Raw genomic sequence first — 115,165 nt, forward strand, 5'->3', positions numbered from 1 at the left:
CACATCAGAGGATGATAATTTTAGTTGATCTCATTCACACACCCCTATAGCAATATATGCCTATGTACTTGTATAATATAAATTATTTGTCACTATCATTGCACTGAATGTACACGAAAGCCAAGATAAAAACTACGTTGTGTTTTGTGACATGAAATGTGATTTTTTGTGGAAGATGTTGAAAATATTAAGCATTGTGTTATAATTAACTTAATAGTGGTGGTAATATTAGTGGTGATGAGATTACAAGTAGAAGCTCTATGTTTTTCAGATGATGCAGCTTGTCTGTGATATGATTAAATGAACAACTACAGAATTCATTTTTGGTTAAGTTTTTGTGAGAAAAAAAAAATCTAACATTTCTTTTTTCTTTGTGACCACCATTAAAAGGCACCTGCGACTTTTTCTTGCATGTTCCATTGTGGTATTACAGTGATGTTTGCTTTGTGTTGTGGCTTCTTTGAGTGATTTTGCATTATGTGGCAATTCATTTCTAAGCAAGATTGCGGGGGTTACAGTGCACAGTTGACTGCACGTCTAATTCAGAAACACATTATTTGGTCCTATATGGCTGATATACTGATGAGAGAAGAAAGCAGATTAGACATAAAATGATGCTGATAGCTTAATATCCCCTTCAGCTAATTTGCCAGAGCCTTCATAAAGAGAAGTGACAATAACGTGACAAGCAGCAGATGTCAAAATGCATGTCACGTTACTGGGGAAGTCAGTAAGTGTCTGCAAGCCCTGCAGTAAGGTGAAGCTATGAAAAAAACATATGCTTCATGCAGTTCTAATGTAATATTACAGCAGAAGGGTCTGGTGGAAAAGCAGCACCGAAATCAGGTTTGACACACCACAGGCCGCCTTTACAGGTATGCCAAGCATTTAATCCTCCTGACAGCTCCTTCTGCTGCTGTTTGACCTGCAGCATCACTCTCTTTTCCTGCGCTGTGCTCATCATAGTAATGCCCTCCTCCAAGCGCATCACATTAGCAGATGAAAATAGCACGGATAGCGCTCCCACAAAACATCTCATGTCGCATAAATCTAATCATTTTACCATTTTCAATTCATAAATTAGCATTTTACTGTCAGACTTGCCCTCAGCAGTGACTGCTTCTTGGTCATGCACGACATGTTATTCAGATGGAGTGATCTTCGCTTTGTAACAGTGATGTCACTGAACTAATCTAAACTTGTTCTGTGATATAACCAACAAGAAGACTTAAAGTCAGCTGTCCAGTTGTCAAGAGGATTAGGGGCCTATAAGGACCAAATCCTATGGGACACACCAGGATATCAAACTGGCCCGTTCCTGTGGTGCTTAAAAAAGCCTAAATCACGTGACCAGTGGAACTCAACTTTTGAACCGTTTGTTTCCATGCTTAACATTGACTAAAGATACACAATGTTATGCAAGTTAAGTGCTGACCTGCAGCCAAACATATGCATCCAGCTATATTTGGCTGCACTAACAGGTTTCATTTTTTTAAGTTTGAATCAGTCTGTGATGCAGTAAATCATGTATTTTGGGTTGCTCATGCTGTGGTTGGTTTTATTCTATGACAATGTTGAAAATCTTGGTTTTGGAAATAGTCAAAAGAAAAAAAGGAATAAAAAGTAAGAACAGGAAGTGAGATGTGGTTGAAAGATTTGGAAACGCAGAGGAAGCAACAGCCTTTGTTGTCTTCTCATTTGATATGATTTTCTGAAAACGCGACACAAAAAACACCCAATCGCCTCATTGGACTAAAACCACATACAGAGTCATATCATAACTCGTATATTTAGGGGCAAAAAAAAAAAAAAAATCGATTGTGTGAGTTATCAATGAAACACCAAGTTTCCAGGCTGACTGTAAGCGGGTGAAAAACGCCAAGCAGAGGAGGTGCGTGCGTTTTTTGGCACAGCGCGCAACCTCTGTGCCCACGTCAAGGCACACATGGTGCGTGCCGGACGCGGAGCGCGGTAGGAGGGAAGACGGACGGACCACGCATCCGCATCACCGTCAAGGGTAGAGAGGTGGCATCGCCTGCAGGAATCCAGTTGGAAAGTATACACACGAGGCGAAAATGCGCTGAGGGGAAACCGCCTGGAGCTCGGTCGTTCACCAAAGATCACTTTAAGGCACTGAGACATCTGAAGGAAAAGAGAAAACCCGCTCCGGACAAGTTGTGATTTCAGAGGAAATCCGACTGGAGATGAATACTAACGATGCCAAGGAGTATCTCGCGCGGCGGGAGATACCTCAACTATTTGAGGTGAGAGGTGTGGGGATGAAATGATCGGGCTTTGTGCAGATTATGTGGTTTTTAACCTGAGATCTCAGCTGCGCTGCGCTGCGTTGCCTGCCAGCAAAGACCTCTTTATGATATGAAATACATCTTGTTACGATTGATGGAGTGTGCGCGCATCTCTGGAAGCATATTAAAACAGCGGTTTAACGAGAAGGGAACCCCCAGTAATGAATCATTTGACAGACAGCTTCCTAAAACTGTGTTTTTATGGTAATATGCAATCAAAATGAGTCCAACTGTAATTAAACGCAACGGACTGCCCTCCCTCCTTTGCACAATTTGCTTTTAATAGCCTATAAAGGTTAGTGTTCTCAGCATTGTTTCACCATGAAAAATGAAAATGAGTACCGTGATAGGACGAAGACAGCAACAATCTGATTATACAACCCTTAACTCAAGGAGTATTAGTGGTTTTGTGTATGTGGTAGACAATAGATTTCTACAAAGTATTAAAGGGTGTCAAAAAATTAACAATGCATGAAGTCTCTGCAGGAATATTATTGTTCTATAAAAGCTGAAACATGCTATGAAGTGCAATAAAGCCAACATACACTCTCTATTAAACACCACAGACTTAACGTAGAGAAATATAACAATGAAGTATCATTCATGTTCCTGAGGGGATATTAAATTGGCTCATCCACTTAATTAGACTCAATCCCAAGTGCAGTGCAGCTAATGTATGCAAGCAATCACTGCTTGTTTATTTACAGCCTGTTCAAATTACAGTGAGCAGTGAAGTGACACACCATCACAGTGCAGTGTAATTTTACTGCTTACTCATAAAAGCGTATTCATTATCAATCAACTAAATAAGCACGTCAAATTGTTTTCAGCTGGGAGAGGCTTGGTGTTTTCATGCTGCTGCTGCTGCTGCTGCTGCTGCTGCTGCTGCTGCTGGTGGTGGTGGTGGGAGCTGCTAGTGAGGAGGGTGGAGATGAAGTAGGAAGTCCCAGAGGAAGGTATTGTTGTAAAGCATTCAGGGCGGAGGGGGACAAATGTCACACAAATGTACGTTTGACTTGTGTTTTGGCCTGGGGTTCCTCCTCACATCCATCACACGGGTCGGCTTTCTTCCTCAGCGATAACAGGTCGTCAGGGGTCTGTGTTTATTTGCCGGGCTGAGTCCAATTTCATGGGCTTCTGACAAAATGAGATGTTTTGTTTCCCCGGTGGAGCCGAGCCAAGGCAACCAGATCTGCACTTCAGAACTTCTGCTCATTAAGACGAGCCGTTCGCCGCCGCCACACAGTCGCAGAGCAGCACATCGTAACCAAGATGTAGTGATGCCAGAACAAACACCTCCTCCCTCTTCTCCCTCCGTTCCTCATCACATCCTCCTCCATTGTTTTCTCCAGAGCCTGCTGACAGGCTTGATGTACTACCGGCCTGACGACCCCATCGACTACTTGGAGGGCTGTCTGAAGAAAGCCAGGGAGCTCGGGGGGCCAGACAAGGTGCGGTGGGACACCTTCGTGGGCCAGGAGAAGAAGTCCCTGCCCCCTCTCAACGGCGGCCAATCACGCAGGTCCCTCTTCAGAAATGGTGAGCAGTGAGTGCTGACTGGTTCAAGAAAAAAAGACAAATCTTTACTTGTTCGGCAGATTAATTAATGAGGCAAACAATGGTTAATTGCAGCCCCAAAGCAAATAATTCTCCCCCATGAAACTCCCACACAACCACAACCAGGCTGGCTCCCTGAACAGGAAAGGGTGTTGGCATTAGTACAATGCCCTCATGAGCATATATTGTTAAAACTGTACTTTTGGAAATATTAATAGCAGAGGACCTTTAGTTACTCCAGTGTGCAGATCCCAGCCTTGAGCATACCTGCGCTGCCTTCACTGACTTGCAGATTTGATGGCAGTCTGTTAGCGTACAGTAAAAGACAGATGAACATGTGCCGTTAATCATTCACCCAAGGCCCAAAGGCTCTCCATTCATCAGTTACCGATGTGTCCAACCAGTGAGGGAAGTGTTGCACATGCAAAACTTAGTTTGAATTTGCAGCACAAATGCGTCCGTGTACACAGGAGCTATGACACCATGACATGACAATGACACAGAGCAGAGTTACCGTACGTGTGCGTGAGTAGGAATTTGTTTTGCATGCAGGCATCTCACTCACACCCCACAGCCACGCAGGCATGAAGACATCATTCACATGAAGGAGAAATCTTCTCAGTCAGGGAGCGTTTAGGACGGACGGCTTTGACAAATTCACATTCATCCCACTTCTCTTAATATACTGGTGAAGAAGCCCGAAAGCTTGCCAGCTGCAGCGTTTAGCTGCTGGGAACTGCAGCCTAAGCAGGGATAGAGATTCCTGTGCCCCGCGATTCCCCTCTCGGCTGATAGCTGAAGCTCAAATCTGCCATGTTTCAAACGTTTGCTGGAAGGGGATGCTGCTCTCGCTCTGAAAGTATTCCTATCTGATTGACTGTTCTATGTGTTGGAAATGCTAAAAGGGTAAAAGTAAACCTTTAGATTCAGGGTTTTGCTAAATTGTTCACATAAAATAGCTTCACTTCAGATTCAACAGAACCTCCATCTCCATCTCTGCACATGTGTTGTCATAGCTGAAATTGTGTGATCAATACCATCCTCAGCGCTGTAATTTAGAATACAATGTAAAGAGATAATATTGGTTGTACATGTTAATGACATCAGTTGTGCTTCTGCATGCAGTGATGATGTCTATCTTTGGTGTGTTATAATCAAGCTGTGATCACCAGCGACAGCAGTATAATTATCAAACTCCATGAAGCATTGAATTCCTCTCTGCCTCATGAATTCACTGTCTGATTGTTGAACAGGAGTTTTTATTGACGGTGGTCTGCTCTGAAATGGGATCTTTTGACATAATGGTACAGCACAGAATTTGACAAACACACAACATGAATGTTTCTCTATATTTCAGAGACATTTCATGAAGTTTGTGCTTTGATAAAGATCATTTTTCACCAGTTCTCTAAACAAAAGCAGACAAATTGGTTCTAATTGAAACCTGTGTGTGTGTGTGTGTGTGTGTGTGTGTGTGTGTGTGTGTGTGTGTGTGTGTGTGTGTGTGTGTGTGTGTGTGTGTGTGAGACAGTGTTGCCCGACAGTCCAAATTTCCCCTACAGACGATATGACCGCCTCCCCCCCATCAGCCAGTTTTCCATCGAGAGCGACTCGGACCTGTCGGAGACGGCGGAGCTCATAGAGGAGTACGAGGTGTTTGATCCATCCAGACCGCGACCCAAAGTCATCCTCGTCATCGGTAACGGACCACACGTAAACACAAACATGAAAACCATAAAAGTGAAAAGAATGACACAGCTCAGATGTTTTGAAGCGCTCGCCTGGATTCCTGCTGAGTCATGTTTTACCTGAGATAAGACAAAGCAGTAAGGATGCTCCTGTGTGTGTTAACATGGTGAAACACTCTCACCAGCGTCCCTTTAATGCCTCTGATGAGAGCTTTATCCATTTAGATAAAAGGGTCACAAAAACACTAAGCACAAGTTTATATTTGCCTCCCTGATGATCTAAAAATAAATGGCCTGGATGGGAATCTACAAGTCGTGTGTGTGTGTGTGTGTGTGTGTGTGTGTGTGTGTGTGTGTGTGTGTGTGTGTGTGTGTGTGTGTGTGTGTGTGTGTGTGTGTGCATGCGTACAGTGTGGTTTTCCTGGTATCTCGAACGTAGCCCCGCCTGTCTGTGGGTATCAGTGAGGGAGATCTTGTTGCATGTCACTCAGTGTGTTAGACACTCACGCTCTCCTAATCTGATTTCCTTGATGGGCCTGCATTAACCCGTCAAATACATTCATTAATCTTAGAAATTAAGCGCGACAGCTGCACAAAAAGAGTGATGACACCGGTTGAGCTTGGACTGAAAAGGCTGCTATTAATAAAGCCTCTTTAAATTACTTTGTTTAAGGTTTCCATGTTGGTTAAAAGCTCTTAAAAAACCCTGACAGCCTTCTCCTACAGCATGTTTTGCTTCATGTTGAGTGCCTGGGATGTTCACACCGTCTATAGTGTGGATGATAGTTTTTTGTCCTCGCAGCACAAAGCCAGCTCCTATCTCGCCTTTGTGAGCACATTGTGCCCTATTTTAAAGGGAAAAACAGGATGGCAGCAGCTGTCATCTCTTCGGAGGATCAGGGCGAATGTTTTGTCTGTCAGTTCTGCAGAAAGAGACAGACGTGTGTGGTCAGGAGGTCTGGAGAGGACTGGGTTGAACATTACGAAATACTCAGATGTGCATCTTTAGTTTCACTTTAACTATTTTAAAGAGCAATCCTAAATAATAACATCACCTTTGGAACATTTTGGATGACATCAGCTGAGAGAAAGAAGATAATCAATAGAGTTTTAGCTGCCTTTTTTGTGCTTTTTTACAAAAACAACAAAAACAACCAGGAATAATAACCTGGGCCCCTAAAGGCCTCAGTATGCTTCAAAGAAATTGGATTGTATGATGTGTCATCCGACCACAGGGGGGGCAAAAATCCTGCTGCCACAGAAAGGAGCATGATGTGATGAATCACACAAACAGGGATGGAGCTGCACACTTTTGTACAGGCTCTGCTCAAACTCATTTATTGTGCTGCACATGAAAAAACAGGGAGAAACCATACCTGAGCTCACACCTCTGCACACCTGGCTCACTGCTGCGCAAAGTGGACAAAAGCGAACACAGCGTCTGACGTTGGGAGGGGGTTTCAGCCAGGTTAGACGAGGGTTTCGATGATACGACAAGCACTGTCTTTGAAGCATACTGAAGCTTTAATTCAAAATGTAAACACCTGATTGAAACCTATCCTTTGCCTGATTATCAACCCCAACTAAAGATGAACCCGGACACTGAATTCCTGTTGGATTCATGTATTTAAGGACACGTTACAGTAACACTGTTCTCCACATACATGGAAAAAAACCTTTCCCACAGTAAACCCATGATGGAATAAATGGCCACACAGCTTGTTCTCTGACTAATTTCACTTCACTCTGGCCTGACTTTGAACCAGGAGCAATTATGGAGTGTTTGACATTCCTGTGGTAACAGTAGCATCTTTGAGATCTTGTCAGGAGGGACAGCAAAGCAGCATTTAGGTTTTCAGGAGGCTTTTAAAGGCACTTATGTCTACCTAATACATCGCTAATGACTGGATCCATTCAAATATATCAACTTTTTATGTTTTGACCTTTGAACTTTTTACATTTGGAGCAATTCTGATCGTTTTATGGATAAAATTCTTTTGCACTGAGATGCTACAAGGTTATAACAGAGGTTAACGTGACCTCTGCTCACAAAGATGATTACCAGACATCCAGCATCAAGCAAAGAGCTGTCTTCTCCTCTTGTCGCTCTGCTGCACATCCTTTATAAAGAAAGGAAAAAGGAGAGGGTTTCTTAGCAAATGTGGGAGGTTCTTATGTACCTGTTTCTGTCATCTGTCCCCCACATGCCCTGCTCTCCCACATATACTCGCAAAACACACACAAGCATTAACACACAGACACGCAGGGAGACACACAATCACAAAAATGTGCAAACACGAGCAGTCATGCACACACAAAGTCTCACATAGTCTGGGATTCGATCACTACAACACACATGCGCCTACGCCAACACACCCACACACGTAATGTTTCACGCTCACACAGACACATTTCACACACACGACAGAATCTCTCCCAAAACATCAACAGCTCTCCCTCTGTGCCTAGGTGGCCCTGGCAGCGGCAAAGGAACACAGTGCCTGAAGATTGCCGAGCGCTACGGCTTCCAGTACGTGTCCGTGGGCGAGCTGCTGAGGAAGAAGATGATCCACAACGCCAACGGCAACAGAAAGTGGAGCCTGATTGCTAAAATCATCACCAATGGAGAGCTGGCACCACAGGTAGCAGAGAAACAGAGAGGGGGTGAGGGGCAGGGAGTGTGTGTGTGTGTGTGTGTGTGTGTGTGTGTGTGTGTGTGTGTGTGTGTGAGGGGGTGGGTGTGTGTGGGTGTAACAGGGAGAATACTAGAGGAAAGATGGGCGCCGAGTGTGTCCAGTCACTTGCAGGTCATTATCACAGTGTGAATGTAACAAGGGACTAATTAGCAGCATCCAAAATCACACGCATGCTGGAGAGAGGGAAGCTTATCCGTCTTATTAGCATCCTCCTCTGCAAGATAATGACTGTGCTCGGGGAGAGAATGGCCACAGACTGCCTCTGGTTGTTTTTGCTCCATTCATTCAAACAGTGGAGGAAAATGCATATGATGCCTTTACACGTCCCAGTTCAATATGTGCAAGGCATTAAGATTACAACCCCGAACCCTGAAAAAACCCTGAAACATAAATAAAAACACAAAGCAGTCAAGTGTTCCTGAGCCAGTATATTAATCTCCTTTATCCAATCATGTGTTCACAAAGTGATGAACCTCGCTCCATCCTTGCTCCTCGGTGTTTTTGGAGCATTCCACTTCTTTCCCAGTCTTTAGCTGCTCCTGTCCCAACCTATTTGAAACGTGCTGCTGCATCAAATGCAGAATAAGCAGATATTTGCAAAAATCAATGAAGCTGATGTGGGAAATGTGTTGCTGCTCATTATCTTTTATTTTTTCAGCAGCCTCAGGTGTCTTTTGGATGAGCAGAGTCCCTCACAGCTGACCATCTGTTGTCACGTGACCATATATCCATACTTACATCATGTGATTATCAATGGTGCTGCCAAAGGGTGGCACTGCCAGACACCAGCCGAGTGTTTAGCTTTATCTATATGGTACTTTTCAGAGTACAGTTAGAAATTGCCTCACAGGACAACAGAGGAAAAACAATCCAACTAATCCATAAAGATGATCGAAGTTTGTAGAAGTAGGACTTAGCAGAGGTTTAGAGGAAGTCAATGAGGTAGTGAGAGAAAGTTCAACAGGGAGGTTGCAGAGTTTGGGAGCTCTGGCAGCAAACACAGACTGTTAGCACAGACTTGTTGCAGGATCAATTCTCGTTACCATGTTCGGAAACGTGTGCTGCAGCCAGGATCCAATCTAAAAGCCTCAGCGATCATGTCGTATAAATGATTTTGAATTGGCTTAAAGATGCAAAGCCACCAGTATTGTCCTTAATCCAATATTTTATGCATCCCTCTACCCAGTCATCCTGCTCATAGTCACATTTAAATAAAAGTCTTTGTAAGCCTCTTTTGGCTTTAGTTCAGTGCTTAGTTTTATAACACACTGTGTCACACATAGCCCTGTGTAGACTGAACGGTCGACTTTGCTACTTTGGTGAGTGGTTTAGTTTGCATAAGGCCCAAATAAACACAGTCCTGATGCTGATAAATGCTTCTATCAGGGATTTCTCTATGAATCAAAGCGAGCAACTGATTCTGGTTGTCCACATACATTTTGATTAAGGGTCGCCTTTGCTGCCAACATGTGCGCCATGTTGCACGGTGATGCAGCGAGACACAAGCCGGTAACACGGGAACCAAGCATCTGCCTGCTTCATGGCTGGCAGCTCTTATCTCAAGTCCACTTCTGAATTACCTTCAGTAACCGCCGACCTCATCAATTACCATTCCTTCCTTGCATGTCTGGCACAACATCACTGCTCTCCCTTCTGGCCGTTCACCAGATGCCAATCCAGGAACCAGTGAGATAACCAGCAAAGTAGGCCAAGCTGCAGACATATTAGTGACTTGTGGCTGGTAGACATTTCATTTCCAGCCATGATTAGTTTAGCAAAGCAGATCATGAATTTGTGTCTTAATGATTCTGTATGTACTGATGAAAGGAGGCAAAAGGCTCACGGGTATATGAGAACACTGTTAACAGCATTGTGTGTTTAAATATTGCTTAATGATGTGTTGACTAACATATTATTCATTCACAGCTTGTTGACGCTGGAGGTTAGCTAATCTCTAGTTAGCTGGTTAGCTCTATCCAAATCCAAAAAAATCCACCTAATGACACCTTTTGCTTTCTAATCCGAGAAAACAAATACTTGTATTTCGCCAAAAAAAATGCCAGCCTATTCCTTTAAAGACTTATTTCTCTAATATAAACATTTTGTCTCTGTAAGTAGGCTGGAAAAAAATGTCATCCATGCGTTTGTCATTGTAGCCTGAAGTACTGTCACTGTGCTCAGCTGTGACGCCCCTTCAATGCTGCAGATGATTCAAAATGCAGCAAACGCACAGCAGCTCTTCACTGACTCTCCGCCAACGAGCACGTCCTCTTGAAGTTCTTGCTGTTTGCCTGTAACTCACTGCAGGGTCATGTGACTCAGTAGCCTATATTTCTGAACCTCGGCTCCCTCAGAAGTCCCACAGGTCTCCTCACAAGAGGATCTTGGATGTCTGACAGTCTGGTCTAAGATTAAAGACTGATCGCACAGACTGATGCTTTCATGTCCTCAGACTGTGGGAGAATCTTCATGTTAAGATGGTTCAGCAGGATGCAGAGAAAAATCAGCTAAGGACCCACTTATAGTATGTGAGTTATTGAGTTTTCGCACTTGCTGACCATTTTCTTCTATAAGGAAAAGCACAGCGTAACAAAAGCCGTGTACCAATTCCATGCTAGATACTAAAAGTACATAAACTGTAATATGCTCTATACACAATTCTCACAGCAGCAGTTAGTGTAGCAGAAGTTGGTGCACTCTATCATTTAGCAGTAACAGGAAACATAATTGAAGTGCCCAGCGTATGTATTGCCAATTAAACTTCGACTTGTTATATTCTATTCCCACACTGTTTTGCCACCATCAGCACATGAAAATCTCAGGTGGGCCGTTTACTTTTCCAGAGTGACCTCACTTAAAATCTCATGACAGTTCATTATAACTTTGGAACCAGCAGCTGACAAAACTGAAGGCTCGCTTCCTGACTGGTTTCAGGAAGGGGGAAGTTGTGTTTTTCAGCAGATTTGTCCAACAATTAGCTTTTTTTGTTTGTTGTTTACAAGATCTTCCACCACCATCGGTTATTCGTGTTATTATTTTAACCCAACGTGAACAAGAATCATCGAGGCGTTCAGAATAATGGAGACTTTGAACATCTGCAGTTCAGCGATGCCTTGCTGCATCGACACAAAATCTGCCTTGAAGCTGTTTGTATCGTGAAACTGGGACACCGCTCAGGTTTTGTGCTCTACGTAAAAAATGTGACGTTTAGTTTTTTTGAGTTACGGCTGGTCTACGCAGGAGGTGTTTCAGCTGTTTTTCAGTTATCTGTCGTCTGACATCGTTAAAACCACTGGTTTGTGTACAAACTGATATATGGTTCTGCTAACGCTTTAATAAAAGGGAATGAGATCTAACAGGATGTGGGTGTTTCTGTGGCCTCCTGCTCGGACTGAAAGCTGCTGGAAACTGTCCCACTTGACCGCGGTGTTTTGTCTCTGCCGCCTGCTGTCGTCTGCCTTCCAGGCGAAGCACAGTTCATCTCGAACGGGCCTGTCGTCTCTTTAGGGGTCGGAGATGATTGTTTGATGCCTGGCATTCTTATGAGAGCTCAGCTCTGCATTGGATCAGTAGATTAGCCTCTCTCATTTTATCTTGCACCGATACATTAATCTGTTTGATGGACCCTAGATTAGATTTAATCTCTGCATCGTCTGTCGGTCCACTGCTCTTCTTCTGCGGGTGGGGGGGAAATTATATACGTCTGTGTTGCTCAGCGCTGGGCACGGATGTTATTTTTAGATCAGAGCATTGCTCACGTATCGCTGCCATATCGCATGATGCATTCTGCCTGGAGAAATACATACGAACATGTTGACCTCCTCCAGCCATGAGGAAGTAATTGATGCTAAAAGATGATGGCACTTCCTGTCCTCAAGCGCAGTCCAAACAGTTGCTCTGCTGCATTCAGATATATTAAAGTACAATTGGATAAACAGATTACTTATATTGCTGCTTTCCATTCACCTTATTTATGATTCTAAATCAGCCACTCATTCATTTTCAGGGCATTTTAACTCATCTGTAACCTTGATGAATCTATGTTGCAGCAACATTAAAGCTGACCTCCTCCTTCATGCTCTTGCAGGAACAGCAAACTGTAACTATAGATACTATTATAAACTTTGCTTTATAATTTCAAGCTGAAATGTTCTGTCGCCCACACGGAGGACTGCCCCCATTGTTTTGTGTGGAGTCAAATGTGAGCTTGGAAAGCCAGAAATTCAAGCATCTGGCTAATTGTCGAACCATTTGTAGTGATCAAAAATCCGATGAACTCCCTGCCGGTATGGTAATTGTTATTTATCAAGCAGAAGAAATCTTGTTTATTGCTCTTTTGACATTCACACGCGAACTGAGGAACTGAGTGATGATAATTATGGATCATGTTGCTTTTCCAGGAGACAACAATAACTGAGATCAAGCAGAAGATCATGAAGTTCCCCGACGCTAATGGCATCGTCATAGATGGGTTCCCTCGAGACGTTGGACAGGCCCTGTCCTTTGAAGACCAGGTGAGTTTTCATATGTTGTCCAGATGTAACATATGGTTCAACAGCATTGTGGAACAACATGAGAGTGGACCACCGTGCTGTGCTGGGTTTGGCTTCACCAAACTCTTTTTCTTTTGACATCTGTACAATAGTCAAAGGTTATTGCATGATGTAGACACAGTGAATGTTCTTATCTGTACATCCAGCACACACAAAGAGCCATTCAAGTGGCACCTGCTGCAAACCAAATATGGAAATGAGTTGGTTACACACCACGCACTGGAGCTGCCATCTCTCAGTTTTAATAGCGTGAGATCTAAGGATGGCTTCATTTGCTCTGTGGTTTGAGTCACACTGCCAGAGTTTGATGTATTTGATATCAGATGCTGCTCAGCGTCACAGGGTCACTGTCAGGGCATTCAGTCTCTTTTACAAGTTTTACATATTTAATCAGTTTTATAAGTTTATCTGAAAAGTTTTGCTGGTGGCCAATTGAAATCATATTGAAACTAATACTTTTGCATCCATTTTGCATCAGTGTCAAACTGAAATTTGAATTCTCCTCACGTTTTGTGTAGGGAAATCAGTTAGTCATTAGAAAATAAACACGTCACATTTGTGGAGGATTTGTTAGAGGACGCGCTGTCAACCTTCATAGTGTGAAAGTAGCTCTGTAGCCTCTAAGCGTTGACATGACATTTTTGTCAGTTTCAATAAGCCCACAGAGCATCGGGTCTGTCCAGCTGCAATATTAGCTGTCCGTCCCTTTACTACATCCAACATTTGTGAGGACCCGTCATGCTGGTCAGTTTGTATTCCACTCGGAATGTGGAAGCTAATTAGCCTAGCCTGCTAATGTCACGCCTGTTCATCGGCAGCTCCTGTTCAGCTCAGTGTTCTGTTAGTCCCACATTATAGAAACAAGATGGACGAGCGAGCACTGGCCCTCTGTCACAGGTCCAATGTGGTGACGGTAAAATAACCAGACGGTCAAAACTCACAGCAGAGGGTCTGCAACTTCAAATCATGACGCGGAGAAACATGCAAAGTGTTTGGATTGGGCAAAGGGGAACAATAACGCCAATACAGGTGGCGCTGATTTTTGATGTGTTTGGTAATTACAGTATTGACCAAACAAGAGCACAACTCCAAACAAACTGTCTGTCAGTCTGTATGACATTATGGATTAGGCATGTTATTTGAATCTGGAATATTGCTATAAACCAGACGGTGTGTTTGCAATGTCAGGTTGACCATTTGGTCTCGTGTAGAGTGTAATATTTTATGTAAGCACTGACCTTGAGCTCACATCATTCGTGCTCACAATACCGAGTGAAACACTGGTTTTCCATTTCGCTGCCCAGTCGCTGCTCAGTGTTCCTGAAATGTACCAGCCGTGACATATTGAGCAAGGACTCTGCACTTTGACTGGCACACTGGCTCACAGTCTTAAGCAACACTTGAAATATCTGGCAGCTGTCACTCTGGATGTTTTGATCAACTTCCTGAGGATCAATGAGGCGTCACCATACAGTTGTGGAAGGCATGAAAAGGGGGCATTTTAAGTCATGAAACCAAGTAGAAACATCAAAGTCAATGTAAATTAGCCATGGAAAGACAATAAAATGATTTGCAGTCGTACAGATATTGACAATACAGAAGATGTATGATGCAGTATAAATTGAATAGCAGTGCATTTCTAAGATCAAGCCCCCCAAATGGGAATTAATCCTTTACAACTGAGTGGCCAATTGTGCGACACAATGGTCAATTGCTTTTAGAAGGATTGATTCTCCTAATCACATTTAAAGTCACTTAACGTTTAGCAACTTTTAAATGAGCACTCAATGACTTTTAGAGTGTTTGGGGAATGGGTTGGTGTGCATCTGGGTCAGCGCAGGTAAACCCTGACCTTTTAATCTGGTAATTTAAAATGCATTACAGGAAGGAAGGAGGGACAAGGACGCCACAGTCTCAGGTTCTGTTTGGAGAAGGTTAATACTGCAGGATTTTTCATGGCTCCAGAGTGACTGAAGTGACTGTTCCAGATGGCATTTCAGCTGTCGTGAAATTAAAGGGTTTGTCTTGTAATTCACAAGGATGTAGGGCAGGTAAAGCAAATGACCATGGTGAAAATGTATTATTAAAGATATATAATTTAGTTTGCTTAATATTATATTACTAATTAATGTGAGTAAAACAGTCTCTCCTGGATTTTGCTGCCTTTCTGTGTAATTATGGTCCACATGACCGAATTAGTCATAATATTTCTCACTGATTTTGTCAAAATTAGCGTTGGTTTTGCCATAAATTGCTGCATTATTCAAGTAAATTGTGGAAGATAATAAGTCCCAGCGAGAGAAACTGACTGTAGAAAAGTATGACCTGTGGGCTGCAAAGCAGTAAACTGGTGAATAGAGGATACTAGAGAATGTTTAACCTGTATGTGTCCTTTTTTTCCCTGAATTGAGTCTGTAAGGTAATCAGAGTGCTTCCTACTTCGCCTCGTGACACTGCCCTCAAGCTCCATAAATCAAATGCTTATTTCTAAACACTTACATTAGATATGGTTCAGTTGAACTCACTTTAAAAGGGTTCAGTTGAAGATAGACACCAGACAAATGATTCCTGAGAAGACAAAAAGTCCTCTCTATCGTCATACACCAGTTATTTGACCGTTGCTTGTATTGTGCCAGAGCGAGATTTGTTTTCACAGGGAGTGCAGAAGATATAGACAATCTTCACGTCTACATTCAAACATACAACACTCAGTTTGTTCAGAGCTGCTATGGCAGAAGGGAGAGATCTCCTGCTGAGCTCTTCTCCATTTTCAAGTCCTGTATCACCGACCAGATGGAAGTAATGTGAAGTGTTGATTGAGGGGGTGATCAGTGTCATTTGCTATCATGAGTGCAAGGCGGGTGATGGCTCTGAGGTTCATGTCTGAGAGATTAGGTGTGCGAAGGCAAATGATTTTAGAGGCAGAATGTGAGATGCTGCTAAGTTTCTTTTTGTTGGAGATGGTTAAAGAAGCAGAAAGAGTGGGTGAAGTATGCTTTTGTAAAGCAACAACAGGAGGTGGTGGGGAACAGACAGTGCTCTGAGTGTCTGGACGACTGGGAGTCGTTGAAACTGAGCTTATTGTGGATAACGAGTCCAGGGTTGCTCACCTGCTCAGCTGTCTTGCCATGGACGGAGGTGATTTCAGTCCAGTGTGGGGTGTGCATGGGTGTGCTTGGAATGGTTTTGGCTTAATTCACAGCCTGTAGCAGGTGCTATATATTTTGTAAGAATTGGCCACCTGCTGATTGCATACTCAAAACAAACTGGCAGCAGCATATTACCAGAAAATTGGGGTAAGAAAAACAAGGCAATGCACAGGCATACACATGTGTAGGTCTTTCAGTCTTTCCACAAACTGCTAACTCAGCAAACATATTAGCACTGTCAGCGATCTTACTGTATACAATTAGCTACCGTCAAGCTATCACCAAATAGCCAATGTTGGCAGGTGTTTACTTACCTGTTGAGAAGAAACGTTGCAAGTTCAAGCATCAACCCTCATCCCTTTACTCGCCAAGAGCTGTTGTCATCGGTGGAAAGCCGCACCAACCTTGACTCTCATGTTGCTTCTGTTTCTGTCACTTCTTCTCTTTGCCACTGACTGTGGTTCCTTGCTGGTAGCAGGTGGTTAGCATATGCCCTCAGGGTAGCACTATTTCTTCATCCTCTCATGTTGGACTGAGGAAAGGCTGGATGCTGCACTGACTGTGGTATTATGAGACAGGACGGGCGAGGCTAACTGGTTAGCATGCTAACTTCAGTAGATATGTCTGCATTGCAATATCTAGACACCTTTGACATAACATCAACAGTTGTATTTCTTTACTTTCTGTTGATAATTTTAGTTAAATTTGAATGTTTTAAACAAAACTTCGAACATAATATCATATTGTTACTATCAAACTTTTACCTTATGAAAGGCTTGTTTTGCATTCATGTTTCTAAACTCCTAAACTGCTCCAGTTTGTCTACGTCTTTGAGTGTAGCCGTAAAAATGCAGTGATTGATAATCGAGATTGGTTGAATTTATGTTGCTTCTTGCAATACCAAGATTAAACCCTGGAGGGACTAACAGTTATTTATATGGGCCGATCAATGTGTAACGTACTCTTCTGTTTATAGCCACAATGCCAAAGTTACTGCACAGAGCTTGTTCGATCCCCTCTGTAATGAGCGGCCACGTGCAGGAAAAATCAAAGTGGAGCAATAAATGTAAATATCAAACAGAATTACAGTCTAGAAACTGCTGCAGGTCCGAATGGTGATTAAATATGTGTTTGTGGGCTCCTGCAGGGGAAGCCAGATGGGGCTCTTCTGGAGGTATCATTTAGCAAACGATGGTGTGGTGCTTTATCTCGCCATCTCTCCTGTTAACACATGTAAATGGCTTGTTAATATAGACAGCCACGGGCAACCAGCTGGCTGCATAGAGTGTGTCTGTTCCAGTCAGTTCCGTTAACAAACGTCACCAAAGGCAATCTCTGTCTCTTATATCGTGTTTCTTATATCTTATTTCACACCAATTACTCAGTGAAACACACACACACAAACAAGTGCACACAATCGATTACATACTTACCTACACAGAAAAAGCCAAATGCACACAACCTCACACAGATCTAAACATAAATATATAGACATGCATGCACACACAAATAAGTAAAGTTATCATATAACATATTTACACAGGTACATTTGCACACACTGGAGAATAAACACAATTTGTACACTCACACAATATACACATGCAAACTAATAAGACCCAAGCTCACACTCTCACATACATGCACATGGATAGACAGAAAAATATGGATGCACGGATCTGATATACCGAAGCAAAATTAGTGCCTATACATCTAACAGCATACTCTATATGCACACTTAAGATACAGACATAACATGCATGCTGCAGGCAGTGAGATTCAACATGAACTTGTTTTCAAATTTGATTTGGGAATTCATTTCGAGTCATGGTGTAAACAAGTCAGAATCATCCACTGCCAATATGGAGATTGGCATTTACACTCTGCAACTCCTGCAATTAAATGCTGTTTTCTTCGTGCATATATATTTGCTTTTGCAGTAGTTTTTTTGGAAACGTATCTAAGACAGTTTTTGACAGCTGAATACAGTTTTTTACAGCTGCTAATGCTTTTGGCAGACTCAATACAAAAAAGTCGTAAGAGATTTTCAGATCATTTATAGGTGATTAACATATTCATCAATAGATACTTACTGTTAAGAATTCGTATGTTCCTTTATTGCTATTAGAATACAGGCATTCATTTCTAACACGTGGGATCTGTGGCCTTTTTATTAGAATAGTCTTCTGTTGAATCCTCCAGGCATACCTGATCAATTGCACAGCAAACTGGTCCAGGCATTGCATATGGATTCTTTGGCTCATCATGCTAACGGCTGAGGACAGCAACCTCCATCATGTCTTCGTTACAGTCACTCGTCTCTCTGGGAATTGTACATTCTCTCCCTCGTCTTGTGAAGAGGCCAAGCCCTGGCATAATGAGAGCTCATATTGTGGTTGCTGCTGTCTCCCGGTCAACGTCATCAGATTCCACTTTGTACATGTTCCTCGTCTGAAAGCTGCACGAGGAAACCAAACAAAGACAGGAGATGATATATGTGGCTCGCATACAGAGAGGGGGATTTATAAACAGACTATACAGACACAATCACACACTACCCCGCCATTCATAGAGCTCACAATTGAGCCTTACTATGATTATTATCAGCAATTCCAGCTGTTTCAAAAAGGGAGCAGATTAGATATGATTAAACATACCTTCCCTTGGCGTCCCCACATCAGCTGAGGCTGTAAACAGTAGAAAATTAACAGTTAGTGACAAACTCGCTAACAGGCATTTCCACATTCAAGGAGCCTGGAAGACTCATAATTAAAATGTTGTCCTATCTCTCATTCTATAAATTGGTAAATTACATTTCATATCAGAAATTCAATTCAGCTGAACAGACTTTTTATTGCTGCAAATTTAACTGTTGCATAAAAGGTCTGCTAAAAGGGTTGATGGCAGTTTGCAAATGGGCCCTGGGGTGAGATAAAGACCAGAGGAAGTTCACTGGAGATGAAATCACATAGATAACACATGTATACTGTTGTGTTTTTAACCGTGTCCTGGCAACTGCTCAAAAACATCTCAAACAGTCATTGACGACTGGACAGGAGCTGATGAGTTCTCAACCACTAATGCACAGATACAGCCCTGGGATTTACAACAGAATTAAATGGCAACTGGGTATTAAAGGGCCTTTTATGCAGCTTATGAGCAAAGACAGAACATAACCATGGTATGCTTTGACAAATGAGATGCTGAGAACTTGTTTTGTCAGGGATTAGACCACTTGTGGTTAGTGTGTATCAGTTAGTGTGAGTCCAGAAATCATATTTTAGTGACCCTCATTTTTATTGTCTTACTAAAAGCTCTTTGAACCTCATTCTCTTACTATCCAGCAACCACAATCCAGATGATAGGAGTTGCACTCATCTAAGTGGCCTTCAGTTATGATCTTGTGCGTAGAGCAATGAGTTTTACAAGCATCAGCAAGTGGTGGGAAAGTGCTTTGAACACCTTTTTACCTGGGTTTTGCCTTTCAGGCTACATACAGGTTGTTCTAACTTATTGGTGAAGGTAGATGGGGTTGTATGCAAAACAGAGTACCTTCATGCACTACTCACTGCTACTTTCAGTGTTGCCTTGTTGTGTAATATTTTTAACTGAATATTACTCACAACAGAGACACAACAGTAGCGCATAGTGGTCTTTGTCGTAAGTATGTAAATGCACTTAATCTATCAGAAAGTGTCAGGAAGTAGAAATCATTATAAGCAGGGTTCGGTTTGGAGGACTTTTACTACCTTACCATTTTACCTCCAAAGGTATCTAAATCTTCTCTCTCTAGTTGTTTGTGATGTGTGGTTATTGGCACATTGTTTTTGTGAGTGATTTTCATGACTTCATCTGTTGGTGAGTAGTGCTATATCATCAGCAAATTCTAGAACCTCCAGCTGTTCAGCCAGCCTCCACTGTATGCCGGTTCTGCTGTTGTTACTTGGTTCATAATCCGCTCAAAGCAGAGGAGGAAGAAGAAAGGTGAGAGCAAACATCCGTGTTGCACATCAGTCAGGGCCTCGAGGGCCTCTGATAGGCACCCTTCATGAAGGACTCTCGATTGCATCCCTTGGCTGGTGCTTCTTATGATGCTGATGAATTTGTGCTCTGCTGTGAGTTGAGGGGTTGTCTGTTGAGCAGCTCTCTGAAGTGTTCAGTCCATCTCTGAAGTTAATGCTGTCGGGGATTGAATACCTTTTTCTCTCTCTTTTTTTTTTTTTTTACCTTACTGTGCTCCTCTCCAATTCTAAAACCAAACCAACCTTTGTGTGCATCAAATATGGAGCTTGAGGCTGGAGGCAACTAGCTAACGTAGAGACTGCAGCTAGCCTGATTCTTTCTAAAGCTCACTAAGTAACACATTATATCTTAATGTTTAATCCATCCATTGTGATTTTATGCGAGGGTTATGTGCCAGACTACTTCAAGCCATGCTAGCCATTTTTAGTTCCCCAGTTTCTAGTACTTCATCTCCTAGTTTAGCTGAACGTGAAGACTGGAAGCGGGTGGGAACTGCTAGCCTTGTTCTCTCCAAACAAATATATGCCAACAACTCTAAAGCTCACTATTTAATATGCTGTATCTCGTTTATCTCTACAGAAACCAAAATGTAGAAAGTTATGCTTTCAAGGGAAGCTATGCGCTGTTGTTCTTTATTGGCAATCAGCAGGTGGGCACAGTTGTCATTTTTAGAGGTGCTGCTAAGTGGATTTTTGAACTTCGGACAGAGCCAGGCTTTTCTCCTTGCTTCCAGTTGCTATGCTAAGCTAAGCTAATCATCCGCTGGCTGCAGCTATGTAGGTCTATGTAGCTCACAGTCCTGATATATTTCCCAAAAAGTTGAATTGTTCCCTTAAATCAAAGGTTTTTCCATCTCAGTACTGCCTTTATCTTACATTGAAACAGGACCTTGAGGACGCTGTAGCTTTTAAACAGCATTTTTGTTTTACACTGAATGAAAAAGAAAGAAGCCTTGTGTTTGTTTTGACAAATTCATTTCCCTCCTCTACAAAGACATCAATAGTTCCCAGTTGCTAAGAAACATCTTTGTGTGTCATGTCAGCATGCAGTTTCAGCCTGACAGTTGAATCTGGTTTATTGTCGACGTTTATCATGTTCAAGTTCATCCACCTCCAAACAGCCGTCATATCAAGACAAAATTAAATCTCATGCAAATACATCTTATCTACATGGAGTAATGTCTGACTCCGTTTCTTTGTAGGAAATAATGGTGTTCAGCCAGTCGGGTACAAGTACTTTACTGGATTTTGACACACTGATTATTCTCATATATAATAAGAAGACTAGTAAAAGTACAGAACATGAAATATTTAGATTTGATAGGGTCTATTTCCCTATAAGATGCAGCATACACTTAGTTATGGCTGCACTGATTGACATTTTAGTTACTGATAATTTGTTGCTAAATCAGATGGTTTGGGCATTTTTGCTTAGAAAATGAAATTAACAGATTATCAAACTGTAACCCATAGACCGCTGACATTTCTACTAGACACCTGAATATACTGAAAATGCTGGATGGTCTTTCTCCAAGCGAGCCCGCTGTTAAACATCCCAGTGGCGCTCCTGGAGACACGACTCAAAACTCTCCTCTTCGGTAGCAGCAGCACAACACTTACAATTGGAATCCTCTTGGCGCCTGAGCCGAGAGCAGAGCTTCACAGAGAGCAAAAAAGGAAGGAAGGCTGAGACAGTGAAAGACAGGCCGCTGTGATTAAAGATGAAGGGCCAAGACAAATGGAGAGACATGGAGAGCAAGTATCACACTCTGCTACCAAGCATGGAGGAAACCGCAGGAGTTTCGATTCCTGAGAAGGGAGTTCAATGAGTGGGGTCACAATGAATGCATTTAGCCTACATGTACACTAGTATCCTGGTTTTTGAGCCGTTATCCTGGTTTGTTAACAGTGAACATGAGAAACCTGGTTATTCATATACATGATTCTATATGTTTCTGATCATCAGTCACTGTTCTCTATAACAAAGACTGTTCAGAAACCTGGATAAGGTGTTTACATTACATGCCACAATATCCTGATTTCTATTAGAGTACTCCAGGTAGCATATCCAGGTTTCTGAAACTAAGGTATAATGTCTACATGCGCAATACATAACTGGGATACTCCTAAACCTGATCATAACCAGGAATACACAGGGCTGCACGGTGGCGCAGCAGGTAGTGCGCGTGCCTCACAGCAAGAAGGTCGCCGGTTCGTTTCCCGGGTCAGGTCTTTCTGTGTGAAGTTTGCATGTTCTTCCCGTGCATGCCTGGGTTCTCTCCGGGCACTCCGGCTTCCTCCCACAGACCAAAAACATGCTCATTAGGTTAATTGATGACTGTAAAATTGCCCCTAGGTGTGAGTGTGAATGGTTGTATGTCTGTATATGTTGCCCTGCGATCGGCTGGCAACCGGTCCAGGGTGTACCCCGCCTCCCGCCCGTTAACAGCCGAGATAGGCTCCAGCCCCCCCGCAAATGGATGGATAGATGGGATATAACACAATCAAATAAAAAAGCCTGGATTAAATATTGATATTTGCTTAGTTTTCAGATTTAGTTAGTTTAAGGGGTGTTGATTCAACCGTGACACCAGCAGTGGGGCTAGTTTCAGTTGAACAGTCTGTTGCTAGTAGCAGCCACTGCAGCTAATGTTCCATAGTTTAACTGACGGTGTTGCATCCACCATTTTTTCAGATTTCAGTCCAAAATATGACCAACATTTTTCATCTGTGCCACACCTGTAGGTAATCTTTTTTTCTTATTGTGATTGTATTTTTGTTTTTGAATTGTGATTTACTTTGTTTTTTCGACTGTTCAGTGCTAACCAAGCTAGCTAGTATGCAAGCTAGCTGTCTGGGGCTAATGTGTTGCTAATACCACATTCTAAGTACAATGTAACTGTTAGTTTACTGTTGGGCTAACTGTTACCGTATTTCACTCTCTGTCCTTGAACTCTATGAACTAGCTAGCTAGGTGTTTACCGGATGAATGACTGTGTCGCTGCCCCGGAGAGACAATTTAATCTAATCTCACAGCTAGTCTGTACTTTCGTGATTCTAGTGTCTTTCTTATGGGAGACCCACCATTAAAAGGTGACGAGTGCAGTGTTTTACCCAAAGCTGAAAATTTTCAACTCATGGTGACCAGAAAAATGCCAAACGCTCAGTGCTCAGTACAGAATAGACACCCAGCACCTCGTCGTGCTGCTGCCGTTTGTCGCATAAGGTCAATACATAGCACTCCCATTGCAAACAGTTTTAAAAAATACATTGGTTAGTTCACAGCATGTGCAACTAAACATGACTGCAGGCTGTATTTTGTGGTTTTCTTGCATTTGGTCACATTGTAGGGTGTTAAACATCACAGCATAACACCCTCCATGTAATGGAATTCAATATGAAATATCAACACCAAAATCTTCAGCCATTACATTACATTACTATAAAGTTGAATAAACGCACACGTGATGAATTCTTATCTCAATGAGCGTAGGTTTTACAGTTTAAGTGTCTACTGATGAGCTATTGCATTGGACACACATCACATAATTAAAAAATATGAAATATGATTATGAAACTCCATATTCCCTAATGAAGGGGCTGCTTTGCAACCCACACATTTCACGGTTTTAGGGGAGGGTTGTGCCCATGGCAAGCTGAGTTACAGTGCTACATGATTCCAGTACACCAATTTTAGAGAAAATATTTGCCTCAAGTCTCTTTGTATGAAAGTGGTTATAAATATACACAATTTAAGCAGAAACCTCAGAGCAGCTTCAGTCCCCAAAATATTTGTAGAGACCTTCAAAAGGTTAAATCTTTTCTAAATGACTTTCTGGAAGGTTCTGGAAAGTTCAGTGCTTTATTTTGGGGCCCATATTCCCCATCGCAGTGTGATCATCTGGGGACCCTCAGCATCCCTTTTCATTTTTGTCTCCCCTTGACCCCATGCTGCTCCTTAGCCCTTTACAGCATCACAGCAGCCATTCATGAGCCTCTCCAGTGGGCCACTGCAGCCATCCTGCTGCTCTTTATAGCCGCCCGGAGAGACCGTCTATCCCTTCATCTTTCCCTGCAGGCTTTTTACCTCCACTCCTTTGGACTGTGGAGGTGTCAGTCTACCAATTTCCTGTGTGGGCGTTTAAATGCAAAACACACACATGCTGTATAGCTCTCGGTTCTGGTAACTGAGCAGTCATAGTGGTTTATGAAGGAAAAAGGCCAAACATGGACTGGTGTGAGGCTTTATCGCTTTCTTTGTAAATTAAATATATTTCAATGTTAGACTGTCAGTGGGACAAAACCAGCAATTTTCTCTATTTTGTCTAATTTCATAGACTACAAGGTTAAGTGATCAATGAAGACAAAAATCAAGACAGTAACTCATAAGGAACATAGCTGTGCCATTTGGCCAAAGGTGGTGGCTGGTCATCGATCAGTTTGCTGCTTGTTGCTGTCGTCTTTTCTTGTTGTCCATCATGATGCTTCTATAACATCCGTCACTGTGCGGCCTTTTCAGCGTGGATGCCATAACTCTTTCTGCACATCTCTCTCTAACATCAGAGAGAAATTAAACTTTGTGCTTTGAGAAGAATTCATTACTGCATATTGCAAGCGCACATGGCTTCATCCGCCTCCTCCTGTGAGACTGAGATTTCTGGAGGCTTAAGGGGACGTTGCAAAGACAGTCGTGTTATGTAATTCTTCTTTCAGCAAGCTTACAAAGCACTCCAGTTTTACTGAAGAAAAAGTTTTCCTTTTCTGTGACTTTGCAACCTGATAAAAGAACAAGCAAGAAAAGTGGGAAGGTGACATTTACAAAATCTGTGCTGTTTACGGTTGAACACTGAGGTTCATCCTTTATCAGCATCACAGATGATGATGACGAAACCTTTGTGGTCACTGGACTCTGGACCACTCGGATTAAACAAAAATAACCACAATTCAAGATACTATCTATGTTTAAGTGGTTAAAGAGAGAATCTGTAATCTTTTACAATGGAAAGGGAATTGTTTTGACCCAACATACTTGTCTTTGTTTCACGTTAGAGCAAACTTCAAATCTTTGGGTTTTTGCCTGTTGGCTGGACGATAAAAGCATTTTGAAGGTGTCATCTTAGATTTTAGTGATTGTGATGGGCAATGTTCACAATGTTCTGACATTTTAATAATCTGTGGATGAATCAGTGATGAACTGTTACTGCCCGACACTGAACCAGCTGCCTGCTCGTATCTAACACATGACCATAAGGTTCAGGAGCGCTTGGGGAAATATATTTAAATGATGTGTTTGCTTTAGGTCAGTTTGTTTGGACAAGTAAGATTAATGCCATTCAAACCTGCCCGAGACATCTGAAAATAAAGAGTCTGTTGCTCTGCATGAGAACTGCTGGATGGTAGATAGGAAACAACCCAGAACGCTCCGGCTTATGGAGACAGATGGAGATGTCTGATAGTCAGAGGCCCCTCATGCTTTGAAAGGCAAAGCAGAACAAAATTAACCAAAGACAAACAGTCGCCTGGGCCGATGCCCAATCAGCTGTTTCTTCATATATGGTCGCCTTAAGAGTCCATCATGATTAACGCAAGTTTAAACAGCTGGAAAAAGATTGTTTTTAAACAATTTTTCATTTCTTATCTTACGTAAAGTCCGGTTCACCAAACAAAATCCAAAAATTGGTATAAATATATTTCCATAGTGGTTCCGACCAAACTAAATTAAATGTAGGAGTGAAGAGATAAATTCCTCGAATGCTATAAAGTACAAAGGCTATATTTTGTAAGGCACAGGATGAATAAAGGATGGTGACCTTCATCTGCTGCCGAACAGGAAGCCACATGTCATCTTTTCAGTGTTTGAATTGCTTTGGTCCGTTTATTTCTTGTGTATTTCCTTCTTTGATTGTATGCATTTAGCACCTGTGGAAGGGTATTACCTGTCGTGTTTGGCACAGCGATCAGGTCAACATGTGTTTTTAGGACGGTGTGTGTGTTTGTTAGAGAGGAAGCCTACCAAACATTTCCTGGCTTTTAAGCAAGAGAGATAGCATCAGGGACAGTACTGCCGGCCTTAAAACTTGTTTAGAAAATAGGCTCTCATGCGATATGGTGGTCACACATTTCTGGAGACCTTTTAATGATGATAAATCCAACAGCGCGTTGTCATTACACTCAGCTGTGGAATCTGCCTGCCGCTCCACATGAACAGCACAACCTGAGAAACGAGTGTGGTCACCATGGAAACCGAAACTTTGGTTCGCCAGCGTCAAAACTGAGTCCCGCTGCCGGAGTGGCGTGCGCCTCGATAAACAACACCATTGGAGCTATTCTTGGTTCTGGCAGCGCGCCAGATCAAAGGCAGACTCTGGAGTTTTCATCACGTGCATTTCATCTAACGAAGCAGAAACGGCAGAGTATGAATAATAATAAACCGCTCTCGATGCTTTTTATAGAGCAAAGTTCCCGGTGGTGGTGAGCTGGGTGACCAGCTGTCAGGTTCAGGACGAGGGGAGCATTTAACACTTCCTCCTGCTTCACAGAACGACTGGAGGCGCCTCAACTTAAGAGATCAGAACCATAGAAACCAGGTTATTTCCCTTTGATGCTGCTTTGCATTAGACAGATAACAGCATCCTGCACTGATCTTTAAATAACCCGCTCACACGTCAGCCTGCTTAGTTTACATGCTCGGCGGTCACTCAGGAATGTTTTTGTGTGTTGGACTCTGTAAAACAGAAGCGGCCGAGCTCATCGGAGTGTCACAAATTACGTCTCTATTATTCAGGCTCCAGTCAGTGCTGTTGTTGCTGCCTGACCTTTTGCTCTAAATGAGAATAGTGCTGTTTATTTTCTTGTTATTATATCTTGGCAACAGTCACTGCAAGCCTGGCGTACTTGTGACATCATCTCCTGTATGGTAACTTTGCTCAGAACTTGATTGCTAGTGTCTCAGTGGGTTAGTGGGTGGTTAAAATTCCTTTTAGTCACCAAGAAAAAACAAGACTGAAAGCATGTAAATCAGTATCAATATTCCTGTAGCTCCATGGAGCATTTTATGGACGACCATTCACCATTCACCATCAGCACTGCTTCCACCAAGAAGATTTAAGGAAGAAAAAAAATGTAAAAACCTACTTGCTGAGCATCAAATAGCAGACAGACACCAGCATTTAGCAGATATTTCCCTGAGCAGTTGCTGGAGACCAAAACAGAGATAGAGGACAATGACAATGAGACAGGTGTCCCAAAACACAACTGTCAAAGAACTTTAATGTTACTGCTTGACGTTTGCTGTATTATTGTGTTATTGTTATTGTGATTACAGCTTGTTCAGCTGCCTCGGAGTGCAAAAAAAACCCAAAAATGATGCAGCTTTAAACACCTGTATGCATGAACAGTCTTGTTTCAGAACAAGCTGTTTAAATACGTGCAGCCGAGCAGGAGTTAAAGCACAACATGAAGCTGAAGCTCTGTGGTTCTGGCAGCCATAGCAATGAAGAATAATAATAATCACACCGTTATTCACGCGCACGGACGATGTGAGGGAATGCTGCACCTTGAGCTGTCGATTTGCACTTCATAACTGGCTCCTCCTCACGTCTGATCTCTAAATAGAAGACTGCCGTCATGGTTACGGAAAAGGCTGCACGTGTGATCACACCTAAAATGTCATTCGCTGTTACTCATGTCACAAAAAGAAACCTTCAAATACTTTCCTGTGATCATCCATAATCACAGTAAATCAGCTAAAACAAAGAAAACCTGCCTGTGTTTGCCTGCCAACGGTGTAGTATCATTTTGTAATGATAATCCCACCTGTGTTAAAACTGCATCACCAGTGGAGACGCTGCAGGCTGTTTTCATCGCTGCAATATTTAATATTGACAGTACTGATCCGATCCAGTGAAATTCAACTAGTGGAATTGAAAAAGCATCTCATCTCTTCAGACATGGCTGAAAAGTCTTGTGTGAATTGCAGTTGTGACATTTTGACCTGAGTGTACTGAATGTAAAAATGAGACTGACCCTGAGCTGGCTCTCTGGTTCCCCACTTTGCAGCTCTGAGGCTGAGACCCTCAGGGTCCCGCCGTGACCGTCGCATATGAACAGAGGCTAATCAGAGTGGTGTAGCTTTGGCTGTCATGTTTGACACGACTCCTCTCTCCTGGTAGATCTGCACCCCTGACCTGGTGGTGTTCCTGGCCTGCACCAACCACCATTTGAAGGAGAGGCTGCAGAAACGAGCCGAGCAGCAGGGAAGACCGGACGACAACCCCAAGGCCATCGACCGCCGCCTGACCAACTTCAAGCAGAACACCATTCCTCTGGTCAAATACTTCCAGGAGAGGGGCCTCATTGTCACGGTAAGCGTGTGGAACAGTGTGGATGTAATTCATGTCTTATTTCCCTGCGTGGTGTGAATGCAGCCTACTATTGGATGGTGTGATTTACATCCAGTGCCAACAGAGGAAGCAGTGTGTTCAAAGTTAATTACCTGGCACAGATGAACAGTAAGGCCATCATTGTGTCACGTGGGATGGAAAGCAGGGATGGGATGTTTACGTGCTCATGTCATTGGGTGACTACCTGTCGTACAGTAAAGACACTTCTTAAAAGCATGTCAGTGGTATTGCCATGATAACAAATGGATTTGCTAACAAAGGCAGTGTCATTTGTACTGTAGAGTGAATCACATTAGTCAACTTACGTTAAACATAGATGATGATAGATGTGCATTTAATTATTTTGACCGTTTGGCTGATGTGGAGCGTCTAAGTTCATGTGCTTTTTCAAACACTTGGTCAGATACATCGCAGCTTTTCCCAGTAGTAATTTTGACCTGACTGTTGATAGATTGATAGATCAATAGTTCGAGAGATAGTGTATTAATCGGCAGAGGAAAATTCGCAGACTCTGTCTGATTTGTTTGGATACACAGTTACTTGTGTGTGCACAGTTATCATCTTCGCATAACCAAAGACACTCAGAGTCGCTCCTAACACACCTGAAGGCACAGAGCAAAGTGGAGGAGGCTCGTGGCTGTTATGTAAGGTGACGCACATGCTGTTGCTGCTGGAATAGAGGACTGAGCATTAATTGGAGACCACTGGGATCCTCATTACATTGTGTGGTTGGCTGCAGAGGGGCATGGAGTTACCCCTGCATGCGTGAGGCCGGTGCTGATGGAGCTATTGGCTCCTGCAGCCAGCAGGAAGCGGCTGCCCACTCTTCCAGTGGGAGTCCTATTGATCTGTCTGAGTCTCAGCGCAGCGCCGTCGACCTCGCAGCAAAACTGAATAACTCCTCCACTGTATTACAGTGAGAAAGAGGTTTTGTTTGCGTGCTTTCAGGTTGCTGTCTGGGGGCATCTGAAAATCAAACGCTCAGCATAATCTCCAGCGACTTTCACAGTAACGTTAGGAAGAATGGAAATGTAATCAGACGCCTCCCAGAAGTCAGAACCTGCAGTTTAGATGTCAGAACTCTGTCCCCGTCTTAAGCCTTCTGTGGTCTGTAGAGTGAAAGTGAAAATGTCAGTGAGCTGAATCACACTCAGCTGCTCTGGGACTCCATGCACTGGAATTAAATCTGTGTCTGGACTTTTATTGTAATATAGTCTATTTTCTCCCCTGTGATATCTTTTCCAATTTCTTTTGGAATATTGTCTTTTCATATTCTGCTTATTGCCTTCTTGTCCGGCTCCCTCTTTCCATTGCTGTCTTATGTATTCACTGGTCACAGTTCATGAATCTCACGTCTGTGTATACTTTATATTTGCAGTGTTTTTCTGTTGTACATTCATTCTTCCATCCGTCTCCCCTCTGTACAAGCTCAGCCCGCCAGCCTCGTGATTCTTGCGTGTTCAGACAACATTAGCAATTGGGAAGGAAAAGGAAATATTCATCTTTTATGATCTGAAATTGGATGATTTTTCAATATTTATTATATACTGTACATATATATATTTGTTCTTTTGTGAATGTATGGGTTTTTACTTTAAAAAATGGCATAAAAGATGACGACTAGTGATTAATCCATGATGTTTGACAACTTGTTGAACCAAGACTTCAGCCAGTGTTGTAAAGTGTTGTAAATGTCATATTTTACAGCAGCTTTTGAAGATATTTTGATGTTATTCATCCACAGTTTATTTTTCCATTTGGAAAACAATAACAGCTCCAAACGAAATAAAAGACAAGAGAAGTTAGAAAAGCTCTTAACACGAGGTTAAAATTTGTCCTCTTCACAGTTAATGGTTGTTGGCGAAGGCTGTGCTGCCACAGACGTTTCACAGCCTCTGACTGTGAGAGAGGAGCTGCATGGCTGTGCTGTATAGATTTCTACATTCATGTTCGAGAGCGCTGTCATCAACTGAGGTTAATTTTACCCACCAGCCGTCTGTTTTCCACAACAGTGAAATGAAAAGAGAAAAGCTTCAGATGGGGGTTTTCAACGTGGCAGCAGAGCAGATGGTGCACATGGCTGAGCTCTGCACCACAGCACTGATAGCTTCAGATGATAGTTTCGCCTAGCCTCCCACTCAGTGCCAAGGAGATACCGGCTAACTTACAGACGTCTCCTGCAGACCGTCTCACTGCTTAATTTTGATCTCAAAAGTCTATCAAATCAACAGTTTTGGCAGCTCAGTCGTATAATGAAAGAAGGCCAAACAGGGTTTATTAAAGGCAGTAACTCAAAACATCAGAAGAGTACTAAATGTGATTCACATCTGTCAGCAGTCAGCAGTCGATGGTATTCTGGTCCCAGCTGCAGTTAATACAGTTAAGGCTTGAAAAGCAGTACAACATACTGAATCGTCAATAGCCCTGATTTTCTACCAGGTGTCTTAGATCCAGGTTTCAAACAGGACTCAAAGGGTTTTTCTTCCTCTGGGGTCCTTACGGCCTTTAATCAGATAAAATAGAGAGAGAAAATATGATTCATCCCGAAGCTACGTCTGTTTTCTTTCAGATAAGAGATTACATAAAGGAAAAAAAAACGTCTTCGTTAACCGATTAACCGTCTCTGATAGCGAAAAGCAGATATTTTGTACTGTGGGAGACACATTAATCAGTATTTGAGCCTGGGCATTACAACTCAAAATACTATAAAGAGTGCATTTACTGTGTGGTTGTCTTGTAGATTCAAGCCTGCCGTCTCTGCATTGTGCCTTAACTGCTGAACAAATACTGGTAGTCTCACGAAAATACAGGAAACTGATCGTGGATGAGATGCAGAACATGCTGGGGTCTGAGCTCGAATTGGATCCTGTGGTTGGTACACAGGCTGATAATAATGGGTCATAATTCACTGTGAAAATGTTGAAACCCTTTCTCAAATACGTCAGCATGAATGAATCTGCCATTGAACTACAGCTGGTACATGATGCTGAAGCCCAACTGTGGCGGCTGCTGTGACACCGTGATAACTGCCCCAAAATGAGTAAACTTTTCTCAACAGTGGTTGCAAAGTGCTTTACAGCATCAAAACAAAAAGGAAACAACAAAATGAAAACACAGGGAGGGAAATGAGGCAAACTGCTAAAGTGGAGACAGGTGAAAGCACAAAAAGGATAAAAGGAGCTTTCTGGGTGACAAACCATGAAGTTCAGGACTTTCATTGCAGAGCTGAGTCTAATGTGAGCCGACGGCCGTCATAGGGAGGTTAAAGTAGGTGTAATGTGATCCCATCTGTCAATTCTAAGTTTAAAGCCCAGCAGCTGAATTTCTAAAGCAATTCCCTCCGCCTGTGGTTTAATAACACTGTGCCGAAATGTGTCAACTGTTCCCAAATAACCTTTTTATTTTTTCAATTTTGCATCTTCCAACAACTTCACAGGAAATTATGTTGCTGCTAAGTGTTATTTGGAGCATTAAAAGGTGCAGATAACATAGCCGAACGCGTCTGAACGTGTTGAGATAAGTTCTCTGCAGCCTGCTCTCTTTTGTAAATCTCTGCACATCCTCCCTGCGTTCCCAGTGGAGGCGACTTCATTAAGACACACTGAGTGAGCCGTTCTGATGTCCTGAGTCTCTTCAGTGCAGCCGTTTGACAGCGTGCAATGCAGCGTTTTGTTTTTTCTGTAGGATCGTTTTTGAGAGCCGAGTTGAGCTGAGCAAAATCGAACATTAAATATCTTACAGCTCCTGACCTAACCATCCCTGACAGGCACACTGTCCCTGTGCAATTTGACCTGTGTATTTTCTAATAACACTTTGGGTATGACCAATTTCCTCTCCCTCCCTACCTGCGAATGAAACAGGTCCGCAGTCCTCCCTTGAGTGATTTGAACATTTTGAGGGCTGATCGATGGATTGTCCCTGCTGTGAGTTGCTGTCACTACTCTCTTTGTAATGCCGCAGCGTCGACAGGCCGTCGCAGACACAGGCCGTCACTCCCTCTAACTTCTTGCCTGTCAGATCCCTGCAATCGCAGGCTTGACGTCTCAGAAAACAAAGGTCTGAAGCACTCTTGAAAAAACAGCTTCATGACAAGTGATGCACAATCACAAGAGCCTGGCAGACAACAATCTATGTTTACGTGTGTATTTACAGTAAATGTGGAGGATTCTCAGAGATTGTGTGTCGAGAGGTTTCTTTCTTTCAGCTGTAGATGCGTGTCGTCTGTTCACACCTACAGCTCCTCAGCTGCTGAACAGCAACACGTATTCTGTCACATTTAATCCCACAGACCTTGAATGCATCATGTTTGTGTTGATGAGCGTGAACAGACCTTTGAGATGTTCTCACATGGCCTTTAACTGAAAATCCCCGTTTCCTCTTTCTAATGTGAGTTTAAAAACTGAAAAACAGGAAGCAGGAAAACATTAGCCGTACGAAAAATGAAAAGTGACATGGGGGGACTTTCTTTGACGGTCTGTTTACCAGCAGCACACATGCTTTAAATGACAGGCGATCCTGAGATTCCTGTTGACATGGAGACATTGAGGCGCTATCGCTGATGGCAAATCCTGAACAAAGGACATTAACACTATGGTCATTAAAGGATAAAACCAAACAGCAATGTAATGGGATATTTCTCATAATAAGACCCCCCAGCTAAGCTAAGGTCACATATATCATACTGATGATCCCACAGAGAATTATCAGCTGAATCTGCGGCTCCTTTTCCACAGCTTTACTGTTTTGTTTCACCCTCACGGCGTTGTTTTGAGCCACAGCAGGCAGCTCTAAAAACCCGCCGGACACCACATGCTCAGCACCAAACAGCAGACAGACGCAGGTAGCGGTTAGCCGGTGGCTCTGCCCTCATGGTGAAACCTTCCCTGTCTGAAGTCATGCAGAAAAACAATTAGAAACTTGGTTGCATGGCCAATTCAACTGGTGTTCTCCAGGATAAATCGGGTTTCTTCAAGCCCCGATTACAGAACACGTGTCTCATTTGACATTTGTCAGCTTAGTGCAGAAAGTCGGCTCCAACCCTGCTGCCAAGGTGCATGTAAGTAAGGCTGTGTTCATAATCACTTAACCAGATTATTATGTTTTGACTAATTGGTTAATTGTTTCGTCAATGAAACATCAAAAGTCCCGTTTTGTTTGACCAAAAGCCCAAAACACAAACACCTTCAATTCACTATGATATAGAAAATCAGCAAATCCTCCCATTTTATAAGCTGGAATCGTATAAAGTTTGACAATTTCTTTAATGGATTTTTCTTGAAAAATAACTGAAACTGTTCATCGACTATCAAAAAAGTTGCTTATTATTTTTCTGTCAGTTGACTGATGAATGAATGGACTAACCATGTAAGCTCACTGATGCACAGCGAGCGGTAAAAGGAGCAGCTGGACAGAACAAGTAGCAGCATCTTCTTTGTGGAAGGCAGCACATTAACGGGAGGAGCGGCGCCCACATGGAGGCTTTGTCCTATGTGTTCGTCACATGAGCGGCGGCAGTGACGCTCAGCGCCGCACGTACGTAACATGTTCAGCTCTTCACGCTCTGATGGACTAAACTCGAACACAAATTGTAACGTGTGAACTTTAAATACTTTGGCTTAGTAGTTTTTAAAATGAGATAAACTTCTGATTGGACTGCTCTTCAGTAATTATCCCCAGAGAAGGACTCAGTGGTTTCTTGACTAATGAATGCAATAACCTCTGAGGCTTAATTGCTTCTGCTCAGCAAAAGGCTTTTGTGTGAAAGTAATCCTTTCATTTTGAATGTCAGGTCCAATACAGGAAGGCATAACTCAAGAAAAGAACAATCGCAGTGACTCATGACTCCACATCGTCGACGCAGTCGTTGCACATGTCTCCAAGTCTATTAATTCTCAATATTTCGCTGAGTGAATTCGTCCCATTTCTGTCATTGTTAGAAAGTTTCGGCACCTCTGAGGTACAGTCACTCATCGCTTTCATTGTTGAGCTGTCGTCAGTTTCCTGTAGGCAAAGTCTGGGATTTGGGATTTTCATCTGAAGCACGATAACAAGATTTTTGTGTACAGAAACACAACGGAGGTGTGTTCTCTCACGCAGGATGAGTCAACTTAACACCTCCACGGCGGCGGCACACTGGAACTTGCAGCGGGGAGAGATAATAGTCTGCTGTGGCCTCAATTGAAGCTGTCCCGTCATTGTTGGAAAAAGGACCAGTGTAATTAAATATTCCCCGAGTGAGTTCAGCTGCAGCTTCCTTCCCACATGCTGGGAGACGCAGCGCAGATAGAAATAAACAAAAGGCAGCTCGCTCTGTCTTTCTGGGTGTCTTAATTCTCCAGGGATGGTTATGAGGTGTTTGTTCATTGTTCCTGAAATATAAATGAGATACAGGCATCATAGCTAATCAGTGAAAGCATGAACAACTGTGTTCTGAATGTCAAGATGTCTCTCGCTTTCAGAATAAGACTGAATATCCTGAAATTGATATTGGCTCTTTTATATCTATTGTAGTTCTTATATCTCTTGTGGTCTGTCCGTCCTCTTCAGAGCGAGACGACCTTGAGCTTCGTGTAAAATCGGAAAAACTTGACGGTCCTGTTGTGACGTACAGAGGAGGCTTTTCTTTTTCAGGTTTTTGCTGCTGCTTTAAGCTCAAAGCTTCAGACTTCAAACTTCTCTGATTTACTTGTTCCTTCATCTCCTTCTTTGAGATCAGTGATGAGGGCTTCATGAAAAGATTTTTAGACTTTATATGTCTAGTAACTGAAGGTAAAACAATTCATTGGATGAGGCATTTTTGGGTGAATTTTAGGATGATTCAGTCATTCATTCATGGGACTCCATCCATCAGGCTTCAAGTTATCAGACCAATCAGCGCTCTGTGGGGAGCTGTGCCACTTATGCGTTTTCTGTACAGATCGTTTCCGTGTAAACGTAGCCTAAGGGGCGACCTAGGTTAGCAAAGATGCTGCTGTAGCATCGGTTGCATCAGAGCTGGAGAGGATTTCTTCACTGAAAGAAGAGCAAAGTTCAGCACTGAAGGCTTTTCTCCACGATAAAGATGATTTCTGTCTTCTCCCAACTGGCTTTGATTTACATCATATGCTTCTAAGTGTCTCCGAAGACAACTGGTCTTGTTCGTGGTTCTAGAAGACGTTTCGCCTCTCATCCAAAAGGCTTCTTCAGTTCTCGCTGACTGGTTAGGAGTCTCAGGCATCCGTCCTCTTGCAGGATCGTAGCTCCACCCAGCATCATGTGAGTCCTTAGGGATTTGTCAAAAACTGAATCAGCATCTGATTAGTCACTGAAATGATTTCTGACTAAAAAACCATCATGAAAATAATGATTAGTTGCAGCCTTAATAAACACTGTGATTAAAAATGATCTCCAACTCAACCAACTACAACAGAAAAATGCTGCTGAACATCAGTGCATGAATCACTTTGCCCTCCAGTATAAACACTGTGTCCTGCTGCACTGCAGGGGAAGTTATCATTATGGATAAGCTCAAACGTTGCACAGCTCGAAATTTATTGATCATACTGGGTTTGTGGAACAATGACATCAGGCCCGGTCCTTGTCCTGCTGAGGAGCCACCGTCATGGCACCGAATCGCTCAGTCAGCCCAGCTTTTCTCCACAAGTTAAAGTTATTAATCTGTCCTTGAGGAGCGACACTCTCCTCTGAGGAGTCTCGGCAGCTTCTTGTAAAGTATAAATGGATTATACGGAGCCGCTCCGCTGAAGTAGGAACATGTTTTGTTTAAGAAGACGCTGCAGTGACGGCAGACACTTCCTGTGAGCTCTGAGTGCCTCTGATGGCTTTTTGAATGCCAACGCTCTCCGGGAAATCCTCATCCCCTGCGCTCCTCTCCTGCAGGTGGACTAGCAGGGCCCTCGTGGGCTCGGGGGACTCTCCCACGCAGCAGACAGCAGACACCGGTGTCTCTTTTTTAAGGTTGTTGCCATGGAAACCCCAGGAGGAAGCTGGTTGTTGCTGCTGTTATCCTCATCTTATCGCCCGAACTCTGCTCCCACAGCTGACACTCTTTCATTAATTTATTTAGTTTACATGTCGAGTGAGCAGCTCTGCTAAGGATCACACACCTGGAGGCGTCTCACGTCCACTCGCTTCTTTATGCACAAGGTCGCCTCTCGGCTGCTTGTCATCGAGAGCAGAGGGACGACCAAAGAGCAGAACAGGGAGGAGGAGAAGTCTGCTTCAATCAGCCTCCCGTCCGCCCCAAAAGCAGATTCTTCATGGTCAATTTGTGAATACCGTACGTGCAGAGGAAGCCAGCTGCCCTCTGAATAACGTGAAAGAGGGCAAATGACACAGAAGGGAGGCTAATTAATCCAGCATTATTAAAGCTTCTGTGTGTGATTAATACCGGAATAACCCGAGTGTGTAGCTCCCGACATCAGAGCTCGTGTCTCATGTTTGATCATACAATCAGCCTCATTCTGGATGAAACACACCGAGCGCGTCCGTCGTCTTTGTGGCGTTCAGGTCGCGACTTTTGCTCAAATCTCGTATCTGTCATTTCTGTTAAGCTTCAGCACGATGTGAAGGTGTGAACGAGTAAAGAGAGAATCACAGCTGATTTTTTTTCTTTCTCCTTTCAAGCTGGACGCCGACCGAGACGAGGAGGAGGTCTTCTGTGACATCAGCATGACTTTGGACAACAAGCTGTTTCCCTCCAAAGAGCCTGCAGCCGGTGAGACGAACACTTATAAAAAACAGTGACATAAGCAGAAGAAGGCCGGTTCACTTCCTTTTCTGCATGTGACACCTCCCTTTTCCTGTCTGCCTCTTGCCAAACATAAAGGCATAATTTATTTGGTGCTGTCAATCAATTAAAATATTTAATCGCGATTAATCTCATGAATGTCATAGTTAACTCACGATTAATCGCACATTTTCATCTATTCTAAATGTCCCTTGAATTATCATTTTAATGCTGTTATCAACATGGAAAAGTGGATCGGCTTGCTTTGTGCAAATGTTTTTTATTGACAGCAGTGTGTCGTGTTATATTTCACACTAACATTCTCACTTTGAGCAGTCATTCACATACGTAAGTTAAGTTTCCTTTGAACATAACAGCATCCATATGCCTCTGTGGAAAGCCATCCATTGTCGCCTGGTTTTGACAAGGAGGCGGCGGAGACTTTGCATTCGCTGTGTGTTTGGCCATCAAGTGGTATTTCAGACTGGATGTGCTGCGGTGATAACTCAGTTCACACCAACAACACACACAGATAACTTTGGTCTCGTCAGTCGACTCATCTGGCAACTTTTTGAAACTAAACTTTCCATTCAGACTCTTGTTTGCATCCATTTCGGCGTTTCGCGCTTGACATCCACACAAACCAGTAGCCTACTCTTTTACAGCTAGCGAGGAGGCAAGACCAAACACGTGCGTGAGGCGTGTCTATTGTTTTGTTTCTGGTTTACAACTGGATCCTGTAGTTACGTTACTAGCAGTGGCCACAGCTTATACTGTAAAAAACTACAAGTTCACTAGGTCACAAAGAGCGTTAATCTTGCGATAAAAAAATGACGCCATTAAAACGCGTGTTAACGCGTTAATAACGCAATACTTTTGATAGCACAAATTTTATTCAATTTCTGCCATATTCTGCTCATAGATCCCCCAAATCTAATGCACTGGTTGTTTACTTGTTACCAAGTATTTGTACACTGTGATATGGCTGCTTTGCTCAGTTAAACATCACAGTACTTCTTCCATCACTACAGGTATTAGACAAGATGTAAGTTGTTAGTGTTTATAGAAGGAAGGGTTTCTCAAGGACGACTCATAACAAATAAACAGTCATTATGTTGGAGGCTGGGTATGCCCGTGTGTGTGTGTGTGTGCATGTGTATGTGTAACGTAGCAGCTATGGGCCAGATGATGATGGAATATGATGCAACAGATCAGCATCAAAATACCAGCAGGCAGAGTGAAGAACATCTGCAGGGGTTTTATTGCTGATTCATGCGTACAGAAAGGCTTCTCCAAAAAGAGAGACAACCACAAACATCAGCCACCGGGTCCCTCGTTACCACAAGGGTTGGCATAGCAACCTGTGGAGCAGGGTCAGCCGCGCTTTGTGAGAAATACTGAATGAACAAGGTTAAGATCAGTCTTTGATCAGTCACATGGCGTGACGGAGAGCGTCAGACGGACCCACGCCACTGACCTTCACAAAGGCCTGACTGAATGTTGCTTTGAGCGATATGATCAGTCAGCACTCTGCCGCCGTTTCTGCACTCATTTCACAGGTGACGGAGATCATAACGGTTACTGTTGACACAGGAATGAGCTGGGAAGATGTGCCGCTTTTGGTTTGCCGAACAGTCATTATTTTTCATCATGATAGGCGTAGGTGTAACCTGTAACTGTTCCAACGCTGCACACAAGGCCAGCGTGTTTTCTCCTGCAAACGCTGCTCTTTTCTTTCCACTGAAGCACATTTTGGATCAATAAAAAGCTTTTTTGGGGTCAGTCAGTGAAGAAAATGATAATGTCTTTACGCTGTAGTTCTTGTGTATTGGATACAGTTTACAGACTGATGACACTGGATTTTTGTGGCAGATACCTCACAGTTTAAGAGGAGAACAGAGAAGTACTTCATCACAACACAATGCACACTACATGCACACGCCATGCTTCTTGGTCAGTCCTTCCTCCGCGGCCACCAGACCAGGAGCGGTGGGCTGCCAGCTGACAGCGGCGCCCAGTTCTTTTCATCACCATTGGTCAGGTGGTGATCTTCTTCCATGTTTTCAGTGGGGGGGGGATACCCCAGGTGAACACGGGAAGAACATGCAAACTCCACACAGAAAGGCCCTTTTTTCCTCGAGCAGCAGGCACCGAAGGCATGGTGGAAGACACGCCCCGAGCCCCAGGTGGGAATGAAACCCGGGACCTTTTAGCTGTGAAGCGACAGTGTTGCCACTGCACCCAATAAAAACTTAATAAAAAGCTTATCATGACATTAGCAGATATTTCTTCCCTTAAACGTTGAACTCTTTGCTATTTACAGAGACACTTATTCGGCTTCTTGCTGAGTGTTAAATGAGGTGAGTGTCAAATGCTACAGCCAGCAGCTGGTTAGCTTAGCTTAGCATCAAGACTGCGAATGGGGAAACAGCTCGCCTGGCTTTGCCCAGAGGTAATGGACTACTTCTTGTCTTGTATCTTCCTGGAAGCTACTTTTATCTAAATGCACACGACCCACTGTTGAGTAAGACTCTGTTTTATGGTGCGACTGATACTTGATTTATGCTTCATTATGTTGTGCCACAGCTCGGGCGCCGCTGCAGCACAGCAGGAAGCTGAGTAGGAAACCATGAACATTGGTTATTAGTGACAACCAATCAAATGGCCGTTTTCTTCTCCTCGTACAGGCGCCGCACTAAAACACTTTGGTGATTTTGTGATGTGCTGGAACAGATTTACCACAACAGATTCACTCCGGAGGAAACTGAGGTTCATGTCGCGAGGGGGTATAATCGCAATGAGAGAACATATGGCGCCTCAGAGTAGTTCAGGAGGAGAAAATGTGTTCAGATACTGTGTTGTTCTGATGAGAGGAGCCAAAGAATGACCAGTGGTGTTACAGTGAGAGCTCTTGGTGGACAGTTCACATGTGGCATCATGAAATCGGACCTCCAATCATCCATAAAAAAAGCTTCTCTCTAGAATCTGTACTTCATGCTTACTCACATTCCCGGAGACCCTTGACTTCAAAACTGCATCATGCTACTTGACGGCTGCCTGACGCTCGTGCAGCTCCTCTCTTCACGCTGGAGAGCCGTCTGCTTCTTGACAAGACAATGAAATAGAAACAGACGCTGGTGTGCTTGCACCTCTTCAGCTGCACAAAGCCTGCAAAACCTCAGAAACAGAAAAATGAGAAAGCTTCATGCTCACATTAAGCAACAGAGAAGAGATCGCTCAATGCCAGCAGGAGCAGCCTCTTAACGTTTGCTATTTTCTACCAAAATGATTATGTAGTAAAGTCTCATTATATATTTCTTAAGATAATGTTACTCTTATAGAAAACCACTCTGTTCCTCATTTAGGGCACGATCGACCGGCTGAGCTTCCACTTACATACAGCCGTTACGTCTGAGATGCGTTTAAGAGCAGCATGACATCTGTGCATTTGTCAAGATGTCCTTCTGCGTATGTTTTCTGTATAATGGAGCCTCACAGTAGGTGTTCCACCCAGGAATAGAAAGAGAGAGCCCAGAGTGGAGTGCAGCTCTAAAGGACCACTAAAAGGTGTATTTCTGCACTCTAAATTCTCTAATAGCTTCACTGCCACAAGGACCGAAACAGGAAATCTGTCCTGTCGAAAGTAATAACTCTTAACGCGTCACCTCTGTCTACTCTCACAACTCTCAGCTTTACATCTCCGTCTCAACCAAACTCGCTCTTGCTGCATCTGTAGCTCGAGCCTTCGATCCTCTCCGGTCTGGTTCATTTAGAAAAGTATAAGGGAACCAGAAATAGACTGGCGGTAGTTCAGACAAACTGTAAGAGAAATTGCCTCTTCATCCATCTGCTGCTTCTAGTGCCATATTTTCTCTGAAGGGGGGGGGGGGACAATTATCACAGCGTCACAAGTGGACGGACGTGAAGCGCTGCTGACGACTGTAGACTCAGCCACCTGACATCACAGGCCTCAGCAGCAGCATGGCGTCACAACTCACTGTCCAAAGGCGAGACGCACCCCGACATGTTGCTGACGCTGTGAAGTGCAGAGAGGACGCTGGGCGCTTTCTATGGTCGGCTGATTGTTCTCTGTAAATCTGGTGCATTGTGAAGCTTTTTAACATAATGCATGTGAGAAACTCACAGCTGCGTCTCTCCGGAGTCGTCTGAAGCTGCAGCCTCGCAGAGTCTAACCCAGTTCTCTGTTCAGGAGGCTGAGGCACGCAGGAAATGAAACCTGCCGAGGGGAAGTGTTACTCACGACCCATTTCCAGCGAGGAAGGGGATGAAGATGCTATGTGCTGGGATTCATCACAGCATCACCCTCAGCAGCTTTCTGACGACAGTTCAGGTTCACTTCACGTTCAAGTGCCAAAATTGACCTCAATTTGTGAACATTTTGTTTTCCTCTTTATTTCGTGTCGCTCAGACTGAACATCAAGCGCAGACGTGCAGCTGCATGTTTACATCTGGACGTTTTTTGTGGTATTACATACTGTAGATCTGTACATGCATATCTTTGTGTGCATATATTACTGATATAACATTGTGTTATTTAACAATCTGCACCATCCAAGAAAGGACCTTCTCAGGTTTGATGTCAAAATAACGTAACATTTAACCATGAATTCAGTATTTATCAAGCAAAAGTCCTGAAGATTCTCTCTTTCCAGCCTCTTAAATATGAGAATTTGCCCCATGATACCTGCGCGAATCATAGGTGCGACTTTTTGTTCTTCCTTCCAATGAACTGGCATCTGCGAGAGTTAGCAATATAATATAATATATAAACGTCTTTGGGCTTTGGACTGTTGGTAAGACAAATTCAATGTAATGATGAGAACTTAAAGCGTTAGATTAGAGAAAAATAAATGGAGACTGATGACACTTTTTTTCTAAAAACGTCACTAAAATAAGCGTCTAAACATCTTTATTTGCACAGCTAAACTTCTCCTGCCGCTTCCTTTAAAAGCAGTCATTTGAAGTGAACTGAGAGAATCTCCGGCTCCCGTCCACAGGCTGCTGATTGTTCGGTTTTTCTGTCTTCAGGTCCCAGCGAGCTGGATCTCAGCCTACTGGGTGAAACCAGCAGCCTGGCAGATGCTGCTTGCAAGTACGATGAGGTAGGATTACAATTCCTTTCTACTTATTGAACCTGAATGGTGATCTGACATTTTGGCGTCCATGTTTTTGCCTGCAGGCAGATATGCAAATACACGTTTTCTGAAATGAAATTGCAGAAATGCAGAAAAGAACAGATCTGATCGAAGTGTATCTGAACAAGTGCGACCAACAAATGATCATTTTGGTCTCCGTGTGCTGGGATGAACACATTCTGGGCAAATTCCAGCGATAACATCATTACATGAGGAAGGTTTGATCCCAACAGCAGCAGCTGAATGCATCAACAGTCCTCAGCAGCCTGTACAGAAGACAGTGACGCCATACACTCCCTCAGTGTAATGCATTTAAGATAAGGGAATGAGCTAAATGCCAAACAGCCAAACGCTGCCCTTTCACCTCAATCATCTTCCTTACAACCTCGTACCTCGAGTGCTGTCCTGTGCGCTAACCGAATAACAATCTTATTGTCCTTTCACAGCGACGCCGTTATCCTGTTACAGGATCACATTTTTTGAATCACCACCAATCACGAAGAGAAAACCTTCTTCTTCTCTCCCTCTCTCTTTCTCCCGCTCTCTCTGCTTTTCACTTTTATAAATGGCAAACTGCAAATGGTCTTTTGAAAAACGGCGACTCACTCAAAAGGCCGTGTGATTCAGCGAAGCACATGTCCCGAGCCGGAGAGCGCTGTTGTGTAAGACTTGGCGAGGGCGCAGACGAGCATCATTCCTCCACACGGTCCTGGCGCTGCAGTGAAGCGTGACCCTGACCCCCTGTCTCATTTCCCATCCTCCTCCGAGTGTCTAGAAACAAAACGCTCTGCTCTCTCTGCCTCCATCCACTTCAGCCATTCTCCGTGAATTTTTCTAGCTGAAGGTTTTCTCCTTTGTCTTCCCGCCGCGTCCTCGCGGAGGTTCTAGCTAGCTGTCGTCAGGCCTGCACATCTTTTCACGCTCACACAGCGCGCTGAATTCACACGTGGGAGCCGCTTGTGATGACTGTTTACTACTGTTTACACGATAAGGAGCAATTAAAGAGTATTTTCTCCCTCTCTGCTTCTACTTCATGATATATAGAAATACTTTGAATCCTGGGGTCGCTCCAGCTAAAATACGATTCTATTAGAGGAAAGCGGCGACTCAGCAGGCCACCACATGTCCCCTGTTGTCTTTCAGTGGAGACATTTTATGTTCAAAGCTGGTCTTAATAACTCTTCAGTAGGGGTGGGCGATACTGGGAATCTTGGTATCGATCCAATACCAAGTAAATACAGGGCTAGTATCGCCGATACCGATACCGATACTTTTTACTTGAAATGTCATGATGATTGAATAATTTTGTGATGTTTCCTTTAGTTGGTTGATTATGATTATGATAAAACACAGGACAAAGATTTTTTTATTCCTTGTCATCAATAATATGGCAAGCGACAGTTAAATAAGCCTCTGTGGCTCTTGATGTCCACATATCAGTGGTCAATACAGCACTGCCAGCAGCATCGAGACATTTTTTTACTTTTGAGCGACACTCTTCATACAATGAAGGTATTTTCTCCCCATGAATTATTTCCTACTTGGAATCCTGTAGCGGGGGGTCAAGTGTCTTCACTAGACTGTTAAACCCCCCCTGTTCAACCACAGAGATGGGTTGTAGGTCCTTCACTATCATCTCAGCAGTGGTCCTTGTAATATCTAAGGGAAACAACAAAATGATTTAGATAATTAAGCCTGTAGCTGTAATCTGCATGTAGCCTAAATAGGAAAACAAATTTTCCTTAACAGTTAACACAAAGGGTTGTTATATTCAGCCATATTCATACTTCAGGTTTGAGGTATATATCTTTATATAAGCGTATATTTAAAAAAAAAAAAATTTCAGCTGGCTGAACATGTGATAATAGTTTAATCAGTCTGCTGAAATGGCCTCTCTGATCACCAGTTACACTGTGAAAAAAAGGCTGGAAAGTCTCTGTCTCTGTGCTGGGGGTCTTGTGTGTGTTTGGAGATCCCCCCCCCCCCCCCCCCCCCCGATACCGATAGGCACCTTGGTATCGATACTATCGATATTTAGACCAATACACCCAGCCCTACTCTTCAGAGTCAAATCACATTGACTCACTCCATCCCTGCTGCTTTTACGTGGAGGGAGCAGTTCCACTTTTTATCTTCCTGATTGCAGAGTTAGATATCTCGACAAACGTTGGGTACTTTTTCTTTTTCTATTTAAAATTCAATATTGTTCCCTGAGTGGAGGTGATCAGGATAATTACATGTCACAGTAGGTAAAGCACAGGTGTAATTAGTGAAATTAACGAGGGCTGAATTGTGTTTAGCTGCTTCACTTTCAGGGTCCTGGTGTTGTGCATGCTGACTCACACTTACACTGTTGTGATTTTTAAGATGATTTATATCTGGCTTTTGCTTTTATATGACGGCGACAGCTCAACAGAGACAGGAAATAGAGAAAGAGGGGAGCAAAACCTGAACCGCTGTGCCTTCACCTGTGCTCCATCACTGTCCCCTTTAGCTTTTTTTTTTTTTTTTTTTTTGGTTTTTCTGTCAATTCTTTTCTTTTTCTCTGTGCTGATCCTGACAAACTATCAGCCATAACCACAAAATATAACATCAAGAAGTTTCTAAAAGAAGAAACTCTCCTCCTGCCTCCCTTTAACTGGCTAACAAACGGCTCTCTGTGAGACTTCGCCTTGGATCGTGTAAACATGCTCCTCCAGTCTGCGAGCTGTAGATCGTTTTGTCCGGGGGATCAGACTTGGTGTCATGGCTTTAAGAATAACTACACAGAAGTCGCCAATCTTCTAGCTCGTTTGGTTATGTGGGTCACATCGAGGTGTCAGTGCTAAAGTCAGGCTGTTTCATCACCAGTTCAAAACTCCTCGTAGTACGTTTAAGTAGCAAATCCATGTGTAAAAATACCCAGCAGCTAGTTTTCTTTGGGGACAATTCCGACTTTATCATTCTTATGAGGACGTGGACCTGAGCAGGTCTCATCAGCAACATAATTGACAGCACCAAATGTCCCAAATTGATATGTTTTAAATGTAAAAATCAAAGTTAAATAAATGCAGTGAAGTAAAACACACAATATTTGCTTCTGAAATGTCATCGAGTAGAAGAATAAAGTAGCATAAACTTTATAGACTCAATACATCCAAGTTATACACATTCATGCATTAGTGAATGCATTTAGCTACTTTCCAGCTCTGACGTACATGCAGTCCAGATATGTTCCTGCTTTAAGAAACATTTGATGTGAAGCCTTCATGTGTGGACAACAACATCAGATCGCTGACTACTGTTAGAAAAGGTCCTTCAGCTGTGCAGAAAAATGAATTTGAGCATCTTAAACATCCATAATAGATCATGTGCTGCATAACAGTGTGTTGCGAAACGTTTTACATTCACCGAAGAGCTCCTGTGATTTGGATATTGCTCTTGGCCATATGATGATTTGGATAGCACTTGCATTAATTGTACAGCCCTGTCAAAAGTCTGCGGTTGTGCGCCCTCAGCCTGTACTGACGTGTGTGGTCTGATGTCCACAGAGTCTGTCACAGTGCTGAATCTTCACCAGCTCTCTTCACAAACACAAGAACACAGTGTTACCTGACAGCCAACATCCTGCCGCCTGTCTCCTGGGCCTCACGGCCAGCTGCAACTTCCTACTAAAACCTTCTTAGTCATCCCAGTTAAAAGTGATCTTCAAGGCTGGCTGATCATTATTGGCCAATGCCGCCGTCTCGTCATGATTCGGACACATTCAGAGGCAGAATAAATCTTGGTCTATCAATACAGCACGGTGGTAATCCAGGAGCCTCAGAGCGGCTCAAGGACGAGGAGGGCGCAAACAAAAAAAAACGGCAGCCGGCTCGTTGAAGACAGGGACGTCCCTGTCCTGCACTTCCTGCGGCGAGCGGAGAAGCTGCTTTTTGTGAAGCTGAACGAAGACGACGTGCAGCCTTGTCATCACTGATTTGTGGCCTCAGATATGAGACGGAGATGGATTTTGTTAGCGTGCTGATCCACAGAAGGTGGCAGAGGAGGGGGACAGAAGGGCGCAGAAGCTATTTTTGGGGCTCTGGTGTCAAATCTAATGGACATTTTCCTCCAATTATTTCCCACTTTTCACCACCGCTGATTTATTATTATGGCTGTGAAGGTTTCAGAGCGACAATAATGACGTTTAGCAGCAGCATATCTTGGCGTCATTTAGACTCAAACAGCTTCTGTCACTGTTTTCAGTGAAAATACAAAACAACCTACAAAATGGCAATTCATTCACTTCTTATTATTCTAAGTGAGAGGCACACAGACGATTAGCTCAAACATATTTCCATCAGAAATGTGCAGGCAGGACATTATGCAGCTGCTTTCTGTCAGATGATGATGATGATGATGATGATGAGCATTCTTCAGCCCCACAGAGCATCTCCAGATTCATTCTGACAGACGTGACAGTTTAATATTGTGGTCCTGAGGTTTGGAAATAATGAGTTGAGGGCCGCTGGAACAGCTTGTTTGATTAGATCACGCCGGTGAGTCACTGCGAAGGAATTATGATCAGAACTGCTGCTGCGTTACATGTTAGCAGGACTTTAGCCACACAAAAGGTGGAGCTCTGCATAAGATGGTGTCAATTATTATTATTATTATTCTTTATCTGCTGATCCCTTGGCTTTTCCTTTAGTTCCAAAACTTCAGTTAATAATGAGGACCCTCCAAAGCTAATGACTAAAATCCCATAAGCATCTTCAGACATGTGTCACTTATGATCCTTTATTATATTTTTGCCATTGTGTGTATTTCGGATTTGGCAGATTTTGGATTAGTTTGATATTTCTCTACTTGCACCTTTATTGCTGCACTCTTTCCTACTTTGTACTGCAAATGCTGATGATTTTAGGCCACCATGTCACAGCCAAATGCATTAATGGATTCGTATGTTGTATTAACTAAACTTACTAAATCTCAGGGGAAAGTTTAACATTTTACACGTTATGCCTTAATTTCCAAATCCCAGACAGCTGTGACATTTGCTAAGAAGAGTCCTGCTTCCCTGTGGAGGAACCACAACACCCCGACCCTCCCATTAGCACCATATTTAGCACCATACCTGTTTTAGCATGACTCTCCCAGTTTGACGCAGAGGAACTGGACTGTGCGGCTTTCCCTCAGGGTTTGGCATGTAGTTATTATGGTTTAAGTCACTGCTTGAGGAAGTATTCAGTAAGTACTAATACCACAGCAGAAGTATAAAGTAGCGTAAAAAGGAAATACTCAAAAACTGCATCCAATTGTACTCAAATACAGCACTTGGCAAAAGTACTGCTGCCTAGGAGCTACAGCAGCTGTCTCTGTGTCAGACGACAGGGGATGACGCTGAACTTTAATGAGCCGGACTGCATGACCATATTGGATTTTGGGACGGCCTGTCAGACTGTCGGCCGGTTGGTCCACCACTTCGGTCCAGGCTGAAATATCTCAACTGTTGGATGAGACAGAGAAAACACCGTCTCGCCAGCATCCATTCAACAGTTAATGAGCAGAGCCGCTAACGTGGACTCAGACTTCAGGTGTGTGTTTATGACATGTGTCGCTGTGTGCATCACATGCCAACATACAGTACCAGCTTCTCAGGAATTTAGAACAGGAGCGTTTGCGTCTGTTTATCTGCATATCTCGTCTCCATCACGTGTGAGCAGGGCGTGCTGGGCATGTGTTTCTCCCTCTCTCTGAGTCATCAGACCAGTTGGTTGAGCCACATGCCGAGCTGGCTCGTCGTCGGCGCCCGGCACTCCCCCACACTCACGGCATTTATTTGACACGAACACAGCTCCGCTTCACTTCATCCTGGGTCTCTGCTGTATGTGACTGCAGCTCCACTTCGCACCGACCCGCTCTGCCATCAGCCACGTGTCTAAATGACAACCATGAGAGGCCAGTTTGAGACCGGCGCGAGGTCAGCAGCCGGTAATAGATGGAAATGCCAAGGGAGGTCATTTCTTTCTTCAATCATCTGTCTGCAGATGATGCCGAGCTGCTCTCTGCTGTTTATTGATAGTCAGCTGTCTCTGCACTGCAAATTGCTTCGGAAAATACAGAAATAAGCTCATTACATGGCTTGGGCACAGTGTGAGAACGAGGATAGCGATTTGTGTTTCACATAGCATCACTTCAGGGAGATCTGCAATGAGACTGTTTGAGCTCCACCTGCTGCGGGGGTGGAAATCTTTGTAGAAAACAGTGAATAAATGTCCTGTGTACTACATTTTCTCAAGAACTGAACCTTTTTTTTCATAATCTTGTCTTGAGCGCTTTCATTGATGACTGATTATTATCTAGTATATTCTGAAAATCATAAGATAGCTTTCTTAAATGTATTAAAACACTACATTTAGAAGATCGTTCTCCTTATGAGTCCAGGGCTGTACGCTTACTTTCTTAGGTGGTAGCACTGGTGCTAGCAAGCTAAAAGTTTTAGTAGCACACGCAGTTGGACGGTTAGTTAACGTGTTTATTGGCTAAATTAATTTGATACTGATAAGAAATTCTAACAGTGTTGAACAACAATTAAACTGATTCTTTAACCTTCATTTTTTCTCCACCTGAACACAACAGGATGAATTAAACAGTTTTAAACATGAAAAATCAACAGTGTTATATTTTCAATGCGCATCAGTGAACTGTCTGTGCTGGTCATCCGTTCGCCTGCCGCCATACAATACTTACAAAACATTGCCTTTTTGCTCTGCTCGTATACAAGCCAGGTGAAATCTTTTAACCACTGAGGGTTGAATCGATTCATTTTTGTATCTGAGGAGACAGGCTGGTCTGACGAAGAAGCGACAAGTGACGAAGATTCAGCGTCAGACTCTGTAAATGCTGTAGTAGTACTATTTTCCTCCAAACGGCGTCTTTCATCCTTGTTGTTGTGACCCATCAAGGTAGAAACTACAGAAAAATACCTCTTCATTTTGTTTGAGTCTTCTTGTTATTCTTAGTTGTTGCGGTTGGTTTGTCACAAAAATGATACAAAAGTCGCGGTTTCCCGCCACAGATCAGCGAGGGCGGGAACGTTTACCCGGAATTGTAGTTCTTTTGTATTCAGATTGAGAAGGACAGCACACACTTAGAACTACAAGTCCCATGAAGCATTGTTCCAACAACTGACAAATAGGACAAGAGACAGTAATATAGGCTAGTTTTCCCCATTATTATTTTAGACATGATATCAGCGTAACACCGTCGCACTTGTGCTAGTGGATGCATATTTCTCTTCGCACAGAACGATTTTTAGTAGCAAATGCGACAGAAAGTGTCGCACTGTACGGCCCTGGATTCAAGTGTTTGACTACACAGCAAGTCCTCCAAATCAAACATGACCCATAGAACGACAGATAGATGCTGTTTCTGATCTGACACTCATCTGTTCTTTAGTACAGAGTTCAGGTACTTGAGTATTTCCATTTTATGCACTTCATCCCAAATACTGCACCTTTTTACTTCATTACATTTGTCTGACAGCTTTGGTTACTAGTTATTTTGAATTTGAATGTTTCATATAAACTGAAATATAAACTCTAAAAAGCCTCTCGGATCAGCTGGAAAATGCATCGTCACGACGCTGAAAACAGCCTGTCTTTGTTACAAAAGTTGACTTTTTCACGGGACAGCGATGCCACAAACATGTGATGATCTTCTAGGAGATGATGCATTGCTGTAGATTAAACTAGCCAACAGTATGTAAAGGAGTTAAAATGAGCTCAACCTTCAGCATCTACAGCAGGAAAATGCAACACATACATGAATGCAGCAGAAATATTAATACAAAAACATCAGATGCGATAGAAAACACTGACAGGCAGAAACCTGACACTCACATCTGGCTGGAATCCTGATTACACCTGAGGAAGATGTAAAGCCAAAACATCGTAGTCATCCTCAAAATCTATTCTATTCAGCAGACAGACGCCTTTTTTTTCTTAATATTGTTTTTGTGCTTTTGCACCTGATGTGAGGATGTTTATACTTCCATAAAATTCAGTTAAATTCGGTGGGCACAGTGAGAATGAGAACAATAATACATATTTCTATCCAGCAGACATCATCTCACGCTGCGTTTATGTGCATATTTGATGTTTTTCTCTCAAATGTGAAGCCAGATGCTCAGATTTCGCACATTCGGTTGCTTTTTGGTGGGAAGTGAAAGGAAACATGGAGGTGAGGAAGCACATGAAGGATCCTGATAGCTGCATGCCTGAGAGACCTGGCTAGTCGAGCCAAGAGATTACTGTCTGATGATCCCTGTCAGATTTTTGGAAATGAAAAGTTTCTACTGCCAACAAACATCGTATGGTTGAAGGTTGTGTTGGATAATGTCCACGTTTGTACTGACAAAGACAACAGCATCCAGGTTTTAGAGGAAGCTTCCAGTCGGTGATGAAGTCGAACACAGACTCTGATCCGTCCTCAGTTTATGTGTCCTTTTTAAATGATTCATTACATTTTTAATTCTTCATTACTTGAATAGAAGCGAGACAGCACTCAGCCACAGTCCATTAGACATCTGGGAGTTATTTGATCAACCGTCCTCTCCAATTGTCCCAAATCACATGAGAAATCCTGCCTTTAATTATTAAATGATCCATTCAATATAATTATCTTCTTCCCTTTATTTGCTCATTTATGTCCTCAAATAGCTTAACCCATCAAATTAATAGTGTCAAATTATCACCTTTATTTGTCTCTGTCCTCTTGACATTCTCTCAGTGGAGCTGTTTTAGCTTTATTACAGTTATATTTTTTTATCTTAGACTGAAATACGTGGATATTCTGCATTTTTGAAGTTGACCATTCAACACTGAATTATGTTTGAAGTCCAGGTGTTCACAGGGAATATTGATTGGCCAGCTCAAGTGCCGCCTCATTATCCTAAAGTGTGATTGGCTATCTGCCTAGTGAGAGGTGGGACCTAAGCTCGGACCGACTGTCTGACCAGTAAGTTTTCTTTTATATGTAGCTTTGAGTTAGATTTTAAACACATGAATAGAAGAAACTGGAAGATAGTGTAACGCTAAGGATGATGAGGTGTGTGTGTGTGTGTGTGTGTGTGTGTGTGTGTGTGTGTGTGTGTGTGTGTGTGTGTGTGTGTGTGTGTGTGTGAGCATGCACCCCTGCATAAGTCATTCAAACAAGTGTGGATGAGCCGGTTTAAAGTTCCATAAACATTAATATTTAAGATAAGATAAGATAAGATAAGATAAGATAAGATAAGATAAGATAAAATAAAGATTGTTAATCCCATGCTGGGGACATTGAATTGTTACAGCTGGCAAAGAAGAAAAGAGATATAAAAAGATCAGAAAGACAATAAAAAGGACACAATAAAAAAATTCCATATATGCACATTATACACGAGAGTATAAGAAGATCATTGTTGATCAAGGTTCTGCAGCACTTCATGGCTACTTCATTGATTATAGCAGCTTTAAATTATTTTATTAATCAGATTACTAAATAATTAAGTTGAGGGAATGATTTATCTCAAAAACAAAGGACGAGGACAAAATGAGCTCCTGGCTTGGTCGTGCTCTGATCATTATCCTCCTGTGCGCTCAAAGATCAGCAGCGATCAGCGTCATCACTCATCTTCTCCTTTTTAATATCAGTGTGTCAGCAGACTGATAGATCCTAAGAAGTCCTGCTTTTCAATGCTAACACTGGAGCCGTTAGCAGGTTAGTGTGCCAGAATGACGCTGATGGCCACAGCTGAGGAGGATGACGATGGAAACCTGCAGCTGGGAGGAATTCTTTCCTTATGTATCTGAAAGAGTCGACGCTCAGCGCGCTTAAATCAAATGAGTCAGATTTCCTCTTGGAACAGATGAAACCAAGTGGAAAATGTCTCTCGGCCAATTTGTGTGCCCCGCTTTAACTGTGACATGTGTTTGTAAGTCTAACGATGATTCAGTGAACGAGGCTGCTGAGAGTTTGAGGCCTCCTTCAGGCTCAGACCATGTGTTTGCTGCGGGGAGGCTGAGGGTTTACTCTGCGCTCGTCTCACTCGCTTTCTCAAAAACCCTCCATCTTTTGTCCTCCGCCCTGGTCACTGAGACTCCCCTATGGGGGTTTTTTATACACTGCATACTCTGTTCTTTAAACAGTGTCTTTGTCACATTACATGGCCAAAAGTATATGGACACCTCGTGCTGCTGGTCTTATCCATCCATCCATCCATTTTCTATGCCGCTTATCCCTTTCGGGGTTGCGGGGGGGGGCCGGAGCCTTTCTCAGCTGTCAACGGGCAGGAGGCGGGGTACACCCTGGACCGGTTGCCAGCCGATTGCAGGGCACAAACACACAACCACTCACACTCACACCTAGGAGCAATTTAGAGTCACCAATCAACCTAATGAGCATGTTTTTGGTCTGTGCCGGAGTACCTGGATGCACGGGAAGAACATGCAAAGGCCGACCCGGGAATCGAACCGGCGACCTTCTTGCTGTGAGGCACGCGTACTACCTGCTGCGCCACCGTGCAGCCCCTGCTGGTCTTAATTCTATACAATTAAATTCTTCCTCCACGGCAGACCAGGAGCGGTGGGCTGCCAGCCGACCAGCGTCACCATTGGTCAGGTTGTGATCTTCATGCATGTTTTTTAGGGGGGGGTTTCATTTTATGGGGGATCCCCCAGGTGAGCACGGGGGAGAACATGCAAACTCCACACAGAAAGGCCCCTTTCCTCAAGATAAGGGCATGGTGGAGGACACGCCCTCAGCCCCGCCCACAGCGCCCCACGGCTAATAACGAAATATCAGACCATCATAACTTCTGAAAGCCCAAAGAAAACCAGGAATCCTCACGATTTAGAAAAGGAAGTGAGGAAAGTTTGTCATGTTACAGGAAAATGATCAAAACAGCTGTGGATCTGTCTGTGAATGGACTGATCCATTACTTGACCGTTTCTGCTGTAGTGTCCACATACTTTTGGCCATGCAGCGTCTGTGTCTTCCCTCATCTCAGGTTCTTGTTCAAAGCAAAGAAGATGAATGTTCATGCTCATCTGAATCTCTCTGTCTGTCAAGGTTGAAGAGGAGGAAGACACCGGCTACGCTGAAGGAGCCACAGAAAGTGAGTCCATGAAGTGATTTCTGTGTCATTGATTGTGTGTAAACAGTGAAAAGATGACCACACAAACACACCCCCCTGCCCTTCCTCTATAACACACACACACACACACACACACACACACACACACACACATCTTATCAGCAGAGCTTTGTTAGCAGTTACGTGTTTCTCTGCCTGTTTTCAGAGAGCAGCAGCAGCTGACTCCATTCAGCATTTCATCACAGACAAAATGTTCCATCTGAGTAAATGCCACACGTCATGTAACTGTTATTCACCAGATACCTGAATGAACTTCTCCCTGCCGCCCTGTGTGTGTGTGCGTGTGTGTGTGTGTGTGTGTGTGTGTGTGTGTGTGCGCGCGTGCATGCGTGCGTGTGTGTGTGTGCTTTCATCAGCGTTGCTCTGCATCAACAGTATTGATTGTGTAATGCAGGTGGAGGAGGCCTCATCTGTTGATTCACTGTTGCCAGTTAGACCTGATGTTTATCTCGTCAGCTAGCTGTCGCTACGCTAACATCACCTTGCCGCAGGCAGAGGATAGAGAGGAGGAGGAGGAGGAGGACGAAGACACCCACCTGATTAAAGGAAAACAGACCCGTTTATTCAACGTGCTGGCTGTCAGATTTACAGGTTTTCATGTTTAAAACATGAAACACATTTTGTATTCAGTGAAAACTCTCCTCTGATGCTGGGTGCAGTCACTGATGATGTAGTTTGATTGACACCTGCCAGTCCACACCTTGCCACTGTTATGTGGCTTTAATTTCTTTCAGTGATTGAGTTCAGGTTATAGTTGCTGAACGACAGCGGCGCAGGAAGTCTGCAGACATTAGAAACTATTATTGAATAAGTTCTCTTTCAAATGAACATTTTGATTTGACTGCTAAATTGTGTTCTTCCAACTGCATTTGTACATTTTTTGACTCAAACGCAGCTTAACCACATCATTTGACATGCTGCTTCAGTACACAATGAGAACAATTATGACTGGGACCACCGCAGAAAACTGTAGATGAACATTTAATATCCTGCTCACTGTTCGTGTGTGTGTGTGTGTGTGTGTGTGTGTGTGTGTGTGTGTGTGTGTGTGTGTGTGTGTGTGTGTGTGTGTGTGTGTGTGTGTGTGTGTGTTGATCTGCACCACATGTTAAACTTCGATTTTCTTTCCTTTGACAGGTTATTGCACAGAACAGAAGAAACCAAAGGTCATCTTCATGATGGGTACGTACATGCTGTGGAGTGCTGCTGAAACCGACCTCATTAGAAAGAGTTGAGAGCGCGCACACACATGCACGCTCACACACACACACAGAATAGCAGACAGAGACAGAAAAGCAGCCGCCCTGAGCATTTTTCTCGCATGTTTCAAGCGAACTAAACTGCAGCTTTGGTGAAAAAGCTGCGCTCAGGATCGTCGCTGGGAGGCGAAAGCAGCAGATGTCTGTTCACAGAGGGCCTCACTCATTTCAGACAACAGAAGGAAACTTAATGAAGTCATTTCAAACTTCCCTTACAACAGTACAGTATTTTAGTCGAGTCTCAGTACCCGTCATTACTGCTGCAAGCAGTAGCCGACATGTTTTCTAGGTTTTATAGTGAAAATCTGACTTAGTTTAAAAGTGTTTTAATGAGCTCTGTATGATCGTTTCTTAATCTAACCAAGTGGATTTGGTGCCCAAACGTAAGCAAACTGCAACTGTTCTGCAACATTAACCACGTGATGACAAAGTCTGGTGTGCCTGTTGCTGGGACTCTTCCATGGCCTCACCGTATGTCGCATTTTGGGAACAAACATAAGCCGTTCTGGAAGCCTGTCAGTTGATTGAGTCATCGTGGAGGTGTTGGTTTGTCATGTAATACTGCAGCAGCTTTGCACCTTTAAGTGATTTGCATAGTTTGGGCTTGTTTTCCTGTTCTCAGATCACTTGAGGGATTACACTAAGCTGAAACAAGCTGTTTATCTGAACTCCTCAGAAGCTGACATTTACAGTAAGCAGCGATTAATCGGAAATTAAGACCATTTGATTCACTGTTTTGGCCACGTGTCAAGCACAAAATGTCAAACATTCACTGGTTTAAGTGTATTAAACGTGAAGATTTGCTGTTTTTCTCTGATTTATGTCATTATAGATTGAATATCTATGGTTTTCTGGACTGTCGATCAGACATAATCAGTAGTTTTAATATTTTATCTTATAATGTGTGTACTTATAATTACGAACAACTTTTCTAATTATGATGACTCGATAATGAAAATAGTTTTTAATTGCAGTACTAAGACTCCAAAATGTTATGAGTTTAATATAAGTTGAATGTAAAATCTTACTTTTCAGCGTGACTATCACTATAAGAAGCTATCAGATAAATGTAGTGGTATCTCTCTTGCACTCCCATTTTAACCAGTTTCTCTACTACAAAAGTGTACGAACACACGCACAAATGATTTCTCTCTGAAATGTGGCGAAGCAAAAGTAATTTGAAATACATAATTGTGCTCAGGGGCAGCAGGTGAGTAAATGTACTGGATTTACTTGCGGCCTCTGGAGGCAGCGTGCGGTGTGTGTTCAGGTAGTGCTGTGAGACAGTGTGGCTCAATCTGCTAACTGAAGACAGGACAGAGAGATAAAGGTTAATGAGACACACAGTCTCCATTAACCATGGTTTACTTCACTGCCATGGAAGAATATGAACGATGCAGCCTTTTAAAGATTAGTGAATCAGTCCGCTGTTTCACGCCCATAAGGTTTGTGTATTAGTGTTAAAACCAACATGACAAAGCCGCCTGAGCTGTGTGAACAGTTTGTCTGAATCCTGGAGAAACAGACCAGGAGCTTCCTCTCAGCCGCTGCAGGTAACAGAGGAAAAATACCAACTGCACAGCGGCAGATGAAGTATGCCAATAGCACCTGAACATTTGGCCTGTATCTTTTGTTGAACCACTGAACAAAACTGACATTATTAAACATTGCTATTATTTTACCTAACAAAAAGTTTAACTGAACTCTGACTCCAATCTATGATTCCTGACATGCTCATAAACAAGAAAATATGTGATTACCATAGTTAAAAAAAAAAACAAAAAAAACTTATCTTTTCTCTTTTCCTGGCATTTGCATTTTGCTGCAGTCTCCACTTTGTCTCAGCATGAAAACAAAGTTCCCCTCATCCCACCCAAACACATGAGACATCACTGGAAAGGCCAGGATGTCCTCTACTGAGCACACCAGGAGTTAGCTGGGTAGCTCAAACGAGTCAAAAGATATAGACCAAAACCAAATGTCCACCACAGAGGACACAAATGAATAGGCTGGGTCTCAGGAGGATATAATCAGTGTATTTACACGTTCAGCAACAACGCTGACGTTCTTCTTCTTCATGTCTTTGTCAATCCGCTGAATCCAAGTCTGATATTCACTCCTCTTTTAGCTGTTTTTGGTCTTCTGATGAGAGCGGCGAGACCGAACTAAAACATTAAAGCAGCGTTAAATAAAATGTCCCTAACTTCGAAGCTGACAGTCCAAAAAGGGAATAAATCTTTGAAACTTTATGCCCAAATTCACTGCAAGGATCACAGACAGCCACCATGGACCACCCCCTTGGTAAAAGAGCAATCAGTTAACCTCCTTTGACACAGCACAGCTGCTGCACAACTGGACAAGATAATGTAGGAAAACCACAACACGGTGTCTGCGGGCGAAGCATCTTCCCTATCCTACAGTTTATGTGTTATAATGTTGATATGAGCCTCTCAGTTTTGCTTTATTTATAGCATTTTCACATTTTCAAGAGCACTTTCAAACCCCAAGATACAAAATGCTTCGCAACAAGGAGCAACTGCAAGGACTAAATAATGTAGCGCAAGTAAAACTGTCACAGTCTGACGTGGCGAGTACCAAAAGTGACGGAGCTCTTAATTCATGAGTCATTATCTGGTGGAGCGAGCGGTAAGTGTAATCATGGAGGTGCATCCTGCCTGGATGACCATGTCTGTCGCCTCACAGGACACGTTTCCTTTCACATCAGACATGGTGCTGACTTTGAAAACGCTGCCTCAAGACTCCCTGACACAGAGCGAGGACTCCTCACTTCTAAATGAAAAGTTAATGTCCCCTCGTCAACCCCCGCCTCCTCCTGCTGTCGCTCCCCTGCTGCTGAGGCCGCTGATCTGTCAGACTCAGACTTTTATCTGCTGAAGAAGGGCTGCGAGTCACTTGCCGCCCATCTACCTGCCCTCTGAAATGCTGATGGGAGGCGTCTTCAAGGAGTGAGGTAGAGATGTGAGGCAAAGAAAATAGCATTATAGACGAGGCATTCATGGCACCTCAGGACTGATGGTGTCACGTCACTGACCTTATACTCTGAAAATCTGTCGAAAAAAGTCCTTAAATTAAGACTTAAGACTTAAGCTGCTGCTCAGAGATGCTGCATGCATCGTTTTCTTAAATCAGGTCATGAGTTTCTTTTGCCGTCAGTTCAAAATTCTTTTAGAGGCATTTTAATTCATGATTTACTGCAGCCTGTCTCCTTGTTTATGTCAAACACTTGCTGAATCACACACAGAGGTAGATTTATAACCAGTGATTAAATTAAACACTCTCTAAATGAATAAGTCTCTTATTAAAATGAATAAGTCTGTTAAATCTGTTCAGGAGAAATAATGTTATACATGCATTTATTTACTGGAAACTGCTTTAATTAAAAGCTGGAAGACAAGAGTTTTAGGCGATGTGACTTTTACCCGTCCAAAACCTCCCCGACTATAATAACTGGTGGAAAAGTTGAAGCGGCGTTGTGCAGCGGTGCTTCAGAGAGACGAGGTAATGATGCCGGAGGGAAATGCGAATGTGAGGTTTCACTGGAGTCTGTGCTTTCAGCCTTTTCTCCAGGCTCTCTGCTGCTTTCTCTGCTCCTTCATGTTCTCATCCCTCTGCTCTCTCTCACTTCAGTCTTCCCTCCTCTCTGCAGAAAATGAGACTCAGATTCAAATTCTGGAAAACCTGCTGCTGGTTTTAATGGTGTTCTGGATTGATGCAATGCCAGTTTTCCACTTGGTGGGAAAACCACCTATTGTCAGCAAATCCCATGAAAACAGCAGAACCAACAATTAATCAATTAACAATTAATCGGTCCTTCCTGACTAGCCAACACGGTCTGTGGCTCTCAGTTCCCACTGGAGACAAAAGGCTTTTAAAGCAGCTGAAAATCTAAAGTTTCACTGTTAACAGTTCCATATTGTAGAAAGTGAGATTTCCATGTGTTCTTTGATCATGAAGCAGAGCTGGTATATAAATACTGTGACTGCCCTGATTCAGAAAACACACAGTATTACTGTAAACTATACTTCACTGCACAGTCTCCGCCCTCAGCCACACCCCCCAGCACGGTGGGCGGTGCCTGCTCCTCTCTGTGAGAGCTGATTGGGCTTTTTGGAAGGGGGGGCCTTAAAGAGACAGGCCCTAAAATGGACCATTTCAAGCAGAGGGTGAACAGAGGCGCTGCAGCAGTGGACGGTACGAGAAAAATAATGTGTTTTTTGTAGTAAACATTATTGTAACAGGAGTAAACAAACAGCTTATTAGGAACTATTTCCAGTGGCGGATTGATACACATTTTGAGCTTCAGAGGGTATTTACAGCAGCAGGACATATGTGGACCTGACTGCTTTGCATACAAAGGCAGTACTCGTAGGATGTGTTAAACGTGTTAATAACAGTAAAACATACAGAAGATTGCCAAAGTTACACTTTAAAGGCGACAAGGAATTCCCTAAAGATGCTCTTTTCTTCCACTCGCGATCATGATTAAATAGTGTTAAAGGGAATAAGGTAATTAGTCCAAGTTCATTCATGGCAAATTAAATGATTATTCAAGTTCTTGGTATAATATTGTTGTAATAAACGTAATACTTTGGGGGTTTTAACGGTTGATCAGACAAAATTATCAACTTGAGAATTAACAACACCATGAGCTCAGAGACCTGAAAGGGAGATTCTTCATTTTCTGACATTTCACAGTGACAATTGTTCAGTTAAATAAAAATGTGTAATAGTGATCATCATTAGCTGCTTCCCTGTTAGTAATAATTAACTTCATTCCTCCAAAGTAAGATTTTATTTATTTATTTATTTTTTCCATTTATGGGTCTGCAGAAAGCACTCCAGTCTTTCTACAGTCTTTGTTTTTGGCATCAGTAGAGAACACCCTCCACAGTCTTCGTCTGCTCTCTTCTCTAAGTAGATGGAGACAGAGGAAAAGGAAACTCTTTTCATAGCAGATTCAAGCAGAATCAGACTCCAGCACTTGATCAATGCGGCCCTTCACTCGCTGATGTTTCAGAGAACATTTTTGCATTTTTCCATCAATAACGTCAGAAACTGATGGCAAGAGGCTGAAGCGTCTTCATTAGTGGAGGTGAGAAGCTGGGCGCCTGCAGCACATTTCTTATTTAGGCTGATTTATTCCTTCAACGGGAAGTATGACCTGCTGTTCTGTGCGGTCCTCTGCTCTCTTTGCCTTGTTTAATCTTGGTCTGCTGCTCCGTCTCTAGCTCATACAATCCATCTGTCACTTTGGCTCTCATTGAGAACAACGCTGTGACGGAGCTGTTCACTCTTGGTGGGATGGTTTCAGTTTGTCAATGTTAAACCTCCACCTACCCGAACGTCAGCAGAGAAACTAGAAGGTGAGCCGAGTGCAAACGTGAAATATCTGACTTAAGCCTAGTCGACTGAATCTGGGATTCACGTGAGGAGGGTGCGTGAAATGACACAAACATTTGTATAATACTTCAAATCAATCAACATTATTATCTAAATGGTCTCAGAGGGAAAATTATCTTTACCCGGCCCGACTAACTTCCCTAACAAGCTTCTCAGGGCTTTTGCTTCAGCCCTGGTGGGTAATTATTTTAGCTCTTTGCAAAGCCAAGCAGCAGAGGAATACTTTGGTCTAAGGCAGTGAATATGTGCTGAATGAATGAATCCATAATCGCTCAGTCTCCTTCATTTCTTCTGGACCTTTTCTGACGGTTATGCCCGTCCCTGGGCAAAGCGAGCCCTGCTCATATCGCTCGGCGCTCTCAGAAGAAATGGTGATGAGGACGTTTGTTTATGAATGCTGGTGGAGGGCAGCGACACTCGAGGTGAATACTGATGAGTGTGAAGCACATCCTGAGTTTTATTACTGTGCTGAAGGCCGGTCGTGACGAATCACCTCCCTGCTGATGCTTCACACAACTTCATGGCCATGTAATACAGTTAACCTGCCATAAAACACCGACAGGCCTCATAGTGCAGCGGAGGAGCCGACAGCCGAGGATGCTGAAACAGTTCTGAATATTTTAAAGGAAATCGGGTAAAACTGAATTATGAAGCGGTGGCTGACTAGTAAAACAGTGTTTTTCTTCTTGCTTTGTCTCTATTCGAGTCTCCGTTAGGACGTCTGCCTGCTCTTGAACTTCTATCTTTGTGAGGACCAGTTTGAGTTTTAGACCTGGAAAGTGAGGGGAGGGTCACATGATACAGCAGTGCTTGGTAGTCGCTTGTCCTGGTGTGTGTGTGTGTGTGTGTGTGTGTGTGTGTGTGTGTGTGTGTGTGTGTGTGTGTGTGTGTGTGTGTGTGTGTGTGTGTGTGTGGTGTTGAACAGAGATGTCGGGGCAGGTAGATTTAGTTAAAGGAGAGAAGATGATAATCATCTGTGATAAGCTGCCTCTTAGCCCCTGACAATGAATCAGACCTGTGATGTACACATGTACACACACACACACACACACACACACACACACACACACACACACACACACACACACACACACACACACACACACACACACAGAGTTTCCCTCATCATCCTCGCCTCACTTTGTATCCTGTCTCAACGAGTACTTGTCTGTGAGGATGGACTGATCCTCACTTGTGTATCTGTGTGTGTGTGTGTGTGTGTGTGTGTGTGTGTGTGTGTGTGTGTGTCTCAGGTGGTCCGGCCTCAGGGAAATCTCTGCAGTGTGAGCGGATGGAGGAAAGGTTCGGCCTGCGTCGCGTCACCCTGGGCGACCTGCTGTGCACCGAGCTGCAGTCTCACAGTGACAGAGGGCGTCACCTGCGGGACGTCCTGGAGAGAGGAGAGCAGCTGCCCGAGGTCAGTGTGCTGCGTTCACGGTGCTATCAAACAATACGAGCTACAGGTACACGGACATGGTCTATGGGAGAAATGAATGGGGTGGAACCAGGAGTGCCTGAAGCTTTGAGACGGCACCAGTTCATTTTAATGGAGGTGTTTTGCTTTGTGTGGCCATCTACACATGTGCAATGTGTCCCTGTCCCCAAACCTGCTGCCCTGCACCACAGGCTTTATTCTCAGAGGATAATGTTCCTTTTTGAGGCATAAAGAAGTTTTATTTTGGAGTACCACAGTCGGCCTCTGGGTTAAATACTGCCATGCTGATTTATATCGTTTATATTATTCCGGACATTCTATTATTGGATTTTCATAGCTCGGGGGCAGCACAGTGGCGCAGAAGGTAGTGCGCGTGCCTCACAGCAAGAAGGTTGCCGGTTCGATCCCCGGGTCGGGCAGGGCCTTTCTGTGTGACGTTTGCATGGTGACTCTAAATGTTAGGTGTGAGTGTGAGCGTGAATGGTTGTTTGTCTGTATATGTTGCCCTGCGATTGGCTGGCAACCCGTTCAGGGTGTACCCCGCCTCTCGCCCAATGACAGCTGAGATAGACTCCAGCCCCCCTGCAACCCGGAAAAGGGATAGTTGGGTATAGACGATGGATGGATGGATGGATTTTCATAGCTCATGCATTACTGTTTAAGCATTAACATAAGAGCTGAGCTACTTTTTGCACTGTGTTAGTGATTCTGCTCTGCCAGCAGTTCTGAAGCTGGAATCAGGCCTGCAGCACTATGAAAATATTGTGTATAGTTTATACAAGACCAGGATATTAAGCACAAGCAGCCATTGCAATTTGGCTGAACATGAACAACAACAAAAAATCAAGATGTCACAGAACCGCCCACACCGTTTGATTGACAGGTGATCTCCGAGAGGATGGGTGCTACAGCATGGCAGCAGTGAGCGCCGTGCTGCAGGCTGAGCCAACAAAAATAATACCTTCAAAAACAAGATCTTACAGATTGTTATTTCATAAACACAGACAGCTGAAGATGAAGTCCAGTTAGAAAATGCAGACAGACAAATCCCTCCATGCTGTCACTGAAAAATAACACTGCAGCTCTTAGGCTCAGAAAACACTGATATACTATACAACATGTTCTGCTGACAAGGGTTTAATGAAGTAAATAGAAGAGAGGGGCTGCGGCTGAAATATTAGACAAAAGTGCTCAAAATGGCTTTCACTGAGATTGCACATCTATCCAGACAGAGTGGAGATGTCTGCCCGAGCCTATATTGGAGCTGGAGCCGGCTACAGCAATTTACCGACCGAGTGCAAACCTGATAAATCTGTCCACGACTCCCAATACTCTCAGAGGAAAACACATTTTCTGAGAAGACGTAAGCATGTTCATCAAGCCTGAAGGCCAAACGTGACTTCAGTCCTGCAGACACTGTCCAAACCACTGACACGAGTCCATAAAGTCTGACGCTGAGTTTACTTAAAATTACCCCCAGAGGGGTAATTTTAAGTATTGTATTTTCTAACCATAAAAATACTCACTTTAGCACTGTAAGTATTACAGTAAAAGTGGATTAAGAGCAAAATGCATTTAAAGAATGAAGTAAAAGTACTCGTTGGGCAGAATGAACCCTGTATGAGTCATATTATTATATTATTGAACTGTTATTACTGATGCTTGGACACATGAGCAGCATTTTTGCTGGGGGCCGGTGTCTACAGACCCCGCATGTTGAAAAATGATGCTAAAGGGACCCCCACTGCCTTAAAAAGTGATGCCAAGGGCTCCAGACCGAGCGCTGGCAGCGAGAACTGGTGTCAAACTCTGCACATCATTCTGCACAGTGAAGCAAACATATTTTTGGGTGGAGGGGCTCTTTAAAAATTTATAAGCAGGACAGCAATTCAGTACAGTGATGCATTCATGCAATGGGATTCAGCACATAGTGCCACACACGGTGCAGGTGAGTCCACTGTGTACAGCACTCATTATCATAATCACACATTTTCAGTCACGCTAACAGCATGGCTCAGGGGAGCAAACGTCACACTTTAATCCACAGTCAATTATCTCAGCAGCTAGGAAATTCACATGAGGTTCTCTGCAGACATTCATGGTCCCAAGAGGATAAATCCTAATGACTTCTGCTGTCACAGAGAGGCCAAATAATAATAATACGAACACGCTGTCGTCAAGGTAAAGGTTCATTTCAGTCAGATGAACTAGGAATGGATCGTTTCTACAGACAGATGAGGCAGAGGGAGCTCTCAGAGTCTGCTGGAAAACTGACCTCCTCATAACAAACACACACAGGAGCGTCAGACTTCAGGCAATTTAACAAAACCAGAAATATGCTCATGAAGGGAAGGTTGGGATGTGGAGGGAGCTGCTGCAGCACAGCGACTGTGTGAAGGGCTGGGTTATGACGGCCGCTCTGCACACCTGCATGAAGATGATTGGACGCTACCTGGAGTTCAGTGTCCTGTCTGAACTGACACAAAGCTTCATTAGTCGAAATTCACAGCTTGAAGACATACCAAAAAACATGCATGTGTCCCAACTGGCTCAAAATTAATGTTTCCAACGGAGACCATCCATCGGTTTATCGATCAATCAACAACAACTTTCTGACATTTCATAGATTGTATGTTTCATGTGACAATGGAGAGCATAATCGACATATGAATAAATAATCAAAATCACTATTTGCAGCCCTGAATTTGCAGATTTGTGTTGACATAAATCAGTGACAGCAAGGACAATGACAAAGATTAAAGACAATGAAAGTGTTGTGTACTACTGCTGCTGTTAGCACGTTAGCCGTGCTAGCTCCTGTTAGTGCTTACAGCCCTGTTCATGCCGTCCTGTCCCACCTGGTTTTCATGACAACAGCCAATGAAATGGTCAAGACAAATCTGGTCTGACTGCAGCTTTCTGAGCATGTGTACTAATAATGTCAATAATAAAGGTACAATGATAATATTAAATAATTTGATAAGACAGCTGTAACAGAAGCCGTCCAGTTTACCAGCAGAGTCCTGTTTCCTCCTGTAAATGACGAAGGACCAGGCCTTGGTCTTGGCTTCCTGGCCTCATTTTCAGCGTCCACATCCCTCATCAGGACCGCAGAGATCAGGAACAGTGCTGCATGTTGCTGCCGGTGACTGTTAATCCTCAGTAACACACACCGTGTTTGTCAGGGAGCCCTTTAATGCTCTGACATTTCACATCAAAACACACCCCACCTGTCACTCACGCACAGTCGCATCCCTGCCTCACCTGTTCAAAGGTGTAGACGCTGTATGTGTGTGTGTGAGTGTGTGTGCGTGCTCCACTCTCATTCGGCCTGAGTGAGTCACATGCATTGATCAGACTCCACAGGTAGCAGATTTGAAGAAGAATATTTAGCGTCGGCGCGTTCATTCGCTCTGTCTTACAAACTGGTGTCTGGAGTTTTAGCCTTTTATCTGCGCAGGGAGGATTTATTAATCGATGTTCTTTACGTTCATGAAGCCTGCCGCTTCCTGAGTAACACAACTGCTGGCTCATGCGGTAACAATTAGACAATTAATGGACAGAAAATGAATCAGAATACTTAATTTTATGTTAACATGTATTGAAATATGATTATTTGAAGAGTAAGGCTGGAAACATTCTTTATTTTTCTTATCGTCAACAACTAAAAAGCCCAAAACCAGCAATGAACCAGTACTGTGTGTGTACCATCTGAAGCCTGATCTACAGTGTCTGATGCCACACTGCTCCACTGTCCAAAACCATTAAAACCACAGCTTGGGTTACATGGTCTGAACTGATGTCTCAGAGGACTGAGGGGCTGATTTAAGTTGTGCTTCATCAGCTGGGAGGAAACGGCGTCCGTGCAGCTGTGTGCGTGCGATCGTTCCTTAAATCAGGGGTTTCCTCAGTCAATCCGTTTAAACCAAGTTGGCTATTCAGTGCGGTCTGGTGGCACCGAGTAAATACATAAATCCACTTTTTTAAATCACTGAATGAGTCAAGTCTGCCGCCCACCAGCTGCCAGGACCTTCACAACACGTCCAGAGAGGTGGACAGGCTTCCTGTCGAGCTCGCAGCCTTTAAGAAAACAGATCAGTCGTGAATGTGGATTCTTTTTTAGATGGGGAAACCGCTTCTGGAAAAAATATCAATTATGACTTTCTACATGGGCTGCACGGTGGCGCAGCAGGTAGTGCGCGTGCCTCACAGCAAGAAGGTTGCCGGTTCGATCCCCGGGTCAGGCGGGGCCTTTCTGTGTGAAGTTTGCATGTTCTTCCCGTGCATGCGTGGGTTCTCTCCGGGTACTCCGGCTTCCTCCCACAGACCAAAAACATGCTCATTAGGTTAATTGATGACTGTAAATTGTCCGTAGGTGTGAGTGTGAGTGTGAATGTTTGTCTGTCTTTGCATGTGGCCCTGCAATCGGCTGGCGACCGGTTCAGGGTGTACCCCGCCTCTCGCCCATTGTAGCTGGGATAGGCTCCAGCCCCCCGCAACCCCGAAAGGGATAGGCGGTATAGATAATGGATGGATGGATGGACTTTCTACATGTGTTTTTCCATGTTTTGAGCCCCACTGTCTGCACGAGAAGACGCCACTAGGAGGGACTGCGAATGTGTTTTCTGTAATCTGGATGAATCAACTCTTTATAAACAAGCATGTTTTTTCTTTTCTGCTCCTGAAACTTTCACATTTTGGACACGAGGGTTTGGAAACAATATAAAACATCAACTCTTCAGACGTTCAGGCCGAGATTTTCAAAATTCTGCACTGAACAGATCTGAATGTAATTTAAAGGACAGATTTACTTGAACTTCCTGTCATCTTGGTGGAGAACGCCAAAGCTCAGCGGTTTAAGCTCCTTACAGCTCATCCAGGTCACGTCCCATGTGCTCGCCATCGCCGTCACTGCTTGTTTTTATGTCGTGTGAGTGAGTGCGTCGTGGAGAGGGAGACAGTGATTTAACGGAGGATGAATAATCCCACGCTGGGATTACTGACGTGCGCCTCGCCAGGTTTACCGCAGGAAACATCACAAACGCTACTGTGAGACGAAATCACGCCAGAGTCCAGAGGTTGATCTGACAGTGAGATGAAACGCTGTCGTGTGTGTGGTGATGAAACGTCTCTGCACTGCTGCACAAAGTGTGATTTAACGGGTTCGTACGGCAGCAGAAGGATCCGGTTGCCCTGCGAAACCTCGTGTCTGAATGAATGAAATGCCACCTTTGCTCCTGGTCGAGGAAACAAGGAAACGAGGAAGAGCGCTTTTTTCTTCTTTTCACCCACATTAAATCATATTTATCTTTAGATTTATCTGGTGACCCTGCAGAGGGGCCCTGACCCCTGCGTTGGGAAGTAAGACTTAAGATTTGAAATGCATGGCTTTGAAATGTAATGGAGTATTTTTACACTGATAAAACAATCACTGTAAGTAAAAGTACTTCTTCCAGCACTGCAGACAGTACATTTAGACTGATATCTCTATCATACGTCTCTGCTAAAGCAAGAAATACAGTTTTTACTGCGGGGAAAGTTCGATGCCGACTTATTGATTTTCACACAATTTCTCACAAGATATCAAATGTTTCTTTTATGACGGCATCATTATTGAATTAAAAATAAATTAGTAATCCTCATGCAGGAGTTATCGCCCACTGAAGCAAGTTTTAAAAGAAATATGTCAATGAGGACATTTTTAATCTCAATCAGCAAAATCAATAAGGATTTGTGCACATTACTGCAGCGTCCACCCTCCCAGCCAGCAGCCTGTCTGCTCAGAAGCAGCTTCTGATTGGACTCACAGCTGCCTGTGAAGGCATCGCTGCATTCACACGGTGCGTTCGGGTTGTGTTAGGTTTTCCTCCTCTTTAGAAAAAGGGAACATCACAGCCCGTTTTCTCACTGTTCTCTGGTCGTGTAGCACCAATTTAAAAAAAGTTTTGCGCCTTTCTGCTGCACAGACAGACTGTCTTTCCGGCGGTGAAATCCCCCTTTAGGACTTCACCACATGTAACAGGATGGGATTTATGTTTCTCATTGTGTGATTCTTGGTGTGCAGAGGTGGAATCACACTTCACTGAGACAGAAATTCACTCTCAGAGGCATAATTTGAGCTGAAGTGAACAATCTTTAATATTTAATGTGATAAACTACCGAAAGCATTGGATCGCTCATTTTCCTGTGGGTGAGCGCTGCATATGATTTGATGCATCTCTGCCAGCTCAAGGGCCGCGTCTGGGATGCAGAATTGGTCATGAATATTTAGTTATATTTAGCATATCTGGCTATTGACGAGGTCACGTCATCTCGAAACGTAGAGCTGTTGGCACTCTCAACTTTTCCTATGATCACCTGTGAAAGCATCACACAACACAGCTGCTCAGAGAGACGTCCAATCAGTGTCAGTCAATCTCCTCTGTCTCTGTCCATGTTTCCTGTCCGGCTGAGCAATCAAATAAAGGCAAACTGACCCAAAACATGCAGAAAAACTCAGTACAGAGTGCTGTATGTACACAGCTGCATGCATCAATACAGGAAATGTGCACTCAGTTGCCAGATTATTAGGGACTCCACGCTGAGCTGAAACTAATGAAGTCTAATGCAATAAATCCCACCTTCATGACGGTTATTATGTTTACTTTTTGATTACACTGTTTCAGAGATGTGTTGATCAAACTTTATGGTCATTTTGAGGGCAGCAGTTTGCGCTGTCGTTCAATCGCATGTTATTAGACTGAGAAGTGTTTGTAATATCGAGTCTACCCTGACTGATATACATGGACAGGGGAAATGATCGCAAACACCTTCATGAGGGTTTGATTTATCGCCAGAGTTTCGTGTTGTTTTGAGCGAAGCTGACCTAATAACCTCTGCTCTGCTGAGCAGGCCTGGATCAATCTAAACCCAGCAATCACACCAGTCAGCTGTGCACTGAGGTATTCTTAACTTCAGCATATTAAAATCCAAGACGCTCTCTTCCTTCTGAAAGCAACTGTAGCGTTGATAAGCAGCAGATAAACGTCCATTAGTTGAGAGTGCTGCAGCATAAACAGGCACTGTAATGTAATTATGATACGAGGAATAGTACACCATAGAAAGCTGCGGCTTATTGAATATTCATTGCTGTGAGTAGAATTACTATTCTAATATTTGGCTGAATATAAAATGTGTGGATTAACTGCAAATGAGTGACAGAAGTATTGTATTTCACATGAATCAAACAGGGAAATTCTCATTTTTATGTCCCAAAAGTCAATATAGGCAACAATATAAACGTCTCCTGGAGACCCAAGCCTGAGTGTGGGTCAATAGGAAACCACCCAAGACAAAAGCAACAGTCAAAATGTAATGGCATAAAGCAACGCAGCCCATGAAGGCATCATAATCAATGCACCAAACAATGGGAAGAAAGGAAAATTCAGCAGCTGCAGCAGCTTCAGAGCAAAGTTAGCATAGTTAGCAGATAGCAGGTACAAAGGCAGCCAGAAGCAGACTTCAGAGAGCTGTAATCCACAAACAGTGACTAAACAGAGCAAAAACACAACAAACACTTACCAGAGCTCGTGAAGTGCAGCCTGATCCCAGCATTTCAGTGTAAAACCTTTAGCCTTTAGCCTGTAGCAGGTACAAGCTAACGTACCTCCCAGGTTGGAGCGGCCTCAGAGGGGGAGCAGCTAGTATGGAAGTACTGAAGCAACATGATGCAGTTATTAGCATGTTAGCTTCATTATAATATGCAGTAAACACAGCAGGAAGTGTTTGTAGCAGCATGAGCAGCGTTAGCAAGCTAGTAGCGCCGCAGCAGAAGGGCAGCAAAGCAGAGGCAGGTGGAGCCTCAAAGTTTAAATAGGCTGGCTCATTGAAAAGGGTGCGCTTGATTTGTTTTCCAGTGAGTAGAGTGTGTCACATGTAGGTCCAGCTTGTTGTACGTCAGGCCTCACACAAATGCTACATACAGACACACATATATCCCTGCTTCTGCATGATTCATACGTGAACCTTTGGTTGTGGTGTAGGTGGTGGTCAATGCTTGTGTTTGATCTGCAGGACACCCTGCTGGAGCTGCTGTGTGAGGCGGTGGCGTCTTCGGTGCGGCAGGGGAAAGGTCTCGTCATCAGCGGCTTCCCCAGAGACCTGAGGCAGGCGGAGGAGTACGAGGCCAAGGTCAGAGCGCGAGTTTAACACAAGTTTGAATCATGTATCCGCAGTTTTTAATGAGAGCAAAGGGAGAAAGCAGATAAACAAAACTCAGCTCGTTTCCTTTAGAAACATTGTTTAACATGCAGAACTGACATGAGTGAGCAAAATGTAATTAAACATGACTCAGCGTGTCAGTGCAGGAGTGAAAACTGTGGAGACAATGGGAGAAAATGGGGACGCACGACAAGCAGAATTGACGCGTTCAGACTAACAATTATTTTCTCAGCACAAAAAGCAGAAATGGAAGGGAAATGTCACTTTTTGACAGATGCAGAGTGACGCTGATGAACAGTAACATACAGTAGAAAGCAAAGGGAGGGCTGAAGCCTGAGGGTCACAGCCGTCAGATGCTGACCCTCCCGTCCTGTGCCGCGTGTCAGGTGGGGGAACCCAGCGCGGTGCTCCTGCTCAGCTGCTCGGCCGACACCATGTCCAGTCGCCTGCAGAGCTGTGGCAGACCCGCCTTCCGCCCCGCCTCCGACACAGACGGCGTCCTGCACAGGAGGGCCGAGAGCTTCTGCAGCGACAGCCAGGAGGTGGCGTCTCATTACGAAGGCAAAAGGCTTCTGCACACGGTCAGACTGCTGGATTTACCTGTGTGTGTGCATGTGTGTGTGCTCTTACCTGTGTGTAACTCTGATAGGGTCAGGGGGTCTTCAGGATCATGTTTTCTGATATTGCGTCAGTCATACAAATATATCAACCTGCATGATCTCACACTGACACTCTTCTAATCTATTAAACAAAAGCTGATTTAAGTGAAATTGAACTGCAGTTGATGATAGAGACATAAGGCAGAAACTGCGTGTGTATGTGTGCAGTATATTAAAGTAAAGACGTCTTCAGTCCCAAACAGGTGTGAGATAAAGCGACTGCTGTTTAATCCATTATAATAAAACCAACAGCTCACGCTGAGCCAATAAAGAAGTAACTAAAAACTGGCAGCGTCCTGCAGCCTTTCACACTAATGACAGTGCGGCTCAGTGATGATGCATTTTTATTATTTGTTCAGGGAAATTATTTGGAAGCTCTTTTGTCGCCTCACTAAGTGTGCTACATGTTTCATGTCCCTTTGACTGGAAAACAGTGATTGTTTCGCATTAGTCCTCTTAGATCATATTGACTTTGGCTTATTTTAAACAGCATCTGGATATATTTTGCTAATGACTGATTTTTAAATCCGTGCACCATTTGAGCCGCTTTAGAGTGGACTAAATGTCTCTGATTTAGAGTTTTTCATGTAGTAACAGTCAGTTTGTTGGCTCATTTAAGTCTTTGTATTTGTTTTCTATGTATTTCTTCCACACGGTGAGTTACATATGGAGCTATAACAGAACAGCTGAAGGTACATAATGAAGCTTGATGGAGATATTCTCAAATGACAGACGTAGCATTTACACACAGGGACAAACTGAAGTCAGTTGCGACTCTTCGTGCCTGTGAGGAAGCATCTGCATTTGTCATCCATTCGTTAATTCAATTTTTAATTCCTCCCTTTGATTTGTCACCATCTGTGTATAAAACACACAAATAATTAGTAAGAAGCCTTCTTTTCCAAACATCTGAGACAAAGTTAATCAACCTAAAAACAATAAAGGTACACAGCTCTGCAGAGGTGATTATTTTAGATTATTTTTGGAGCACAGGGGCTAACTCCGTGTGTCGGACGTCTCCACTGACATGAGGGGTCAGGAGATGATCCCAGAATCCCTGTTTGGGGCGAACTGAGCCTTTAAAACAGGCCGTTAGAGCATTTGAATAGCACATCAGGTGTGTGCGCCTCGAACGCCGCAGCAGATATTGAGGTCACCCGATGTCCTCGACTGCACGCGGAGATGCTGATGGCTTCTGAAAGGCCTCGTCTCAGGCAGTTTGTCCCTGTCCGCAGATTGACGCAGAGAGGTCGCCGGAGGAAGTGTTCGCCCAGATCTGCCAGGCGATGGAGGCCTTCTGAGTCCCGCCGCCTCCTCAGCGCCGCCTCCCGCCCCGAACTCTGCCGTCCAAGGAGGTCCAACGTGTGAAGCTCTTCTCTCGCTCCATCTCTATGCTGTACCGCTCCAAGGAGGCTCGTCCACATGCCCTCACACCTGCAGCCAGACACGCAGTACGCTCATTGAACTCCAGTGGTATGCATGCCCCCACACACTCAGCGCAACCTTTCTGCTTTCTGACACCGACGAAGCGCCTGGCTGTCACATTCTGCTTCACCTACTTGCATTTGTCTCACTCTTACATCGACCTCAATATATGCTGCCAACTGCCGGACCGAGGCAGATAACTGTACTGAGAAAATCGCATTCCCTGCTGTGACTGAGAGCATGTTTCTAGTCGAATGTGAAGCCCCCCCCCCCAACCCGGAGGAGCTGAGAGAGGGTCCCCGCCACGCTAGAAAGTGGAAATGTCAATGTGTGCTCATGCTCTCATGCACAGCCTCATGTTTTCTATTGTAACAAGCATGCAAGAATTACAATCAAGCTTAAACTGCCTTTTGTGCATCGAATAAAAAGCAGAAAAGAATTGAGAGTATTAAAGATTATCGCATTTGTATGTTTCCGAGCTCATCGTACAGGTGCTTGTTTGAGTCTGGTATTCAACATTCAATAAAGCCAGTGCATTTGCTAAACGGAGGATTTCTGAGTGTGTGCTTTGGTGTTCAGTGTGTGTGTGTGTGTGTGTGTGTGTGTGTGTGTGAGGACAGGGGATGGTCACAGCTGATCCAATAGCCCCATCTGCTGGTGAGACGATCACAGCAGCGAGGGTGAAACCACACGAAAGGTAATGGAGGGGTTTTAGCAATTAGCATGTTTAAAAGGCACAGTGTGTTTCCGCCTCACGCGGATCCACCATCAGCAAAACGACCTTTAACTGCAGCCGCCGACGCGTCGGAGTGTTTGAAGTGACCGCCAAAGGTCACATGTTGGAGGATAAATGGAAAGAAGAAAAAGAAATCAAGCACTGGGACATTTTCACATCCTGACACCTGGTTTCTAAAAAATCTTTTCAGGCCTTTTTTTTTTTTAGGAAACCACAGAAGCACAAAAACAGCTTTCATTCTTTGTGATAAATTCAGCCGTTCGTCGAGCTTCTCTGCTCACGAAAGGAAACTACAAAATCCATCTTCAGTGTGCTTCGTTGTTTTGGGATCGACAGGTGCATCGGATTTGAAACTTTCACTGTCTGAAGTTTATGAAAATATAAAACATGTTATCATGAGCCTTTTAGTTCCCTGAAGGCCTTAAATGAGTTGGTGTTGCTGCCCGACATTCAAACTGCATCTTTAATAAGACATCACAGCATCAGTCTTAATTATGACTGACTGATTTGGGGAACACACGTTTACTGTGCTCATCATGTCTTTCATAACCGTCCTGAACACATTAGAGTGCTGCAACAATTAGCAGAAAATTCTGGATTTGTCAAACGTTTGTTAGCTCCAGCGTCTCAAACACGAGCGTCTTCTGAAGTGAACAAATTCAAGCGTCAGCTCGAGTTGATATTCTGAAAACAAGGATTAACCATCAATCGTTAACATCAAGTAAAAAAGATATTCACACCACAATGATCTAAAGCAGCAGCGGACGCCTCACATCGGAGGGCGAACCCGGAGCTCGACAGACATTCGACCAGTTAAATCGCTGCAGCTCCAAACGTCTGCACCAATCAGAGCTTCAATAATAAAACAGGAAGCAGCGGTATAGAAACACTATTTTCACATACTTTTATTTCCACAATTCTCCTCTAGCATTTTTTTTACATTATTATTTTTTTTTACATAAGAACAGACTGTTATACACAGATATTGAAGCGGGGCAAAGGGGGTGAGGGAAGGAGACGAAAACCATACAAAATGGTGTCTAGTCAAGCACAACAAAATCTATGTGTATAAAACTGTGTGGGTTTGTTCCACTGTGGAGGCACCGACCTCGACCTCAATTCTTTTTTTTAAATAGATTAATAAAAATACAATCTTTTAAATGGACCTTTTTAAAGTGGACTGCAAAATGAAAGAAGATCTAGAGGCGTGATGACCGGATCAATCGTGTGGGACAGAGAGGGTCGATGGCGCCACGCAGGAGGGGAGAAGTTGTGGCCAGGTTCAGAGGTGGAAACCCCCCCACCCAAGAAAAAAATAAAACAAATTTCTCTTTTAAAAATGGCACACAGCAACTAGCGCTGGCTACTTTTCACCATATACTTGTACACTCAACATGATCAACAACAGCACACGTCGGGGAAGGAGAAAGAAATATGAAAACAAAAACAGTCTGGTGGACTTTCCACACGCTCCCGTTCGCCTGCAGCTCTTTGCTCTCCGTGCTGTAGTGCTTCCTTGTTGGACATGTTTTAGTGGAGAGAGCAAAGGGAAAGGAATACAGATGCAAGTGTGTGTCTGAAAGGTGGGGGGGGGGGTAAGACAGCAGCGTTGTGTGACAGTGGTGGGGGACGGCGCCGCGCTGAAACGTGGCGCACAATCCGGGTCTGTTTGCAGAACGTCGCATGGATCGGCAGAACCTCCTACGGTCTCGCCGCCCTCGAAGTTCCACGCCGCCTGGCTTCTCATGGCGGGAGCGCCGCGGCTCATAAATACTCAATCTACGGATACCTAGCTAGAACATTTTTCACTCTTGCATAACACGGAGACCACATACACGCATACGGACCACCTATGTGTATCTCAGCTGACGACTTCACAGTCCACTATTGACCACGCGCCGCCATTAGGTGGCGCTTCACCAGACCGATCGTCAATTCTCCAGTTTCAAAGCAGCACGGGGAAGTCAGTGGAGGGCGATTGGGGGGGAGGGGGAGAAGGGACAGCCCTCCTGGAGTCACAGAGCTCGGGAATGTCGGTGTGCCTTCTGTTTATTTTGATGTTTTTGTTTGTTTGTTTTTTTATAGTGTGTCGTTTCAAATCACAGATCCATTGGTTAACCTGGCTGAGGTGGAGCGGGGCCCCCTTGTTCTGAGGAACCAACATGGCCGCCCCTTCGCTTCAAGTCAGGGAGGCCAGTTTACCTACAGCCCACCCCACCAGCAGCACCGTGGTCTGCTCTGAGGCCCCTGGCTGACTGCCTGCCTGCTGGCCTTCCTGCCTGGCGGCGGGTTAAGCGGTTATCTTGGACTTGGAGGATGGAGCCATGCACAGAGTGGCCTGTGGGATATGTGGAGAGAGCCTGGAGCTAGAGGCGCCTGGGACCCTGTCATCTGTTGGCTGGAAAGTAGTTGGGGTCCAGGTAGTTATAGCCCGTGCTCTGCGGCAGGCAGTAGTCCCTGTCCAGAAAGGTGTCTGGCTGGTGCACCGGTTCCAAGTGGTGGTTAGGCTTGTGGGTCTCAGTCTTGAACAAGCTGGAGGACGAGCAGGAAAGAAGGGAAAAGGTTGTGAGTGTGAGAGGCGCTGTGCCGGCACTTTAACGATCACGTAGTCAAGTGATGAATGTCACAAAAAGAGCAACTAAACGGTTTTCCTTCAGTGTTTAAAATCAATACCTGCTGACAGCACCATGTGTAGCTGCGGATTATCGATACATCTTTAAAATCAGAGCACGTTGGATTATGACAGCAACTCAGAGGATTTTCAGCCCGTCACAGCACTTTGAATAAGCAAACAAGACTGCGTGGCACTACAGATGCAGATCGGTATCAGCGAAAAAAGGTTGATCATTTCATTACAATATTCAGTACTTGTCCCCCTCAGCTGGCTCGCGTTCAGCCGCCGCTCCGCTTCACCACAGCCGAGCTGCACACGCGAGCTAATGTTCAAGCGTGCGGCTGCGAAATATTATTTGGGCTCACCGAACAGTTTGTGACTCCTCTGAGTCTCGCTCTAGCTGCAGCTGTACCTTCAATGTGTCTGGTGTGTATTTAAGAAACACTTTGAGTACTGCATTAGAAGACGCTGCATGTATAAAAGGACTCAGATTGGGATCTGAGCCAAAAAAACTTTACTGGGACATCCCTCGTGATAAGATTTAAGTTTCTGGAAAATCTATTAAAAACTGTAGGTATAAAACAGGGAGGCAGGAACATCTATGTTTGCTTAATCCAGCATATAAAGATCCTTCACCAGAAACCACCAAATAAGACTGAGGCCATGAAGCAGTCCCGTCCTTTCATTTACAACACTGTCCATGGATATTAAAGGGACAGTAAATACACGGTAAACTATGAAAAAGTCCGTCTTATCATCTTATGATGATCTGGATCATCATTTTGCTCAAACCCAACTCTGAGTTCTGGATGTGATCATTTCAGTGTCCTGACGGAGACGGAGGGTCTCACCAGTCGGAGCAGTTGGAGCAGAAATCGACTGAGCTGTCCTGCGGACAATCCTGACAGTGCCACCGCACCCCCTGGATGGGCTCCATGCCGCAGACGTCACACTGCACAAAACACACACACACGCACACACACCTTCAGAACAGTATAAAACTCTCACATGCTGGCGAGAACTGCTGTTGATGAACTGAACAATAGCAGCAAACACTGATTTCTTTGTACATTAACATCTGAAAGTGTCTCAATTCTGCACACATCACACATAATGTAGTATTTCAGACAAGGTAATACTACAGTAACACTCTAAAGTACAATGCTAATAATGTAAAATGTAAATGAAGCTCTAACTGTTGTAATGTGTTGCTAATTTCAAGCCACGAATAGAAATAAAATCTCTATTTTGAATGATTTAACCCTTTAACGTTTCATGGTGTAGCCAGAGCCAACACATGACTTTACCATTTCAGAGGCTCCTCTATTTTTACTGCACGCTGCGCTGTGGGATAAGAATCAGCCTACATCGCACTCAAAACACGAGCAATTCAGAGGAGGATTTGGTCCATTTTCAACACACTTGAACACACTGTTCTCTGTACAGTGTGAACGTGCTCTTCACACTGTCAGCACTGGTGCATTGTTTGTCACTGAGATACAGACTTTGTGTCCGTTGACCAATTTAGCACATAATCCCTGACTCAGGATGTGATTTCATTCCCCCTCACACACGGAGGGCACATGCGTATGCACAAGCCTGTCTGTCCTTTGTCAGTGTGCTGGACAGACGTGTGCGACGGCTTCACCTTGTAGCCGACGTGCCGCGGCCCGGCCTTGTCCTCTCGGATCTCCTGGAGCGTCTGTTTTTTCAGTCGCTTCAGCTCTAAAAGCTCTTTGTACTCCGGCAAATCTCTCAACTCCACAGGTATCGCCTCCTCGTCCTGCGTTTGAGGGAAGGAAAGACAAACGCTCACGTCAGCGTGCACGCGCAGAAAGACAGAGACACAGAGGACATGACTGATAGGCATCAGGACATGCACAGATACAACGTCTCTATGTGACTCCAGGCTGATAACGATATTCTCTGGATGTTTTGTACCCTGCAGACAATGTGCTGCCAGTATCGATCAAACTAATTTTAGCTGAACAGGAGCAACGTATCCATAAACACCAATATGGATTTTCTTCTGTTTAGGCAGCGACGAGGCAGAGATTGTCTTTTTGGCTGAAAGAGCACGAGTGCGAACCTCGGTCTCCCTCACAAAGACGCCTGACGTGTGCTAACTCCACTTGCTTACAGAGAGAGAAAACTTCAGGAAGGAAAAATGCGACATTTTATTTGACAGAACTATCGAGTCACGCCTCCAGGTCTTGACAGGAAACGGCTTTGTGAGAATCCTGCTAAGCTGCGGACGTGTTTGTCCTCAGCAGACTTCCATTCCTTCCTGCAAACACGGACAAACTAAGGGACAACCTGGTGAAGTGAGAAATGACTGTGGCCCATGCTGGCAACACCTTTGTGACTTTGCTTCATACCGGCGGCGTCAGAGGTTTTGTTAACGCGCCGGTGGAGCTGGCAGCCTGTGTTCTCAGCAGGGCACAGCGACCCGGTTTTACTTAAAGGTTACAGCCATCAAAGGGCTAGAAAGAAAATGTCAGCGCTTGGGTAACGGCGAGCGTCAGGAGTTGCACAGTTCAAATGGAAACAGAGGCGAGGCTGGCCGGGCCCCCTGCTCTGATTCAGCCGTTCACAGCAGTACACGCTGCCCTGATTGAAGCAGGAGGGGGGGAGGACGTGCATGATCAAGAGCCAACGCCATTTCATCCAAAGGTGTTCAAGGCAGGCCTAAGTCACGAGGCTGGGAGCACAGCCTTACATGAGGAGGAGAGGGAAAGACGGTGAGAGAGAAGAGGAAATGCGAGCTTGTGATTAGCTTAATTAAGTACCACAGTCTGGTCAGTGATTGGTGACAGGAAAAAGGAATCGGATCAGTTGTAAGATAATCTCCCAAATGAATGGCAGTGGGGATGTGTGCAAAAAGAAGCACAGGTTAAAAAAAACAGAAATAGCACGGTGGCTTCCAGTCATCAGCGGTGTGACGGCGGACTGACCGAGTCGTCAGCAGAGGGGTCCTGCACGCTGCTGTAATACGCCGAGCGCTCATCTTCTTCATCCATGTAGACTGGAGGCTCATAGGAGGTCAGGAAAGTAGACGGCCGGTACAGGTGCTTGTTAAGGTGGTGCTGCCTCTTACTGGACGCCTGAGGAATAAAACAGGTACAGTTACGACAGCGTGCAGTTTTAAACCGGTCCTCTTCAACCTGTAACGTCTTTGAAATCAACAACAACAACAACAGATGTTAAAAAGTACCTTTCAATATTGCTAAATATCCAGTATCTGTTGAGTTCGGCACAATTACATCAAGATTCAGATCCATTCAGTATCAAAACACAACAATACTGACCACAATGTCCAGAACATGAATGAAAAACAGCATTTGTTTGCATGACAGTGAGCATCAGTGGTTAAGGGGTGTGGTGAATACCTTTTTAGTGTACATGCACAGGTTGGGTGTTCTTCCAGGCACAGGGATACCAGCTTTTGTCAGTTTGATGAAGTACTTTTGAACCCTACTGGCAACCTGGAAAGTTTTAACAGGAAAACGGCGGTGTTAATGATTTCCAGCTGAGGAACAGCTGCTAGAAGTAATTGAGGTCACGCAAATGTGTGATCCAGGTACTCGCAGGGGGTGCGGTTATCACACAAGCCGGTCTTTGCCTTTTAACAGAGCAAAGCGTGCACTCCACACGCTTCCACTTAACAGCGTGTTTCCATGGTAAAGACACAGATTTATCAAAGTCACGACATGCAAATAAGAACAAACAGACAGGGCCAACCGGTTCAAGGACAACCGAAATATGTTGTTTAGCTTGAAGTCTGGTGCTTTTCAAAATCATTTTCAAATGTGGAAATAAGCCAAATATTCTGACCTAAGTGTGGATCAATCAAGCATGCATTGTCCCCTTCATCACCTGTTTTGCTGTTCGGTTGCCCAGCTCGTCAGCGATCTTCTGCCATCTTCTGGACTCGACTTCCTCAGGAGGGAACTTAACGAGAAGCTGCTCCAGTTTTTTCTGTCAGAACAAGAGGACGCGTTACTCCATAAACAATGAGTGTTTAATCAACCTAATATGCTTTTAATCACATGTCAGATATACACCTTTCATACACCACCTGTGGAGCAGATGAGCAGCACTAACTGTTAACATTTGTGCTGTTTATTAAAAACTTAATCAATCTGGAAATAACCTGAAAATGTTTCATCAAGCATTTCTACCAGCTGACAATATCATTCTGTTAAAATATAGTACACACTTGCTACCTACCTGTTCCTCCACAGTCCACAGCTGGTTAAACGTGTCAGGCTTGTTTGGGTGACAAATCCTCCCCCTGATCATCTGTCAGGAAAACAAGAGTGACAGCCGCGTCAAAAGACTAAGACGATACAAAAATAATGGGCGCCGCACCGCTCGAAGAGATCTGCGCATATGAACTGCCTTTCACGCTGAATCTGTCAGTTTGACAGACAAAGATGTGACACGAGATGCGTCATTGGGAAGATGCAGAAAAACAGGCACATTTTTGAGTGACAAACAAAATCCTGTTAGGATTCAGAGTGGCACAGAGAAGACGGCCGTGTCTGCACGTTATAAACAGGCAGAGCAAGAGGACTAACAGAGGAGCTGTGTGCTTGGCACTGTTAAATCCCAACAATCAGCTAAAAGTGAAATCTTAGAGCCCGTATAATGTGGGAAGAGACCCACAAGCAAAGCGGAGGCCAAAAATAAAACACAATCAGAGGTGTGGGAGAGGTGGGATCCTCATGTTTCCATAGATACCATTTTTGGTGCTCAAATGTGCTGCTTGCTGAACTCAGCTGAGGTGTAAGAATGGGGGAGACGAGGCCGAGGGAAGCCAGGCAGTGTAAAATGGTAATAACCTGATGATTTGTAGGCCAACCTGCAAGAGATCGGTGACTCACCAGCTACAGTTAGGGGACGGATGCAGCTGAATCTTCACTAACGACATACTGGGAAACAATCAGCGCTGTGACGGCAGCAGCAGCAGTGTGTGTGCCGTACAGATCATTTCAGCAGGGAGGCAGAGCCATACCTGTGTCTGCCTGCCATTCTCCGGAGCGTCACTAGTGGGCAGAGAGGAGTACATGGTGGAGGATTCACCCTCCTTCTTGGGCTCCACGGGACTTTTTGGTCGATCAGGCAAACCTGAAGGAAGAAAATGAGCAGAGTCAGTATTTGAACGGAAGAAGGATCTCTCTCTTTTTAAAATAAATGAATAACATGTATGCATGCCTTTGTCGAAGATCAGCTTCAGCCGCCTGGTTTTGCGTTTCTTGTCACAGAACTCCCTCTCAAAGTCGCCCAGGCCTGAGGTGTACTGCTCCCATGCGATGTCCGGTAGCTGGACCACTCGCTGAGGACACGGCAAGCCTAAATTCACCTGAGGGCCACAAGGGACGGGGGTCATGATGCATTAACAAATGAACTCCTTCAAACCATACTGCAACAACATATGAGTCACCAATAAGCCCTGTAGGACTAACTTTTAGTTGTTTCGAGACATTTTCTGCTTCTGTTAGATGTGCTTGTGATTTGATCATTTTGTAGCATGTGCTTTAGGTCTGCTCCATGCTTAACATGATTCAAGTTAGCACATAATACTCTCATTTTTCAAGATTTTTCCAAAGAGATCCCTCACAATGTTTCACTGCTAGATTTCACAGCCTCATTCTCTTTGTCTGGCACGCACAATATCATCCTTTGGGCAAACAGATTAACATAAGCTCATGCTTCGACACCTGCAGCAGGTGTTCTGATTGTATTTAGCTTCTACATTTACCCAAGCGCATTAATGCGTTAACTCCGTTCCCTTTATATTTCACGTGGTGAAAAACATCTCGAGCAGAAAAGGCAGACTGTGCACATCCTGGCCCAGTTGTGAACAGGTGCAGAACAAAATCAGGGTCCAACAATGGAAAAGCAGCCACAGTCTGCACACTGAATTTTACAAGCTCCCAAATATTTATTCAAGCAGCGTCTCAACCAGAGAGGTATTCCTCAGGCAAAAACCAAGAACAAGATCTTACGTGCCATGTCTCGAAGAGGGAGTGATGCAGAGACTACATTTTAACTGGCACGTTGTATTTCAACATTTTATACAAGTCCTGTGCAGAAGGTGCTTGTTGAACACATTAAAAACACTGAGTGGTCCCTTTATGGCAGTATAATCTAATGCCGTCAGCTCTGCCGTAACATCTGTCTTTACAAAGCTCATAATTTGCTTTTGGTGACACTGTAGGAAAGATGTAAATTCCTTCCCATTGACACAGATGAGGCAGAATATTAGAAACACCTCTTAATATACTGCAACCTCAGTGCTAAAACACGGAAGAGCTGGTGTTTGTTACCCGTTTCTGCAGCTGCTCCACAAAGCCAATGGGATCGGTGAGCGCCTCTCTCTGGTGACGCGCCAACGTCTCCAGGTCCAGGATGGCCTGCGTGCGCTGGGCCTCCAGAACGCCGATGGTCTGCAGCAGCCTCTGATAACTGACACGGAGGGAAGCGAGGTCAGACAACAGTGTGAGGCAGGGACTGCTTACATTATTTAACCTGACACTTGCAATGCTGCAGTGCATCAAACTTTCAGACCCCAGACCATGCATAATTCAGCCATGTTGCTGGGAGCCTAAATGCTTGCACAGGACCTGCACCATTCCAATCCTTTCCACCTATTTTGTAAATAATGTTTGTAGGCGTTTGTGCGTGCTTGGCCACGGCTAAAAATTGTGCATCTCAAACAGCTGCTTTGGGAAACACGTTTAGAGAGAGGTAAACAAACATTCAAATGGACAGAGAAAATGCACTTCAACCACGTGACACCTTTCTGTTGTGTTACTGTGCAGATTAGCAAGATGTCATCGCAACGTCAAACCCTTTGCATGACAAAACATTTGGGTTTTGTAGTGCTTGAGGAACCCTCTGCTCTGTAGAAGTCTGACCTTTCTACTCACACCCTCTGGGGCAACAGGAGATCTGCAAACTGAGCTGTCAGTGACTAAGTGTGGTTCTGACTCAGAGGCCTTACAGTGCGAGCAGAGCCAGAGGAATCGACACGAACGTGACAGCATCCCACAAGGCTATAACCTAATGCAGGTGCTCGGTGAAGCAGAGCGGATCAATCTCCCCTAACAGGACATGAATGAAAATCGATGCACAGGACACAATTTATTCAACAGCTGCTGGTGGTTTGAAAATCCTACAAGCAATACGTTTAAATGCGTCAACTGTGTTTAACCTCATATCCCTTCATTAGTTAGAGACACCAATCCTGTTACACTATGTGAAGCTCTGTTGACCTTGTGCAGTATCAGTGCGTGTTGTGCCTCAATGCAAACGGTAAATCCCTGTCTCAGCAGCACCAAAACATACTACTGCCCATTTCCTGTGCGAGAACAATTCAGATTCAAATGTAAGAGCTCTGCAAAAGAAAGCATGCTGACTTCCTGAGATGAACAGATGATCTATGCATTAATCTGTTTTAGGGAAATGAGGAGAACTTGGCTCTGCTCCTTAGCGCTCTGGACCCTGGCCAGGTGTCCAGGGACAAGCCTGGTGTTCCATTGCCACCTACTGGGCCCGAGGTGACAAACACTGGTGCCAAATGAAAAACTGGCCAGGACAATAGTGGTGCTATGTCAATGCCTCATAATCAAAGGCAGGAGTTGGCTTTTTGAAATATTTAGATGATAGAGGTAGAGGGAACTGTGTCAAAACAGACAAATTTGCAAAGATGCAAACACAAGATGTTCTGTATACACATCATTAATCATGACAATGTCAATTTCTCTGTATTCAGCAACCCTAAAATGCCTAGTCATGCTTCCCTGAAAATGTCTCCTCACTGTATTGATCTGAGCTTTCAAAAATTCTCCTTACTCAGCACAACCTCAAACTTGGCATGTCAGAGAAACTTGATTGAATTACCTTGAAATACGAGAGCAGTGAAATTTAAAGCCATTCTTCGGATCTGAAACGTTCACCAACACTGGTGTCAAAGACAAAGAGACCTCTCAGCTTATGTCTCAAAGCCCCTACGGCCCTCCGCCCCTCCTCACATGAAGATGCATCATGAATCAGATGACCTGCCACAGTGCAGTTAGCAGTGCCTGACTGAGCGCAGCATGGGACCTGTCCACCAACATCAACATCTCATTTTGAATGACACTGACAACACTAAGAACAAAGCCCCACGCTGACATACCCTTCTCCTCTAAAACAACTCTTTTTACAGAGAAAAGAGAGAACTGAGGCAATTAGCAGAGTAATTTTAACATCCAATCTCCTCAGGCTTTGACAATTGGCAGCCAATTCATACAATGACAGCACCAGATTGAAGGTGGAAATTAAAGGCTGAAACATGTAAAACCTGAACAATAAGTCGGGAGCTTTAATTAGATGCTCACCGGTAGTCCTAAAATAACTAAGGCTACAAAAATAACAGAAATAATTCAACAGTCTGCTCATGCGTTGATGGTGTTAAAACCCAGATTAGCTTTCACACATTTTCTGCCTGTGAGGAGGGGTCACAGCAAGACGTAGAGCCAAAAGGGTTGAGAACTACTGAATGATCTAAATAATCAGCACACAAGTACAGTTATATAGTATAATTATGTTTCTGACACTGATTGATTGATTGATTCTCCAGTGTACTTAACACTCAGACTAAACTGAAATATACTTGAGGTTTTACAATGTTCAGCACTCTCAAATCAGCAGAATATTCTTCACGTATACAAAATCCTCCCCAACTCAAATTCATTTCATTGAAAACCAAAGAGCAGAAGTAACGCAGTAATCACAGAACACAGAGATCAACATGTGTGAGAGCTACATCACGACAAAAGAAGAGGAGAGAGCAGAATCCCCGGGGAGCTCCCACATACTCTTTGTTGTGTTTAAGAGCCAGGTGGTCCGACTCAAAGTAATACACATCGGGCTCCTCCTCTTCCTCCTCCTCCTCTGCAGCCTGGCTCCGTGTCAGCTCCTTGCCTCTCTCAGCCTCTTTGCCCTCCAGACCTTCCTCATCACCTGCCCTGTGCCCAGGATCCACGGAGACCGGCTCCTCACTGGAGGGGCCAACAGAGTCTGTGGGAACTTGTTCCTCCACGACAGGACAGTCCTCCTCCAGCCCAACCACCACCTCCCCCTCTTCCCTCAAGGGACCATTGTCTCTGGGGGGAGAGCTGAGCTTGGAGGAGGAGGCCTTGCCACCAGTGGCAGCCCTCCTGGGTGAAGTCCGTAGGGTGTATCTGTGTTCGTAGAGCTCTGTGAAAGAGGGGGGCGTGCTGGATATTGAGGGGTTGCAGCCTGGCTCTGTGGGGGAGGGGGTTGTTGCTAGCGGGGGTGTAGTTTCTCCTGAGTTGCTGTTGTTGTTGTTGACTGGACTACTGTTCATGTTAGGGGTAGTGGAGGAGGTGGAGGCAGCAGCTTCGTGTACCGGTGTTAGCGACCGACCATTGGTATCATTCTCACTCTCTGTCACCTGCTCCTCGTGGACCAGACACAACGTGTCACCCACCACATCAACCTCCACTTCCTCCACCTCCTGCTCCTTGGCCACTATCAACTCAGGGACAGGATCCTCCTGTACAGCCTCAAATGTTGGCGCAAATGAGGCTGGCGATTCCCCTGAGCCAGAGACCTCCATCTGCACAGGGACAGAGTTTCTACAAGGCACAGCGGGGTCAGGGGATGAGGGAGCCCCCGCCTGACTACCATTGAGCAGCGATGGGCAGTTAGTGGCAGAGGCTGGATTTGCGTTAGGCTCTTCAGTGAGTGTGCTAGGGTCCTCTGCTTTATTCTCTCTGAGTCCGTTAGAGGCCTTGTGAGCATTTGGGGGCTGAGCTGCCCCATCACACTCCACATAACCATCCTCTGCCGTTCCCCCCGTCAGCTCACCTTCCTCTTTACTGACAGGTGAGGCAGGATCTGTGTTAGCAGAGTTTTGGCTGGGAAATTCTTCACAACTGTTGTCCTTGCTAGGCTCCGGGACAGAGACTGGACTTTCAGGTTTCAAAAGCTCAGGGTCCTCGTCGTGTCCCTGAGACTCTCCAGAGCGGGAGCACCGCTTGGCCCTTTTGAGTTGAGGACAGGCATCCCGCACCCCCTTCCCTCTATCACAGTTCTCGGACTTCTCAGAACTAATGTCTTTTTCTAAACAGGACACGCCCCGCTTCCTGGAGCTGGTCCATTGCACCGCCTCAGCTGGAGAAGCATTCGAGTCAGTTAACTTCCCCTGCAACGAGGCCTGCTGGTGGCCATCTTGCTGAATGTCCTCCTTGGCATCCTGTTTTTTATCATGCTTAGCGTCCTGCTTTGACTCCTGCTTGGCGTCCTGCTTTGACTCCTGCTTGGTGTCCTGCTTCGACTCCTGCTTGGCGTCTTGCTTCGACTCCTGCTTGGCGTCCTGCTTCGACTCCTGCTTGGCGTCCTGCTTCGACTCCTGCTTGGCGTCGTGCTTTGAGTCCTGTTTGGAGTCGTGCTTCGACTCCTGCTTGGTGTCGTGCTTTGACTCCTGCTTGGCATCCTGCTTTGACTCCTGCTTCTTCTTGGGGGAGCGGGCCCTTGGTAGCGGAGACACTGAGGTCTCCTCCGGCTGGGCGATGCTGCGGTTCCTGAGGGTTCGACCACAAAAGTTCTCATCCAATCCATTGAGCCCCACTGACGACCTTGTGACGCGCGAGGAACGGGACGCGGCCATACTACGGCGGGTGCCTACAGTCTCCTCATCCTGGTGCTCTCTCCTTTGCAGCAGAATGTGGGGACCTGTAAAACAGACACAGACAGATACATGCACCTCATTATGTCAAAATAATTACTGAAAACTCAAAATCTTTATAGCTCAATTGGTTACACCTTGGTCAGCCAAGTTAAAAATGAAGCCTCAATCGTACCCTCAGGTGTTTCAAACAAAAACGTTCAGCAACAGGCCTTTGATAAATACAGCTCAGGTCATATCTCAGCTCACAACCGAGGGATATTGATTTCTCCTGTCATTGTAGCTAAGCAACACCTTCTGACCACAGGCAAAATTAGACGTCTTATCCCATGTCTGAGCAAATTACAGACCTTCCTACTACATTTAAAAGGGTGGAAGATCTTACACTGGCAGAAGAAATCTCTTTTGACACTTCACAAATGTCACAGCTTTGAGGCTCATCTGTATGTGCTTGGTAACTGAAGACATAAAGGTGACTACAGCGCAGCAAGCATTTTAAGCCTTGAAAAATCCCAAAATCTGGTAAGGAGATTAACAAAAAGGTAAACTGCTTGAATTAAAACCAAAAATAATCCAATAAACAAGCCATCATAAGAGCGCCCCAGGCACTCACCTGGTAGAGTGCAAACTGTACTGCTTATCAAGGCTGAGTCCTTACTGCAGCAGCGCGGGTTCGATTCCAGCCCGGGCCCTGCGCTGCATGTCATCCCCTCACTCTCACCCTGCCTTCCCTGACTCTATCCAGCTGTCACTATCACAAATAAAGCAGAAATTATAAAGCTTAAAAAAAAAAAAAGCCATAATACAGAATGCATGTGAGGGTATATTTATTTCCTCCCTACAGATAAATATGGTTTTTTGGTTGACTGATTTCTGACACAGAAGATGGGTAATTGTCACACCCTATTCAGCGGAGATAACACTGCCGCCATAAGTTTGTCATCACACGCTGTAGGCTGTTTATCTCTTTATAACAGGTGTGCCAGAGGACTAACAGGCTGCAATCCATCCACAACTTATCAGAACGCACAAAAATTGAAATGCTCCGACAACAAGAACCCCACACAAGGCTTACAGGCTTAGAGTGTGGACAACCACAGAAGCTTAGGACATGACAATTCACTTCCTGACTCAATTTTAGGCACAACAAAGCCTTCCAAAACTCATTCTGTGTGTCGCCAGAGGCATCCCGCAGATGAAGTACATTACTGCACATCAGAAAAGAAACCCTGGCTTAAAGTGTGAACTTGAAAATTAACAATCCAAATGCTACCGATTTCATTTATGTAAAAACCTTTACCTGATTCACATTATTCAACACACACTAAGGCTGTTACTGAGGCAAACAAATTTTGATAAACATAACTGAGATACTCATCAACACGCAGACACATGCACACCGCACACAAGTATATACAGGCAGCTTTATTCTGGTTTCTCTGTGTTTTATACTGTACATAGCATAAAGGTCACAGAGACACAAAGCAATGTTGTTTGCAAAAAATAAAAAATAAAAAAATGAAAGCACTACCATGGCTGGCGGTCATGGAAGACTAAAAACACAACAGCAAAGTAGCTTTCACATTACGAATACCACCCCAAGTAATAGAGGTTACATTAAGGTTGCTTTGGAAACTCATCAATGTGAAGAACAATAAACAGGAAACAAAGTCGCTCCATTTTCCAGACATTAACTCCACAATCAAGTGGGCAAATCTGCAACTATAAACCTTATCATCTATAAATTTAATCTAGGTATGCAATAATTAGTAACAAAGTTTTCTGTGTGCATGTAAACATGCAGTTAATGAAACTAGGGAGGAATTTTGAGATTACGTCTCTTTCACGCACACCACATGCACACACACGCACACCCTTGCCAGTGAAGTATCCTTCATCATCTAGAGTCTAGAGATGATGGCTCCAAATAATAAATCTAACAACAGAGGACAATAAAAACGAGACGCGGTAAAGGTCATATTAAAGTGACATTCAGTGGGAGATGATCTCACATGGTGTCCTTTTGCAGAAGATGAGACATAGTCATAGACCGTAGAGGAGAGAAAATTACTGCACCAATTAGCATTGTGGACATGGCGCTCATTTACATTAATCCCATGTGTGTCAATCTGTGGGCCAACCTCTGATAAAACTGATTTTAAACTCCTTGTTTCCTATCCTGGGACAATTCCTCCCTTTCCCGACACTGTGCTAACATAGCAAAATCAAAGCAGAGACTACTGTTGCTGTAAAAATACATTTATAATATTCCTTCAGGGAGTGAACATACTATTCACCTGGAACAAGCACTACCACATGCACATATTAGTCACTCTGCTAAAGACTCCAGCTGAGAAAGCTAATGTGATTTGTCCATGCATAAAATAAGAGAGAGAAAGAAAGACACACAGATAGGGGGAGCAGGGGGCAGGTTCTTCAGACAGTGTTTTCACCCTTTGACTCAAACAGACAAAACTAATTAAGCCTGCTCATCTGACCTCCTCTAAAAAACAGAAAAGAAATCCCTGCTTCATGATGATCAGGGTTATATTTTAGCTGAATAACAGGAAAATTTCAAGATCAATAAAAAACGAATGCTACCTTCATGTGCTGATTGGATTAATTAGAATAAAAGTTTTGCACCAATGAAAGAACATAAGAAAAGTTGCGATTACTCTGAAAAACACTACCCAATCTAAGTTTAGGTTCAATCTAATGCAAAACATGCCTGACAGAGGTGCAATGACTGGAATGTCGTAAAATAGTGCAAGTGGTTAGACAGTATGTGGGATAGCTTGCTTTTTTCCCGTCCACACTGTTACCAAGCAAACAAGCAAAAATGGTCTTTTTGAAGGCCAATCATTCACAAACTCATTAAATGACATGGGTCTCCTTGGCTGTGAAATGTGGAGAGAATTAGCAGGAAACCACAAGTCAAAATAGGTTTCCCAATGTATACAGACACTGAACATTAAAGAGATATACTGAAAACCAGTGGTACCAAACCTGGAAAAGATAATGTGGGGTAAGAGAAGTACTGCAGGACTAAAAAAGAAAACAATCATGCTAAACAAAATTATATTTATTTTTCCTGACTACTGTACATATCATGCAGATAAACCACTCTGTGGTTGAACTGCTTACAACTTGTGTCCCCACTAAGGCTATAATGTCTGAGGAGTCGTAAGTGGACACTGCTTTGTTTTATGGGGTCAAAAGCCAAAAGGGTTTAGACCACAGATCAGCATTTGATTTGTATTCACTCTCTACTGTCTGTGGATATTTGACAGTGAACAGTCCTCAGTTACTATTCCAAAGATAAATGTCCAGTATTTGTGGGTATTTTTGGTGTCATATATAAACAATTAACCATGATAACTTCTAATGAATAAATACAAGTGAGATTAAACTATCCTTCCCATTTCAAGGATCACCTCAGCACACCGGGTCCTAGTTAACCCCACAGGTACTAATTTAACAATAGTATGTTAGTACATAGTAATAAGGTTTGGGAAAGTTCATTACAGTCTTATCAGAATATACTATTACGTATGGCTATTGATCTTGACAAGACAGGAAAATACTTCTACTTAGAGGCAGCAGTTTAACCACACATTTTCAAAGTGTCAAGCCAGTGTATGTTATTAGTCAGTGCAGCTACCCCGACAGGAACCATGTGTAACTGTAATCCTTAATCAAACCACTTCCTGTTCTTCACCAAAGCGCGTGTTTGGTTGTTAAGTTATGTTAACACGTGCTGATTGTGCTACTATGGTCACGACAGAGCAGGACTTACAAATGGGTCACTTGCCGTTATTAGCGAAACATTGGTTTCATTGAGATTTAAGGCTCTAAACTCCAGCTATACACGAGTAAACACACACATTGCAAGCTAAGCGTGAAGGCTATTGTTGGCAAACCAATTAAGCTAACGTCCGTCACTGTGTTTACGGTCAGAAATGTATGTTATTACACAGAAACAAGCCTTGTGCTGTTTTACCGTCGTGTCGGACTGTTCATCTCTGTTGCTGACCTGTAGTTCAACACTTCCACGGGGCCTACTGGCAATAAAAAATCCACGGTCTGGTGTTGGTATACATACCGATGAGAATCGCTCAAATCCCAACATCCCGGCTAATCAGCTGCCGTGAGCTCAGAGCACAATATCGGCAAAGTTGGGGGCTGGAGGATGCTGTTACACGAGAGACTAGACAACGGTGCGGTTGCACGTGCGCCGGCTAAGTTAACACTAGTTTGCAGCAGGTGAACTTTAAAGTTCAGGATTAAAAGTCCAACCACACGTTTAGGCAAAACAACTGAGTTGGTTCACGGAGCTGGCGAGGAAGCTAAACGTTAGCACAGACCAACTTCCAAGCAAACGTTACTGGACCTAGCTTGCTGTTTAGCGGGCTAACCTTAGCAAACTAACTTACCGTTAGCTCTCGTGGCTAACGTTAAATAAAAAACATTAACGCTTGAGACGCCAAACTACAGACTGTTGCACCCGTGTAATTCAAATATTATCTTAAATGCTTCCAATGGCACCCAACGAACAAGTACACTAATTACAGTCTAACCAAGTTCATTCTCTTTTCTTGTGAACGACTAGTTAGCCAAGTTGGCTAACGTTATCTTCGCTAGTTCTTCTCGGCTAGTTTTCCTATGAACTGCATCGTGCAGAAAAGAATCGTGGCGATTTAACCTGTAGCCCCTCCGGTAACGTTAGCTTACTAACATCGGATACATGCTAGCTATACTAGCTCGACAACTGGTACAGGCATTAAGTCCACAAATAATATATATACTGATGAATGTGATCGCTACTAACATTGTGTTTCGCCGGGGCTTGCATATGAACTGCTGCGCACAGACAGAAGCAGCATGGTTAGCAACCAAACAGTATAACGGCGGTTGGTAACCAGTTAGCAGCTAGGGCTAGCCGCAGCAGCCTAATATTAGCTAGTCAAGCTAGCTGATTGTTCCGCGCATAACTTTGCGATGTATTTGTGTACTTCCAACAATGCCGGTCAAAGACATTTTTGGTGGGATAATAAATTCTAATTTTGTCATATGCTGTACTACAAGCACCGAACTGGAGGCATACTTCTAAATAGCGTTTGTAGCTCAAGAATTACACATACCTCACTTCCGTAAATTTGCTGCACGCTCGGCCGCAGCCATGTTTTCAATCCAGTCAACTAGTCGGGGTGTGTGAGCCGATTCAACCGCGCTCGTCAAAATGCAACACTATACTGTACATTTTTGCCCCTGCTAAGAGTGCAAACGGTCACATAATCTCAGGGTCACCTCACATAATTGGTGTCTCTTCATTTATATGTTTTATGACGGACAATATCCAGCATAATTGACTTTTCTTTTCAAATTTAGCCCTTGTTTCAACCACTCCATCAGAAATCATGAAAGGGTGACAAAATCAAGATGACCACAATGTTCAACATGTTTTCATCAAGTTTTAATAGTGTCAGCCAGCAAAAGTCAGGATGGATCTTACTCAAGTGACATCCATATGCAAAAACTTACAGTACAGCATCCTGTTTACCCCCTATCAGCCAAAACATGAAGCAACACCATGCCCATACATAAAAATAATGCCTTTAATTAATTAGATTGCTGATGATGATGCTGATTACACACTGCAATATGCTTTCTGTAGCTGTACAATTTAGTGAAGATAAATCCAGATTGTGATTTGCGTGCACGTTTTAGGAGCAGCTTTGCATTTACATGCAGTTACATGTGATGTTAAACTGGGATTGAGTGTTAAAGCATGCATTCTTAACAGACTCTGCCTGCCACATATTTTCTACAAAAAATCTATTAACATCATATTAAATCACTCCCTTCTGTGATAAATAACCGAGTGCTGAATCTTGACCAACATACTATCAGTACTGGTACATTCAAATACAAACCAGACATTTGCGTGAGCATGCCAATTTGTACGTCTACAGAACAGTGCAAAACACAAAATTCATTCCTGAGACTAGTCAGTAATTAGTCCCTTCATAACCTTTAGATTTTCATCACTTTAAGTGTCACATTTTGTTCTCCTTATCATTCATTGAACAATATTCTCTTACAACAGGAACAATGTGTGATATATCTACAGCAAGATGTATTTTGATTCATCAATATCAGCAACACATGACACATGGACATACAGTATGTGCTCGTTTGGTCGAGAAAAAAAAAAATATGGCATTCAGTGGAATTTTTAGCTGCACATAATTTAAATGCTCGGTTCTGAAAACAACCTGACACATGAATACTACAGTGCTAATAGAAATTTAAGAGCTCTTTATACATTTTTGTACAACATGACAAACCTTTTCAGACATGTTAATTCCCTCTGTCGGCTGTCAAAGGCTGTCGTGTAGCGATAAAGATGAGGTCCTTTGCTTGAATGCTTTTGAAATTAAAGTCAAGTGCAAAATAAAAGGCTTTTCGTTTGTTTAATGTTTTCCGTTGCTTTCTGCCGAGCGCTTGATTAGACAGAGCGCGTCTCCACCTCGATCTTCTCCTCCGACTGCGACGATTCTGCTTCCTGGTGGCTGATGTTCGGCCGAACAGTCACGAGCGGGCCGCCTCCGTAGATGGAGTGGAGGAAGTTCCACGTCTCTTCAGAGATCTGCCCCGAGTCAGCTCCTGCAGGGTCAATGCAAACGCACACACACACTTAAATATCTGATATCTGCATAGTTCAACACACTCTTCCAATCCACAGAGCCTCAGCAAGATTTGTTCTAACAGAAAAGATTTTTTTTAAAGATTTTAGTTATCTATCTCTTTTTTGTTTTTTTCAAGTTTACTCGTACCTTGTTTGAGTGTTAAATGGCCGTTCTTGTTTACTGTAATCTTGGAATTATCAATGGGTCCCGGCGGATCTTGAAGAGGAAGAAAGACAATTAGTCGTCATAATTATATGCAGCAGTAAAACTCATGCTTAGACCTGTTCTCAATGCTAATTGATTCAAAGAGCAATGATGTTAAAATGTCAAATGTTTTTGTCACACGATGAAAAGCAATTTCTGCTCCCCACTCGCTACAGAGAGAAAACAAATATTAGAGGAGCAGAAGTCAGAGGGAAAAAAAGACATTTGCAGCAGTGCCAGATGTAAGCTGTTATAAATAGATATGACAATACAAAGCAAGGGAAGCAAAAAATGAGAACGAGTGCAAGAAACTGAAATATATTTTGACACTTCATTTTGCTGTAGCAGGAGGGAAACTTGACTCGGGGGACTAAAGCAAACTCTTTGAAGATAAATCAAAAGACGAAATGGGGCCTCACAGTTTCTTTTGAACACGAGCAGCTTTTGGTAACAAGAGAATTTGGAGGTCCCATATAAAGCATTTTATTTGCCACCTTCTCCGATCCATATGAATGTATAAGCTTGACATGGACCGTTTGTTTGGGGAGAAATTAACATCAAACCCAATGAAAGCAGCTTTTCTGTGATAAGCCATCATCAGATATGAGGTAGCAGGAAACCTTCAGCCTTTTAATCAGACATCTAAACAGGACTCAGGGTGGAAAAGGCGAGTCTTCTGTCCAATTACCATTGTCTTTTCCTTTGACAAAGCCCTCCCACTCACGAAACCACTGCATGCTGATGCAGTATATGACCACTGGAGACTCCTCCTCCTGGAACGCCTTGTTCAGCTACAGAGCGGAGGGAGGAGAGGGGAAGAGGAAACGGGGGAGGAGTGAGCAGTGGAGACAAAAAAAGAAAAAAAAAATTAAGTGAGGATGAAAGGATTGAGAGGAGAGGAGACAGCAAAGCTAATCAATTCTCTCTGGTAGTTATTCCAATTAGAAGACAGTCTATAACCACACTGCACCAATTTCATCTTTCTTGGAAATGACACAATCGCAGCTCCTCTTGTTATCTTACTGAAGCTCTTTCTGTGTCTTGCACATACGCACGCACACACACACACGCACACACACACACGCACACACACCTATTCTTCTGAACAGCCATTGTGTGAGTGGGCAGACTGAGCAGGCAATAACAGCTGCATCTGTCCCAATGCATTAATGATAAGGCTTTCATCAGGCTCACACCTCTCATCTCCTGCTGGGGTGAAGCGCACCAACACATGCAGCCTATCAACTGGTTCAACAGACAGGAGAATAGGCCTATACACACCCATCAGTACTGGACAGCACAGGGGCTCACTGACACACCATGCATTATCACTCGCACCAATTCTCTGCCTTTCCTTGCTGCTGATGAGTCTTGCTGGTAAACATTGGTTACGAGGCTTACCCTGACAAACATGTCCAGCTCCGATTTGCGCCGTTTCTCCAGTTTTTCTATCTCAATCTGGCACGTGTGGCAGACATACAGGTGGTTTACAGCTGGGCCCCCTCCGTACCTGCCGGGAGCAGTCCACATTAACTCACACAGGTGAAATTAACTCTACACAGGAAATTATGCTGCAACCTGTCTGCTGTATGTACCTGCTGTAAAGGTGATCCCACACGTTCTGTGGTAGCATTACCACCAGGTCGTCGATGAACGATGCTTTGTTGGGTGGCACACCTGACGAAGCATTGAAACATCCATTAACAGGGCAACACTTTAAAGGTAGGTCTTGTATGTAGAGACGTCATACATAATGTACATTTGTTCAGGATTGGTGTTAGACACACTGTGACTACAATTATGTTGAGATTAGTGCTGTCAAAAATATTGCGTTAACGCAAATCAAATTTAACAGCGTCATTTTTTTTATCATCACGCTGTTTGTGAAATAGTGAACTTGTAGTTTTTTTATATACGCTGTGGCCACTGCTAGTAACGTAAGAAAAACTACAGGATCCGGTTGTAAACCGGAAACAAAACAATAGGCACGCCCCACGCACTTGTTTGGTCTTGCCTGCTCAATAGCTGTAAAAGAGTAGGCTACCAGTTTGTGTGGATGTCAAGCGCAAAACGCCGAAATAGATGCATTTAGTTTAGTTTCAAAAAGTTGCCAGTTTTTGTTTTTTGTTTTGATCCCTTACAAAGGGTTGTTGAGGGGGTTTTTGAACCAAGTATTTATTTTTTTGTCATCTGTTTATTGACAGTGTTAAATTGTGTGAGATTTTGCTTCAAATGTGAATGACTGCTCAAAGTGAGAATGTTAGTGTGAAATAAAACACTACACGTTGTTGTTTTCAGTACAAAACGTTTGCACAAAGCAAGTCTATCCACTTTTCCATGTTGATAAGAGTATTAAAATGCTAATTAACGGGACATTTAGAATAGATAAAAATGTGCGATTAATTTGCGTTTAAATATTTCAATTGATTGAAAGCACTAGTTGAGATATGTTGAAATCCAATTTTTTTCCCGTTTCCCAGCCACATCCAATCATTAGAGCAGTGGTTTCCAACCAAGGGGTCAAGACATCCCAAGGAGTCCTAAGATAAATCTGAGGGGTCACAAGATTCTCTTGTGCGTGGATAGTTTCACCTCTTCAAGCCTTTAGAAATCCTTCCAATGAAACAATCCGAGAAGAAACTCTCATATCCACAAAAAAGCCATAATCTGTGACTGGAAATCACAAGAAAACATTGCCTCATTTTAAGGGTTCACAAGCCAAAAGCATTCGGAGGCACTATGTTAGAGGACAAACAGCTTTACTCTTTCTTTCAACTAGAATTTTAAAATGTTCTTTCCTCATCCTAATTCTGAATCAAAATAAATCAGTACCCTGAGTTGAGGCTTAAAACTGCATTATTTCATACAGTATTTATAATTCATAAAAACATGACGCTATGGAATCTGGATCAGTGACGTCAGGTCGGTATCGATGAGTGAATGATATCATTTGTGGCCTCTGACACCAACAATGGATCATATCAGTCTAAACTCTAATGGTGTCCTGTCACCAGGCCTAACAGTTACAGTCAACCCACCTGAAATGTTAGTTTTGCTTTTTCTATGACTTGACATCACCCTGACATCATAAGAAAGTACCCTGCAGAGACCGCAGAGCAGCAAACTGAGTGGGTGCAGAAAGCCAGTGACAATTTACAACAGCAGAAAAAAATGCAGCAGGATGAGAAAACGAGCCGTGTAATGAAAGGCGGCGCTTAAAAGCTCAATAATAACGTATGTGTAATGTAATGCTAATCAAATGTATGCATTCAGTGTAGTGATTCTTTATATTCAAATAATTATACAATACATGCTGTATTATCTAGCATGCTTCAAAAGGAAAATTAAAATAAACTGCAACACTTTCAGATAACAAAAAAAAGCTCTGCTGCTCCAACACGTTCACGGCCACACTGCACTGATGGTATGCCTGCCTGCTGCATGTACCTGACGAGGCAGTCATTATGTGCTAGTAGCCGCAAAGGAGGGGGAAACAACCTGCAGGTGCTTATTTACAGAATGGGACGCATTCTGTGCTGCCACTGTATTCTTTCCAACTTAATTCCATAATTTCCAGCACTCCCTGAATAGAGGGCTGAAAAGAAAGGCGCTTGATTGGCACAAACCCTTTCAGCATCCTTCCCTCTCAAAGCTAAAATGAGAAGGAAGGATCATCTGCACAAAGGGAAGTAAAACCCCCTTTTGAAGTCTGCTGTGTTGTGAAGGGAATACTCTGCTTTGTCAAAGTCAAAAAATCCACAGCGAGGATGAAAGCAGAAGCAGCGTTAGGAGACGGCAGAGCACGCTGCTCGCACACAGAGCGAGAAACAGGATTCCTGTTCGGGAGATACTTTGACCTCGGAGTGATTTCAGCATGAGGATGACACAGTTACACGCACCTCCATGAGAACACAAGAAGTCATCGTTGGAAATGGGCCCCGGCTCTGCAAAGGTCTTGAACTTGTTTAGCCACTGGCGGGAGATGTAGAACTGCAGGAGGCTGGGCTCCATCATGTTGAATAAACCCGACACCCTCCTACGTTCTTTCAGCGCGTCCTCGTTGCTCTTTCTGTGACGGGAACAGGCCACAGATTAATCATGGCTGCAGCGGAGTAATCAAATGTAAGATGCAATTTCTGGATATCAAAGCAGCACAGCGGACGTTAAAATGTCACAGGGATGAATGGCTTCTTGTAGAAAGACTGAAGTCCTGCGTGTTAGCTTACTTATAGAAGAGCACATAAGCCTCAGCATTCTGGACACAGGATTCTGACACCTCGGTCACACTTTGGTCATCAAATTCATACCACAGATTGTTCACATCGTTCCTGCAGTACGCTATGTAGTGGCCACCTGGGATCAGACAGGGGAATGTGTTAGAGCAGCAGTCATAAACCTAACAAGTACAAGTGAAATTCTCCTACAGGCTAATGAATGCAGGACACTCGTGTGCGTTCGCCAAGCGAAGGCAGATCTGCCCACTCACTGCTGGCAGTGCCGTGGTGACAGATGACTGACAGCAGGTCGTAGTTGGAGGTCTGGGCGGAGCTGTCTTTGGCCAGAAAAGGCTGCAGGTCCAGGCCCTCGAGCGGGAAGGAGACGTGGGTGCTTATCTTGGTGGAGAACATCAGTTCATGTCTGAAGCGCTTCAAGTGGATACACAGGATCTGGAGCAAACACAGAACTTTTATTCTAGAAATGCAGCGTGTGAATACGTGAGACGCATGTGATGAAGTACTAGAGATGTCTGCGTACCTCTGGCAAACTTTGCATTTTACAAAATTTGACTCCGTTTCGCAATCTAAGAGGAAACAAGATGAAGAAGACAGGAAACGATTACAGATCCAGACATTTTTTTTCCCTGTTTTTGTTGATGTGAAATAAATGAGCAGTTGAGTTAAGCATTCAGCAAAGTGAGAATTAGTTACTCACTTCTTGCATTTTTCACAGCTGTACATGTTGTCGCCTAGAAAACAACAAACACTCAGTTATTGAGACAGCAGTCTTCATGTTTGTGCTGGCAGAACAGATTTACGCCCACTTGCTTACCCTTTAGTTCATCTCTGGCAAAGAAAGCTGCAAGACAATCTTGTAGCGTAACCACTGGACCCCAGAACCAGCTGAGAACGGAAACAAACAGAGGGGTCAATCTCAAACGAAAGCAGCGAAGTATGAAGCCACAGATGCTCGACGAGTGCGCACACTATCAACACACCTCTTGATGTATTCCATGACAAATGCGATCCAGCCCTGCGGTGCATAAGCTTCCCCGCAGGAGCCGGCTTTAACCAGGGAGGTCTGATGGGTGGAGGAGTGGAGCTTGGCCAGGTCCTCCTTCCCTGGGATGGGCAACGAGATATCCTGGAAGTTCTCCAGGGTCACAGACACCTGACAGCAGCAGAACACACAGACGGTAAAGCTTCAGTTTCGGTCGTGGTTTGGTTGAAAAATGTCACTTTGCAGCAGAAGCACAAATATCACTCTGTGTGGCACGGCAGTGGATGTACAAGTGCATCAACAGTATACAGGGACATCAGAGTGAAGCACCAAAGTACATTTTTCTGTAACATTCAATTTTTAGGACCTTGAAATAGCTAAGACACAAAGTCCTGTCCTCTAGCGCTCCCCAGTTACTGTCTGTCGCACCCTCTCAGCAATCTCAACAAAGAACAAAAAAAAAAGTAGACATCCACACTAACCCGATCACAGGTGAGGCACTGAACCGAGCTGACAATGGTCCCATCGAACACATCTGAGATGACGCTGCGGTATTTCTTCTGACGTTTGTTCTTTGGAGGGGAGAATGTGGTCACTGCTGTGGGAAGGCAGAGAAAAGAGGGAAATGGGAGAATAGTCTTTTACAGCATGTCGGCGAAGACAGACGGAGGACATGAGTCTTCAGGCTTTCAATCTGGATGTGACTGCCTCTGACAATGCACCAGTACCTTTCTTGTGGGAAGGGTTGAGGCTGGGCCAGCCTGAGGCGGCCTTGGGCGGGCTGCTGGACATTTTGGGAATGTGTCCCTCCATTGGGACCGGACTCTGCGGCCTCATGTTGTTGGACATTTGGATGTCTGGAAAGGAATCTGGTGGAGAGTGGGACAGATATTAGAGGGTTTTAAAGCCACATATTTGATGCAAGATATCAAAAGGTCAGGTATGTCATCAAGTAAAGTGTAGAAAAATAAAACGTGTCTCTGCTTCTCCGTGATTACCTGATGTTCTGCCTTGAACCTTGATGGCTCCCTGGCTGCTGATAATGGGCGTGGTTTCAGTCGTGGTATCAACATCTTTGTCAATGTCCACTCCAGTGCTTCCACCCATAACACCATTAACTCCAGAGCGGTAAAAGTCATTAATCATGTTCTTCTCCTTCTGCCACTCCCTGTTGGCCTGGATCTCATCTTGCTCAGGAATCAGCATCTCGGCCTCGTTGGTGTCGTCTATCAGCACGTTCCCGCCCTGCACCTCGTTATCGGCCCGCTCGCTGCTGCCGCAGGACTCGCACGACTGGAAGTCATTGTCCGACTGACTGTGGTTGTCCTCCTCGTGGCCGTCGTCCACGGTGATGCCGTTGGACTGGTCGTAGGGCTCGGGCAGCGGCTCCTTCAGCTCCTCATGAAGTTGATCCATCAAGCAGCGCAGGAACTCCTGGGAGTCCTGGAGGCCGAGCCGGGATAATCACAAGAAACGTTAGTTGAGGTAACAAATTAGTTCTAGCTGGGAAAATTTTAGAGTTTTTTCGCAGCTACTTCAGTCACAGTAGTCTGCGAAAAAAATGTTCATTTCCTCTCTCCGAAAAGAACATTGAAATATAATGCAGAACTAATTCCCCTTCAATATAATCATGCTTGACAGACACAGCAAAGCTTTCCCAAAGCTAATTTTTTCCAATTTACAAACAGCAAAGGCTTCACCTCTTTGTTTATCCCAATTCTGCAACACAAAAATCCGAAACCGAATGCTCATGAATGTGTAATCAAACTTAATGAGCCTCAGACATCCAATCTCCCTCTCAAGCCAAATGAACTGTCCTCTCCCAGGACCTGCAGTGTTAACTTTATTCATAGCAATGCTAATTCCAAGGCTGTGCAGCCCAGGGTGGCGTGACAAATGAATATTCCTCAGCTAACTCCGCTGAACAAACACTGGCAAGCCAAAGGGAAACAGGACTTTTTATCATTTTGCCGTTCAGGCTCATAAATCCCTTATTTACAGACACTGGACAAAGATAAGACATGCTCCAGTCAACTGTCTTTCTTTATAGCTGTAACGTAAATGTTTTCTTTCACCTGGAATCAAATCAAGCAATTTACCTTCAGGTTTAACGTGTGCACTTGTGTGTGAATGAAAGTCAGAAGCTAGTAATTGCAAAGCAGAGGATTCGGTTTATCTGGCCGAGTGATTTGGGTTGGAGCTAATGTAATTTCTGTAAAGTAATGAGCACAGAGGGATACGGAGTGGAAGAGAAAAGGGCGAGACTGTAAGATCAGTGACGACTTTCCAGCTGCAGTGTGAACACAGCTCAGCACAAATTCATTCTTAAAAGAAAAGTGCCGTCACAGACATGTGTGTATTATGTGTGCTGCACATCACAGCTATTTACTCTAAAAAGCAGAGGAAGAATAATGCATTACCACACGTCTCTGAACACATTTTGAGACACCCACACATCGCTACGAACACGATAAATATTCCACTAACTGTATAATCAATTCAAACCGTAATCCATGTTTTATATTCGCATTTATTCATTTGGAAACCACCGAGGTACGAGCAAAAAAATCCACCCGTTAAATCACAACAGCTGAATGAAACAAAGTCTCAAACGCATCTGTGTTGCACACGTATTTCACCATCAGCGATGACCCACCTGCTGAGAATATCCTCTAAACATGGGGTTTATGGCTTTGATCCCCTGGAACAAGTTGGTTGGGACCACGTAGGAGGGTCTGCAAAGTGACAAAACACAGCCCATTAAGAAGAAGAAGAAGAAGAAGAAGAAGAAGAAGAAGAAGAAGAAGAAGAAGAAGAAGAAGAAGAAGAAGCGTAGAGTTTGAAATCAAGACTGGCTGCTGCAGAAATGTGACTGAAACTGGGGAAAAAGCTAATTTCCAAATTACATAAGAGAGTGGAGACTGGAAGGGAATTGACACGGTGTGTATATAAAAGAGAGGTGGGAGAAGGAGGCAAATATTGTCATATCAGTGGATGAATGGGAAGAGATAAATGAGCAGCAGCGGAGAACAACTTGCTCCTTATCATGGAGAGAACACGGGGGGAAGAACATCATAAGATTCTTCAGAACACCAGCACAGACTCTAGGCCTTTCTCAATATGCGTTCTCTGTACTTGTGTTCTTGTGTACTTGAGAAATGTCATCTGTCTCAGTCTGAGACAGTACTGTTCCAATTCAAAAGTCCACATCTCGCCACGTACACTCAAATACCCTGATGTGTTCTTGCACCTCCCATTTTATCAAGGATGCATCGGGTGGTGACTTGTGTGGAATTGGGGCAGCCACGTATCCCATAATGCATTTCGTAGCAACGATGGCGGAGGAGAGGATTCACAACTGTAAGTTACAAGTTTCGAAATACTGCTGTTTTTAGTAGTACGGAATGTGGTTTTAAGATTATTTTATGTGAGAAAGTGGATGTTAAAACTTAAAATCTGCGGTTGATTCATCACGATAGCGCGTAGTTTAAAATTTGCTCCAAAGTTTTTGGAGATGTGTCGTTCTGCTAACGTCATCAAGTACGCTGCCATCCCAACTGCAGAATGACCGTCCTGCGACCTCCCGTCCTGGAGAGACTGTACTCCCAGTTTGAACTTGCTAAGTCCGAACTGCCAAGTTTGTAAATCCGAACTTGGCGTACTTGGTATTGAGAAACTGTCAAAGCATCATGACATAAAGTGTTGGAGATTATGTGGAGCTGAAAAAGCTGACCACTTCCACATGTTCTGGGCTTATCCCTCCGTTGGCAGCTACTGGCAGGAGCTTAAGAAGTGCATGGATAAAATACTAAAGGTAGACCTTCCACATACATTTGAGGTATTATACCTGGGGAAACTGCACATAAACTTTAAAAGATTTGGGGACAAACATATTTATAGAATAATGCTGACTGCAAGCAAAAAAGCAATTACCAGAAAATGGATGAAGAATGAGGTACCTAAGGTGATGGAGAAACTAACTTTTTCTTTGAGACCGGAGGTGGGTAGATTTAAAAGAATTTGGGAAAACTGGATAGAGTACATAAAACCAATTAGGTCAGATCTTATCTGAGATGTACATTGTGGAAAAAACACCTAGTTCATAGCTACAGAAGTTGGAATGTTTCGTTTCTTTTTATTTTATTTTACTTTACTAAATTCGCTACACTGATAACACAGTAAAATTCTGTTAGTTTAACTGGTCAGAATACATGGTAGAATGTAAATAACCACTATGCCCTGGGCATAATTTAATTTGTGTACATGAAAAGGTACGGCCATTCTTTATTTTCATTTAAAGTAAAGGACTGAGGAATTCCTTTCCTTTCTTTTTTTATTCTCTTTTTTTTCTTCTTTTTTGAATTGTCATGATTAATTTAAAGATATTGCATTTGAAAAAAAAAAACACTCAGTCATTGCGTACCAGCTGTATGCAGAATGTATGTTATGATGTTCAATAAAAAGAAAATTATGGATGCTGAGTTTAACAGCACAGTCGCTCCGCAGTCATGTTCTAAACATGGGAAAATGATGAAAGTGGCCACTGAATAATGACCACGAGCTTGGCTTGCGGGTTAGCTTAAGAGGCTGCAGTGATCCAAACAGCAGCTACAAAAAGGCAAACCCACCTGTTCTTGTGCCACAGGTCTGACACTAGCTTCTGGTAGCTTTTGCAGAGCGCAGGCTTCTTGTCCGTCCTCACCATGCCACCACATTCAAGAAAGAACTGTGTCAAGGGCGGGCTGCGGTGGAAAGAGGGATAAATATATCACATATGGAAATCAAACAGGCTTTCACTGAATATCTGCCCTTTAACAGACTGATTGCTATTACCAAAAAGCTTGTAATGCAGTGGCCAATTCTCAGAAACCTGCATATAATCCTCAGGAAGTCCGAGAGAAGCAGATACAATTCAGACAGCTACGCTATAGTGCAACGTTATTATAACGCGATATGTTTGCAGGTGACTGCTTAAGATCTGCTCCGCACCAGGTTTACAATGCTTCTGATATTACATTCAAAAAGGTCACACAAAGCAGAAAATGACAGGAGCAGGAAAGGAAATCCACAGAGGCTTAAGTTCAGCATTTGTAAATAATTCTGTCTTTTTTTTTTCATTCATTTCATTTCATTTAAGTCATATTTCGCCCATAGAGCAAGAACACAAAATTCCCAGAGGTTCGGAAAACTCCGCATGCAGCTGAAAGCTGAGGGACATCGGAAATAGCTGAGAAGAAAAACAGCTGAGGGGATTTTATTTGATGGATACAGAGCAGACAGGAATTTGCGAGAAAGAGACAAACTACAGAATGAATAAGGCATGGAGTGTTCCCTTCCCTTGGCAGGAGGAAAGTCCTTCCAACTGAATAATGACCCGACAGTAAGCGAAAGAAGCAGCGCTCACACAAACAGACATCAAAGCAAAGTTTCAGAAAAGGTCCCTCCTTCCGCAGCTGCGTGACTCACTTCCTCCTATTTTTGGAATGTGATTTAGATTGCAAATTTTGACCCACATCTTTTCCCATTTTGACTTGTATCCACACGAGGCATCATCGGTTTAATTTAAAGACGTCCAAGCCTCTGGGTGGATAGTATTACAAAGGCGCAAGGGGTTTGCTGTGCCTTGCTGTACCGTGGAAGATAAAATAAAAAGTAAGAGGTACAAAGTAAGTAATAACACAGCCTCTGGCTCTGCAGTGGAGCCCTAATTTAAGTGACCGCACCAACAATCCAATCACAAAGAGTGAACCACAAGGATTGGCAATTCAATAAACAATAAAAAAAATGCAGCAGACTGGGAGAGAAACAGTAAAAGGAGAGCCATAAAAAGACATGGTGGGAAAAGAAACGGAGGAGGCGAAAGGAGAGAGGAGATTGGGAAAGAGTTGGTGTTCATTTGTAACAGAAGACCCTACAGGGAACGACAAAAGGCCATTTCTGCCATCTCAAATGGTGCACTGCAGCAGTTTTCACTCAGCAGTCGCTCTCCCAAATGAGCACAGCCACGGTCTGTCTTCAACAAGAGCCAGGCGAGCGGCGAATAAAACAGCAAACGGCCCCCCAAAAGAAACGTGCCGAAAGCGTGGGCAGCGAGGAGAAATGAACACCAAGAAAGAGAGGTGATGTGGGGTCGGCGGGGGGTGGGGGGTGGGGGGGTGCAGGGACAGAAGGCAGGTTAACTGAGGTCTCACCAGTTGGAGAGGGCCTGGAGGGCGGCGTTCATGTAGCAGGTGTTGCCTATGTTCTTCAGCCCTGTCAGGCCTGAGGGAGACAGAACACACCAGGGAAATTAAAACAAGCCACTCATCAGAAGCTTGTAAACTGACTGACGGCAGCCGGGAAGCCTCTACATTGTTAAGGGGACCCATTCCATTTCCGAGATTAATATTTTACAGCAGGAGCAGAGAAAGTGGCTACCTGGTGTATCTTAAATCAGCTGCCATGGCCGCTGGACTCAGATGTTATTTTTCTGACCAAAGCAGTGGTAGCTGATTAATCTTATACCTAAGTCTGACACTGTGGGCCCCCCATTCACTTAAAAAAACCCAGTGAAACAGTTAACATTAGTAGATTTTGTCACTCCTACTTAGTATTCTTAGTCTAACTTCTATTACGTTTTGAGACTACAGCTGCCATAATGCTTTGGGGGTGTGAACTGCTTTCTTTTAGCCTCTGTTTGTTTACATTTAGGGAAATTAGCACCATTACAGTAAATCCATGCTGAATTCGCCATCAGCCGTTCCTGTTTGCTAGATCAGATCAGTGGATTACTGTGACACTGGAGAAAACGTGGAAAACAATCTCAAGCAAGTTCTGGAGTTACAAGGAGAGTTAGAGGAGTTTTTTATTTCTATGATTTCCAAGCAGATTTATGACATTAATTCAGGATGCACACCGGAGACAATGACACCCTCAGAAACAGACTAAAAGAGTGATGACAAACTGAGTTATGACTGTGGCAGTCATGTCAAAGAAGATGAACTGCCTCTTTGGTGACCATGTTGATAAGCAGGTCAAATCAGCCAATGACTTCCTGTTGTTTTAATGGACTGCATCTGTCCCCTAACCTCAGGCAGTATCTTTGCCTCATGTCTCGTTCCACTCTTCCTCGCTTCCCTGAGGGTGATGCGCGCCTCACGTTATCAAAACTGATGACCTTATGCGACCAGCTCGCTCTGCACAGGATGCTGGTCTTACAATGCCTGTGTACTCCACCTCCTGATCACATGATCTGTATTTAGGACAAAAATAACCACGGCGGTGACTGGTGCCAGTGCCTGAGCTGCACCACATGAGGTTTAACATAACATATGCCATTTGGAGGAGCCTGTGCGCGTCTCAGAGCGCTGACTGAAAACATTATTAGCACCGGTGGCTCCAGTGGGGCCGAAGCACTCAGCACTGAAGTGTTTGGGCCCTTCCAGACTCTACACAACAAAGGCACCACTGCTCTCTGAAACATATTACTTCCAACGGCTCGCGCCGCGCCACAATGGCTTTTTGCTGTGTTGAGCAAAGCGGCGTGCGCAGCCCAGCTCGCTGCGGTGTCCGAAAGGCTCGACCCACTGAGCTACACAGGAGGGTCTGTAGTCCTGCTTAGGAACCATGTGTGACTTTGTGTTGCCTCCATTTTTTGCCAGTGCTAGCTGGCTCTAGCCGGCTACATCTAACAAAACTGTTTCTGTCTTTCTAATGATGTTTTGGATATTGGCTGGAGTCTTTCTGGTGTGTTCAAGTGCTCCTTCTAACAGAGGACTGGAGGCAGAGTGAGGCAAGGCACCAGCCAGCATTCGCCCGCCCTCGTACTTTGAAGCCCGCTCGGTGTGTCAGGGTCTTTAAAAAGCGTCCCTCTTGTCGTTTCCTGCTCTTCTTAATTCAAATCGTCACCTGTGCTCTGAACTAAACCAACTGCTGATTACAGAGCTCCTGTGTTTGAGGTTTAACCTCAAATTATCCAAGCAATGTTCACCTTTTTAATTTAGTCATACTTGGATTAAGAGCTGATAGAAGGTAATTAAATTTTAGTCACCTCACTGACTTCAAAAGCAGGTGACTTTAATTATTGAAATGATAATCTGGGCTAGAAACGTGTTTACTGCAGCAGCACTGGAACTCTTCATCTGCAGCATCTGTTTCTCAATGTGTTTGCTGACCTTGTAGCTGACGTTCGTGGCCACTTCATGTGAACACATTGTCCTGTAATAAACAGCGTCTCTGGTGATAAACTCTAATTATTTGTAGCATTCATTTTGTGGCGAGCTCACCTCTGGCACGCAGGTCATCCTCCTCCTCTGTCTCCATGTCCAGGTCTTCACAGCCTCCATTAGGGGGCACTCTCAGAGAGGTCGGGCTCCCAGGGGCCCTGCTGTTATCCTGGAGCGACAGAGCAGCACACACAGCACTCATCGTAAAATGCTTATCTAGTAAATGAGTAACAGCGTACAACAATTTGACAATTCAGCTGTCACTCCGGATAAAGTGGTGGAAGTCGTTATCCTACAGCTCTGATAGCGATAGGAACGCACGCAGTTATGTAACGAAGTGTTTATGAAGGGAACATGCGATGTATTTATTCAGACCACACAGAGAAATGTAAGACTGCATTCAATCCATGCTCAGGAATTAGAATTTCTTTGAATGTTGTCTTTATGAGTGAGCGGCTCCTACCTGACCAGCGCTCTGTGGAGAGGGGAGGGGTTTGCTGTTGGCGTGGGGAGAGTGAGGGCCTAGTTTACGCTCCAGGAAAACCTCCTTGCCGCAGGCGTAGCACCACACTCGGAGCGTGGTCAGGTTGACCGTGAGGTTGTGCCTCGTCTCCTGCGCACACAGAGGTCAAACGTTTCGTGAGCGGACATGAAAGCGTACAAAGGAAAGTGAAACAAGAAAAGAGTGTTAAAATTTATCCCAGAACAGCTGATAAAGCACATGTGCACTGTCTTATCAAAAAGCTGCTTCTTTACCTTCAACACAATCTACCAATCTATATTTCATTAGATAAGCAGCAGGCTGCTTTCGCTCTTATATAACAAACTGAGGTTTGTCTGCTGGTGGTTGGTCCTGTCGAATCCACGGTGCACAAACTGAACTTTTATGGAGGATTCTGCTGCAGCAAATATGAAAACTTAAGTCACACAATGTCAGCACCATTGACAATATTGATTTAGTACTTTTTATCCTCACCAGCAATCAAAGCAGTTACAGTGCAAACAAAGACTGACTACAAGTTGTACAATGCTAATCTGCTTTGTTTTTTAAACGTTCCACCTCTAAGTAGTAAAAAATACCATCTACAATCACGCAAAGCTGCAGTTCACAAATATTAAATTCATTTTTTGGTCTGTAAAATATCAGAAAATGGTGAAACTTTCTTATTTTACATTTTCAAACTGCTTGTTTTGTTGACTCAAAGTTCAAAACCTAAAGATATTCAGTTCCTAATCACAAAAGACAAAGAAAAACTGCAACTGAAGAGCTGGAGCTACACCTGAACGATGCTCAATACACTCAAAACCAATCCATGTTTAGATTTTACTTTTAATTTTAAAAAGTATATCCCGAGAAGCTGACATTCAACACTAACACTCACTCCCCCCTTCTATGAGATTCACTGCAAACAAGCAAAAGACAAACAAAACCTGAAACACATCACTGTGTTTAACATTTTATTTTCAAGTTGCTGGACACTAACTCTGAGCTGAACGTCTCAGGTTGCAGCTTTAGTTAGAGGCGCAGTGAGGGTTGCTGCAGGGCAGACTTTTCTGCTGTGGAAACATGGCAGAGTTCTGGGTCAGCAGAACTCGGCCATGACAAACACCGGCAGCCTGGCGGGTCGACAGGAGACCGAACGTGAGCAGCAGCCGACCAGCACACCCTGCATTATTCATCAGGGCTGCATTAGCCTTCGCGCAGCGGGGCAGGAGCAGAGCTGGCAGAGGGGATGCACCAGACTGAGCACGGCCATGAAACTCCCAAGCTTAAATAATTCATGGAGGAAAGGATACCAGGTAGGACATTAACAACAAGCTGGATTTATGGGGCTTAGAGGATGCTTTTACCAGCCCGCAAAAAGTTTCACATTAGAATTAACTGTTTTGTGGCATCATGTGGATAATTTGTTGTTACTTTACTTCTGGTCTGCAAAAATGTTCCTTAAAAAAAAACCAAAAAAACCAATGCATTGGTCCAAAACAAATCCTTCATGCTTCTTCTTCTGCACACACAGAAAAATACTTGGGAGATGAAGATGATGTAAAACCTGCCCGAGCGTGTCAGCAACTCGTATCATGCTCGCAAAGCATGGCACAGCATCGCAGCGCCCGTTTGGATTCAACACCTGCTTCACGGTGGGTCTGGTTGTGTTCGTCTCCCGCCTTCAGCATTCAGGACACGACAGACGGAAATCAATACGCCAGCGGCCGCTGTTCTTCTCGGGGTGGCTCTGTCAGTGGATGTGCAGAAAGCAAACCCGCTCGAGCACAAATCTGATATTTTAAGAGGAGTACTGTGACTGGAACTGTGGTGGTAATTTCCCCATCCTTTATCCACAATATGAAGAGGGATTTCCAAAGATTCCCACTGGTGGAATTAGCCTCAGAAGTCTTTTCTGGTGCATAATGATGTTTGAAATACGACCTACATGTAAATACTAATTATGTGTCCCATTTGGTTACCATAAGCACACACAGAACTGGAGCTTCAACTTCTGAAATTAGCCGATCGAGCTGTGACTTGCAACTCAACGTTTTAAAACAGTCCCTTGTATTTATAGGTGGCACGGTGGCACAGTGGTAACACTGTCGCCTCACAGCTAGAAGGTCCCGGGTTTGACTCCCGCCTGGGGCGCTGTGGGTGCTCGAGGAAAGGGGCCCTTCTGTGTGGACTTCACCTGGGGTATCCTCCATAAAAAAAACCCACTAAAAACATGCAAGAAGAGCACCACCTGACCGATGGTGACAAGAAGAAACAGTCCCCGGGCGCCGCTGTCGGCTGGCAGCCCACCGCTCCAGGTCTGCTGCAGAGGAAGGACTTACCCGGATGGGTCAAACACAGAAGAAATAATTTCACTGATGCATGGCGTGTGCATGTTGTGTAGTTGTGTGTTCACTGAAGCATGGCATGTGCATGTGATGTTGTGATTAATAAAGTTGTGATTATCTTCTTCTTATTATTATTCGCAGTACACAGCAGTAGACTGCGATGCAACTGCATGCGATCTGATCCTGCAGCAGTCTTTCTCATTGCATAGGCAAGAGATTTAAATGCCCATCCTCACCCCTCCCCCTTGGGGCCTCCGAAGCACTAATTAAGCATGGCCTTCTTCTTTTTTTTTTTTTTTTTACAAGATTTAAAGATGGCTTCCGCTGAAAAAACACTAAGGCGGTTGGCGTGCCGCAGACAGATGTCCTGGATAAGTGGATGGATGTAAAATCCACTGGCAATATCACTCAAAATCAGTTAGCTAATATTATGTTTCTTTGCCAGCCTGCTCCGTAACCAGAATCTGTCTTTCATCTGGGTGGAGGGCTCTGCCTCTGAAGAGGTTTGCACTTGAACAGGCCCTTTCTGGACAATGGTTTGAGCAGTTTCGTGGATACTAATAGGCAGAGCAAATTGCATGTTTGCCTTCATATTCCTCCTTTTCGCCTTCTGACCCCACTTGGCCCTGGCGTGCTGGAAGAAAAGCCTGAGTCAACAGTGGGAAGACCAGAGGCTGAGTAAAGCTGAGCAGCCAGGAGGGGCAGATACTGTAACCATGGAACTGACAGTGCAACTGAATCACCCCATTTCCCAGAGGAATGGCAATTAATAATGGATGATGTGCTGCTGAAATCGCACTGAATGTGGAGGTGTGGGCAGACAGAGATAGCTTGATGGTTTTTAACAATTTGTGCACTTCAAAAGCTACAAGATGCACGCGCTGGCTCTCAGGCCGTGTGGAGAAAAATGTTAAAAATAAAGCAGTGCTGGAGGCAGTTTTATTCCAAGTCATGGCTCCTGGGACCCTGAAGTGGTATTCCTGTCCCGTCCGGCCATCTGTGTCTGCTTCTCTACTGACTCCCCCTTTTGGTTTCAACATCACAATAAAGACTTTTGAGACGTCTGCCCTTTCAGTCACATCCTGTCCTTTTCTATGCTTTTATTAATGTTTCCTTAGTGAAAGGCACCAGTGAGGTTTGAGCTCTCTCACCTGCGAGTGCACAGTGCTGTGGTCAGTGTGAGATTCTCCACAGCCTACGTACGCACAGCCGTTCTGCAGAGAAAAACAAAACAGAAATCACATGTTTCTGGTGACAAACAAAATCGCAGGATGTTGTAATTCAAACCATCAAATCTACTTCTTCTTTTTTTTTTTTTTTTGGCTATGAGCGAGTCATACCTCCAAACATGCCCACAAATTTGGTCCTCCAACTTTACAGTCTTGGCACTGGCCCTAGACAAACATGAAGACACGCAGGTTAGAGTTGAAGAGAGATGAGAAGCAGCGAGGAGCAGCTGAGGTCAACAACAGACAGGAAAATGAGGCTGTGAATTCAGACTTGGTAAAGTGATAGAAAAAGTTATTCACAGTTTTTGCTGAGTTGACCAAGTTCAAGACTTGTAAGACCTTTATAACACCACATAGCACGCAATAGTTGTTACAGAGCCTGCTGTGCATGCAATCCACTGTCACGACAATCCTACTTTTAGTTTAGAGCTGCACAACATCTCCTCACATGTGAAGTGACTTCAATGATTATTGAGTATTTTCAAGACCTGCACGTACCCTGATAATAAAAGATTAAATAAAAGAGAGGTAAGTTGTGGTCGTATGTAGGGCAGGGTCATGATGGAGGGTCACTCACATGGGATTTCTGAATGAGTTCCTCCTTTGTGATCTCCCCCACGCAGTCCAGGTGGGGGCAGTCACTGCTGGACGCCGGCGGCATTGCTCAGCCACAGGTCTAGAGAGAGTGAGAGAAAGATGGAGGACAAAACCCAACATTAAGTGCGCAACTTGCATTTTAAATCAGGCGAGTCTTTGAGCTCCTATTTATAAAACAATGCAGGACTTTTTGTTTTCAAAGGATGTTTATCGACCACACATCTGATACGTGAGAGAGGACGAGAAGAAGAGCGCAGAGGACAAGAAAAACAGTCAAGCTAATGTAACCTGAATCACCAGCCAGCCCACGACATAAGTTTTCCATGCCCGCATGGCTGACAAATTCTTAATACCAGCCACTGACGCGCCAAGCAGCGCATCACACCACAGCTGTCAACAGCTCATGTGGAACAAGCTGCGTCTGAATGCCGGTGCCATAACTGATTTCAGTGCTGACGATGCAGAAAGAAGCAGAGACTTTAAGAACAAGTTGGAACAAATCCTGTGCGAACACTGCCCAAATGATTCAATTCTGCTAATCACCAAAGCTCAAACATGTCCATCTTCACTTCAGCTGTGGGAATTTTATTCCATTTCTCATGAGAGAAAGATGTAAAATGACGGCCGACTCTGACACGAGCTCAGCAGAAAGCGCACAAGAGCGGATCATGTGCATATTCACCACCGCTGACAGTGACATTCAAGTGGACGATGCCCCTGCAGCAGTGTGGGACATGTCTCTGCAGAGGCGACATAGAGGAAGTGGCCCATGTTGCAGGAGTGTAAGAGAAATGGGGAAGTGACACAGAGTGTGTTTACATGCGCAAATGTTACCTGGTAACACTGAGTTTTGGGAGATTGTGGTAAGCTGTGCGTGTAAACAACGGAACTTAGAAGAAACCAAGACAATAAATGTAAACAGCTTACCCAAGTTTCTAATCACCCCTTCCTTAGGTTGTTTGAAAGAAGGGTCCAGGAGCCCATCTATGACAGAGTACAGAGCCCTCACTAAACAGAGGAGGGGGTCCGAGACGCCACCTGTCCTCAGCTGATGATGCTGTGCTAACAGTAATACCTCAGTGCTTTATGGATGAACCAGCTCGCTCCACCTCAGAAGGGGGAGAAGGGGCTCTGCCATAAGCTGTTGGGAATACCATCTCCTCTGAAGAGCAGGCTTCAGCGGCACGTCAGTAGTCATGTGACTTTCCACCTCAGGTCGGGGACTGGTCATGTGACTTCTCTGTGTGTACTTCTCTCCAGTTACTTCCTGTCACTTCACAACTGAAGATGAACAGCGAAACATTTTGATGGCTGTTCTTTGACTGGCCAGTGTCCAGTATGAGCACCATACCCCCTTCCAGGCAAGTCCATTAATATACTCCTGCAATTAAAAATACAACTGCACCCCAATGCTGAACCCCGGTCCTCACGGTAGTGGGCAAGAGCTTTTCTGTCCCTTCTTTACAGGGATGCTCCACTCTACCTTCCCAGGCTCTAACTATTTATTGTTCAGAAGAAGCAATTACAATTCTGATGATACATAAGTTATGAAGTGTCATAACTCTGCTGAGCTGAGCAGCTATTCAACATAGTGACAATGTATGTTAAATAATCCTTTTGAAAAAAATCTTCAAAATTCTGCATTTGCACAAATATATTTGTGTCACAAATGTCTTTATACCCTTATGATGGACTCCTGCTGTAGCAGGCTGCCTGCTGAAGTCATTTCTCATAAGAGACAAATTATACGAGCACAGTTTGGTCAATGGTTTGTAGACGCGTCTTCTCAGCTGGACATGAACGTCTGGCAAAAGTAAATCAGCTCTGAAAAAACTGACTGTTTGAAATGTAAAAGCAACAAAACAGGAAATGCAGAAAATAAATAATATATTGATAATGCATTTACCAACCAGCAAAGTTATTCCAGGAGCCACTACAGCTGTTAATGTGTTGTAACCTCATAAAAAAAGATTAATCATAATGATTCTCTCTGGCTGAAAAGGCCTCTTCAGACCTACAACGCGTGATTTTGACATGTCTGTCACCCACAGGATACCACAGCCTCGATGTGTGACTACATTGCCCATGGCAAGGCTACAAAGTGAGGGCCATGTAAGAGGACGTTGGCATTAGGCTGTTCAAGCGTCGATGTTATGATGAGAGCAGAGCCGAGCCCACAGCTCTCCCCTGTGCTGCACGTGATTCAGCACATTCAAACTACACCAACAGGGTAAAAACCATTCACGCCGAGCGTCATGACATACGCCAACCCGCTTCGGACCCATGATGCACAGCTCCGGCTTGCCAACAAACACTTAAGGAGACAAGAGAACATGTGTGTGGAAAAAGCACACAAGACATCACGCCACCTGATATTTTGCATGTTCATGGTTGATGAAGAGCTTATTTGTGTTGATTCAGGGGTCCACAAATTCTCATTGTTTGCACACACAAGACAATAGGATCACTCTGCAATGCAAAGAGGTGGATGTATACACACCACGTATCCTGACAACAGGTCAGGTGGGAGATTCGCGTGAGCACAAGAAGAGGCTGACCCTCAGTCAAGTCCATGTTCTTTCCTGTACGATCCATATGCCTGTTTCCTCACCTAATCAATAATATTTATAAGCCTATTTAGCAATCACCCTGGTTAACAGAGTGTAGAGCTTTATTTTTCACACATTAAGTAAATCCAAACTGATGTGGAACAAGGCCAACTACAGTCATATTTGTCTTACACGTTCCCGAACTTTGAGAGCATCCATTCAAAAAGTCAAATAAAAAGATTCACTGTGTCTCTGATAGTAAAACAGTCACTATTAAACTAACAGCACACACGAGGAAAATCGCATTAACCGGTGGTTTCACTGTCAAGCCTCCGGCGATTACACACAGCTGGTGGAGGAGAAGCTGTATATCCTCACTCTTTCACCATCACAAACCATCCTCACCCTATCATTGTCTTCACAACCATCACAATCATCATCAAGGAGATTTAAATCTGCACAAAGAGGTGGTACAGTCAGGGTGGGGCGTTGACCCAAACCAGGCGGTGCACATGAAACCGATGTTGCCAGACTCATTGTCATCCCACAGCTCAATCAGACGCTAAATAATAGTGCACTAACACTGCAGCACTGCATAGTTAGTAACCTAAGCACCATCACAGTACAGTGTTACAAGCAGACCAGCCACAAAGGAATAACATTAACAGCTAGCCATTATGTTGGAAACGTAATGTTACTTGACAGCTACTGTTAGCTAGATATAGAGTGCGACATTTTGAAATAACTAGGTACCAACTTATTTCGGCCAGGTTTTCAAATATAGCAAGTAGCCAGTTTTGTGTGTGGTAGATAAAGACAGAGTACAGATGTGCGAGGCTTTGGCCTTGTCCACTGCTCAAATTGAGCTGTCAAACCCAGGCGAGGCGTTGACAGCGTCACAGACAGACTAGCAACCTTTGGCTGTTAGCATTAGCCTGTTGGTAATAATCGGTCATCAAATTAAGCTTTTAGCTAGCCATAACGATTAGAATAACGTATAAAACAAGCGATATCCATCGATTTAATCACATAAGATAATGTTGAGAGTTAACTTAGATGGTTTGTTATTGATAACCATCTCGCTAGCAGCATGCTAGCTAATGTTAGCCTGCTAACGTTCCTGATGACATGATCACCGACTATTCCACAGTGACTAACATTACACCAGTCAGCAGCAGCTAGCTAGCATCCAAAAATAATGTTATCCACGATCCTTACCTGCACGATGGAAAGAAACGACGTGTCTCGGGTAGATCCGGTTGTACTTGATGTGTAAGAGTCAGATTCAGTCTGTATTTACAGGCATATTTCAAAGGGCAATCCTTCACATTAAACGATAACCGTTCCTGTCCCTCAGCGTGGTTGCTAACGTTACAGCAGTCCCCGCCCCTTTTCCGGTTAAAAAAACCCCACATGACCCCTCCCCATCCTACTGTCAACATCACATCTTATTTTTACGTTTATGCCCTTTATACTTCAAACAAAAATACATTTGTTTATCATCACAATGAGACATATTATTTGCAATATAGCAACTATTAATTAGGCTAAACATGTGGCAAAGTCATACGAGCTCATGTGTGACAGGACATGCGTAGCAAATATGTACTGAATTGCAATGTAAATGATATTCAATGGTCTCAGAGCTTCTGTGAAATGGTTACTTCCTAAATTAAGGACAAATTGGCCAGAAAAAAAAAGAGTGTAAAGATGCTCACCTGATGTTGAAAATAAGTCCAACAGGCAGTAAACCCATCCCAAGCGCCATCTAGTGTGTTATGTGCA

At 43.9% G+C, this 115,165-nt stretch overlaps 3 protein-coding genes across 4 annotated transcripts; 1 reads left to right on the forward strand and 2 right to left on the reverse strand.

The window, feature by feature from the left end:
- Positions 1-1,645: 1,645 nt before the first annotated feature.
- ak5 (adenylate kinase 5) lies at positions 1,646-72,357 on the forward strand. Its single transcript, XM_070973544.1, has 14 exons — positions 1,646-2,264; positions 3,659-3,845; positions 5,395-5,562; positions 8,021-8,193; positions 12,648-12,761; positions 28,140-28,331; positions 36,996-37,086; positions 42,148-42,221; positions 53,325-53,370; positions 54,547-54,591; positions 61,343-61,506; positions 69,577-69,693; positions 70,110-70,304; positions 71,618-72,357. Exons 1-14 carry the CDS (start codon positions 2,205-2,207, stop codon positions 71,681-71,683), a joined length of 1,692 nt encoding a protein of 563 aa, XP_070829645.1. The 5' UTR covers positions 1,646-2,204; the 3' UTR covers positions 71,684-72,357.
- Positions 72,358-73,424: 1,067 nt separating this feature from the next.
- On the reverse strand, positions 73,425-91,072 carry zzz3 (zinc finger, ZZ-type containing 3). Of its 2 annotated transcripts, none has more exons than XM_070973253.1 (12): positions 91,001-91,072; positions 84,025-85,906; positions 81,490-81,628; positions 80,375-80,522; positions 80,175-80,287; positions 79,388-79,459; positions 79,034-79,135; positions 78,547-78,642; positions 78,112-78,261; positions 76,806-76,940; positions 76,009-76,109; positions 73,425-75,075 (listed from the first exon to the last, which is right to left on the reverse strand). In XM_070973253.1, the coding sequence occupies exons 2-12, from the start codon at positions 85,839-85,841 to the stop codon at positions 74,931-74,933; spliced, it is 3,018 nt and encodes a 1,005-aa protein (XP_070829354.1). In that variant the 5' UTR covers positions 85,842-85,906; positions 91,001-91,072; the 3' UTR covers positions 73,425-74,930. The 2 variants fall into 2 exon arrangements, with proteins under 2 accessions (XP_070829354.1, XP_070829355.1); XM_070973254.1 differs by lacking the exon at positions 91,001-91,072 and adding an exon at positions 90,688-90,714.
- Positions 91,073-91,317: 245 nt separating this feature from the next.
- Positions 91,318-114,780, reverse strand: usp33 (ubiquitin specific peptidase 33). The gene is made up of 24 exons (XM_070973255.1): positions 114,599-114,780; positions 110,812-110,910; positions 110,346-110,399; positions 110,157-110,219; positions 106,637-106,786; positions 106,234-106,342; positions 104,161-104,230; positions 102,598-102,711; positions 100,626-100,704; positions 98,968-99,412; positions 98,698-98,838; positions 98,452-98,567; positions 97,968-98,140; positions 97,802-97,872; positions 97,685-97,718; positions 97,508-97,553; positions 97,239-97,419; positions 96,979-97,105; positions 96,652-96,821; positions 94,348-94,429; positions 94,154-94,262; positions 93,441-93,543; positions 92,696-92,764; positions 91,318-92,525 (listed from the first exon to the last, which is right to left on the reverse strand). Exons 2-24 carry the CDS (start codon positions 110,893-110,895, stop codon positions 92,368-92,370), a joined length of 2,748 nt encoding a protein of 915 aa, XP_070829356.1. The 5' UTR covers positions 110,896-110,910; positions 114,599-114,780; the 3' UTR covers positions 91,318-92,367.
- Positions 114,781-115,165: the final 385 nt, after the last annotated feature.

The sequence above is a fragment of the Chaetodon trifascialis genome, chromosome 11 (assembly GCF_039877785.1).
Source record: "Chaetodon trifascialis isolate fChaTrf1 chromosome 11, fChaTrf1.hap1, whole genome shotgun sequence".
In the NCBI taxonomy this organism is placed as follows: Eukaryota; Metazoa; Chordata; class Actinopteri; order Chaetodontiformes; family Chaetodontidae; genus Chaetodon; species Chaetodon trifascialis.

Coding starts and splice junctions, on each gene's coding strand:
- zzz3 (XM_070973253.1), bottom strand. CDS start 85,841: ATGGCCGCGTCCCGTTCCTCGCGCGTCACAAGGTCGTCAGTGGGGCTC. Junction 79,460..80,174: donor AGAATGGCAGGCAGACACAG/GTATGGCTCTGC, acceptor TTTTCCTGACAG/ATGATCAGGGGGAGGATTTG. Junction 76,110..76,805: donor CGCGGCACGTCGGCTACAAG/GTGAAGCCGTCG, acceptor TGTTTTGTGCAG/TGTGACGTCTGCGGCATGGA.
- ak5 (XM_070973544.1), top strand. CDS start 2,205: ATGAATACTAACGATGCCAAGGAGTATCTCGCGCGGCGGGAGATACCT. Junction 28,332..36,995: donor AGAGGGGCCTCATTGTCACG/GTAAGCGTGTGG, acceptor TCTCCTTTCAAG/CTGGACGCCGACCGAGACGA. Junction 42,222..53,324: donor CTGCTTGCAAGTACGATGAG/GTAGGATTACAA, acceptor CTGTCTGTCAAG/GTTGAAGAGGAGGAAGACAC.
- usp33 (XM_070973255.1), bottom strand. CDS start 110,895: ATGCCGCCGGCGTCCAGCAGTGACTGCCCCCACCTGGACTGCGTGGGG. Junction 98,568..98,697: donor CAACCCTTCCCACAAGAAAG/GTACTGGTGCAT, acceptor GCCTTCCCACAG/CAGTGACCACATTCTCCCCT. Junction 97,719..97,801: donor TGCCAGAGATGAACTAAAGG/GTAAGCAAGTGG, acceptor GTTGTTTTCTAG/GCGACAACATGTACAGCTGT.